Source organism: Gymnodraco acuticeps, unplaced genomic scaffold (assembly GCF_902827175.1).
Source record: "Gymnodraco acuticeps unplaced genomic scaffold, fGymAcu1.1, whole genome shotgun sequence".
Lineage (NCBI taxonomy): Eukaryota > Metazoa > Chordata > Actinopteri > Perciformes > Bathydraconidae > Gymnodraco > Gymnodraco acuticeps.
The window spans coordinates 1,876,856-2,004,355 of NW_022990513.1; the positions used below are offsets into that span (position 1 = coordinate 1,876,856).

The 127,500-nt window shown below is 42.0% G+C and overlaps 3 protein-coding genes and 2 long non-coding RNA genes across 5 annotated transcripts in view; 4 read left to right on the plus strand and 1 right to left on the minus strand.

The window, feature by feature from the left end:
• The window catches only part of slc12a3 (solute carrier family 12 member 3), a 58,846-nt gene extending 47,375 nt beyond the window's left edge, over positions 1-11,471 (plus strand). The window contains 7 exon segments of the mRNA XM_034227076.1: positions 9,237-9,335; positions 9,409-9,473; positions 9,475-9,521; positions 9,944-10,030; positions 10,414-10,549; positions 10,644-10,711; positions 10,928-11,471. Of these exon segments, the coding sequence (XP_034082967.1) occupies positions 9,237-9,335; positions 9,409-9,473; positions 9,475-9,521; positions 9,944-10,030; positions 10,414-10,549; positions 10,644-10,711; positions 10,928-11,069 (644 nt within the window). The 3' untranslated portion in view covers positions 11,070-11,471.
• Positions 11,472-24,692: 13,221 nt separating this feature from the next.
• herpud1 (homocysteine-inducible, endoplasmic reticulum stress-inducible, ubiquitin-like domain member 1) lies at positions 24,693-34,865 on the plus strand. Its single transcript, XM_034227129.1, has 8 exons — positions 24,693-25,069; positions 26,779-26,856; positions 27,204-27,281; positions 28,118-28,314; positions 29,100-29,204; positions 29,882-30,253; positions 32,726-32,840; positions 33,046-34,865. Exons 1-8 carry the CDS (start codon positions 24,917-24,919, stop codon positions 33,232-33,234), a joined length of 1,287 nt encoding a protein of 428 aa, XP_034083020.1. The 5' UTR covers positions 24,693-24,916; the 3' UTR covers positions 33,235-34,865.
• Positions 34,866-44,451: 9,586 nt separating this feature from the next.
• Positions 44,452-98,404, plus strand: cetp (cholesteryl ester transfer protein, plasma). The gene is made up of 17 exons (XM_034227079.1): positions 44,452-44,840; positions 50,002-50,116; positions 50,199-50,330; positions 50,544-50,614; positions 51,184-51,271; positions 51,361-51,430; positions 51,557-51,617; positions 51,751-51,842; positions 53,021-53,120; positions 54,244-54,323; positions 55,055-55,105; positions 55,194-55,346; positions 96,189-96,256; positions 96,744-96,786; positions 96,984-97,056; positions 97,607-97,692; positions 97,781-98,404. The coding sequence occupies exons 1-17, from the start codon at positions 44,702-44,704 to the stop codon at positions 97,856-97,858; spliced, it is 1,500 nt and encodes a 499-aa protein (XP_034082970.1). The 5' UTR covers positions 44,452-44,701; the 3' UTR covers positions 97,859-98,404.
• A 14,147-nt stretch (positions 98,405-112,551) lies between these two features.
• Positions 112,552-113,420, plus strand: LOC117553271. The gene is made up of 2 exons (XR_004570104.1): positions 112,552-112,993; positions 113,069-113,420. It is a non-coding gene; the product is annotated as an uncharacterized LOC117553271 (long non-coding RNA).
• Positions 113,421-117,417: 3,997 nt separating this feature from the next.
• The window catches only part of LOC117553270, a 16,879-nt gene continuing 6,796 nt past the window's right edge, over positions 117,418-127,500 (minus strand). Inside the window, exon 5 of the long non-coding RNA XR_004570103.1 lies at positions 117,418-117,511. This is a non-coding gene — a long non-coding RNA (uncharacterized LOC117553270). The remainder of the gene's footprint in view (positions 117,512-127,500) is intronic.

Genomic DNA, 127,500 nt, shown 5'->3' on the forward strand with positions numbered 1-127,500 from the left:
GGAACCACTGTACTAATGGCGCTTTTTCCACCGCAGGGCCTCGCTCGGCTTAGTAACGGTTTGGCTAGCCTCGTAGGCCTTGTTAAGCCAGGCTCACTTTATGCTGCGTTTCCATTACAGTTTAGGAACTGGGGCAGTAACTATAGTAACGCAGTGTAGGTGGAGCCGTGACGTTATCTTCAATGAGAACCACAGAAAACCAACATCAGCCGTTAGCTGTTAGCACTCAGAGCTCACAGCTCCTCATATCTGTTCAGAAACTAGACAAAGTTAAACAAGTACAAACCACAGACTGTCTGTGTCATGGCGAATACAGTCGCTGGTTTATTTATGTCTGTATAGGCCGTTGTTGTGAGTGTGGACAGTCGAAGCATATCAGGGTTGCCAACTTTGGGTACCTGGCTGGAGTGAGATTTTGATATCACATATGCGCACTAAATGACTGCTATCGTGTCAGTAGCGGGACCTTAGCATGTATATATAGGATATATACAATATATACAAATACACAATATTGGACACAGACTATAAAGGGCACAAAGTTTCATTCACTAATGTAATCAAACACATGTTTGATTCCACTGTTTTATGTGTGCATAGGCCTGTCGCGATAAGCAATTCATTGACTTATCGTACGAATAAATAAAAATGAACTCCATAACTTTTTCTGACCTCGATACATTACATTTATACATGGGATGTGACTAGCAGTTTGAAAGGATGTACTTGAATTATTATTATATATTATCATTATGTCAGTGGTCTAAAATGGTCATACAACGGTGCCGACAATATTATCGTTTATCGCAATAATTTCCGGGAAATGTATCCACAAAATTAATTACGTGAGAGGCCTATACATGAACACACAACACAAACAAATCTACAGACTTACTCCAAACTGCCATAATATTAATTAACACACTCTCACTCTCATATACTCTTTGACTCTATTTTGGCCTAGTAGAACAATAAGCAGCAGACTTTTACTTTGTTATCATTTCTACTGGATCTAGATCTGCGCATGCGCAATACGGGTCGGGGATTGACCAACCGGCTCCCACTGCTCTGCTGTCTGTTAACGTTGTTAAGAGTGGTGGGGGCGGATCGACAGCTTGAACAGCGGTCAACTCAACATTGTAAATAACCAACCAAAAACGATCGCCGGTTCATCTTGTTTTTGGCGTGAGAATAGTTTGGGCAGCGTGAGAGCGTGAGATTGAGAGTGACAGCGTGTGTCACACGCCAGATGCGTGAGAGTTGGCAACCCTGGCATATACTTACTGCGTTAGCTTAGTTAAAACACGCATTTTAAAAGGTTTTTCGCCTGCCGTCTGTCTGCAGACTTGTCAAAGCATTAATTCATGGTTTTTACTAACCGGTATCAGTATGTTGTTACTACTACTTCATCGGCATCATTTAGAAACGTGTATTACAATTAACACGGTCAAATATGTTCATTTTGTTGGAGTTTGCCAGCGATTCTCTCTCTAGTTTAGCATACCAACGGTCGTTGGCCCGGAAAGAACCTCCATTTTGGAGAGCCAGAAAACTGTGAAAAAGTACCCGCTAGCCGGAACTACGCCTAGTGGAAACGCAACCAAAAATGGGCCGGGCACGGCACACTTAAAGCGAGCTCCGCGCTGTAGTGGAAATGCGTCATAAGTGTGGTTAGTGAGCTTAAAAGGTGCTTGCAGGTGTATTTTGTAACTGCCTGCTAGCAATAACTACATATTAACCCGTACATACATAGGTGGTATCAATCTTCACATATTACTCTTTGACTGCAAAATCAAGTTTACTGCTAAGCTGCTAAAAAGTAAAAACCTCTCTTTCAGTCAAGTGAAAGGCAAAAATGATAAATGATAGAATTAGCAATTCCTAAGAGATGAATGAAGTGTACATGTGACTGTGATTCTTGGCTGTAGGCCGCAGTGTCTGGTGCTGACCGGTCCTCCCAGCAGGAGACCAGCTCTGGTGGACCTGTCTCCTGTCTCACAAAGAGCCTCAGTCTCATGATGTGTGGCAGTGTGGAGACTGTGAGTCCACCCCATCATGCACGCACACACACACACACACCCACACACACACACACACACACACACACACACACCACACACACACACACACACACACACACACCACACACCCACACACACACCACACACACCCACACACACACACACACACACACACCACACACACCACACACACACCACACACACACACACACACACACACCACACACACACACACACACACACCTCATAACATTACATATTGATGATGTAAAAACACAAAAACAATATGTTTTTAAATACATTATTATGAAATATACTTAAGTAAAAGTACTCATTGCAGAACAAAAATCACATTTGAGAAGCTGGAACTGTTAAATGTTTTTTACGCAACAATACTTAAACAATTAGTAAGATTACTGCCAATTTTCTGTCAACCAAGTCACTTTTTTAGGTGTACTTAAGTATAATGTTGGAATGTTAACGCTAAATAAAAACATCATATTTGTATAATTCGCTTGTGTGTTAAAATCTGAATCTGTAAAGTAACTAGTAACTTGAGTGCATGTACGTAGTTACCTCCCACCACTGTCATACAGTCGATCCAATCATTTTCCATGTGACCCTGTCCCTCAGGCTGGTCCCTCCCCATCAGTACTGCAAGATGCGAGCTGTGAAGGTCATGTGCCTGGTTGAACCAACGGAAGGTCAAGTCATTCTACAGAGGTGTGGCGGCTGCAGATCTACGGTCAGAGTTAACATTCTGCTGCGGTGGGATTTCACCTCATCTGTTATATTCTAAAGAACTGTCTCCATCTACTGAACTGTGTCGGCCCACTCATGGTGGCGTGGTAACTATAGGTCAAAATTCTTTTCAGAACAAAACACAGTAGACAACCAGCTCCGGACCAATCGACAATCTTAGAGTTGACAAAATGCGGTGCGGATGCGTGCTGTGAAAGTCTACGGCATTACATTACATGACATGTCATTTGTTATACGCTTTTATCCAAAGCGACTTACATACATTCAGTACTGTGGACAATCCCCACAGGAAACATTTTAGGTGAAGTGTCTCAGGGACACAACGACATGCTGACTGCAGTGGGACTTGAACTTGCTATCCCCTGATTCCACAGCCTCCCCACCTATGCCAGAGCCAGCGGCCCACCAAAGGCAGCAGCCCACCAACAGCAGCGGCCCACCGGGAAAAGTCCCGAATCTCCCGATGGCCAATCCGAGCCTGCTCACACACACAACTGAAACCAAATTCATTTACAGACATATGTAAACATCTCTCATACACACATGTGAAATGCTCTCTCACACACACCACAACACACACCACACACACACACACACACACACACACACACACACACACACACACACAACAGCATTGCAGTCGGGAAGAAAAGCAATGTGGAGCGGAGCTCACCACTTCATTAATAGTTTAACCGTGACACTTTTCGAAATCCCGTTTGTGTCCCCCCACTTTACAAATAGGCCTATGTTTAGGAGCACACAGCCTCTGTGAGAGAGAGAGAGAGAGAGAGAGAGAGAGAGAGAGAGAGAGAGAGAGAGAGAGAGAGAGAGCTGACATAGAGACTCTATCTCTCTAGAGCTGCACCTTCTCTCTCTCTCACTCTCTCTCTCTCTCTCTCCTCTCTCTCTCATCTCTCTCGCTCTCTCTTATCTCTCTTCTCTTGCTCTCTCTACATCCCTCCTCTCTCTTTCTCTCCTTCTCCTCTCCTTTTTGATTCCATTTCATGTTTTTAAAGCTAGGATAGACGCTATACAATCAGACATATTGGTTGTCTGTAAATGCTACTAGTATATACAAACTGTAGTATCATATAATGTCCTTTGTTTTCTGTCATGTTGTATTAATGTTTGGAACTAATTGAAGCAGGTCACCATTGTAAAAGAGGTCTATGATCTCAATGGGTTTTATCTGTATAAATAAAGGTTTTGAATTGAATTGAATTGAATCTATTTAATATAGCCTAGTTGTAAGGAATGTAGTAAGAAATCATTCCAATGTGATTAATAGAATATGCATAAATAAAAAGAAAAGAATGCTAACTAGGTAACATAAGATAAGAATAAACCAGTTGAAATGCGTGTTATTGGTTGTGATCATATTCTAAAGATGTTTGGATTATTGAAAAGTATACGGCTCCCTTTCATCTGAGTGTTGAGAGCTGTATCCATAAATTCATGTTGTGCTCAAAGTGCACCAGATTGATGCATTTCACTTCAACTTTTAAAAAAGGTCCACCCCCAAAAAAAGCAGGTTAAAATAATTAAATTGCAAACATGTTCTTTTAGTAAACACTGCAAACGGGTCCCACAGACCCAAACAGCACACAAAGGGTTAAAGGTCAGCATATAAATAATGTTAAAATGTGCTAAATATATACACTGCACAAAACAACAAAAGCAGAGTAAAAAGTAGCTCACGACTTGTTTTATTTTTTTGAAAGTAGCGCTGATCCTAAAAAAGGTTGGTGACTCCTGCCCTAGATTATGTTCATCCCATCTATAGTACACACCCCACTATTCAACAAAATGTTAATGTTGGTGGAACACATTTTTCAGTGTCTATTCTTTGTATATTCACTGCAGTTATTCTTGAAAACCAGTAGTCCGAGACAGTGTTTACAGCTTAAAACGGTTGTTTTAATAAAAATGTGGTGATGATTAATGGGTTTTGTGTTCATTTAAGAGCAGTTAAAACAGACCGGATCCAATTTGAGCGGGAACACCAAAGTAAGGGGGGAGAAATGAACACGACAGCAGGGTTAACAATTAAAAAACAAACACAATCCAAAGTCTGAACATGTAGCATTGTCTTCTTTTCATTTGTTGCTGACGTGAGTTAAACAGAACTGGTGAATCTCTCAGAGGGCCTGAGAGGTTGAACATGCTTTGTGACACAGACCTTGTTTATCTCTTCTTCTCTTGTTGCTGTCTGTCCACCAGGGGGCAGGTACTGGGTCGTATCAAGCCAATGTTCTGCTGATGGGCTTCAAGAAAGATTGGCAGAGTGACACACCTCAGGCTGCAGACAACTACATAGGAATACTGCAGTGAGTCCAGCGAGGATCCATTCACCTTGTTCTGTGTGCTAGTATGGCCGTAAGGGTATTTAATCCACGGCAAGTTCCAACACTAGTTGTACTAGTGTAAGCCAGTAGCGTGGCGTGGGGAGAAAATGAGGGGAAGCCAATAATACGTCCTTTCTTTTGGGTCGGGGGTGTGGTGGTCAATGTGATAACGTAACCAGATGAGTGATTACAGCACTCGGTATCATTTTACACACATTTGTATCAGATGCAGGACTTACACACGCCTGTTATCTAACCGACAGGGTCCGCACGCACTCTCCAGCCCAAACTCTAATAAGCATTCATTCACAAACTAAATCAGGAGACCTTTAACGTTTTACGTCCGATTCGCTCCTCTTTCCCTCGCTGTACACAGCTCTAGTTTGGGCATTGGCCTGTATTCAGATTGTATTTTAGATGCTGCTGTAGCAGAAGTTTAGTACAATTATTTTTGATGAAATACTCCAAATCTCCACCCTCCATAATTGCACTTGCTTCAGTTGCTTGCTACTTTCTAACGGCGGTGAGAGTGATGCAGTGACGCTATCTATCTTCTATCGACTTAGATTATGATTCGAAAATTATAAAAGTAGGGTCGACAGGTGGATATTATCCGACTGAACAAAACGTGCATTTAACTAACAGGTTCGTTTTCCACTGACCTTATTTCGAGCTATTTTCCTAAATCCTATGGAGAAATCCCATTGCTTTTTTGTCGAGGGAAACCGAGCGCAGCTTACTACTTCCGGGTTTTAGGATGCGTCACTGCAACACTAAGTTGATGCGATTTGATTGGATTGTGAGGCAAGGGAAGCCAGTCGCCTCTGGCTTCCCTTGGCATGGCCCTGACTAATCACAGGGTTGGCAGGGGCAATGACGTGAGCCTCATCTGATTGGTCAATCCCTCCATTTTTTTTTCACCAAGGGAAGCCAATTTCGGCTAGCCTCCTCTCGCAACAGAGAGTGCAATCTACTGTTTCACCATAACATCTAGAGGGGCGCTGTTTCACTCTTTGTAAAATACTCAATGAGAATGGGGGGAGAGACGGGCCGGCAGCAACACACAGCAACGAATTTCTGAAACTAAACGTTGTGTTTTTATTTATTTATTTAAATTATACTACACTCCGAAAAAAACAGGGAAGCCTGGCTTCCCTTGGCCTCCAGGAGAAAACGCCACTGGTGTAGACAAAATGCTCATTAGTTAACTAGTAGGAGTGCCCTTTTGACTTTACTTGTTGACAAGTTGTTGAATAGGTTAGCTAGCTTAGGCCAAAATGTTAACAAGCATAATCCAATGATTCATCAGTGATTTTGGATCTATCTAGTTAACTAGTGCAAATAATGTATGCCAATAGTTAACGTGTCTGCTTATTTTCTGCTTCATTTTTTACTAGTTGACATGTCAGAGCTTTTACAGCTCGCTAGTTAACTTGACTGTTAGTGTCACTCACTCCAGAGGTCCAGAGGGCCACTAGTTCATCAAAAGCTGACTAGTGGGACTTTGGTGCTATAGTGCAGCTCCTGGCGGCTTATGTAGGAAACTAGTCAGACAAAAAGTGCCACTTGTTGCTGTAAAAGAGTGACTTGTAGAATTATTTGTTCAACTAGTAAAACAGAGTGCTAATCTAATGTGACCAAATGTCTAATAAGTTGTCAACAAATAGCTAACTTGTGTACGCTGCCATCTGATATCAAGAATATGGAATAAATACTCAAACGGCTTGCCATATACTTGTGTGTGTGTGTGGTGTACTTCTGAACGATGAATCATATTTTTTATAATAAAGCTTTTCTGTGTGTTTCAGTGATGCCTTCGACCTGCAGTACGGAGTGTGTATCCTGAGACTGAGGGAGGGGCTGGATGTCTCTCACACAGCTCAGTCACATAGTGAGAGCCTGGTTTCTCACTCAGGGGGGGAGCACAATGACAGTAAACTCATGAATGACCTGCTGCTGCTGCTACACTCGTGTTAACTAATGTCCACATCCATCTATTATCATTATCATTTACAAACTTTATATTAATCAATATGTAACAAGTGACACTGTTTTTATTTCAGTTAATCCAGGCTTTGATGAAGGACACAAGAGTACACCTGTCCCTTCCCGGATTCAGACAAGAACTTCATGTTTGTATATCCATTATCATATCTTCTGGAGGTATATAGGATTGTGGGGAAAGAATGGAATGGGTAAAGGCGGGAAAAGGATGCAATTCTAAAGTCAGGGGGGGTTCCGTCCAGATTGATTACAGGCCCCAGCAACAAGAATCAGCCATAGGAGGAGTTTTTGCATACGATTTAACAGAAAGGCTTGAAGTGTGAAGGAAGGGAAGGATAAAGGGATGGGGAAAGGATGAGGTAGGAGAGGAGAGTGGATGAATGGAAAGGAAACAGAGGGTTGTGTCTAGACTTTAGAGAAGTTTAAAGGATGATGAGAGAAGTGTTTAAAGAGGCCTGAAGTTAACTAATACATTTATTTTAGTAGTAAGATCAACTCTAAAAACATGTTGTTTGATTGAAGTTCTGGATGTTTAAGATAAGATAAGAAGATAATAATTACTTTATTGATCCCAATTTGGGAAATGTTTGTGTTGCAGCAGCATAAAAAGACAAGGCATTGTACATTAGAGAAATTAAATAAACAATCCAAAATGTAAACATCTCAAATAGAAATAAAATAGCATTAAAAAAAGTAGAAAATATACATGTGGAAATACAAATTGACAGTAAAGAAAATATAAAGCAGGACGTTATATATACATTAAGTGTGTAAGGAATGGAATATTAACTAGAAAATGCATTTCCTGCTGAAAATGCGTGTGAATGCTGTAAGCCGAGAACATTTGTTGCTGAATTTGGCTGAAAAGGCAGAAAAAGCTGAATATTTTAATAGCTGAATGCTGTGTGTAGCTGTATTTAGCTACATGCACCAAGTAGGCCTAAGTGTGTTGATGAACTTAGAGGAAAAATGCAGAAAAGTGCAATTATTTGGATTAAATTGTTAAAGCTCAAATACATTGCACTGACTGTTGGAAAACTTGCTGTGTCCGATTGGTGTCCGATTTAGTTAAGCGCAGTGTCAGAGGTGGGAGGAGTACTCAGATCTTGTACTTGAGTAAAAGTAGAAGTACTCAGATCTTGTACTTGAGTAAAAGTAGAAGTACCAGAGTGTAGGAATACTCTGTTACAGTAAAATTACTGCATTCAAAATGTTCCTCAAGTAAAAGCAGAAAAGTATTATCATCAAAATATAGTGAAAGGAGCGACAGTAAAAGTAGTCGTTGTGCAGATTGGTCCATTTCAGAATAATATATATGATATGTTTTATAATGATTGATCATGAAAGTGTTCTCAAAGCTGGTAAAGGTGCAGCTAGTTTGAATGACTTTGTAGACTGCAGGGTAGCTTGTGGATTTACTCCAGGTGGAACTAAAGTCTGATTTAACACTTGATTAGATTTCACATCATTCATCCACATCTGTAAAGTAACTATTAAATACATGTCCACACATAGTGGAGTAAAAGTACATTATTGACCTCTGAATTGTAGTGGAGAAGAAGTACAAATTAGCAACAAATGAAAATACTCAAGTTAAGAGTATTCCAGTCCATCAAAATGACCAAGTACTTAAGTATAGTACTTGAGTAAATGTACTTAGTTACTTTACACCACTGCCCAGTGTTGACTTGACTAATTACCATTAAGTCTGTTAAAGTACAAATGTGGGACGGAAGTTTTGAGTTATGAGATCATGCGTTAGGGGGGGCACCCTGGTCTGTCTGTCGTAGAGAATTAACAGACAAACTGTCTGAATGTGCTGGTTATAAATGTGCTTGGGAGGTGATAAGAGTTGAGTTGAGTTGGGTCCTGCTCCCGAACCTAAGTTAACTACTTAACCTTATTTCTTAAATGTATCATGGCAAATGGTAAAATCTACTAAACCTGACCTGAGTGGCCCTTAAATCTGGGGAAATTAAAACTGTCAATGGCACTGAATAGAACATGTTTAACATTTGTGAACTTAAAAACCTGCTAATCCAATTAACCGATTTCATTATAATGTAAAAAATTACTTTTGTTGTACATTCAAAATTGTTTGCAGCTTCTGAATTCATTGAACCAGGACCTCAGTTGAGTACAGTGTTCCAGAAAAAACAAGGGAAGAAGACTATCGATGTGTACTGGCTGTCTGATGACGGAGGTATGAACATCTATCCATCACATCTTCTTCTTACGTCAAGAATATTATCACAGGGTGTGTGTGTGTTAACCAGGTCTGACCCTGCTTCTGCCCTACCTGCTGACTCGGAGGAAGCGCTGGGCCAGATGTAAGGTCCGAAGTGTTTGTGGGGGGGGAGACAGAGCAGAAGGACGAGCAGAAAGAGAAGTAAGTACTTTGATTTAATTGTGCCTTCTAGATGTAAACAGATGGTGACGACGACTATGACGACTGAAAGCCCCAGACAGTGACAGTGAGTGAGTTAACAGATATATGAGAAGTAAAGCAGAGGTCAAGCAAGCAAAATAATATACTTACTGACGGTACATATGATCATAATCATTAATACCTCCAGTTAATTAAAACCAGCAAAACTTATTTTGTGGCAACTAAGGAGACAGAAACAAGGTGTTTAAACAACTCACATATACTCCACTGAAACAGTTGACATGGCAACATTTTCCAATAATACTTGTTTACACATTCAGCAGAGCCTTGCTAGGAGAAATGTTAGTCGTGATTTCAAGACCACCGCAGGGGTTTACAAATGAGAAAACCTAATTGTACATACATTTACATTCTCTTCTCAGGGTGTTGGCACTGATCAAGAAATTCCGCCTTGGTTTCCATGACGTTGAAGTGCTTCCTGACATCTACCAAAAACCCCAGCTGGAAAAGTAAGGCTGCCACAAGTTGAGAGAATGAAGCAAAGCACTGACAACAGGGAAGAGATCTGCCTTGTGCGATTTGAAATGTGATGATTCATGTTGAGCTGGGTTACCATCTTTGAAAAAGCAAAAATTCCATGGGGAAAAGATGTATAGATACTGTAGAGTTAATGATGGATCAGATCCTAAATGATACAGTATAACACCCAAGGCCTTTATGTTCACCAGCTCTTATAAATTGTCCATATTTGACAAAACAAAAACATTGAAATTGCCAGGAAAAGTGTTTAAAAAACAACAGTTAAAAGGAAGGAATTAATTAATTCAGACTTGTTTTACTGTAGAACTGTCTGCAGTTACTCATGTTCCTGGTTTGTCTCTGTGTGCTTCAGTGTTCATCAGTTTGAGAATATGGTGGGTCGCTTCAAGATTGAAACTAATCCCAAACAGGACTCTGATTGTGATCTACTAAGACAGGAGGAGCTGTCGATGATCACTGACCAGGATCTGGAGAGGAACAGGGCCAAGGTTTGACACACACACACACACACACACTCCAAACATTACAAACATTTTCCCCCGTCTTTTTCTTTAAATGTTGTACTTTCTCTGCGTGATGCAGTCTCTTCGTCAGATTCGTATAAATGAGGTTCTGCAGGATTACTCCAGAGAAGCTGCTCTGATTGTTATGTGAGTACGGTCATTTTTATTTTTAGTCCATGAGTTCTTCTTTATTACAAAGAAGACAATGCAGAGTTACTACATGGCTCTTGATTCTTAGCCTGCCAGCATACACAGGCCCAGTATAATCACTTTGTCTTTAAGTATTTACTTATACATTTTGTATTTCATTAGAAGTAGTAACAAACTGTTCGTTATTAATTTGACTCTAATTACTACTGACAGCACCATGCCAGTGGGGAGGAAAGGGGTGTGTCCCAACACTCTCTACCTGGCCTGGCTCGACTTCCTGTCTCGAGATCTGAGAGCTCCCATCCTATTGGTCAGAGGAAACCAGGAAAACGTCCTCACCTACTACTGCCAATAAATGTCTCCATGAGAACAGTATACAGCTCTGGAAAACAATAAGAGACCACTGCAGCATTATCAGTTTATCTGGTTTTACATATACTGTATGTGCTTGAGTACAATGATTTTTTTATTTTTATTATTCTATAAACTACTGACAACATTTTTCTGTTTTGGAATTCAACAGTCACTGACATGGATTGGCTGCAGAGATTGAGATGTAAGAAACAGTTGGAGTGGTCTCTTCATTTTTTCAAGAGCTGTAGATACTGAACCTCAAAGTATAACTCTTTAACATTGTGACAATTTCAGATTAATGTATAGATTTAGACATGTCGATGCCTTGATGACTAAAGATGATCATCTAATCCTTATATTCATTAATGATTCCTTTAATCACCATGTTCTGGACACTTAAACCTGTTGATGATGCACACATTAAAGAAAACATTTAAATTGATAGAAAAAAACGGTTTTATTGAAGTGCTGTAATTTGTATGTCATCTTATTTGCCAAACCACTTTGATTCGATTTTCAGCAGTATTTTTATTTTCACATCCGAAGCCTCAAATAACCAATAAATATGATGGTGTGTTCTTTGGCTAGGATAACTGGATATTGGTTGAGATCCTGTGCAAGTCAATGTATGGCTCGGCTGATGTAACATCACTGATACAACTTCAATAGATTAAAAAGAGGCTACGTAGGCTACTGTAGTTGCTTTTACAAAGCATGTAGGCTACTGGTGCATGCATACCATTGGGACAGAGGGCTTTGTTTTAGTCGTTTTTTAGGGGAAATATTAGCAACTGCTGAAGCACCCCCCAGGATAGCCATAGCACCCCCAAGAAACGTATGTCTTTTTTTATGTGTGTGAAATTCATAATTTGAAAAAGGATTGATTTGAAAATAATATGCTACAGTACACTACAAGTAGCCTACTTCTGGGTCTCTGTGTTTCATTCAAGCTCTGCTCTGTGTGTGTGTGACACAAGCCATTTTGTGTACGTGCGCGAGCAAGCGCGCGCCGGTACCGGAGATCGTTGTGGTTGGCATCTGGTGCTAGCTACGCTAACGAATATAAGCATACCTGCCAACCCTACCGATTTAGGCGGTAGTCTACCGCTTTTGACATGTTTCTACCGCCTACCGATTTAGCTGGCTTTCCCTACCGAATTTCGTTCTTCCCAAATTATAAAAAATAAAAATGAAACTCCAGACACTGGACTCCAGAGATGTTCACAAGTCTTTTTTTGCAAGTCCAAGTCAAGTCTCAAGTCTTTGGTCACGAGTCCAAGTCAAGTCTCAAGTCTTTGTGGGGTGAGACTTGATCAAGTCTCAAGTCTTTGGTCACGAGTCCAAGTCAAGTCTCAAGTCTCTAAAAAATAAAAGTCTCATGTCTCTTCTGGTTGTAATAAGCCTTCTATTGTCTGCTGCTATCCAGTCTGTTAAGAATACTGCACAGCTATATCTAAGAAATTCAAAGCATTTACTGTATTATTATCACTCCTATATCTATTAGCATACAGTATCAGTACTGATTAGTTGTTTGTTATATGATCACTTTAAACAGGCTATTGCAATTGCAATATGAGGGAAAACATCACACTTTAGCTACATGCAAACAACTTATAAGCAAAACACTTCAGAATCAGAAATCAGTATCACAAATACTTTATTAATCCCCCGCAGTGAAACTGTGTTAAAAGTACTTCAAAGTAAACATTTGTTCTGTGCCATTTGCAACTAAAAAACTATTGCTGCAATATTATCTGAAATATACTGAACTGGTGATATTAAAACATGACCTGTTCCAAAAGAGATATCTACCATTAACACCATTTACCAGCCAGATGCTGGTAAATCATGCAAGTGGCTGGTACTGTATGTTGCACGCACCAGCCAAAAATAACAATGGCAATCTATTGAGTGGCTGGTAACATTTCAACATTCACTAGGCTAGCCATTTGGCCAGTGGACAAACATGTTAAAATGTGACCTCTGCAACCGTATTGTTTAATTACACTGGGTCTCTAATTACATATTTTAAGTCTACTATAAATAAACATATTCCTCTATCCTCTCACTCAAACCCAGTGTAATGGTAACCTGATAAACCTGTAACATTAACGTTACGTGGTCAACAATAAACCTGTAACCTGCCTATAAACCGTCAGATGTATTTATGTATGTAACTATGTATTTTTCTACGTTTAACGTTAGCCAGTAGATGGTGGCAGCGGAACGTAATGATTAACGTTACCGACCTTTTTTATGTCATGTCAATAGTTGGATGTCAACGCCACTCAACGCAAACAAGTGTGACAAGCAAACATTCACTCATCTTTTCAAATATTCAGTTACAAAGCTAGTAGCAAGCTAAGTTAACATTACATATCTGATGCTGAGCTAAACATGTTTGCTAACCGTCCATATGCGTTAATGTGACTGACCTCTCCGGGTGAGTTTCAATTGCCTGATGAAATGTGACGTTGTTTGCACCAGCATCCTTGATTTTAATATTGCAGACTTTGCAGTGTGCGCTCCTTTTGTTGGTGCCGCCGGCGTTTTGTTCGAAGTTTTTAATAGTTGAACCTAATTACAAGCGGTACAGCTGCAGGTGTGCCGCCGGTCGCCATGGTGTTACCATGATGTTAATGTTAAAGGTGGGGTAGGTAAGTTTGAGAAACCGGCTCGAGATACACTTTTTGTTATATTCCATGGAATGCTCTTAACATCCCGATAGCCGGCCCGGCTAAAGTAACTGGATGGCCTACCTGCCTGTCAGCCTTCCATCTGTGCACAAACTTATCTCGTGCCCTCATTGGTCATGTGCGTGTTCGTGTGTGTTGGAGGAGGGGCTCTGTGAGGAAGTGGCAGATTTTCTCCGGTTGTGTATTTTCAAATTCTAGCGATCTCGAGCCGGTTTCTCAAACTTACCTACCCCACCTTTAATACGCCAAAAATAGAAAACACAATGATTGTTCACGAGTCCCAAAACACGAGTCCAAGTCAAGTCTGAAGTCTCTGTGTGTGCGACTTAATTGCGACTCGAGTCCGAGTCACAGACTCGAGTCCCCATCTCTGCTGGACTCGACTTTTAGCGGAAACCGATTGCAGCGTGTCTGTGATCCCATCATACAAACAGTCCTCTGTGTTTCTGAAAGAGAAACAACGTGCAGAGGAAGGGCAGCGTTACCCCCGAGACTGCGGTCAAGCCAGCCTCCACTTCTGAAAACACAGTCAAGCCAGCCTGCCACAGTCCCCCGGGACTGATAATAACCAGTCATCACTCCCAAATGAGTTTAGGGGAACAGAGACGAGGCATTTGAGTCCTGCAGGGTTTCTCCGTTAATATCTGTGTCTCGAAAACACATGTTGGCGACTGAAAGACATCCAGTGTTTGGTCTTTTCCTGAAGCATCCTTCACCTACAGTGTCTCAACTGAAAGAGGACCACAAACACACACTAAATATTATACCATTTTGAGATTTGGGGATATTTATCTCCCATTCTTTCACTTTTTAACACCAAACATGTCGTTAATGTCTCTGTTTAGTGAACTACAGCAATCTGAAAGCCTGTACATTATTTATATCACACTTTATCAGTAGAAAAATGCAGGAAATGACTTTTTTAATGCAGTATTTTCTGATGTATGGCGCAGCACAAATATATTTCGCTCTGTGCAAACCTTTGACTCTAATATGTCAACAACATGAAACAAGAATATGTACCTGGCTTTATCCAATGTTCACACAAGAGTTCTACATCCTGACACATCCTTCATCTACTGTCTCAACTGAAAGAGGACCAGAAACACATTACAAATATAATCAAATGTGGAGACTTTGGGATATTTATCTCCCATTCTTTTACTTTTCTGGCATTTTACAGACCAGACATGTCGTTGATGTCACTGTTTACCAAACTACCACTTTTTCTGAAAATGCATAAAATGATGCAATATATGTTAAATATATGGTTTATACATGTAATTACTGGGGTTCCATTTCTTCTGATTACCTCATTTGGGCATGCACATTTGCCGCGCGCAAACCTACCTCTTTTGGATTTGGAAAGGTTGGCATGTATGTATAAGGAGCTTTTTCAACAACAAGGTGGAGGGAGAACTCTCTCCTGTCAGACTGAGAGTCTCAGATAACCTCAGCTCAGGTGAAGTAAAGGACTCTATCAGTTAGGGATGGGTATCGTTAGGATTTTATCGATACCGATACTGTGGTGGCGTCTTGATCCTTGTCTACCATTTAATAGCCACCTCTATCGGGGTTGTGGGTTTTGACGTGCCTCTCTTTGTTTCCAAACATTTCAGCGGAGATCGTAGTTGAATCAGATGAGCTTTATTCACTGATCCACACGGTACATACAGGAGGACACATTTCTTCGCTTCATAGTAACTAAAAAGTGTATCATTTTCCAAAGTAACAAAAAGAACACGGTCAAAATACTTTTCCGTTTCCCCGTCTATCACCCCCAGCTGTGTCCTATCAACCTACCATATATAGGCATAGCCATGCACGTGATACTGACGCACATATCACAAATAATAAGTGAGCCTTAAATTAATGCATTTTAAACCATAATGTGACTCACAAAAATAGCCGATAATTTACAGTATAATCTAATTTATATTATTATTAAGCCTAACATTCAGACAATAATAACAAAAGGAAAAATGGCTCTAACAGATACTGCTTATCGATACCGGTATTTTTCGATACTCTTATCGATACTTTTCAATAATTTGGTGCTCAAAATTATAGACATGATTACAAGATGTGAAGATTAAACAACAGTCATTTTATTGTAATTTATTTGTATTTATTATTGAATGTAAGTTTTTCAATGTCATACCAAGCAGCAGTGGCGGCGCCAGAGATTTTCTCTAGGGGGTGCTGTGGGGTAGCTTGACGTTTCATAGAGGGTGCTCAAACATTAAGGGTTTCCCATTATTGCACCAGCGCTATAGTTGAATTTTCTATTGCAACACTCCCCACACGCACACACAGTGCACCCACGACTGTTACAATGAAGGCTCGGTAATCAGCTCACGGCATATAGGTGTAAGCAGGGGTAAAGTGCTATTTTTACAAGTGGGGAGTGCACCTCACCTCCTCTAGGAGGGTCCTCACCTCCTGTAGTGGGGTCCGGGGGAGCTTGCTTTTAAATATTGAAGTTAAAAGCATCAATCTGGTGCACTTAAAGAGCCAAAATGAAGAGATCTATGGATATACAGTATCTCTCAACATACATATGAAACAGAACTGTAAACAGATTTTCTATTTCTTTATAGATATTTTACAAATCACTCCCCTTTTAAAACAAACCGTTTGAGACCCACTGAGATAACTAGACTAAAGTTAACTATCTAAACACTGAGAGTCCTTTACTTCACCTGAGCTGAGGTTATCTGAGACTCTCAGTCTGACAGGAGAGAGTTCTCCCTCCACCTTGTTGTTGAAAAAGCTCCTTATATCCGTTAGCTTGGCTATCTAGCACCAGATGCTAACCACAACGATCTCCGGTAGATACCCACCGGTGCGTGAGCTCTCTCGCTCGCTTGCGCACGCACACAAAATGGCTCGTGCCACACACACACAGAGCAGAGCTTGAATGAAACAGACCCAGAAGTAAGCTACTTGTACTCACGAGGCCTATTATGTGCAGAATCCCTCTCGCTTTCAGGTGGTTTTGATTGAGTGTCCACACGTGGACGTTTAAGGACTAAAAAACGATCCATTTGTCACTTTGCTGTTAGCAAATCATTTGGGGCTCCAGCTAACAGGAAGTCACTCAAGTGTCACAAAGTAATTTAGCCTTTGGGTAGGTCAAAAATCGAATGGGTGCTGGCCATTGGCCTAATCATATCACCTGTGTTTGCTTTATGTTTTTGGTCAAACATTTATTTGTTTCACATTTGCATTGATGTAATCAATAATCTTTCTGATTTAATTTAATAAAAATAATAATAATTTTAGAAAAAAATAAAATACATATTTCTTGGGGGTGCTTAGGGGGTGCTTTGGCAATCCTGGGGGGCGCTTCAGCACCTTCTAGCTCCCCCCTGGCGCTGCCCCTGCCAAGCAGGTATGAGTGTGTTTGACTGTGTCTCTAGAAGGGTGGCGGTAATTAGGGGCAGTTCATAAATCCATGTAAACATGAACATTATTCAGTTAAAACGAGACGCTGCTTGCGCACCTCCTAAACCGGAAGCTCCGGTCGGCTAACCATTATAATCCGTTTATTATTTATAATTGTAATGATGGATTATCAGTAATCATTTTAGAGAGAGACATTGGATTAACCGTTTTTATGCCCTTGAATACAACTTTTGATCACAAAACAAAGGCAAGACATAATTATCATCATGGCTACGTAAAGTGAAGTTGTTTTCTTGCTCTTTCCTGACTGCTAGTTCAGCGAGTTTTGGTCGTACAGGGATGAGACTTATACCAATGGAATCTGTGGAATCTCAGCTTTCATGTGATATGTTGATAACATTATGTAGAAAAGATCGCTTTTGCCAGTTATGTGCTAAAGTAGCCGTTAGCTCCGTTAGCCCGTTTTTCAAAGTTTTGATTTTAGACACTTGGTGTTAGACTTCTGTTCCGTGTAGGTAAAATGGTTAATATTGTCTGTTAGCTGAGTGTCTTCCCGTTAAGTGGGTATGCATCATTAATAGGTTGTTAAATGTTAAGAAGCCTTGAGATGCTGTTTCTAGCAAGATGTTGCGTCTGCCCCCGGGAGTCTCACAATAATAAGAGTGATGTTAGGAGAGATGACGAGTAGCATTCCCAGTGGCCAATCAGAGTGGTACTCAAACCGGATACGTCACACAGGATGAGGGTTCCCAACCAACCAGAATTGTTTAAACTAAGGGAGTAGCGTAATTCATATACCGATAGCAGCACCCAGGAGCGCCGCCAGGGATTTTGGGCCCCATGAAAATATATCACATTGGGCCCCACCACCAGGCACAGGCCACTTTGTTTATAAATTACCTCGAGGGCCGTACCAAATGGTCTAGCGGTCCGTATACGGCCCGGAGGTTCCCCACCCCTGCTTTAATATAATAACATTAGTATTAATATCATAACCAAAATGTCTGTGATTAACATTTTGTTTACACACTGATCACTCAATGCTTCAAACTGTCCATCATCCTAAATAGACTAAAAGCAGTTTTTTGTTTTATATAGATCATTGGCTATGTGGGAAAATACTGTGTTTGAAATGTATAATTTAAATTAGATGTTAGCTTTTTGTTATATATATATATTGTATTCCAGTCTCCCTTCAGATATGTTAAGTGGCATGTCATTCAACACAATGCTGCTCACCTCCTTCAGTTGGGAGAAAAGCTGGTTCAGGTTCAGCCTTATGGGGGGACAGGGCTGCTGAGCCTAAAGATGGATCTGTTGGTCCTGGCACCAGGGGGAGGGACAACTGATTTAGTATGAATAGCTGCTAAAAATGTGCCTGCATTTATTAAAGGTAGGTAGGTAAGAATGGAGAAACCAGCTCGAGTGAGCTAGAATTTGAAAGTACACAACCGAAAAAAATCTGCCCCTTCCTTCAGACTTTCTTACAGAGCCCCTCCTCCAACACACACAAACGCGCACATGACCAATGAGGGCACGAGATCAGCTTGTGCACCGATGGAAGGCTGACAGGCAGGTAGGCCATCCAGACATTTTTGCCGGGCCAGCTCAGATGATTGGTCGTGCTCTTTACAGTGCCACGGCTTCCACAGATGACATTTTTGTATGTATTTATTGTCAAAGCATTTAATGTATTCATTGCTATCGGATGTTAAGAGCATTCCATGGAATATAACAGCAAGTGTTTCTGAAGTGAATTACCTACCATACCTTTAAATGTCAGCTAAAAGAGCAGTGAAATGAAAGACCTCTGCATCTCCTGTAAAGATATTAACAGTACTTAAAGTGCCCGTGAAGTGCATGTTTTTGCGCCAAAATGAAATGGCAGTTTCATTCCTTACATATCATTGCGCCTGTTCATGGCTAAAATAATTTTTAATTATTACTTAATTCATTATTCATTTTAATAATTACGGCCGTCTAAGCCTACCGGAAGTTGCAGACGATAGCGGCTGTGACGTCACAAGATGGGCCCTGTTGTGATTGTAAACATGGCGGAGACTTTGGAAAGTGATACAAGTGCGAGAGAAATGATTGATTTTGACAGGATAGATGAGGAAAGTGGCACAGAAGATGGAAGTGCAGGACATCATTGAACCCTACAGATTTGAGCCGTCAGGGACGTCAAGTGGGGAGGATAATGGCGACGACATGGACGATGGGGAAGACATTGACCGGCTACAGAACACTGAATGGTTAGCAGGTTAGCAGTGACTGTACTGTCACTGTCGATTGGAAAATAGGGGGGGGGGGGGTCGTGAAGACTGAAGGGTCCTTTGCCTTGTTTAAAATCTCTGCTTGGGCTCAGCCTCTGGAAATAATTAGCTTATGTACATGTCATGTGCTAGAGTATTATTAAACTATTAAATTATTAAACCCACTGAGATAACTTAGGCTACAGTTTACAATCTAATCACTCAGAGTCCTTTACCTCCCTGAGCTGACGTTATCTCTCTCAGTCCCACAGGAGAGGACTCTCCCTCTCCTTATTGTTGAAACAGCCAATCTCCGTTAGCTCCGAGCTAGCACCAGATGCTAACAACAACCCTGTAACTCTCTCAGTCTCTCTCTCTCTCTCGAATCGACCAGTGGCCTTTATTTGTCATGAACAATCAACGAATCTACGAAACAATGACACCAGCCAGGCTCACCTTCATCTTTTGGGAACAGAAACATCGCCACTTCGGCAGACTTGACATTAATACGGCCAGCGGCAATGCATCGCTTCCCGTGTGTTTTTCCTCCCTTTTTCTTCACTGTCGCCTCCATTGTCAGGTTTTCTCGATTGGCAATCACTTCTAGTCGACTCCGACACACTTTCCAGTAAAATACTCGCTCAAAAACTTTGATAAATCGACTTTTGAAACAGAGAAACAATAAACTGTGATGAATGTAAACACTTCGGCGGCGACCATCTCGTGACGTCACGCAGTAGATCGCAAGCCACGCCCACGAAGGCGGAGGTCAACTGCGGATTTCCCTGCGGCAAATTCAAAACTCGTCAAATTCGTTGCTATTCCAACATCTTTTGATATGGTTCCAATGGACAATTTTGGTCATTACTATACGTATTAGCATAACAGATCATGCACAGGCGCACACTTCACGGGGTCTTTAATGTCAGCTTAGTAAACAAAAAAACATTAGCTAACAGACTAATTTCCAACACTCATGGACCACACCCACCTTTTCTTGCGAAAAACTGGGTGACATACTGTTGCCCTTTAGTCCCTCTCTCTTGTCTTTCTCTCCTTTCTCTTATTTTCTTAGAGCCTGACTTTGTTGGTCGTTGAAACATGGTACAACACACGTATGTAGACTAAGTACTAGCATCTCTCCTCACATGCTTTCACTCTCTGCAAGTGCAGGTGCTACACCGCGTTTGGAGGCAGGACCAAACCATTACATGTAGGCCTACATAGAAGGGGGTGTACAGAGGCTTTGGGTAATTAACTTTTGGAAGAAAATAAGTTAAATGAATCGTAAGTTTAGTGAGTAATTTATCAATATAACGTTCTATTAATGTTAATTATTGAGGATTGATGAAAGGTTACTTGCTTTTTTTTCCTTAATGTTCTGAACATTTTGGGGCCCCTGTCAGTCACGGGCCCTTAGAATCGTCCTAACTTTTCACCCCCTTACGGCGCCCCTGGCAGAGCCCTAGAGAGATAAGAGTTACGACACTCTTTGATGTCGCCGCCAGCCGGTCACGTGGTTTATGTATGCCGGGATAGTTCAAAACGCACTTCCGTTGCAATGCTTCTCTATGGCAAAAACAGCACAAACATGGTCAAAATAGTCATAGATTAAACCAACGCTGTTATTTTTTAAAGATTGCTTTCATATTTACATGATGTGGTTACACTTTGTATGGATTGGCACTATTTATAAGTTTCGTTATTTAACGATATTTTGAGGGGAAAGTGTGGTAGCACAAGCAGGCTATGTTGCTGTCACTGCCAGGGCAGTCACGTCCATAGTATAGTTGCGCTGTGCTGCGCTGTCATGTTCTTCTATGGGACAGACAGACAGCAGCGATTGCGTTATTGAATGGTAAATATATATATAAAAAAAACACACACACCCAAGTACTTTTTCAGCTGTAATTGCATTATTGCATACTTTTTATTGACAGTTTTGCATTTGGAGAGGCAGGGTGACAACGGAAAGCTTGGTAGCCTATTACTTAGATACGTTTTACATTTTTGGAGGGAAACGCTTGTGTTCATGTTAGCATGGGTAGCATGATCATGTTAAGACTATGAATATCATTTTACCACAACAGTGGATGAACAATTGATATATGTGTTTGAACAAGAACAACAGGAAGAACAAAGTAAAAGGGACGAACACATGTGTGAACAAGTATTAAGAACAGTGTATGGAAAAAGTGATGTGATGTGTGTTAGAACAAAACAAAGTCAAATGAATGAGAAGGAGAACAAAGAGGGTTAGGGTTCAACAGAAAACGATTAATTCAGCCAAAAAACACAATTTTGATTAATCTAAAGTGTAAAACAATCTTCAACACAGACCAAATTAGTGCCCTTGGACAACAAAACATCTGGTGGGGCAAAGAAACGATAAATTAAATTGAGAGAATGGGAGACTAAAAATGATTACTATGATAAATATTCAAACTATTTACAAAACTATTTACAGAAGCTCCTGTTGAACCAGCAACAAAAACAGGTTTGTCAACAATAACGAGGCTACTTTGCCAGGGGGAGGTGATCCAGCGACGAGACAATAAAGCAATTCATATTAGGTTCTGTTGAGACACTACAGAATATAAAACCTTCCAAGCCATGACCTCTGCCTGAAATCAGGACCACTCAGAGGAGAATGCAGCACATCAAACTGGAGTCAGGAGTGTGAATAACACATTTTGACCAAAACAAATTGTTGCTTACCAATACAGTGACTGAACATTGGACACCAAAAAGTTTGACCTCATGTCGTCACGCAACACTGTTACTGCCCTAAGTCATTTCAAGATGGAGGAGTATGATAAGGCCATCAGCTTCCTCCGGGACTCCATCCATCTGTTTCGGGGCCTGAAGATCGGTCCCAAGGGCAGCTGGAAACCAGTCCAGACAGGACTGGTGATGGCCACAACAACAATCCTGGAGGTTCAGCATGACCTGTTGAGACAAGGGCACAAATTTGTTCTCACAAGCCGCTTCACTCAAGACTGCCTGGAAAACACATTTTCGTCCATTCGTCTGAGGAACTCTGTCCCAACACCTGGAGAGTTCCAATATGCTCTGCACGCTGTCACTGTGGGTGAAAAAAAAAAGTGCTAATTATTTGTTTTAAGTGTTTATTTTGTTAAAAATAAACATTTTGGATGCATGAAGGAATGAAGGATGAAGGAAGGATGAGCCTAAAAGGCTCATCCTTCATTCACTGCTGTAGAGTAGCCTATTCAGTAGGCTATTATTTGTTTAAGACTGAATAATACCTTTGAAGAACAATCATTAAACTAGTGTATATTACAATACAAAGGAATCTATCCTAGCATGCCATCAAGCATGAGTAGCGCTAGGCTAGTTGTACAGTACAGATGAGTTAACACGGAACAGTACCAAAAAAAACAAAGTACAGTCAACATGTCACATAATGAAATGTTAGTATATCCCAAAATTCAATGAAATATTAAATGAAATATTTATCACAAACGTCACCTCATTTCTACTAGTGCTAGCAGTTAAGTCATATCATACAGAAAAAGCCGACTAAGGATGGCTGACACGGTCAGGTTCAGCGGATAAAAACCAAAATAACAATAAAAACACATAATCAATCTAAATCCTGCTTGTTAGTTACCCAGCATCATTGATATATAAGCTGCTAGCGATTCATTACTGAAATCTTACCTTCAAAGCTGACGAAGTCGCGCTAGCTAACTAGCAGGCAATGCTAGCTAAATTGGTTGTAACAACCAAGATAAAATATAGATAATTACGCTGTGCATATACAAATGAAGACCAGTATAAGCATCATAAAGGGCCTCTGATACAATATAGACAGTTGACAATTCAAAAGAGTTCGATATTTCAGCAACTTACCTCTGGAACTAATCGACGCGCCGTAATGTAAGTGAATGAGGTTCTACGCCCAAATGACAATATTTTGAACTATTTCGATGTCCATACCCCGGAAGTAGGCGCCGCCATTTTTTACAACGGAGGTCTATGGGAGTGTCGTAACTCTTATCTCTCTAGGGCTCTGGCCCCTGGCAGCACCGTTTGCCAGCGGCTTAACGGTATACCAATACCGTCCAATCAGGTACCGGTAGCCTACTGACTTAGTACCGGTTCTCGATACCCATCCCTACTCTCAGTGTTTAGATAGTTAACTTTAGTCTAAGTTATCTCAGTGGGTCTCAAAACGGTATAGTCACTATTAATGTAAATAAGTATTTCTGAGGCACACGTGTATATGATCATTATAGGTATAAGAAAGTAAGAGCATAAATGAAAAACAGGTATGAAATACTATGACAGTAAAACAAGAATACAGTTTAAAAGGTGTGATTTGTAAAATATCCATAAAGAAATAGAAAATCGGTTTACAGTTCTGCTTCATATGGGATGCATAGATTAGTTAACTAAATTCTACAAACATCACATGGGTTAATGATTAGAGGTAACTGAGTTATTTATTTTGTTAAAGTTTCAGCTATTCTGTTTACAATTCTGTCATCACATTATTTTATTACGATTTGTTAAAACACTGTTGTTTCTTTTGATGTGAAATATTATTTATTTTATTTAAATAAAAAGCAATGTTAGTTTTGTTCAAAATGTGTTAGTTAATTTAATAATATAGGCCTATGTATTTTTGAATCAAGTATTCATCTTTATTGTCTTCATTGTTAGTTTCCACATGCCTAAAACAACCTCAAGCTAAATCTAAAAAATGATGAATAAGAACGTTTGAGAAATTGTGCAAGGCATACAGTAATAGTCCGAATAGTCGATTCATTAATCGATAGATTAATTGATTATCAAATTAGTCGTTTGTTGCAGCCCTAGTCGCGGGTTAACTGTGTATGTGCGTGTGGGGAGTGTTGCAGTAGAACATTCAACTGTCTGTAGTAGCGCGGGACATTAATGGGAAACCGTAAATGTGTGAACACCCTAAACGTGAAGCTACCCCACAGCACCCCCAAAAGAAAATATCTGGCGCCGCCGCCACTGATAGGCTATAGAATACATAAACAGCTGAAATCATTTTTTTCAAATCGGGGAAATTTACTTAGTTACTCTTACACCTACCTACTTTTCAGTTGGTAAAATTACATCAGATTAAGCAAACTCATTACTCCATTAGTTATTAAATAAACGATCTTCGGATCTTCATAATGAATTATTGCGCATGCCCATGCCCACAGGACAAAGGTTTATTGAGCAGCTTCCACGTCTGAGCCGGAGCGCAGTGTAACCAATCAGCAGCGGCCACAGAGTGTTTTGAGACAACCGACAGCCCGCCCCCTCGCTGAAGTTGCTGATACCAGGCAGCAGGAAGACTTTTAGCACAAGTTTCTGTTTAGGCAAAATCATTTTCGTCGTTTCTTCTATGTGCAGACTGTATCAGCAGGGCTCTTTCTTTTTTGACAACTACAGTTGTCGTGAGTCGACAGTATCACCCGTAGACTACAAACTGAACGATAGTAAACATGGATGTGGAGGACACTGAACAAAAGACGATAACTCTTCTGATAAAAACGCCCAACCAAGCTCAGGAGGACCAAGCCGTGGAAGGCGTCTGTCCGAACTGGACTGTGAAAGATCTAAAAAGGCATTTGTCGATCGTTTACACAACTAAACCGGTGAGTTATTATGAAGCGGATAAGTTAGCTTGCTAATGTTAGCGAGGTGAGCTGCTGACAGGCTGTGCTGTGGAATGTCTTGACTCTGAGTGACAGGCTGAACAGGTTCATGTGGCTGAACCAATACAGTCTATGGGCTGAACAGGTTAATGTGGCTGAACCAATACAGTCTATGGGCTGAACAGGTTAATGTGGCTGAACCAATACAGTCTATGGGCTGAACAGGTTCATGTGGCTGAACCAATACAGTCTATGGGCTGAACAGGTTAATGTGGCTGAACCAATACAGTCTATGGGCTGAACAGGTTAATGTGGCTGAACCAATACAGTCTATGGGCTGAACCGGTTCATGTGGCTGAACCAATACAGTCTATGGGCTGAACCGGTTCATGTGGCTGAACCAATACAGTCTATGGGCTGAGCAGGTTAATGTGGCTGAACCAATACAGTCTATGGGCTGAGCAGGTTAATGTGGCTGAACCAATACAGTCTATGGGCTGAACAGGTTAATGTGGCTGAACCAATACAGTCTATGGGCTGAACCGGTTCATGTGGCTGAACCAATACAGTCTATGGGCTGAACCGGTTCATGTGGCTGAACCAATACAGTCTATGGGCTGAACCGGTTAATGTGGCTGAACCAATACAGTCTATGGGCTGAACAAGGTTAATGTGGCTGAACCAATACAGTCTATGGGCTGAAACCGGTTCATGTGGCGTGAACCACTACAGTCTATGGCTGAACCGGTTCATGTGGCTGAACCAATACAGTCTATGGGCTGACCGGTCATGTGGCTGAACCAATACAGTCTATGTGCTGAGCAGGTTAATGGTGGGCTGAACCAATACAGTCCTATGGGCTGAGCAGGTTACTGTGGCTGAACCCATACAGTCTATTGGGCACTGACAGGTTAGTGTGGCTGAACCATACAGTCTATGGGCTGAACCGGTTTCATGTGGCTGAACCATACAGTCTATGGGCTGAACCGGTTCATGTGAGCTGAACCAATACGTCTATGGGCTGAACCGGTTTAATGTGGGCTGAACCAATACAGTCTATGGGCTGAACAGGTTAATGTGGCTGAACCAATACAGTCTATGGGCTGAACCGGTTCATGTGGCTGAACCAATACAGTCTATGGGCTGAACCGGTTCATGTGGCTGAACCAATACAGTCTATGGGCTGAACCGGTTCATGTGGCTGAACCAATACAGTCTATGGGCTGAACCGGTTCATGTGGCTGAACCAATACAGTCTATGGGCTGAACCGGCTGCATCAGGGCTGGGAGAAACATGTATTACCTAATACATCATTTAGAAAAGTTATGATACAAATATACTTGTATAGCATTAGTGGTGGGTGATATGTGCAACATCTCATATCACAGTGTATGTCATTTATATAATGGTTACAATATATATATATATATATATTTGATTTCAAACCCTTGTGTACCTTACCATATTTCATTATTTTATTTATTATTTGGAACTCCTGTTTCAAAACAGTAAAACAAGGCCAACGTTTATAGATAATAAATTACACTTGTATGTTATACCACTTAATTATGTGTTACAAATCTATGCAGGTCTATGCACTGGATTTTTCCCGTTTACACTACTATGTACATTTGTGTGTATGTAAATATGTCACCCTTGTAGTCACTCCGCTCTGTTTGTGTAACTGACTAAACGTGTTTCTCTGTAGGCTACAAGTGACCAGAGACTGATCTATGGTGGTAAACTGCTGCCAGATCATCTGCCCATTAAAGACCTCTTCAGACAGGTATGTGACAGCTGGCTCTGTTTACTGTACTTTGGCATGTGTTCTTTGGGAGAGTTGTTCACTTAATGGGCCTAATGAAAAGTGGTTGCTTCAGATATTGTGGCATATGTTTTATATTGGACTATATAACCAAAACTTACTCCACTTAGCATTCCTAGTCAAAATATTGTCTTTTTAAATTAAGTACGGGTGTATGAAGAACACAACACTGTTTTTCAAAGTTAATTGATTGTCAGAACAACATTTCATCTTGATTTGGCAAAATGATGTCCAACGTAAAGGCTTGAATATAGCATTGTGTTTTACCATGTAGCTTTTCTAATCAGACATTTATGTCCGTTTCTCAGACTGACTCGTTTCCCACACTGCACCTGGTGTGTGCTACTAGGACTCCGGCCCAAGGCCCCCTGGGAGCTAGACCTAAGGTAAGAGTAGTCACACTGAACTATTCTCACAAGCTCAACAGAATCTTCCCAGTTATTTTTCAAATGGGAAGCGACGTGTCTTTTCGTGACAGCAGGTGTTTCTTCCCAGCACACAATAGGTGTCATGCGTGCCCAAGGACATTTCAGCAGGAATCACACGGGTGTGTGTTGTTAGTCACTGTCAACATGACCGATTCCCTCCTTGTGTTTTTGTTCATCTGCGGGCCACACATCCATGTAATGCAAGTACAGTTGTCACCTAAATAACACAGGTAAGAGGTCAGTGGCGGATCTAGAACAATTATTGGGTTGGCATGAAGACTTTAAGGGGTAGTAGAAATATATACATGCTCATTTAATTGCCAACATTCACATCTATCAATATGAGCTTTAAAAAAGCCCTCAAATTATGATATTTTAACACAGGAACATAATATTGTTGTGGCATATGAGTAAATCATTGCATACCAAAAAGTGGCATTAGAACTCAATGTGTTTCTTTACTTATATACAGCCTTTTAAATGTTATTGTCTCATTCTATATCTCGTCTTGCATTAGAGAACTCCCACTACTGAGTGCAACTGTTTCACTTCCGGGCTCATCTTTCAGAACCCAGCTACTCTTTAGAGATACAAAGTAAAGCTTATGATACCTGGCCTTAGTTTCACAACCCTGCTCTGCTAAACCAAGGCTACACGACCTCCAAGTGCTTTTACACACTGGACCCTAAAGCTTATATCTACAGACGTATGAAAGTATATTTTCTGTAGTGCTGAGGGACATCCAATATATTGCTTACATTTGAAAAAAGTTCAAACTGTTGTTGCCTCTGCAGACCAAAGAGACAGAGCAGCCCGGTCCCCCCCGTCCTCAGGCAGGCTCTGGTCCTCCGAGTCCTTCTGGCCCCTCATCCTCAGTCCAGCCCCCCAGCTCACCCTCACTGAGGCAGAGGAGGCACACCTCTTCACCTTCAGCTGCTGCAGCTCACACACCAGCCCCCCTGTCTCCACCAGCATGGCCTGCTGCTCCAGTGTAAGTCATACAAGAAGAAATGTTGCATCTTCTCAACTGTATTAGATTGCATTGGCATGGCTGGACATCAACAGTTAAGAGTATACCGGATATGTTCAGGAAAGTTCTTTCGTAACAACAATTCCCACACTATCTCTTCCTTTAATATTTGTTCTCTTCTTCCAGACAGTTAGTTGCTTCAACAACAAGGCCCATCTACTTTTATATAACTTGTACAATTGTTGTGACATTTTAAAGGTAGGGTAGGTAATTTTGGAGAAACCGGCTGGAGATCGCTAGAATTTGAAAATACACAGCCGGAACAAATCTGCCACTTCCTCACAGAGCCCCTCCTCCAACACACACGCAAACGCGCACATGACCAATGAGGGTACGAGATAAGTTTGTGCACAGATGGAAGGCTGACAGGAAGGTAGGCTATCCAGTTACTTTAGCCGGCTCAGATGATTGGTCGTGCTTTTTACAGCGCTACAGCTTCCACTGATGATATTTTTTAATGGATTTGTTGTCAAAGCACTTCAGATATTCATTGCTATCGGGATGTTAAGAGCATTCCATGGAATATAACAAAAAGTGTATCTCGAGCCGGTTTCTCAAACTTACCTGACCCACCTTTAATAGTTTTTATGACCTTTTTATCTTTGCTCATATCTTCATATATCTTACTGTGTTTATGTAGGAAACGTTATACTCCAAATCAAACTCCTTGTATTTGAAAACCATATTGTTGTTCTGGTTCTTTGACTGCTGTGTGAGCGGATGTGAACAGTGTATTTCTCCTTCAGGCCTCCACAGATGCGCCAGCCAGCCTTCCCCACCTACTCTCTGTACAGCCCCCAGCAGCTCATGTGGCTCCAGCATGTTTACGCTAGACAGTATTACATGCAATAGTACGTTTTTATTTCTACCACTTTACCATTGGTGTGAGTTCTTCTTTAGCCTCAGTCTCATTGTGCATGCCTTTGTCCTGCTAGGTTTACTTTTCTTTGTGCATCATTTGCAAAAAAACACCCTTCAAATCTCCAGAGCTACAGAGCTTCATAAATTGTGCTCCGTAGTACCATATCATGATGAATGGTTTCTCATGTAACTGTCTCCTGACATTGTTATATTAACGTTGGGGTCATATTTGATTAGCATGTTATATTTTGAAGTGGAGGTCCTTCCTTTTTTACAATTTTACCAAATCAACTTCTTAAAAACTAATGACCAGAAAGGGATCTACTCTCTAGTTGGGTGTCTTATTTTCTCAGTATATTGAAAGAGTCTCTCTGAGAGACACATTTAAAGCATTATCTAGGGAGCTGGTGTAAACCTTCTAAAGTGTATCCCTTCTATAATATATGAATTTAATTCATTCATTCAGAATTAAATATATATATTTTTTTTTAATGCAAGATCTAAACATTGTTCTTCTGCATCTCCTACACCAGGTTCTTTTAATTCATCTGTTCTTTCTAAATGTTTTGTAGCTGTTGTTCATTGTTCTCAGCTGATTATGAATATAATATTCTACTCTTCCCCCTTCCAGTTTCTAACCCTCCTTATGTTTACCTCACACTGACAGCCATGCAGCGCTGGCCGCAGCAGGCACTCTACCATCAGCACCAGCTACAACCATTGGCCAGTACCCTCCTGTTCCCGCCCACCAGGTACCTGTCCCAGCCCCATTAGCCAATCAGAACCCCATCGAAAACCTGCCCGCCAATCAGAACCCAGTGCAGGACGGTGCTTTCATCAACCCTGGAGAGGCCAACCAGAACATGAGGATGAACGCGCAGGGGGGGCCGGTGATGGAGGACGAGGACGACGTGGAGCGGGATTGGCTGGACTGGATGTACTCCGCTGCCAGATTTGGCGTTCTGCTCATGATTGTGTACTTCAACTCCAACCTGAGCCGCTTCCTGCTGGTGATGAGCACCCTGCTCCTCATGTACCTGTAAGTTCCATCTGTCCCTTTCTACTTCAACTTTTACATTTTCAGGTCCATTCTGGCTCATATGCTTTCCCTGCACTCTTGTGGGTCGACAAACGTCCTTTAAATCCCTCCAGTGTGGGGCTCTGAACCTCAGCAGCTCTTATCATCTGCTGCTGTTGGCTTCCAGAGCCTCCTCCAAAAGCATCAACTCTATCTTCATATTCATATTTTAATCAATGGCCTAATAGGAAGTAGGGATCTTTGAGTTGTCAACTGAAGCCTGTATGTATTCCATTTAAAAAGAAAAGACTAATTAGGTTATATTTAGTGTTGTAGTCAAGACCACCTTAACCGAGACCAAGTCAAGACCAAGACCGGAGTGTACCAAGACCAAAACTTTAAGAGGTCGAGACCGAGTCAAGACCAAGAAGACCAAGGCAGGGCGAGACTACTGTGAATCCAACACTACACGATACACTCACGGTACGTCCACACAGCAGCTTTTCAAAAATCTTGAAAATCTTGGAGCTGGGCGTGTCTGAAAGCTTGGGGATTTCGCGACCAACAACCAATCACATGAATCTCCCGCCCCCGACATACAAAGCAAAAAACCCTGGTTCTTCTCCACTATTTCTTTTAACATTTTGAACATTTATGAGATGAATGTCTATGGTGCTATTTTATGCTACATTCCATGCTGGCCAATGATACTGTCTATGCTTGCTAGCAACGAAGTAAACTAGCAACGAAGTAAACTGGATATAAAATCCCCAAACAAGCGAAAACCTACCAGTTTCGCCCACTGTCTCTGCCACCTCCCTCCATGCCTGGTTCCTCCGGTTTGTATCCTGGTAAGTAAATAGGGACTGGTCATAAAGAACCGGGTGATTTGCTACCGCAATAACTAAGTTCTCCTCCATTTTTGTGGAATATAGAAATGAACTGCGGGTCTGGTTCTCCCAGCTTGCACGCGGTTTGATTGGCTAGCGCTTGAACTGTCAGATTTGCATAAACGGATCTGATTGGCTGTCGCTTCCAGCTCAGCCTCAAAAGTTGAACATTGTTCAACTTTGGAATCCTGAACATCCTGGCAATCCTGGCAATCTTCGCCTCGCCCCCCCACAATGCAGTTCGGCGACAAGCAAGGGAAAGTGACGTCATCCCCATTCAAAGTCAATGGGCGGAGACGCGCTGGAAGCGGTGGACAAATCGCCAAAAGCTGCTGTGTGGACGGGCCGTTACAATACCATGTGTAAGATACCTTAGTCAATTTGATCTGAAATATCCACATCATCACAAGACGCACATAAAAACAGTAAGATATCAAGTTGAACTTGAATCATATTTACTAAGTGATTATTTTCATTTAAAAACAGTAAATTAGTGATTTGTGGTCTGTTTAGCCAAATGTAATTATCGTTGAATTTCCCGACATGTTCACTTGAAGGCCGTTTGAGTGTGTGTTGTTCCTTTACTTCACATGTCCTGCTCTCACACTCTGTTTGCTGTTGCACAACCCTTCACCTTGACACAAACATGCCCGCAGGAATACTCAATGTGTTTGTATGTCAAGAGAGAAGTATGAACTGCTAAAAAGAAAAACATTAAGAGAAATAATGAGTGAAAAAATACAATGTTTACTTCAATTATAAAAGAAGTGAACTTTGATGGAATTGAAGAGAGAAACTGTGTTTGTGTCTGAGGACACAGCCCGGCCCTCGGATAACAGATAAAAGTCAGAATGAGTTTGACTGATTATTACTCACCAGCAACCGTTGGAAGGTTAACGCTCGGAGACATAAACGTCATGCAGAAGACACTAGGCCCCATCCTGTCACTAAGAGGATCTAAAGATGTTGTCTTTACCATGCTCTCACTCTGCGGGCAGGTGAGTACATATGTAGACAGTCAGCAGAGGTAGTCCTGTCAGATTGGCTCATTGAGTCGGCATGTAATGTTAGGGGTCGGCCCATCTGGTCCCGTTGATTGATGTTTACTTCCTTAAGTAACATTTTCCGGGTTCCTGGGAGTGTGTGACTGAACATATTTTAAAAAAAGTAGCATTTTCCTCAGCCATTCTTAAAAATAACAAGCCAAAAAAACATACTGTGCTCCCCAGATCCTAATAATGTGGAGTACAATTAAGGAAATGAAGCGTTGCCTCACTTTTAACAGTCCAAGTTTTTCTTTTAAACCAGTGTTTAATTGAAAAGATAGTTAATAGCTGATGGTTAGCCCCAACCCCAGAACCTGCTTTATGCTGTTCACACAACACTAAGAAGTGCCTTCATATAAAACATATTTTCCCTTTATTAAAATCTGAATGTTCTACAATCCTTCCTTTCAGGGTAAACCACTAAAGCAAAAGAAACCAACATTCTAGAGAAATGACATCTTACTCTTTCTTGTTTTTAAATGTAACTTGTAAATACAGTAGTGACATCCTCTTTAACTTTGAATTTATTTTGTTTCCTCTCCTGTTTTTCTCAACAGACACACTGTTGGTTGGTTCCCCTTTAGAAGACGAGCGCAGGTCCAAGGACCCAACCCCCTGCAGCCCCCTGAGGTCCAGCACAACCAACAGAACGAGAACAGAAACCCTAACGCAGTAAGAGAACATTTCCACTCTGCTTTACCTTCATTCAACTGAAGTGTTATGAACTCTGTTACACATCTGGATATCTCAGTTGTTCAAGGTCTCTGCTAGCTGAAGTAGGCCCGATAGACCACTGTGGGTTGATCTGCTGATTGAAATAATACACCTTTGATGGAAAACCCTTTGTGTGATGCCTTGTTTGTCTTTGTCTCTACAGGGGGAGGAGCCTGCTGACAGACAGAGGGAGGAGCCTGCCGCTGAAGAGGGCGGGTCAGAGGGACACGGACCAATGGCGGCAGTGTTAGTGCCTCCTTACAGGGTGTCAGTCATGTGGACGGCCTGGGTGTTCCTTAAAACGTTCTTCTCCTCCCTCATTCCTGAGGTTGCCCAGGGGATGGCCAACTGACAACCTAGGATAGATACCTTTTTATAGAGACACCATGAATAATCTCTGGAGCCAAAGGAAAACCTTTCAACTCAAGACAAATAAAATCACACATGACTGTGACATTCCTATTAGCAATAGTTAAAAAAGCTGCGGTTTGACATTGGTGTTTCCTCAGAGTGGGACGCAAAGTTGAAACGCCAGCAAAATAAAAAGATGCCAGAATAAAAAAATATGTGGACTGGTTCCAATGGACAGAGAGGACCAGAATTATCAACAACAACTGCATAGTTCAATGGGATCCCATGTTACTCCAGCTCTTTATCTGACCTCTGTCTACTGGTAGTGGGTTTATGCTCAACCTGCTGCGTCACACTGAGACCCTTACCCATGAAACGGCAGCGTGTAGCAGCCAAGAGTATCAATAAACCTTTCACCTGACTGTTGGACTTTTTTAACTACATTGTTTTACTGTGAGGAGGTTAATAGACATGGACTTAATGCAGCATGTCTGTGATCAGGATCAATGCTTTCCCACTCATGAGGATTACAATAACCATGTTTTTTTAAGTCAAAATCCACTCCAGGCCAGTCCTCTGTCGGATGGCTCTCTGTTTTTTCCACGGACAGATTTATTTTGGATTTACTAACTGTCCCTGCGTGGAGCCTGGGTTTGATTTCAGCTGTGGGTCATGTTGTTTTCACTTGTTTGACAGACTATGGAAGCTAGCATAATATAGTACAAGTCTATTATTTAGAGATGTTTTTTGGTTTGTTTCTCAATGTACTTGATATTCAAATTCAAACGGCTCTACTTTATCAGTTTAATTCAGATTATTTTGGCATTTTTCTTCTATAGTCAGTGTGCTTTAGAAACTGACCATGACTGACAAATCAGAAACATCCAAATGATTCACATCAGTTCATTATGGGTAGACTTCTTATTGAGATCAGCTGGTCTTTGGTACCAAACGCAAATTAGACGGCTTGCCAAATATCTGGGTACATCTTTTTTGTATAGTGATGTGGCCATAGTTCAATATATATATATATATATATTGTAAATCAAGTTTTGTAAATATACTTAAAGTTCACAAAGCACTTTACAATATGTATCTTATGCAAGCCTCTTTACATTTGGAGGAATTATGATTTTGTATTCTTCATGGAAAGCCTTGTAATATAAACACAAGGCCTCACAGGCTCTGATGTGATTGAGAGTCCAGTCCAAAATCCCGTTCAAACAACACGTGAAAAGTTTAAAGCCAGTCCAGCGCTGAGAAATGGCCAAAATGTTGCTTTAGTAGAACATTTGTTATGGTTTTCAGTGTCAGAAACGGTTTAGAAATATATGGAAAGTTTCTCATAGCTAAGATTTTAATTTCTTAATGAAGTTATCAAATCACTCCTACAGTACCTTTAAAGCATTTTCATCTCATCATATTGATTGAGAAATCTGTACTGTCACTGATCAGAAGCATGAATGACTTGCATTTACTGGTCACTTTATCAAGTCATTGATTATGGTCACCATGTTTAATTGGACATGTATTGGTTTGTCTTTCTTTGAGAACGGTGGTGGATGTTGTAGAATGAGGTGTGTGTTGAGGAGGACTTGCAATAATGGATGCAATAAATCTTTATACCTGTAACCGGTTCCCAATGTGTTGATTTTTGCAGATATGGTTTGTGAGGACAGTGTTTCAGATTTAGAAATAAACAATGCAACCACAGTTTATGCATATACACACACAGGGTGTCCGCGGGGTCTTAACAAGTATTAAAAGTTGATAAATCAATTTAGTGAAAATTAAGGCTATTAAAAAGTAGGGCATTTCCCAAGGTATTACATTGTGTAGCTTGTTTTCAATAAGTATATACATTGTCCAAAGAGGTTGTATTCTACAGTGTGCCTGAATGTACTCATTGCGTAGGTGTGTAGTGTGATTCTGTGTATTTATTGATGGCATCCCGTTGGGTTTGACGTCATCTGAACAGGACATCGCACACTCACTGCTTGATAGCGCGCGAAGGTCCGTTTACGCCGGTTGTTAAACAACATCGTTATGGGGAAATGCAAGTCTGCGTCCAAATGGTTGGAAGATAAGGAGGAAGGACAATCAATACTGTGTATAGTCAATGTGAGGTAAAGTGTGTCGCCAAGGTAACCGGTTAGAAGTGGCGATGAGGTCTTAAAATGTATGGAAAGGGTCTTAAAAAAGGTCTTAAAAGGTTTTACATTTGACTTCAGGATTCCTGCATATACCCTGACACATAAACAGGGAACAAGCTGAATGTCATGTCACCATAGGACACACATGTTTGAGAAATGATAAAAATGAGGACCTTGAATAAACTCTAGCTGCACCTGACTGCAAACACACGTATTGTTTGCTTCAGACATATGCCTGTGTGTGGTTCTCTGCAGGACTCAGCTGGTGACCTGCATGTTTTCCCTATAGCTGTCAAAGTCTGAGATAAGGTGGTACTTTACATTCTGTGTCAGTCTCTTGAAGCCATTAGGCCCAAAATACTTGTTCCCTTTGAAATACATTCTAAAAAAGAGAAGTCTGTAAAACAGGGGATAATAATAATTTTAATTAATTTGTGCAAATATCTGAATCCATTGGACCAAGCCAGATTGGCATGGTTACTGGGCCTAATGGATGCGGAACATCACCATAAGATATACCAGATATGCCACAGGGTACTTTTTTCTCGAGAATCAGGAAATAACCCTCCTCCAACGTTGTATCCAGTTATGTTAATACATCAGAGGCACTGAGGCACAACGTAGCTTTGAGCTTATATGCTAATGTGAGCATGCTAACAATGTACTGCCTTTCATAGCATAGTTATGTATTCTCAGACTAAAACTCAAAGTTTAGCCTGATGATGACAAAAGTTATTAAAATCCATTCTGGATGGATTGTATAGGCAAGAATGACTGTTCGAAATGTCATGGCAAAGCATCCAATAGTTAAAGATTTGTATAGAAATGATGCCTTCTGCTAAAGGGTAGAGCTGGGAGCCCATGTTCAAATCTGGCCTGGATATCTTAATGGCTCTCATGCCCCCTTATCCCCACTTTTGACACTCTCAATCTCTCATAAAAAAAAGACTAAACTGTCCCAAAAAAACATTTAAGCTTTCCTCTACTGTGGCTGCTCAATGAAAATACAGGAGATCATCAAGTCTTCAGGATCCATCGAGTCGGGACTATGAGCGTCAGCTCAAAATGTCACGGCTTGAGTTTAAATGGGCCTTCCAACCAAAAGAATGACCTAATGCAGAGCGCATACACTGAGGTCATACTCCAGATGGACTGTTGACCCCAAATATGCATACTTCCCCAGCACATGTCCTCAAACAACTCAAGTTCAAACTGACTGACAGTTTCCCGTGACCAGATTAACCCTTGCAGAGGATGTGCAATGTGGTCAGCCATGGCTTTTAACTGTTTGTCCCATATGTTTTTAGCACACTGTACACGACTCGGCCAGTACAATTCTTAGGGACTTGTACTTTACTTGAGTATGTCAATGTTTTGCTACTGTCTACTTCTACTACAGTTCAGAGGTAAATGGTGTAGTTTTACTCCACTACAAACTTTACAGATCTGGATGAATGATGTGAAATCTAATCAAGTGTTAAATCTGACTTTAGTTCCACCTGGAGTAAATCCACAAGCTACCCTGCAGTATACAAAGCCATTCAAACCAGCTGCACCTTTACCAGCTTTGAGAACACTTTCATGATCAATCATTATAAAACATCTCATATATATTATTCTGAAATGGACCAATCTGCACAATCACTACTTTACATTTTTGGTACTTTAAATAGATGTTGATGCTAATACTTTTGTCCTTTACTTGAGTAACATTTTGAATGCAGTACTTTTACTTGTAAGAGGGTATTCCTACACTCTGGTACTTTTACTTTTACTCAAGTACAACATCTGAGTACTTCTACTTTTACTCAAGTACAACATCTGAGTACTTCTACTTTTACTCAAGTGCAACATCTGAGTACTTCTACTTTTACTCAAGTACAACATCTGAGTACTTCTACTTTTACTCAAGTACAACATCTGAGTACTTCTCCCCCCACACACAAAAGGCTCTTATATATCAGTTACCCCCTTTGTTATTTCTAGTCTCTCTTTAGGTTCAACTCTTACTCTTGTTTCATCGCACTATTGTCTATGAAGTGAAACCAAATGTATACAGTTGCTATCAGAAAAGATAGACACTTTAGATTATAAGGGAATCACCATAAGAACTGAATAGTGTACGTTATATCTCTCACAGGCTCCGCCCTCTACTGGACTCTATGGGTACTACCTTATAATGCAAGCATTCACCTCCTGAGATTTCTATAGACGTAGCCAGCCCCGGGGCGGGCCTACCTGAATGCGCGCGCATCTCACTTCCGTATAAAAAGAGGCCTCGCCTCCTGACCATCATCCTTTACTCTTCAGCGAGCGGAGGTGATACTGACACTGAGTCTGAGACGTTTGAGAGAACGTAGGAAAGCGAATATTATTGAAATGGAGCCACCCTTGGAGCATCGAAACTGCCCGTCGTGCCCTGACCTGATTGCGGGAGCGGATCCGCACCGCCAGTGTTTCCAGTGCCTGGGGCCCGACCATGCCGAGCAGGGAATGGGCCAGACACCGGCCTGCGTTGCCTGTTGCTCGATCCCGCTGCTGAGCCACTTCTGGAGGAAGCTCGGCCCGCAGGTCAGGCCCGGTTCTACGGGGGTGCATAAGGGTGCATTGCACCCTCAGTTGAGTCTTTATGCACCCTCATTTGAAAAATGAAAAGTGAAAAAATAAATAATTAAAAGTGAAAACAAAAAAAATCTAAAGTGAAAAATATTACATATATAATAATAATAATAATAATAATTGTAGTAATAATAAGAATAATAAGAATAATATAGTCAATGATGGACATCAGAAAATGGTTAAAACAACCAGCTCTTATCGCCAGCAGTAACACTGCATCTACTGTAGGTAATAACAGTTCAGATCATGGGGACATTACGTTACCCGCGGCCACTGTCGTGAACACTATCGTCCTCCCGCCTGACTCGCCGGCTTTGCCCGCCTCGCCCACGGAGGCAGAGCAGCCGCAGCCGTCTTCGTTGCCCCAAACACCGCCACCCCTCGGCGGCCCGCAAGTGCCAGAGGACCTCGGCAAAACAGAGCCTGCCCAGGTATACAGTGGGGCAAAACAGTATTTAGTCAGCCACAAATTGTGCAAGTTCTCCCACTTAAAAAGATGAGAGAGGCCTGTAATTTTCATCCTAGGTACACTTCAACTATGAGAGACAGAATGGGGGGAAATAATCCAGGAAATCACATTGTAGGATTTTTAATAAATTAATTGGTAAATTCCTCGGTAAAATAAGTATTTGGTCACCTACAAACAAACAAGATTTCTGGCTCTCACAGACCTGTAACTTCTTCTTTAAGAGCCTCCTCTGTCCTCCACTTGTTAACTGTATTAATGGCACCTGTTTGAACTCGTTATCAGTATAAAAGACACCTGTCCACAACCTCAAACAGTCACACTCCAAACTCCACTATGGCCAAGACCAAAGAGCTGTCAAAGGACACCAGAAATAAAATTGTAGACCTGCACCAGGCTGGGAAGACTGAATCTGCAATAGGTAGGCAGCTTGGTGTGAAGAAATCAACTGTGGGAGCGATTATTAGAAAATGGAAGACATACAAGACCACTGATAATCTCCCTCGATCTGGGGCTCCACGCAAGATCTCACCCCGTGGGGTCAAAATGATCACAAGAACGGTGAGCAAAAATCCCAGAACCACACGGGGGGACCTAGTCAATGACCTGCAGAGAGCTGGGGCCAAAGTAACAAAGGCTACCATCAGTAACACACTACGCCGCCAGGGACTCAAATCCTGCAGTGCCAGACCTGTCCCCCTGCTTAAGCCAGTACATGTCCAGGCCCGTCTGAAGTTTGCTAGAGAGCATTTAGATGATCCAGAAGAGGATTGGGAGAATGTCATATGGTCAGATGAAACCAAAATAGAACTTTTTGGTAAAAACTCAACTAGACGTGTTTGGAGGAGAAAGAATGCTGAGTTGCATCCAAAGAACACCATACCTACTGTGAAACATGGGGGTGGAAACATCATGCTTTGGGGCTGTTTTTCTGCAAAGGGACCAGGACGACTGATCCGTGTAAAGGAAAGAATGAATGGGGCCATGTATCGTGAGATTTTGAGTGACAACCTCCTTCCATCAGCAAGGGCATTGAAGATGAAACGTGGCTGGGTCTTTCAGCATGACAATGATCCCAAACACACCGCCCGGGCAACGAAGGAGTGGCTTCGTAAGAAGCATTTCAAGGTCCTGGAGTGGCCTAGCCAGTCTTCAGATCTCAACCCCATAGAAAATCTTTGGAGGGAGTTGAAAGTCCGTGTTGCCCAGCGACAGCCCCAAAACATCACTGCTCTAGAGGAGATCTGCATGGAGGAATGGGCCAAAATACCAGCAACAGTGTGGGAAAACCTTGTGAAGACTTACAGAAAACGTTTGACCTCTGTCATTGCCAACAAAGGGTATATAACAAAGTATTGAGATGAACTTTCGTTATTGACCAAATACTTATTTTCCACCATAATTTGCAAATAAATTCTTTAAAAATCAGACAATGTGATTTTCTGGATTTTTTTTTCTCATTTTGTCTCTCATAGTTGAGGTATACCTAGGATGAACACACTACGCCTAGAATAAAAGCTCCAATTAATGCAGTTTACCGTAGTGGTAAAGGCTGCATTATTTATGGCGGAGCCCGCACTCTCGCATGGTGGTGCGTTCAGGGACACACTACGTCTATAAAGATACCGATTAATGCTGTTCACCGTGGTGATGAGAACAGCATTATTGTGGACGGTGCGTTCAGGGACCTCAGTAAATAATCGGCCCTTTCTGTGTTGACCCTCCATGGGCAAATCTTCCCTTCACGGGGGGTTTTGTGGCGGAACGGATCACCAGAGAGTATCACAGCTTCATAGCTGCGGCCCCACAGCTGAGGGCTTGTCCATTAAAAACAATGTTATGGGGAATGGAGCCTCAGCTGTGTGTTAACGAAGTTAATGGACAGGACGCTGAAACGGGGCTATTCACTCCAGTTTTGCAGCGTCCCACCTCCATTCAGAGGCATGCGAGAGGTAAATCTGTTATCTCAGGAGGAGATGGGTTTCCTCTCAGCAGAGATTCAGGCTCTGGTGCAGAAACAGGCTGTGTCTGTTGTGAACCCTCAGCACAGAGAAAATGGTCTTTATTCCATGTACTTCCTGGTTCTCAGGAAGACAGGGGTATTTAGACCTATTCTAGATTTGCGCAGCCTGAATTCAACCTGATCTCACCAGATTGCGTGACTACACCAGGACTCCTTAACACCACATTGCGTGGTGGAGTCACTAACTTTGTTACATTTGCGTGCACCACGCAAACAACCCCAATTTAAAGTGAATTACCTTGGTCGTGGTGCACACACGCATTTCTACAACGTCCTGCAGTGAGCTTTGTATTCTATAAAACGTTTTTAAAATCTACTTTATAGCTTGTAGTAACTCACGGGAGGCTTCTTTTATTTTATTTGTATTCATAATCATTTGTATTTTTCGTTAGAATGTAGGCCTATTATGGTGCATTAGTTACCAATGTTTGTTCTCAAAAAACAGTGCATTGTGTGTCACTTATTCTGGTGAGATCAGGTTGGACAAAGGAGCCTCATTCACTTTACATTGGGGTTGTTTTGCGTGGTGCCGACACGTAAATGTAACAAAGTTAGTGACTCCACCACGCAATGTGGTGTTAAGGAGTCGTGGTGGAGTCACGCATTCTGGTGAGATCAGGTTGCCTGAATCGCCACATTTGCCACAGGAAATGTCGGATGTTAACCATAAAACAGTTAATGGGGTTGGTGCAACCGGGCGATTGGTTGACCACCATCGACCTGAAAGACGCATACTTTCATGTGGAAATTGTGCCAGAGCACAGGAAGTATCTGCGATTTGCCTTTCAGGGGATAGCCTACGAGTACAACAGACTACCGTTCGGCTACTCCCTATCCCCACGCACGTTCAGCAAATGTGTGGCCACTGCGCTTCAACCACGGTGCGCACACGGCATGAGAGTTTTCTTTTGCATAGACAACCTCATAGTCCAGGGAACAGGCAATGTTTTGCACAGCACCATTCACACACCTAACCAAGTTAGGCTTTGCAATCAATTGAAAAAAGAGCACCCCCATACGATACCTCACCAACAGGCGTTGTATTTGGGAGTGGTGCTCGATGCAGGCCACCCTGTCAGAGAACTAGTGCGTCCCTTCTCCGGGCGGTTCACAGGCTGTGACAGGAGGCGACAGTGACAGCTTGGACTGTCATGCAGATTTTGGGTCTCATGGCGGCTGCTCACATTGTGGTCCCGCTGGGGTTACTGCATATGCACCGCCTTCAGAGGTGGTTCTCCAGCCTGCGTTTGGATCCCAAGAGGCACAAGCGGCGGCTGGTGACCATCCCCCCCTCAGTGGAGGGCAACCTCCGGTTCTGGGGGTCTCCCGGGCGCCTCCGGAGGGGGTCTCCACTGGGACGGGTAACCTCCTACATCACAGTGTTCACGGACGCATCCAGAACAGGATGGGGAGGGACCTGCCTGAAGAGGGCTATAGGTGGGCGCTGGGCTCTAACAGAGACACAACACAGCAACCTCCTAGAGCTACGGGCGGTAGTGTTAGTCCTCCAGCATTTCATGCCCCTAATTCAAGGAAGACATGTAATGGTCAGGAGCGACAACAGCACCACAGTGGCTTATATCAACAGGCAGGGCGGAGTCCGCTCCGCCGCCTTGTTGGCCACAGCGGAGAGGCTGTGGTTATGGGCATCAGAGGTGGTGTTATCTCTGAAAGCCCTCCATATCCCGGGACTGGAGAACAGGGGGGCCGACCTCATGTCGAGGGGCGGCCCCCTGCCAGGCGAATGGACGCTTCACCCGGAGGTGGTGAAGCGAATCTGGGCCCAGTTCGGGAGAGCGGAAGTGGATCTGTTTGCCAGCCTGCGCAACAGCCACTCTGCCCTGTGGTAGACAGCATTGCTACTTGCCTTAACGTCAGCCAAAATAGTGTCCGAGTTAACCGCTCTATCGGTGCACCCGAATTTCCTGTTGATTCGGGGTGACCGGAGCGGGGCGACACTCAGACCGACACTCAGACCGACACTCAGACCGACACTCAGACCGAACCCCTCCTTTGTGCCCAAGAGCCTAAGGAGTGCGTTCAGGTCGAGGGCTATTGAGTCGGGGGGTTTTAGTCTTCCACCCCATGGTGGGGCCAGGGAAGCTAAACTGCACCTCCTCTGCCCGGTGCGCGCGTTAGCATGTTATGTAGAGCGCACAGCTGCCCTTAGACGCACTGAACAGCTGTTTGTGTGCTTCGGGGGCGTGGTGACTGGAAAAGCTCTGTCCAAGAAACGCTTGGCAGGCTGGCTTTGCGGAGGGATTGTACACGTCTACGAGCAGGCAGTGAGAGCCTGTCCCGCGGGGGTCCGTGCGCACTCCACATGAGCTGTGGCTGCGTCGACAGCTTTATTCAACGGTGTGAGTGTGGAGGACATATGCACGGTGGCGTCTTGGTCAACGCCAGGTCCCTTCTTAAAGTTTGATCTCTTGGATATGTCTGGCTCTTTCTCAGCGTCTGTGCTTTCTGGGGCAACACAGGACTGGTGAGGAGAGGGGGTCTGTGGGTCAGTGGGCATCTGACCCCCTCCCCGGGAGGGAATGCGCTTACGTTTCTCCGGACCCCTGGAGGGTCGCGGGGTGACATAATGCGCTCTGGGCCCTTACAGGGCTAAAGGGCTCCCCTCGCCTGCCTGGGGGCAGGAGGGGGAGAGCCCTCCATATTATAGTCCGTACACACTCTGCACGGGTCAGTGTCTGAGTGTGGGGACATGGGGGACACTTGTGCTCTCCCCGTGCTCTTTAGGGACTCAGGAGAGAGCGAACCCATACAGGACTGCAGACTTTCCCTGGCTGCCTATAGACGGACGCGGGGGAGCCCTCAGCACTGTTTTCGAGCACACTCGAGGCAAGTGCGTCAGGGTGTGCTCTGTCGGCCGCATCACGGACTTCTCCACGGTTACAACCGAGGGAGAGGTGAGTGAGGCGCAGCGGCTGCTAAAGCCGGTCAGGGACAGTGAGGTGGAACGGTGTGCTGGACGACAGTGCGTGTATACATCGGGGCTCCACCCACTGTACCCATAGAGTCCAGTAGAGGGCGGATCCTGTGAGAGATATAACACTGGGTTACGTATTGTAACCCTTGTATATTAACACAGGCGGAGCCCTCTACCTTGGGGCACTGTCTGTCCTATACCGCTCGCTGAAGAGTGGTGTAGGATGGTGGTCAGGAGGCGAGACCTCCTTTTATACGGAAGTGAGATGCGCACGCATTCAGGTAGGCCCGCCCCGGGGCCGGCTACGTCTATATAAATCTCAGTAGGTAAATGCTTGCATGATAAGGTAGTAGTACCCATAGAGTCCAGTAGAGGGCGGAGCCTGTGTTAATATAACAAGGGTTACAATACGTAACCCGGCGTTACAGTGAGCTTCTGGACATGTATCTAGTTTTCCTGTGAGCTTGTGCTTATTGAAAGAGTTTTTGTTCAGTGAAGGTTGGACCCGAACATTGTGCTAGCCTTTTACACTTTGTTGAGTCTAGAAAAAGAGGACTAAATTAGTAGATTCATCTTTCAAACATGCTGATCTCCAGCATGTCGTTTTAGATTATATTGTGAGGAATAAGTGTTTCTGGAAATGTCAAATGTCTTTGCAGACTGTGTATACTAGTTGTGATAACTGCCCTCAGTGTTCTTTGAGCCTACAGTCTGAATTTTAGAAATCTACAGGCAGTTCCTACTTTGAATCAGTGTCTGTTCAGTGCTGTTGTATCTCCCTACTCAGCGCTTGATCATTTTAAAAATGTACTATTTCCCTTTGCACAATCTATAAAGCTTTAGATTGTGTTTATTTACCTGAGGTTTTCTAACACTGGCATCACAGAACCTGCACTTTGACCAGTTTACTTTATGGGGGCCTTGGGTGACAGACACAGTCAGTGTTTGTCCATCAACTGTGAATCCCACAAGGTGTCCTTCTCTGATTGGATGAAGGAAAGACTTTCCGCTACAGTGGCCTGCCCTCCCTGACAGTTAAAAGAACAAGGCAGGCGGTCGGGTTCTCTCAGAAAAAAACAAGGAGATTCGAACAGAGCTGTCTGAAAGTTATCTGGGAGCTGGAGTCTTCGGGCCTCTGGTGACAGTGGATGAGAAAGCCTACTGCTCGGGAAAACACGGGAAACGTACACTTCCAAACATAAATTGAACTTCAACTGTCCGCAGGATTAGACACCTCAAACCGCTCGGGCAGAGGTGAAGCTCTCTTGCACAATGTCTCTTGATGTTGTCCACTCGCTGCTGCTCTTCCTCTTTGTATTTGGGGCGTCCCACGCCTGCCTCCAGGACCCCGCTGAAGCCTACAGGTTCACGGGAGCTGTGAGCCGCCTGACCTACCCTGCTGTTGTTGTTTGTGAGTGGATTTTGACCCGATGTTGTTGTTAACCTCCAAAGTTACTTCATTCGTTTACCATACTTGATCAAATTAACAATTATTTTGATAACAAACAAACGAAAAGATTGCTGTAAAAGGAGTTAATGGGAAACACTTCACTCGTTAATGCAGATTCAATGCTATTAATTCCATATATCTTCATATTCCAGAGGGTGATAATATTTTTCTTCATTTATTCTCATTACATATGGAAGTACTAATGAGTTACCAGTTGCTTTGGACTGTAAATACCCAGCTGTATGCAATGTGTCTGTCCTTAAACAGCATAATGTAACATTCTGTATTTGTGTGACCTACAGTAGTACCTCAGCAGCCTCAGGGTGTAATTCACTTTGAAACCCTTGTCAGAAACATGGACAGCTGTTAGTAACTGCATGGTACTTGCAAGTTCATTATAAATACTTATAAACTAAGATTGCAAGTTTACAATCATGCTAACACAGCGGAACATCAAGCAAGTGCAACAGCAAATAGCATGCTATCTCTAATTACTTACTAGTCCAACATCACAAAGCCCAGCATGCATCTGTCATGTCAGTAGTAGGTGGTGAACTTGATCCACTACAATTTGCGTATCAGGCAGGGAGAGGCGGAGAGGAGGCAAAGCTTCTTATACTGCACACCCTCCACAAACACCTTGAAAAGCCACAAGCCCACGCTAGGCTTTTATTTTGTTCGCTGACTTTTCTTCAGCATTTAATACAATGCAGCCACATCTCCTGGTGGAGAGCCTATTATGTCATTTTAAACTGCCCGATCAACTTGTTTTATGGATTTTAAACTTTCTAACTAATAGAGAGCAGCAGGTGTCTGTCAATGGACGCCTCTCTGACTCTGTCATCACTTCCACGGGCTCGCCTCAAGGATGCGTTCTTTCGCCCCTACTTTTTATAATGTACACTGATAAATGCAGGAGCATGCAAGACAACAGCTACCTGGTTAAATTCTCTGACGATACCGCCCTCTTGTCCCTCCTTAGCGGCTCAGAATCAGGCCACGAGTGTGCTCTTACCGATTTTATTTTCTGGTGTGACGACAGTTTTCTGGATTTAAATGTCTCCAAAACTCAGGAATTGATCATTGATTTTAGACGTCACAAGGATGTTCCTAAGGAGTGCATCATACACAACTAGAGAATGCAATTCCTGAAGAAATTGCTAGTGGGAATGCTTTATGCTGAAAAGCTGACGCTGAATTGATATGCTGAAATGTAATGTGTAAGAAGAAAGTGAAGAATTTAGATTGAAATGATACATGAACACTGGGGGCTTAAATGTGTGATGAGAGAAGAAAATAAAGTAAAAAGGCTTGGAAAAGCAACAGAATATTTGAACTGCAAACTTTTGAATTAACTTGATGGCGAATGATCTGTCGTCATGCCAACGGCATTTGGTGACATCCCATAATACGCTTAGGTGCGTTGATGGCTGCATCGTTTTATGGCGAGGGATGCGTTTCCATGGAAACGGCATATGGTGAGATCTCAGATTTGGCGTAGAGCTGTTGAGGCGATATACAAGTGAAGATTGGGGGACGATTGGACCGTGTCGATTGGACTTACAGCCAGATCTGTTTCATGGCGAGTGGTTTGTCGCCATGGCAACGGCATTTGATGACACCCCATAATACGCTTAGATGCGTTGATGGCAGCATCGTTACCAAACCTGTGAAGTTCTGGGCTGTTTGGAGTATTTTCACTAAAGTTATAAGAAAACCGTGTTTCAAGGCGAGCATTGTGTTGCCATGGCAACGGCATTTGAAGAAATCTCAAAACTCTCCCGTGGATGTCTTCACGGCTGGACTGTTAGCACACTGCTATCGATATTTATCGCACCAGTGATCGACTTCCAGGCTGCGAGTTTGTATTGTTAAATTTGGCAGTTAGCGAGTTTTTATGCTCTCCATACATTTCAATTAATGTCCTAATCTCTCTATCAGTAAAATTGGTTTTTCTCTTCTTTTGGTTTCCGTTATCCATATTCGTTATTCAATTCTTAGCTTGCTCTGAATGGAGGAGTTTGAGTGTTAAATTATGTAGACGTGTGTTGCTTGGCAACATTTATTGTTTCGCGTGTATTCACTTAAGACCAGGCGCAGCTACGCCCGAGACTAGTCAGGCTTGGTGCACTCGGTGTGAATTCGAATCACTAAGTCGGACGTAGCTAAGCCCGACGTTAGAGTTAAGCCCTACTTGTTTACGCCCAGCTGGTGCACTCCACTCCTGAAGTCTGCTGCTCTGAGCATGTCAGTTGGAGTGATGACATCATCATGTTCCATGACACAGGTGTTTATATTTGAACTAACGAGGCGTCCAGAGATCACAGGTGTCCATTGTTTTGAATGAGAGATAAACCTCTAATGCTGCGTTCAGACCGGACGCGATGCGAATATTCGCTTCGCTCTAAACGCTCCCATCGCATCGCTATTGTCGCTCGAGTTTCACCGCGGCTGCCAGCTGTGTTTACTCGCATCATTCAAACAAGACGCGCTCGGGAGCTACAACTACAACAAAATGAACATATTTTACCGTGATTAAATTGTAATGCACGTTTCTAGATGATGCCGACGTAACAACATACTGATACCGGTTAGTAAAAACCATGAATTAATGCTTTGACCAGTCTGCAGACAGACGGCAGGCGAAAAACCTTTTAGAATGCTTGTTTTCTGAATGGAGATTGGGTCGACCAGGCTAAGCTAACGTTGTATATGCTCACTCCACACTCATAACAACGGCCTACAGACATAAATAAGCCAGCGACTGTATTCGCCATGACACAGACAGTCTGTGGTTTGTACTTGTTTAACTTTTGTACAGTTTCTGAACAGATATGAGGAGCTGTGATCTCTGTGTGCTAACTTCTAACAGCTAATGGCTGATGTTTTCTGGTTAACGTCAGTAACGGCAGGCTGAGATCCTCACCGCTGATTGGCTTCCGCGAGAACGAGTCACGTGAATTTGACGCCCGAGTTGAAAAAATTGAACTCTCGCGTTTGACGCGGCCCCCTTCAATCGCCTCAATCGCGTGATTCGCGCTGCGTCCACCGCTTCATGCGCGCCGTCGGAGCGAATTCGCGTCTGATCGTATCTCTGCATTGACTTTACATGTAATCGCGCCGCCCCCAAACATCGCATCGCGTCCGGTCTGAACGCAGCATAATGCTACGTTCCTCATATCTGTTCAGAAACTGTACAAAAGTTAAACAAGAACAAACCACAGACTGTCTGTGTCATGGCGAATACAGTCGCTGGCTTATTTATGTCTGTAGGCCGTTGTTATGAGTGTGGAGTGAGCATATACAACGTTAGCTTAGCCTGGTCGACCCAATCTCCATTCAGAAAACAAGCATTTTAAAAGGTTTTTCGCCTGCCGTCTTGTCTGCAGACTTGTCAAAGCATTAATTCATGGTTTTTACTAAAATATGTTCATTTTGTTGTAGTTGTAGCTCCCGAGCGCGTCTTGTTTGAATGATGCGAGTAAACACAGCTGGCAGCCGCGGTGAAACTCGAGCGACTAGAGCGATGCGATAGGAGCGTTTAGAGCGAAGCGAATATTCGCATCGCGTCCGGTGTGAACGTAGCATTACATGTGAACGTTTTGTGGAAGAACCGTAACAGATATCGGTGAAATTTCAAAACGTGAAGCATCTCAAGGAAGTTGAGTATCTGAAGTGTAATTTGTGTGTAGTTTCAGGTTAATAATGTGGCCTTTTTGGCAGTTTAACTAAAGGTGTGCGGCTGCTGCCGTGAGGAAATATCAGCCTGAAATTACAATGGGCTTCAATGGAGGAATGTTGAATGTTTTTGTCACTTCATGCCCTCAAGAGGCATTTGGTTGAATTATTTTTTGCTTAATTATTTGTCATTTTTCAAGCTACGAGATGTTTTCCTACGTTTGTCATGATGTTGAAGTCGCATGAAGATTTGTTGAAGTCTGAAGATTTCCTCCATTGACTTCAATATTTAAAATGTGATGTATTATGGGATGTATCTCTGGAATTATGAAAGTTATGAATGAGAAAAGTAATAGCCATCGATTCCCGACCGAGCTGAACGTTTTGATGTTTGAACGGAGTTTTTGCGATGTTCAATGCAGGAGGAGAAGCGCGGCAAAATACCGGCGGATTAATAAACTTTTCGTGCGTAGAAGAACATATAGTGGGAATGCTGTATGACGAGGTAGAAATTGTCACATCATACAAATACTTGGGCACCATTTTCGATGACCACCTCAAATTTGATGTGAATACTGAGTGTATTGTGAAGCGGGGTCAACAGAGAATGCACCTTCTTCGCAAACTGAACTCTTTCTCTGTCAGGCCTTTCATTCTTTGTCGTTTTTACAAAGCATTCATTGAGAGCCGTATTTGTTTTTCTTTTATCTGCTGGTTCCATAGCCTCACACTGAAAGACAGGAACAGCCTGAACAGCATTGTTAAAACCTGCTCTAAGATCATCGGTGTGAAACAGAGAGACTGAAACTCCTTCTGTAACCAACAGATTCTGCGGAAAGCAGAGAGCATTCTGAACTCTCCAGGTCATGTTCTTTCACATGAATTTCGTCTGTTGCCATCAGGGCGAAGATATGCTCTACCTGATCAAAGGACTAATCGCTTTTCTAAATCATTCATCCCTTCTGCACTCAAACTTTTAAACTCTTGAAAAGGCTTTTAACTTGATTATTTATTTATTTATTATTGTGATGCTTTGAACTATTTATAGTATAAATTGGAATGATCCACATCTGTGCTCCCGGGTGTATCTGTGTTTTCTTCTTGTATGTTCCTGCCTGTGTACATGACATAAGCTGCTGCTCATAACCGATTGCCCCTTGCGGGATTAATAAAGTTGTTGATTGATTGATTGTCCTGCTGCTTTTTATGTTGTGAAGCTCTCGCCAATGATAAAGCCAGTCAGATAAGTAATCTTGTTTGGTGGTGCATGGCTCCTGTTCTGGCACTACTAACCCTCCCCCGCCACGGGTCTGAGAAGCTCCTCCCACCTTTTTTAAAGTGATTGCAAGACAGTCTTTTTGAGGCAGTAGTATAAAGGTAAAGTAGCTACATAATGTTGTTCTAACTGTCTTTGACCATATGTGTGTTTGTGCGCTGCGGGCAGTGAACGAGAAAACAACCAAAGTGATTGAGGCAGCGTTCCAACATGCCAGATATCCCAGTGTGAAGGGAGAGACGTCCCTGTTCCTTATAGGCACACTCATATATGGCCTGGAAAAGTAAGAGGGCACACACAACCATAATACACAGATGGACACGCAAAATGTCATAAAGTCATGTCATGTTTCATCTTTCACCCAGTTTGGAGATTCACAACCTGTCGATTGGTCAGAGTACATTTGAACTGCATCCAGGGGAAGGGATCTCCATGGAAATAACAAATGTGTCGGCAGTCTTTAAAGGGAGAATCCAGTATGGATACGGCAGCTGGCTGTGAGTCTGTGTGTGACCAGCATCTGAACACTGCAAATCATTCATATTCAGAACACTTCATTGACATCAGCACTGCAACTCCTCTCTGTGCTTCTGTTGATTTAACTTGAGTTCCTGTATGTTGCTCTGTCAGCATGGTGACATCACTTCCTTTGCAAACCCCAGTAAATTGATGCGTATTAATATGCCATTTGTATTTCTTTTTTCATGTAGTGTCAGCGTTGAACATTCAATTGACTTTGAAATTGAATCTCAGATTGATCTCGGAATCAACCCCAAACTCTGTAAGTACTTTGTTTTGTATGTGTGCACAGCGATTAGGGCTTGAAAGTGAGTGCAGTAAAACAATGCTTGGGTCGGCCCCTCAGGGTTCGGAGGGTGACTTCAACAATTTCTAGTTACCTGTAAAAAATCCATCAAAAATATAAAAGTAATGTAACCTGATTACTTTCCTTTTTTTTTTTTAGATCACCTTAATATCAAATGTGCAAATAAATACAAGAAAAAATAGATATCAATAAGATGTTTTTTTTGTTCAAGTATTAGCCTACAGAACAGTACAGCTTACAAAGAAGATTTTACAACAAACATATGTATATATTGCCTTCAAATTGATTCAATTGGATTTGTCTCATACAAACAGCCTTAAGTTAGCACATCATTTTTATTTATGTTGGCAAATCCCAAATATTTTCTCATGTTACTTTTTTAAAAGGTTTGGTGTATAATTATTCAGTCCTTCAGCAAGGCAGCTGCTGATTCAGTATACTGGAACCTATTTGTTCCAACTGACTAACTTTAAATCTTTCCTTAAACGTCCTCACATCTCTTCTGTTTGTGTGTCCTCTGTCAGACTGTGGAGAGGGGAAGGTGGCAGCAGACACATCGGACTGTTTTCTTAATTTTCACAAACTCAGTCTGCATCTGCAGGGCGACAAAGAGTAAGCTACAAAACTGAACCGTAATGATGTTAAGAGCAGTCTGCATGATAATCTGTGTGTAACCGTGCTGTGTTTACTGCCTGGATCAGACCCAACTGGCTGAAGAAGCTCTTCACTGACTTCATCATCTTCACTGTCAAACTGGTAGTAAAGGGACAGGTGAGGACCAAAGAAAATAAATAAAGTATGAATCACTTTTCAGCATTGTAGCCAGAGTAAATGTTGACATGTCTTCTTATAGTCAGAGTAAAGATAACACTGAATTTAATATGTTTTCAAATGCAGATTTGTAAGGAGATCAACAAGGTGGCAAATATACTGGCAGACTTCATACAAGAGAGAGCAGGTGTGTGCACAATGTGTGTGTGCACAATGTGTGTGTGCACAATGTGTGTGTGTGTGTGTGTGTGTGTGTGTGTGTGTGTGTGTGTGTGTGTGTGTGTGTGTGTGTGTTTACCTGTATATGTCTGTGCTTACAGAGCAGTTCCTCAGTGATGGAGACATCAGTGTGGACATTGGTGTAGCTGCTGCCCCTGTCATCACTGCAAACTACATAGAGTCCTACCACAAGGTAAAGGCCCCTCCACTGCATACAACCTAAGACTAAGCTGCTTGGTTTTGAAAAAAGTCCATCAATAGATGAAAAGAGAAACTGTTAAACATTGACAGCAGGGTGCTTTGCTAGATCGGCAAATGCATGTATGGATGTATGGATATTCCCCAATCAGAAACCTTTGATAAATGGTGAGGTTCATGCTAAACTTAAATCATGGGTTATCGTGCACAGCAGCGCTGACTTGGAAGAGAACAAGAACTCCAGTTGGCGCTCTGGAGAGCAGCCAGTCTGTGGAGGCACAGAAGGACCAGGAGCCCTGCCCTTTTGTTTTAAACAGGGCAGATGTGTGTAAATCCTTTAAAAGGGTTAACCCACACAAGGCTCCTGGACCTGATGGCATCCCTGGCCGTGTTCTCAGGGTGTGTGCAGTTCAGCTGGCAGAGGTGTTCACAGACATCTTCAACAAGTCCCTGCTGCAGTCTGTAGTCCCCACATGCTTCAAACACTCCACCATCGTTCCTGTCCCCAAAAAGACAATAATCACCAGACTACCGCCCAGTAGCACTCACCTCCATCATTATGAAGTGCTTTGTGCGGTTAGTCAAAACCTTCATCACCTCCTCCCTCCATGACTCTCTGGACCCCCTGCAGTTTGCCTACAGAGCAAACAGGTCCACAGACGACGCCATAGCCCTCACCATTCACACTGCCCTCTTACACCTGGACCAGAGGAACACTTATGTGAGAATGCTGTTCATGGACTACAGTTCAGCCTTCAACACCATTGTGCCCTCCAAGCTGGTCATCAAACTCAGAGACCTCGGGCTCAACAGCGCCCTCTGTGACTGGATCCTGAACTGAAGGATGAACTGAAACATCACATCCTCCACCCTGATCCTCAACTCCGGAGCCCCTTCCCGTCCTAATCTCTGACGGTTACGAGACATCTGGATTACCAGGAAGCAATGGAGAGAGAGACACACCTCCATCACCATCAGCAGGGCTAGGGTGGAGAGAGCAGCTGTATTAGATTAATAGTAAACAGCAGTGTATAGACTGCAGTCATCTTCAATATAATTCCAGTTCATGAAAGCAACGTTTTTGATATAATAATAATCTCCTTGTTTTGAGTATCAATACTCTGTTGTCTTTCTGTTCATCCAATACTTACTGTTTTTTCATAAAACTTCCAGGGGCTTTCCATCTACAAAAACGTTTCTGCTGTCATTAATGAGTCTGTGTTCCACCCCAGTCAGCTGACTGAACACAAGATGCTCTACTTCTGGATCTCAGGTCAGCAGTGAGCAGTACTCTGCTTCTTGAAATGTGGAAGTGCAGGTGCAATACAATAAAAAGTTATCTTATAGGGAGAATCCAATAATGTAACAGGTCCCTCTGCTCTTCAGGATTTTAGTTGATGTAATACACAATACAAATCTGATACATGTTGATTGTGAACTTCTAGACTTCAAATGCATCAAAATAATCTCTTTCCAACTTTTGGTGCCAGTGTATCAAAATGTGTTTCCTGTGTGAGCACCCCAAAGTGTTATGTTAGAAATATATAATACCAGTCTCCAGCACATAGAAACTGCCGGATGCTAACTTGCACATGTTGGGCAATTAACATAAGTTGGGTTGAATATGGCATTAAAGGCTAAACAATAGTAACAACAATTGCTTGTGCGATTCAGACAGTTTTGGAGTGTTTTTGGTTCATTGAGGATGCTGGATCAATTCGGACATTTTCAGGATCAAAAATGGCAGTTTTAACCAGAAAGGAATACCCTATCTGTACTCTCTGTGGGATGATTACCACCATGAGTTGTACTGCAACCATTGGATATAAAGAGCACAAGATGAAAAGATTACCTCTATTGAGGACAATTAGTTTCAAATAAATAAGCAATCTGTCCAATCCTAATAATCCTGAGTCCCTTAAATCTTCCAAATCGAGTACACATATTGGCATTTCTTGTTAAAACCGACTGCCATTTTGGATACTGAAAATGTTAGAAATGGACTCAGCATCCTCAATAACCACCAAAACCACTCAAAAAGTGTACAAATCGGTGAAGCAATTTTTTAACTCAATGCTAATTAACGCAATTTATGCTAATTGTGCAAAGTGACCAACATATGCAAGTTATCATCCGGCAGTTTCTATGTGCTGGGGACCCTACTACATAAACATTTTCTAACGTAGAACTTTGGGGTACTCATCATTTACGGGTTCACAAATGTACTTTATGAGATGGCAACTAGGCTAATCTCAGAGAAGCCAAATATAAATTCAGTAAAATAAATCTAACTTTATGAATCGTGAGTATTTTAGCCAATGAACAGCAGCGTTAGCAGCAGGGTGCGTTGTGTCTCGGTTGTAAGGGTGAAATGGATAACTTGTGTTTAACCCCAGACCAGATTCTGAACCCCATGTTTACTGCTGCACACCATGACGCCCGATTCCAGCTCAACATCTCTGGAGCAGAGCTCAGTGTGAGTACATCAGAGCTGTGAACATACACATGGAAGGATCTGGTATCTGTTAATAAAAGTTAGCTTGGATAGTACCTACTGCATAGAGATGATATGAACCTCACCCATTGGTTCTGCATATGTTAAAACCAGAGTTGGAAAAAGTACTGGGATCCTTTACTTAAGTAAAAGTACTAATACAACACTTCAAAAATACTCCTTTACAACGTGATGTTGTATCAGCTAAATGTACTCAAGTATCAAAAGTGAACGTACTGATTGTGCAGGATGGCTCTTCTGGGAGTTTTGTATTATAATAGAATATTATATTATTCCGTTTTTATTATTAGAAAATACATACTAGAGTTTTGTAATGCTGTAAATTGTCATTGTGGAGCAAGTGTTATATATTGTGTACTACTGATTAGATTGGTAGTATATACATATAACATATAAACACAGGTTGTTATTTATGTTAAAAGTACCTACTCACTAAATAAATCAACTAAACAAATGTAGTGCAGTACAAAGCACGATATTTACCTTTGAGATGAAGTAGCATAAAATAGTAAAGTACAAGTTCCCCAAAACTATACTTAAGTACTTGAGTGAATGTGTTATATTCCACCACTGGATACAATTACTGTCTTTAATCTCTCCTCACCAGAACCATGTGATTGCAGATGTTGAAACTTAAGTTTGTGATATTTCATATCTTGTTAAGTCTTACATTACATTAAATGCAATTTCAGGAGCTTTTCAAGACCAATCTCTCCAGTATCATGCCTGAATATTTCAGAAAGGTAATTTGTAAAAACCTCTTTAGTCCTGCACAATCCAAATACACACATACAGTACACAGGTGATATTATGTTGTGTTTGTGTGTTCAGTGTCTGCTGGAATCAGGCTCTCCACAGCTCAGAGTGTGGAGTTCATCTGTTCCCTACCTCCACACCTCCACCTTGGGTACGAATGTCCGGGGGACGGCCTCCGCTCAGCTGCACTGTGGGGGGGCGGGGGCTCCAACTCTCTCCTTCCAAGCGGTATTATGCCACTTATTATGTGACATTTCATGTGGTTAAAAAAACCTTTGTGACGCATCCTACATACCAAAAGACATTCTCCCTCTAGTTTCCTCTGGTCTGCAGTGGTCTCCAGCCTGGGGGAAAGGTAGCCGAAGAGGAGCTTCTGCAGTTGTTGGGGAATATGTGGAAGATTGTAAAGCAGCTCAATAGTCTCAGTTCGTTTTTTGCATCAAAATAGTTAACAAAAAAGGATTACAAAGTTAGCTTGAAATCAATAACAGAATGAAGCATAAATAAAGGCTCAAAGTAATACAAAAACAGCTTATATTGTTGGCTAAAATTCATTGATAAATAGTTCAAAAGTTGAGCGTCTACAAAACTAAACATAGGAGTGCAGTAGTATACAAAAAATAAGCGATTCCAAGTTGAGGATGATATCCAATGTGCCAACAAGGTTCCATAGGATGTACAATGCCTCTAATGAGTCTCCCTCTGTCAAAGAACCTTCTCTTTAATAATAATATGTTATATGTCTGATGCTCATATGTGAATTTGCTGTACTTCAAGGCATTTGAAAGGAAACAGGTATAGCCAAACAAAGTCACCTGGCAGACCTTTTTGTATCTGTATGGACTGACAACATTTAAGACCATAACAAAGCGGATGCAGGATATAAGTGGATGCATACTATTTTGACCTTTTAACTTTTAGCCAACATATCCACATCTCTAAAACATTGAAACATTGACTTTAATAAATGTATTATTTCAACGGATTCCCTATAAGAGTGTTAGTACAATATTAAATATTATTAAAGTATTGTCCCGGCAGAGGCTCAGTCAGTAGGGGCTTGGACCAGTACTTGGAGAGGTCCCAGTTCACATCCTGGGTTAGGGTTACAATACATTCCCCCTGCTCCTAGTACTAGGATGGGTTGAAAGCTGAGACCAAATGTTACTGTGTGCTGTGTGTGTGACATTGGAGAAGGTTTAATCCTTAATCCTAGCATTAAGTTGAACCTGATATTTGTTATTTAAATGTAATGTTAGTGCTTTAAACAAACTTTATATGTGTAATTTGTTGACATAATACATTTATTTAAGTCAACGTATCAGTTTTTTCAGTGCAGTTTATCACTTTTGGCATTTAAATTCTGAATGACATGCACTGTGGTGGCGTTTTAATCCTGGTCTACATTTAATAGCCACCTCTGTCGGGGTTGTGGGTTTTGACGCGCCTTTCTTAGTTTCCAAAAATATTAAGCTGAGATCGTAGTTGAATTAGATGAGCTTTATTCATTGGTCGAGACGGCATAGAAAACAGGAGGACACATGTCTTCGCTTCATAGTAAAATAAAAGTTATCAGTCTCAAAGAACAAAAAGAACACGGTCAAAATACTTTTCCGGTCCCCGTCTCATCACCATCAGCTGTGTCCTATCAACTTACCTTAACTTAGTATATTGCATACTTTCAAGTCCATGTAAGACCAGTACTGAGTGTGTGGGTCTAGTACTAATTGTCTGCAATGATCTGCGTTCAAAAGGCAGCCTTTGATGGGGAGGGGGTAGGAGACCAAGAGTCTAGTCCTTTGGTCTAACAGTCAGAGGTGCACGTGACTGAAAGGCTGAGGCTTAGTAGGCTCAGTCTGTTGCCTCCAGGAGCAGACATAACTTAGTTATGGGTCATTCGATCGTACTTGTCTTGGTTTTAACCAGGACACTCCTAACAAGTCCTTTTGAACCAGGAAGGGTCTTAACTACGCGTCCCAGGAGCCAAGTGTTCCTCGGTGCGTTCTCATCAACGATGACGACCAGGTCTCCGTGGGTGAAGTTTCTTTTGATAGTATTCCATTTGTGCCGTTCTTGCATCAAAGGAAGATATTCCCTGGTCCAGCGCTTCCAAAACAGGTCAGCAAGGTATTGCACCTGTTTCCATCTTCTCTGTGAGTACAGATCCTCTCTCTGAAAGAGTCCGGGGGGCAAGATTGGATTTGTTCTTAACTGAAGTAGGTGATTAGGTGTGAGGGGTTCGAGGTCGTTTGGGTCATTTGTCACTGTTGTGATTGGCCTATCGTTGATTATTGCTCAACCTCACACAAGGCTGTGTGCAGAGCATCATCATCCAATGTTTGTTCCTTCAGGACAGAATGGAGGATCTTTTTAACCAGTCGTATTAGCCTCTCCCACACTCCGCCACGGTGAGCTCCAGAGGGGGGATTGAATGTCCAATCAATTCCTTCTTTGAGTAGTGTTTGCTTGATTTAGTTGTTATCCAGTTGTTTTACAGACTCCTCCAGTTCCTTTTGTGTGCCGATGAAGTTGGTGCCTCGATCTGTTCTGATGCTCTTTATTGTGCCACGACGACAGATGAATTGACGAAGAGCGTTTATGCATGCAGCTGTATCCAAATGACTGGCAACTTCCAGGTGGACAGCACGGCTTACCAGGCAGGTAAAGATTACTCCCCATCTTTTGACTTGAGCTCGGCCACGTTTCACCTCGATGGGTCCAAAATAGTCTATGCCTACATGAGTGAAAGGTGGAAGATCAGGTGTTATTCGATCAAGTGGGAGATCAGCCATTTTCTGCTCTCCAGTTCTGGGGCCTCATTTATAAACGGTGCGTACGCTCAAAAGATGGCGTACGCCACTTTCTAAGCAATGTTTGCGATTTATAAAAAACAAACTTGACGGGAAAATATGTGGTCCTCCACGCAAACTCTGACCCATACTCTGACCCCACGCGGTACGCAAAACAACGGGAGAGACGAGAAACTGCGACACCGTTGACAGAAGGAAGAATGGAGAGAAATATGTGGAAATAATAACATAAATAAAATGTCACCTCTCATTTATCATATGAAGAATTCATTTTCAAACATTGATTAAAGCCAATCTTAAAATGATTAAACAAACGCCTGTTTGAGACTCCTCAGTGCACACAAGAACATAACTTGGATATGTTATTTAAAACCACCTCGAATATCTTGTGTTAATGTTATGAAATGTTGGAACACAAACCAACCAAATAAAAAAATAAACATGAATTGACTCCACTCCGCAGGGAACCCCCGATACCTTCTTACAGTTGCTCATCATGGGGGGGTCTCCTGTCCCCGGCACAAACACACTGACACACTGCCTGAGGAAGGTTATGTGTATTTTGTCATGAACCTTTTTCGGACCACTTATTTATTTATGTTGGTGACGATCCGACCTCCATGCTGCTACTCTGGTTCAAACTGCATCCACCAAACAATATGATTTATCTCCACCTCCCCAAAAGAACCAAAATCTGACACGGTGTGAGATGTCTTTTGTAGCTGTTCTGTCGTCATTTCCTGCGATCTTCTTCATGCAGTCAGTTAACATGAATGAATGGGCGTTTCTTTGACTATTTATAGGCAAATATGGGCGTTACGTGAAGCCCGCAAAAGCTGCGCCGCATTTCGAGTTGATTGTGATTTTTAAAGGGAAACGGGCGTAGGACGTGCGTGCCGGTACGCAGTGTTTTATAAATCGTAAAATGTCTGTGTATTTATTTGCTTTGTCCTACGTAAGCAACCTTCCCACGAGAATTCTACGCAAGGCTTTATAAATGAGGTCTCTGGTCTGTAGGCGTCTGCAAAACACACAGTTCTTTATGATCCTCCTTGCTGAAGAGTTTGCAGCGGATAGCCAGTAACGTTGATGGAGTTTGGAGACCATATGACCTCTTCCAACTTGATTATGGATGTGGCTTAATATCAACTTGGAGATATTAGAATGTTTCGGTAGAATCATTGGATGTTTGACCTCAGTTGGCATAGCCATCTTTCTAGTTCTTCCTCCAACTTTCAGAAGCCCGGCATCAATGATAGGGTCCAGCTTGTATAGGGAGCTTCCTCTATTGCACTGTTTTCCTTTTTCCAGCAAGGCAATTTCCTCTTTGAAATGCTGTCTCTGCTCGTGGCAAATAATGGCTTTTTCAGCATTTTCTGTGTCCTCTACTGAAAGTCTTAGTGCATTAGCTGTAGGCATATTGAGCAGAAGCATCTGATCCTTCAGTCTCTTTCCTTTATCCTGCCTTGCTCCAAGATCAGTTGAGCCATCTTTTCTTTTGTCTCTCATCTGCAGGAGGATTGTCTTTAATTTCATTTTCCATGCAACAGCTCTTTTTAGATCATTCCATGAAGAGTAATAGTCCAAGAGCTTGCTTGTTGGAGTTTTTTCCATCTTACATGTGACAATGCTGGTGACAATAGCTTATTTGCGTACTTCAGGGTCATCTGGAAGGAGAGAACCAAGTTCTTTTGGAATACTTGGCCACTGTGCTTCAGATTTCTTCAAGAATTCTGGACCCTGAAGCCATCCTTTTGAACTGTAAAAGGATTCAATGCTCAATCCTCTTGAAGCGTCATCAGCGGGGTTGTTTTTGGAGTCTACAAACCGCCACTGGTTCACTTTTGTGAGGTTATGAATAACAGCAATCCGGAAAGTGTGGAACCTCTTCTTTTTTTGTTACCTTTATTTAACCAGGATAGGTCTCATTGAGATTAAACATCTCTTTTTCAAGAGAGTCCTGGCCCAAGAATGGTAACGGCACAGTTGCAGACAGTTTTACAGTAAAACACACAATCACAACACAGTCATACACCAAGCTTAGCCAAAGCATTTACAGACACAGCGGCCTGCTTCAAGGTCAGTTAAAGTTGCTTGGAGTGTGTTTAATGAGACCAGCTCTCTGAGTTTCAGCTCAGTTTGAAGCAGGTTCCAAGCTTGAGGGGCAGCGTAATTGAACGCTCTTTTCCCCAGCTCAGTACGGACCTTTGGTACAGTTAAAGGAAAAAGTTCTCGGAGCGAAGCCGATAGGATCCTGTGCATTTTCTATACATCCTTAGATAAGGGGGAAGAGCACCAAGAATAGCCTTATATATAAGGATGTTTCAGTCTACGCGTGGTCACGGAACACCATCCAACACGAGTGTATAGATCGCAGAGGTGCGTCAAGGATCTGAGGTTTGTGATGAATCTCAGTGCACCGTGGTAGACGGTGTCCAGCGAGTGAAGGCACTGAGAAGATGCATTCATATAAACCACATCTCCATATTCCAGACAGAAAGGTTGCAGACACTAGTCTCTTTTTGGCCTCATAGGAAAAACAAGACTTGTTTCTAAAGAAAAAACCTAATTTTATTCTTAATTTTTTCAAGAGTTGCACAATGTGTGGTTTAAAAGAAAGCGAATTGTCAATTATAATTCCAAGATACTTATACTGCAACACAGATTCAACCTCCGTCCCCTGCAAGGTGGTGATAGGAGGAAGGTTCAAGACCTTAGGTTTTGCTTTCGAGAACATCATTAGCTTTGTCTCGGCAGCATTTAAAACAAGTTTCAATTCACTCATGTTGGATTGTACAATGTTAAAAGCATTCTGGAGCTGACAAAGAGCCTGCTTCGGGGTGGACGCAGAACAATACATAACTGTATCATCAGCATAAAAATGCAAATTTGCATTCAAAACATTGTTATTAAGACTGTTAATGTAAATAATAAATAACAATGGTCCTAAAAGCCCCCCCCCCCCCCCCCCCCAACCGACAGGAGTGAAAAAAAAAGTTTTAGAAACTTTGCAAATATAATTCCTGTTTATTATTATAGTTACTTTTTTATACAGTGAGGTAAATGTGCATGTATGTCGTTCAGTATGCGTTTACAGGTGAATACGTCTGCATTTCCTGCCAAATACTAGCCTGAAAAAGATTAAAATATAATGAATGCAAATAAACTACCTCTACTAATAATCATAATCATAATCAATTCAATAATTTAAATACTATATTATGTTTATTATAATATAGCTGTAATATAGTCAAGACAAAACATGCTTATGACATGCTCAAAAAATGATATTTCTTAAATCTGTATTCAAATGTAGTTCCCTCTGTCAGCAATGTCTCAACAACTACACACACATTCCTACCAGTGTTTCTCTGTGTTGTGGTTGACATGTTAGGAGTTAAGGGGAGAGGCTGAGCGTCACCATGATGATGACTGTTAGGAGTTAAGGGGAGAGGCTGAGCGTCACCATGATGATGACTGTTAGGAGTTAAGGGGAGAGGCTGAGCGTCTCCATGATGATGACTGTTAGGAGTTAAGGGGAGAGGCTGAGCATCACCATGATGATGACTGTTAGGAGTTAAGGGGAGAGGCTGAGCGTCACCATGATGATGACTGTTAGGAGTTAAGGGGAGAGGCTGAGCGTCTCCATGATGATGACTGTTAGGAGTTAAGGGGAGAGGCTGAGCATCACCATGATGATGACTGTTAGGAGTTAAGGGGAGAGGCTGAGCGTCACCATGATGATGACTGTTAGGAGTTAAGGGGAGAGGCTGAGCATCACCATGATGATGACTGTTAGGAGTTAAGGGGAGAGGCTGAGCATCACCATGATGATGACTGTTAGGAGTTAAGGGGAGAGGCTGAGCGTCACCATGATGATGACTGTTAGGAGTTAAAGGGAGAGGCTGAGCATCACCATGATGATGACTGTTAGGAGTTAAGGGGAGAGGCTGAGCGTCACCATGATGATGACTGTTAGGAGTTAAGGGAGAGGCTGAGCATCACCATGATGATGACTGTTAGGAGTTAAGGGGAGAGGCTGAGCATCACCATGATGATGACTGTTAGGAGTTAAGGGGAGAGGCTGAGCATCACCATGATGATGACTGTTAGGAGTTAAGGGGAGAGGCTGAGCATCACCATGATGATGACTGTTAGGAGTTAAGGGGAGAGGCTGAGCATCACCATGATGACGACTGTTAGGAGTTAAGGGGAGAGGTTGAGCGTCACCATGATGATGACTGTTAGGAGTTAAGGGGAGAGGCTGAGCATCACCATGATGATGACTGTTAGGAGTTAAGGGGAGAGGCTGAGCATCACCATGATGATGACTGTTAGGAGTTAAGGGGAGATGCTGAGCGTCACCATGATGATGACTGTTAGGAGTTAAGGGGAGAGGCTGAGCGTCTCCATGATGATGGCTGTTAGGAGTTAAGGGGAGAGGCTGAGCATCACCATGATGATGACTGTTAGGAGTTAAGGGGAGAGGCTGAGCATCACCATGATGATGACTGTTAGGAGTTAAGGGGAGAGGCTGAGCATCACCATGATGATGACTGTTAGGAGTTAAGGGGAGAGGCTGAGCATCACCATGATGATGACTGTTAGGAGTTAAGGGGAGATGCTGAGCGTCTCCATGATGATGGCTGTTAGGAGTTAAGGGGAGATGCTGAGCGTCTCCATGATGATGGCTGTTAGGAGTTAAGGGGAGAGGCTGAGCGTCACCGTGATGATGACTGTTAGGAGTTAAGGGGAGAGGCTGAGCATCACCATGATGATGACTGTTAGGAGTTAAGGGGAGAGGCTGAGCATCACCGTGATGATGACTGTTAGGAGTTAAGGGGAGAGGCTGAGCATCACCATGATGATGACTGTTAGGAGTTAAGGGGAGAGGCTGAGCGTCACCATGATGATGACGGTTAGGAGTTAAGGGGAGAGGCTGAGCATCACCATGATGATGACTGTTAGGAGTTAAGGGGAGAGGCTGAGCGTCACCATGATGATGACTGTTAGGAGTTAAGGGGAGAGGCTGAGCATCACCATGATGATGACTGTTAGGAGTTAAGGGGAGAGGCTGAGCGTCACCATGAAATGTGCAAATTGACATAAAAATGAATAAAAGGGTGAAAAATGCTCCATGTTTTTTAGGCTGTAAACTTTAACTGTTATGTAAGCCAACTAGACAGACAGTGTATCACTCTTCCTCCTGTACATTAGCAGATAAAAGGCATCACATACTTGAATGAATGGTAAATAAAGAATGCTGGAAATAACTGCATCTCCATTAGCCTGTATGCTCTGCAGAGACTGCCTTCTTCATGTCATGAATTGCAGCTGATGTTTTAATATGGCAATTGGCAATTTGACTTATACAACATTCGCAAGTTGTACATTTGACTCATACAATAACCCACCTTCGAGTGATGCTCTAGTTTCTTCATGTTTTGTTTTTTGCGCCGGACTGAAACTGTCTTTTCACCGACATCTCTTCACCTGCACTAGTGGCCGCAGGGGCGGACCTAGCACATTTGGTGCCCTAGGCGAGCTTCACTATTTTTGAAAAAAAATATCAAAACATCTTAACATTAACATTTATTACAAGCAAGAACAAGAGCTAAGAATAAATGTAAAGTGCACACTAAAGAATGAAAACAAACAACTTAGCTAACTAACAATACTAATAACAATAACAAACAATAAAATAACGTGCACATTTGTTTTAAAAGAAAATTATGTATTGTAAAATATGTTACACAAACAAATAAATACAAATTACAAATTCACTTTGTCTCAAGAACTATTTACATTCCACTCCCTATCATCACACAAGGTTAGCCTACATATTAGCTCCTACTGGTTTCCATTTACAGTGCAATCCTTCTGGCCTTCCTCGCTGCAAAGTCATCAATCACATCATCATATGAAATCTGACTACCAACCTCATGGTTAATACTGATTACAGCCAGACCACTGAGGCGTTCTTGAGCCATGGTTGACCTCAGGTATGTTTTCAAGAGTTTTCATTTGGAAAAACTCCTCTCGGCTGAAGCTACTGTTACTGGTAGCGTTGCACTGATCCGCAGAGCAATACACAAGTTGGGATATATTTCGGTGATCTGCTTTGTGTGTATGAATTTCAACAACTCAAGAGTTGTCATGCTCTTTGATGGCAAGTCAGGTACATTTTCCAACTCCTGAGCCAGCTCCTTCCCATCCAAATCAGATTGCGCTCCATGGCTTAAGGTGTGTGCAAGTGCCTCTGCTTGCTTCATCAGCTCTTGGTGTGGCAGGTCTGGGAAGTACAGAATGCCAAACTTGTCTTGCACACGTTTAAGAGTGGTAAACCTCTCCTTTTGTGCTGACACTGCAGCATCCACCACCACGTTAAAGAAGGTTACCTCCAGATTTTGCAAGGCATCCCTCAATGGCTCATCAGGAGACTCATATGAGAAGTGCCTCTTTGTTGACTTCAGCCGCTTTTGCACAAGGACTGCGTCCACATTCATGTCTTCACACATGTCCTTGGCTGATGGTTGTGCAGCCACAAAGCCTGTGGCTCTGTAGGATTCGAGAGCTTTTTCAGTCTTTTTCAGTAGACTTACTGCTACATCCACTTGCATTGTTTGGGACTGCAGGAGTTTGCTCACCTGCTGAATTTGACTTAGCATGTCATACCAGACCACTGTGCACAGTGAAAAGCGGAATGACCCCACTTCTTCTGCCAGAGACTGGGCTTCAATCCTGATGATTGGGTCTTTGGCCTGGTTTCTCACCTCAAGCAGTGCCTCTCTCACAGCTGCGGCTTCATATCGCGGAGGCTCCACAGCTTTCACTCTGCTCTCCCATCTGGTTTTTGACCACATTTTGAGTGAAAGGTTGACGTGTTTCTTGAGGATGGCCCATCTCTGTGTAGAGGCAGAAAACAGGCAGTATAGCTTCTGCACAATGCCAACAAATAATATGGCATCTTTGGAGCTTTTGGCAGCATCAGCAATGACCAAATTGAGTGTATGTGCCCCACAAGGCACAAACAAAGCTCTTGGGTTCAACTGCAGTAGCCTGGCCTGTACTCCCTTGTTCTTCCCTCTCATATTTGCGCCGTTGTCATATGACTGTCCTCTGCAGTCATCAAAGGCAATCTGCAACTCCTCCAGCCTCTTCAAAATCAGGGCGGACAAACTTTCACCAGTGGACTCCTCTGCTACTAGGAATCCCATGAAGTGCTCTTTAATCTGGGGGTCTTCTTCCAGTGTCACAATTCTGATGACTACTGACAGCTGTTCAGTGTGGCTAACATCCGGGGTGCAATCTAAAATGAGGGAAAAGTACTTGCATTTCTTTATTTCTTGCACTATTGTTGATAGAATCTTTCCACTGATGCATTCAATCAACTCATTCTGAATGGTTTTGCCCAAGTAGCTGTGGTGGGATGTTTGACTTTTAATCTTGTGGATGTGGTCTTTCATCACTGGGTCAAACTGCGCCAAAAGCTCAACCTCTTTCAAAAAGTTTCCATTTGAAGGAGAGTGGAGTATTTCTGTCTTTCCTCTCAATGCCATATTTCGCCCTGCCAGAGACTACAATAGCAACCAGTCGTGTCAGCACTGCTCTCCACCGACTCTTCTCTGCCTCAAGGAGGGCCTGCTCTTGTTTGTCTATTGTTGTACCTTGTTTTAATCGAACTGCCAATTATTTCCATGACGCCAAATTGTTCGGGTGTTCCGGACTATTTTCATGGCTGGTCAAAGCAGCACTTGCATTTTTCCAATCCGACAGTCCTGCATTTGTTAAATGAATTTGTTTTGGAGAGAAAAGTTGACAACAAAAACAAAAAAGACTGTTCTTCTTTTTTGAATATGTCACGCAACTTCTTTTGATCCTTTCTCCATTTACTAAGGTCCTGCTGTGAATACCAGTACTGTGAATTATTATGTTATAATAATAATATTATATCGGGAAAATGAAATCAGGTGTTTCATTTCATTTCAAACCTTTATTTCGACAGATAAATCCCATTAAGATCATTGATCTATTTTTCAAGGGAGACCTGCTCAAGTAGTTCCACATGAAACATAAACACATAAATAGAACAACAAAAGGACATCATACAGCATCATTTACATAATTATCCACATAAACAGGTACCTATAGCTTCCGATTGAGTAGCATCCAACCGAGCTTTAAAAACATTTAGTGGCACCAGATTGTTCAGTTTCCATTTAATTTGCAGACTATTCCAAGACAGAGGAGCTGCGCATCTAAAAGCTGTCTTCCCTAAGACAGTCCTAGCAGTTGGCACATTTAATAAAACCACAGCATTCGATCTTAGGCAGTAGCCAATTACAATTTTCCGTGAGATCAGGGAGCAGATATAAGATGGAAGTTTCCCTAACATGGCTTTGTATATAAAAATGTACCAGTGACTGAGCCTCCGTACAGTTAGTGTAAGCAAACCAGCTCTTGTATACAGGGTACAGTGATGGGTTAATGCTTTACAGTTTGTCACAAATCTCAGTGCGCTGTGATACGCAGCATCTAACTTGACCAGGCAATTGGCAGGTGCATTCATATACATCAAATCACCATAGTCCAGCACAGGTAAAAAGGTCACAGTGACTAGCCTTTTCCTGGCCTCAAGCGAGAAACAGGACTTGTTCCTGTAGAAGAAACCTAGCCTAACCCTCAGCTTTTTAAGCAGGTTATTGACATGAAGTTTAAAAGTGAGACAATCATCAAGCCAGATACCATGGTATTTGTAACAGGTAACTTCAAGTTGTATTCCTTGCGTAGTTACAATATCTAAAACAGGCTCTGGTGTCTTTTTAGCTTTAGAAAAGAGCATTACCTTGGTTTTCTCAACATTTAAAAGAAGCTTTAGTTCAGAGAGCTGAGTCTGAATAATGTTAAAAACTGCCTGTAATTTAACACCAGCCTCCTGAATGGAGGGACCTGCACAGTATATCACGGTATCATCCGCATAAAAATGTAAAGTAGCTTCATCCACATTTTCACCTAAGCTGTTGATATATATGGAGAATAAATGTGGACCTAAAACAGAACCTTGGGGAACACCATTTGCAATGTTCAACCACTCAGAAGACAGCCCATCAAAGTGAACACATTGGGACCTTTCAGAGAGGTAGTTCACAAACCACCCACTGCATGGCTGGACATGCCTATACTGAGTAGCCTATGCTTTAAAATGTGATGATCGACGGTGTCAAACACTTTGGAAAGGTCAATAAATAGAGCTGCACAACTCTGCTTATTATCTAAAATACTCGCCACATCATTCACCACTTTCATTGTGGCAGTGATGGTGCTGTGTAGCTTTCTGAAGCCTGACTGATGTTTAGACAGGATGTCATTTGTACATAAAAACACCTTTACCTGTTCACTCACTAAGCGTTCAAGAACCTTAGCCAGAACTGATAATTTAGAGATTGGCCTATAGTTATTTAATAAGGTGGCCTCCCCTCCTTTTAGTAGAGGCAGGACATACGCTGACTTCCACCATTTTGGAATTGTGTTTGTGCTGAGGGAGAGGTTAAAAAGAGTAGTGAGAGGTGGAGCAATAAAATCTGCAGCTATCTTTAAAAAGAAAGGTTCTACGTTGTCCGGGCCAGCCGGTTTCTTAGGATCTAACTTGGTTAAAGCTTCACGAACAACATCAACAGTAAAAGGGGTAAAACTAAAAGGGTTTTCCAACTCACGTTTTTCAGGGTCACATACTGTAGTGTTCACAGAAGCAGAGTTAGTGACAGAATCAAATAGAGAACCACAGGACACAAAATGCTCATTAAAGCAATTTAGCATAGTAGCCCTGTCCGATATAGTGCCAGATGCTGTGGTAATGCACGGAGGTAGCTCATTACGGATATCGCCGGTGGATATCGATTTTATGGCTTTCCAAAATTTACCAGGATTATTCAGATTCTTTGTGGTTACTGACAGATAGTACTTTGATTTAGCACTTTTGATATGTGAAGTGAAGCTTCAGTGTTATCTGATATGGTCCTCTCCGAACAAACTCTGTCCTCATTGTGTCTGTGAGATGTGAAGGGCAGTCAGCAGGATCGGTTGGTAGTGGATCGTCTGTCTTTGCTGCATCTGGAGGGCATGTGAAGCACATTTTCTCACCTCATATTCACAATATCTTCACATACACACACACACACACACACACACACACACACACACACACACACACACACACACACACACACACACACACACACACACACACACACACACACACACACACACACACACACACACACACACACACACACACACACACACACACACACACACACACACACACACACACACACACCCCAATTCCCAAAAAGTTAGGACAGTCTGTAAAATGTAAATAAAAACAGAAAGCAATTATTTGAAAGCCTGAGGACAATTAGGTTTATAGCTAAACATCTTTACATTCATCAGGCACACACCTGAGAAGAGTGTATGGGTGGAATCTGTATTATATCGGAATAATATTATGTGGATATTGGATATTTCACGAAAACATTCAACAGGACTGGAGTTGAGAACCGCTGAGCTAGTTAGCTAACGTTAGCGCACATTATGACAGGGTTGAATTTGGCAAATGTTTGACTCGAATGTGCTTTCTGAGGTAAACTTAACGTTAGCTAACGTAACTAACTAACATTCCACCACACTGGCTAGCTCGCTACACCAAAACTAACATTGTTATTATTACTAATATTTCTATTTCATGACACAACGAAAATAGCCTTATGACAGTTTCGACTGAATGGCAATAACAAACGCTGGCTAGCTAACGTTGGCTTGGCTAACTAGCAAGATTACATGATCCATTCGCTAATGTTGACAATACACTCAAAATTGCATACCTTTCACCTTGGCATGTTTCTCTTCTTCTTCTTTTCTTCTGTTTTTATACTGCGCCTCGGATGGCTTTTGCCTCTTCATAGTTCTCTAACGTTAGTCTTTCTTTCCTCAACGCTCAATTTTAGAAACACTTGACCGATACCCATCAATGCACAGCGCTCTAGCATGTTCTGACTGTGAACACCTAAAGCCGAGGCTCTTAGACCGACCGACCGTTTAAGATTTTTGGCCCTTATGTTAGAATTTTTTTTTATATAAGAATAATCGTTGCAGATATAGAGTGGGGCACCAAAACAAAAAAATATATGAATTTTTTTTTTGTTGCAATCTTTGGTGCCCCCCTCTGGGTGGCGCTCTAGGCAACTATATCGCCTGTAGGAAGCTCCGCCTCTGAGTGGCCGTATCAAAGCCGTGATTGGTCAGATGTCGATTCATTGCAACGGTGTCGGGTTACAGACGTGCTCCCCTTGTCACCTCTCACTCTCGCGGGGGGTGCACGGAGAACTACACGGAGAACTGTGCACAGCAGCTGAGGCCCTCTGGGCGGGGCCCCCTGCGCAAGGCGGCGCCCCATGCAGCCTGCGTGATTGGCCTGTAGGGAGGGGCGGCCCTGCCTGTGGCACACCCTTGGATACCTGAAGAGATGTTGAAGTTAAGCCTTCTGCCCGCACCCACTGTGATCTGCATGAAAGATAGTTCTCGAACCAACAGACAGCCTTACCTGAAAGACCGATACTAACGAGTCTTTGTGACAGTAAGGCATGATCCACTGTGTCAAAAGCCTTTGACAAGTCAATAAAAAGTGCTGCGCAATGCTCTCTATTGTCTAAGAAGTAAATAAGATCATTTACTACTTTTAAGGCAGCTGTTATAGTGCTGTGTGTTTTCCTAAAACCAGATTGAAACTCAGATAAAATATTATTTATTGATAAAAACTCCTTCAGTTGGAAATTGACCAGTGATTCCAGTACATAGTTTTCCAGAATTTAAGGGGATTATTTAGGTTGTCTGAAGTTTCAGTTAGGAGATGATCCGCTTTGGCTTTTCTGATTTTAACGGTAAATGCATTTCGCAGCTGCCTGAAGAGCAGCCAATGTGACTCAAGACCTGTACTCCTGGCTTTTGACCATGCCACATTGCGCTCGTGTAGTAAATCAGAAAGATCTGATGTGAACCATGCATTGTCTCTGCCTTTTACTCTGTAGTTTCTTAAGGGGGCATGCCTATCAACTATTTTAATAACACCATCATAAAATAATGTCCAGGCAGTTTCAACATCTGCAATGAGATTGATTTTGTCCCAATCAAATAGAAACAGGTCGTGGAAAATAAACCCTGCTCGACAAAATGTTTCATATCACGCTTTATGATGATACAGGGTTTTGTCTTAGGGACTTTTGTATTCCGTACCGTGGCAATGACACAGTGGTCACTGATGTAATTTGCAAATACAGAAGCTGGGGTGTATTTATGAGAAGCATTTGTAAGGATTAAATCAATTAAGGAGGATTTTTCAGGAGATTTCAGATTGGGTCTAGTGGGACTGCCAACAATCTGAAAGAGATTTAAGGAATTGCAGTATGTTTTAACATCAGATGCTGGTAGCAGCCAGTTCCAGTTAAGGTCACCCACAATGACAATTTCAGTATAGTTAAGACTGGACAAAAGCTGCATTAAAGATGGTAAAGCATCGCTGACAGCTGAAGGTGGTCTGTAGCAACCAACAACAGTAATATGAAGCGCTTTGGATACTTCCAAGTCAAGAGCCAACAGTTACAATTGTTTTGTCAGTGACTTAGAGAGAATAATTGTTACATGAAACTTCGATTTAACAGACTGCAACACCTCCACCCTTTTTAGGTCGACCAGTCCTATACACATTATAGCCGTCAATGCAAATATCCTTGCTTGAAATTGATTTGGTTAGCCAAGTTTCAGATATCACTATTATATCAGCATCGGTTGAATGTGCCCAAATACGAATCATATCCATTTTAGCAATCAAACTGCACACATTCAAATGGATGAGACCAAGACCCGATCTAGATTTAAGATCTGCTGGGGTGTTAACATTAACACAAGAATCTGGTCCAGGGTTAGGTTGCACATTTCCTGAAATCAACAATAAGAGTACAATTAGACACCTATAGACAGGCCTAGGTGGACTTTTTGACGGCTCTCTCTTAGTGTTTAAACTAGGGCCGGGACTCGATTAAAAAAATTAATCTAATTAATTAGAGGCTTTGTAATTAATTAATCGAAATTAATCGCATTTTTAATCGCATATAAATATTTAATCTGAGAACAGTGAGAAGCAATTTTTTTCACATGGATTTTAGTATACCATTAGGCGCATTCACACCGCAGTACTTTTCCCACAAAGGTTCATGAGAACTTAGTTCATGAGAACAAATGAAGCCGCTGACGTCACTTCTTCTTCTTCTGCTTTGGGTTTACTGGCAGGCCGCAAACCACTTCACGGCGTATACTGCCGCCCAAAGTCCCCGGCCGGAAGTCCCCGGAGTTGGGGACTGGCTTCAGTAGAAGCTGCTGGGAGTCCCAGCAGCTTCTACTGAAGCCTTCCGAGTAAATCGCCAGAACGCCGACACCTCCTCATCTTCACCGCTCCCATGTTTTATTTTGTGTTGCCATAAGTTAGTCTCTCTGCGTTTCTGCACTGGGCTAATGCTAATGCTAATAATGCTAATGCGAGGATAATAAAATGGCGGCTTCACCAAACTTTTTGGGAGTTTTACGGGGCGTGGTTTGCAATCCGCCCAGCCAATCAGAAATATAGCTCTTTTCTCACAAGAGAGCCGTACGAAAGTCCCTGCTCTCTAGCAGCTCTCTGCTCTCTAGCAGGGACTTTCGTGGGGGTAAAAAGGTTCTCATGAACTAATTTTAGTACCGGCTCTTTTTGGTGTGAACCATAGACTGTATGGTGTGAACGCGATAAAAGAGGCTAACGTCCACGCTAGCTTCCACGCTAGCTGCTATATGTTTTGCATTGAGGTGATACTTGAGGCTTGATGTGCTGCGGTGATATGCGAATTCCTTTTTGCATAATTTGCACACAACCGTGCTCTTATCGACGCTTCCATCCGTCCGTTTTTTAAAACAACATTTCCCACTGTTGTTCACTGTGGTTTGTTGTTGTCTGAAGTCATGAACGTTAGTTGGTGCTCCAGTATAATCGGTACGCCTGAAACTCATCCAGTGAGAAACGTTCCGCGGTGCAAAAATAAGTGCGATTAAAATGCGTTAATTTTTTTAACGCGTTAATTTTTGTGTAATTAATTAATCTTAATTAACGCGTTAAAGTCCCGGCCCTAGTTTAAACCTAACACAAAATCATGAACATGGCTTGAAGAAATAATAAAGTTGTCCTGTAGAGCCATAAGGCTAATCAGACGGGCCAAGTCCACAAATCCGCACTTGACAGAAGCGGGAGAGAGGATCAGAGGGGGGGCCCTCAACATCATGCCCAGCGGACTGCAAGAGGAGCACGTTCCCCGGCCTGGTAAAACCGGGGTTGGGAGAAATGGACGGGATATTCCGGTCCCGTGGGGACTTCCTCCAGTGCTGCTCCAAATTAAAAGGGATAGGACAGCTAAAAGCAGTGACATAATTAAAATCCCGCGAAACGTGGAGAACCCGACCAAAGCAGCAGACTCTTGAGCTCCACGCCACAAGACAAGTTAGTGCAGAACAAAATCAGGGTCAATCCCATATAAATCTGTTCCAGGAATTTTCAACCACCCGATCAGCTGGGGACGATGCGTGTCGTGACGTCACGTCACATGTAAACAGGAAGCCCGACCCGATGCATCGCTGGTTTAAAAGTAAATAAACTGGATCAGTAGGGATCGTAACAGAGTCAGATACAGATCAGTGCAAAATCAAAAAAGCCAGGAACTTCCCTTTAGGATGAGAAAAAGAATTGGACCCATCAATGTGTAGTCCGGTTGCCGAGTTGAACAGGCTCCAATAGTCCAAGTAGCCGGTATTTCCGCCGGTAAATCACACTACTACATTTACGATTAGGATTTGAGATGTAGCAGTTGAAAAATTGAAAGTGTCCGCCAGACAATTTAGATATAATCACTCAATCATACAAGTCATAGACATACGGACACAGAACGAGACGTGCTGCCATCTTGGGAGGATATATAATAAGTAATGCTGTCAAAATTATCGCGTTAATGGCGGTAATTAATTTTTTGAATTAATTGCTTTAAAATATTTAACGCATTTAACGCATGTGCAGAATGGCCCGCCCCATACATCCCACCAGTGGCAGCGCCAGGGTATGGCTGGGGTAGGCTACACCCATACCAAGAAATTGCTTAGCCCCACCATGAAAAATGATGTTAAAGTAAGCAAAATAAAGTCCTCCAACTCGCGCCGAGTAAATTGCACAGACAGCAGTTAGTAAGATTGATTTCAGTAGACCCTTGTCTGGAAATACCGAAGACCAGAAACGGTTTTGAAAACTTTTGTCACGTAGTGATCGTCTTCTCAATAGAACATCTTTGATAATGTCTTCTGGCCAATCAGAATCAAGATAACGGCGTGGTGTTGTTGCAGGAAGTCCCAACGGAGAATACTTTTGCTGTAGTACAGGTAACACATAACTGGTACGCAGGTTATGTGCGTAATCTGAAATGCGTACCGTCACTTGTGTCACAAAGCGCATTTGCGTACCGACGTACTTGTGAAACTTTTCCAGAAGGCGGTTAGATCACCGGGTCCGGACGACAGAGTCGGTCTCCGTCTGCACAGACAGGGCTGCTGTTAACGTCGGTCTGTACAACGGAATTGTGCCAAAACTACGCCAACCGGCAGCAGAGGGAGACTCCCCCCCTTCACTGGAGAACTGCGCTAAAACAGCTGATCACAACGTTCACACTCTGTGGTCACGAAGTACTCCACTAGCATATAAAAAAAAGCACTAATCATGATTAATTAATTTTTAAGCTGTGATTAATCTGATTTAAAAATTGTAATCGTTTGACAGCCCTAATAATAAGTCCTCTTTCTAATATATTTCAGTACTGACTGGCTGTCAGTCCACAATGCTGATTCCAGGAACTCTTCTTGTATTTCAATTCGGAGCATTTTGTCCATTCGTGCAGCCAATGTAGCAGCAGTGAGTTCCAACATTGGAATAGTCATGACTTTTAGTGGGGTAACTCTTGATATTCCCATCACAAAGGCTACGTGTACCTCCTCCATGTCATTGGTGAATCTCAGGTAACTTACGGTACCGTATCCTTCTTCACTTGCATCACAAAAGGTGTGTAACTGTGCAGTTTTCACTCTTCCAAAGTTCTTGGGTTTTACACACCTGTCAATTTGGAATCTGGTGTTACGACTGAATAAACAGGTTTGAACTCAAATGCACAACTCACACAGGTTTTTAACAAAAAAGGTTTTATTCAAACCAAAGCTCAACGACAGTGGTAAACAAAAACTAAATCACTCTTAACGAGGAAAAACAGTATCAAAACAAAGTCACTCTTAATGAGGAAAAAACATTAACAAAACAAAATCACCTCAATGAGGAAAAACACTAGGAGCATGAATATATGAATACTTAGACAAGACGTGGCTCAAAGCTCTGCTTGGGATTCTTTCTGGCATGATACGCTGGTAGACTGTCACAAGAAACGAAACGAACTGGCACAGGACAAAGGGAAACGAGGACAATAAATACACCAGGTAATGGGGAACAGGTCGAGACAATCAGGGGTGGGGTCGAATATCACAGGAGTGGGAGACACACAAGGAAGGGAGGTCAGAGTATCTGAAATGAGAGGAAAGGTTACTATTCAAAATTAAAGGGGAAAATCACTAGACCAAGACAAAAACACTTAACTAAACTAACATAATTTGCAAGAGATGACATCTGGCCAGCTGGTCTAAATCCTTGAGCCACTTTTGCCATGGCTTTGAGAGTTCCACTGGAATTCCTTCATCCCATCCATATTGGGCCTTACGGTACATCCACACAGCAGCTTTAAACAAATCTTCCAACGCTTCTCTGCCCATTGACTTTGAATGGGGATGACGTCACTTTGCCTCGCTTTTTGCCGAACTGCATTGTGGGGGAGCGAAGCGAAGATTTCCAGGATTTCCAGGATTTTCAGGATTCAAAAGTTGAGCAATGTTCAACTTTTGAAGCTGAGCTGGAAGCGTCAGCCAATCAAATCCCGTTTATGCAAATCTGACAGTAGAAGCGCTAGCCAATCAACCCGCGTGTAAGCAGGGAGAACCAGACCGCAGTTTATTTCCTCATATTCCAAACGAGAAATTACGGTAGCAAATCACCCGGTTCTTTACGACCAGAACTATTAACGGGATACAAACCGGAGGAACCAGGCATGGAGGGAGGTGGCAGAGACAGTGGGTGAAACTGGTAGGTTTTCGCCTGTTTGGGGAGTTTATATATATAAATATTGCTCACATAAAATCCCCGGGGTTTTTTGCTTTGTATGTCGGGGGCGGGAGATTCATGTGATTGGTTGTTAGTCGCGTTGCTCGCAAAAAATCCCCAAGCTTTCAGACACGCCCAGCTCCAAGATTTTCAAGATTTTTGAAAAGCTGCTGTGTGGACGTACCGTTACAGAGTAATCGAAGTAATTGCTTTGCCTTCAATATGAAAGGGGCGAGAAAACCAACAGGATCGTACACAGAGCTGACAGTGGAGAGTATACTCCTTCTTGTAAGGGTTTTGTTGTTCACAGTCACACGGAAACTGAATATATCATTTTCAATGTCCCAGTACATCCCTAGTGCTCTTTCATGTGGCAGCTTATCCCTGTCCAGATCCAAGTTTTTCATCTGTTTAGCCTTGTCTTCATCAGGGATGGATTCTAGCACCGCTCGACTATTACTTATCCATTTCGTCAGTTTGAATCCACCAAGGGAACACATTTCTCTGAGAGACCTAATAAGGCTTATAGCTTGATTTTCTCTTGCTAGCGACTTGAGGCAATCATCCACATAGAAATTTGATTTGATTGTTTCTGCCACTTCTCCATCAAATTTGCCACAGTTGTCCTCAGCTGTTCGTCGCAATGCAAAGTTTGCGCAGCTTGGAGAGGAAACAGCTCCGAAGAGATGGACCCTCATCCGGTATTCCTCCAGATTTGTGCTGGTTTCTCCTTCAGGCCACCACAGGAATCTCAGCAAGTTTATGTTCTCCTCGTTTACACGCACTTGGTGAAACATCCCCTCAATATCTGCCATAATGGCGATGGGCTCTTGACGGAACCTGAGTAGAACACCAATCAAGGAGTTTGCCAAGTCAGGGCCCTGAAGGAGTACACTGTTGAGGGATTTGCCTTTATAGGATGATGCACAATCAAAGACCACACGGATCGTTTTTTACGTTTATGATAGACACCATGATGGGGTATATACCACACTTTGCCGTTTTCCACATGTAGATCGTCCGATGGTACTTTTTCTGCATATCCTTTTTTGATAATGTCACTCATAAAGCCTTTATCCTCAGCTGCATAGGTCTGATCCTTCTGGAATTTCCTTTTCAGTGACATTGCTCGTTGCTCTGCCATTTGGTAGTTGTTTGGCATGATAATGTTTAGATTATCTAGACTCGCAGTGCTTCTCAAAGTGTGGTCCGCGGACCACTGGTGGTACGTGAGCGCCCCCTAGTGGTCCGTGAGTATATTGGTAACATTTCACATTTGAAATAAATAAATTCATTTGAGTTTTCCGCACCCTCGCGGGAATATCTCCGCAATGGAGCGAGCTTACGTTTCTTTTGATTGCATGATATAGCCCAGCGCAACACCTTCATCACATCATTTTCAGGCGATTTGTAATCTGGATATTTGTGGAGTTAGGTGGTCCGCAAGTGTTTTTTTATTATTTAAGTGGAATGAAAAAAAGTTTGAGAAACACTGATCTAGAGCAGTCGATCGCAGGGAGATTCCCAGACGATCGCGAGATGTGTCTAAAAATAGAACAACAATATTCTGTTTTATCGTTAATGTCCTATAACATTATCTTCCTGTGCCAGAATAATGCACTTGAACGCATCAAAGCTTTGTGATTGGCCGGCGTGACCCCATGTGTCGGGGCAGGGCTGGTGGGCAGTGGGCACTAGTTCGCTGACGTTGTCCGTGGCAACAGGAGTGACAGTCCGCAGTGCACACACAAGACCGCAATTATGGCAGAAGCAAGAATGCCCAAAATATATAATTTTTCCTCCGAGTGAGAGGATGATTATTTTTGTATCTATTCCGATTCAAAGTCCATCTGTCTCATCTGCAATGTGAGCGTGGCTTTATCGAAGAAGGGTAATTTAGGAGTGGCATTTCAAAACAGTACACAAACGCTACGAGACGGAAGTCCCTCCTAATTCTGCCCTACGCTCTTCTGTTCGTTGCGTGCATATGTAACAGAGTTAAACATGTGAATACATAATTATAAGTTTGTGAATGTTTAATTCATAATAAGTTGTGAATTTTAAGAGATGAGATTGTTTAATTTAATATTTTAAGTTTTGTTTCCTGTGGGAACACCGTCTTTGTTTACTTCCGGTATGTATTTCCCACCCTCCGCAGATCTGGAGAATCACAGAACAGCCGGTCGTCAAGGGCCAGCTCGATTCGCTGATGGCCGTCACCGCCCTTCATTTTTTATGTTTTTAAAAGGCATCATCGAAGTTACACCGACAGAGGTCTGCCGTTTCCCCGCAGCAAGGCTCCCCCCAGTTGACAGTTCGCTAGCACCCCTGCCCCCCCCTCCCCTCTCTATTTGGACTGGTAGATCTCGGCAGACTAACAACTTTAAAAGTAGCTCTTGGTTCAAAAAAGGTTGGGCACCCCTGCTTTAGAGGAAGAGGTAAGTTGTAGTGGCCATCTTTAAGAGAAACCGAGCTGGATACAATCTGCATGAACTTTCGGTCATCAGCTGATATTTGTCTTTCCTCTTCATACTCTTTCTCTGGAAAGTCGTTAATATATTGTCTTTCAATTAGCTTCTCAAGGTGAACAATTGAGATCCTGTTCACTACTGCCACGGGGGTTTCATCATCCAGATCTGTGGAAGCATTAAGTGGACCATTAACGACCCATCCTAACAGCGTTTTCACTGCATATGGGCCATTTCCTTGGCTATTTATATCATACCATTACTCTTTGATGGCTCCGCTCCAGAATATCACAAGCTGCTGTTCTCCACTTCTCCCTTAGTTTGTAAGGTAGCTTTGAAAGAATGAGCCGTAGGTTGGATGGCAGGTCCAGCTCCTCCATGTTCTGCAGATCCCTCATTGCATTACAGCAGCCTCTCAGAAAAAGTGCATAACAGTGCAGTGACTTTCCATCCTCTGCCTTTATAGTGTTCCAGTTGAGAGTTTTTCCCATATATGCGCTTGCTATCTTGAGCTCATCTCCAAAATGCACTTTTAGCAGTCTCTTAGCTTCAGCAAAGCCACTATTAGCATCCATGTGAAGGCAGCTTCTCACCAGTTCCCTGCAGGACCTGGTTACTGGTGGTTTTCTCCTCAAGGCCATGTTGAAATGCCCTCGTAAATATTTGATAGTTCAGGGGATTACCATCAAAAACTGGAATTTCCCTGCTGGGCAGTGATGTTTGTTTTTGTTGAAGTAAATTAACAATGTCATTTTGGCATCACAGTCAGGAAATTGTCATTATTATTTGTCCCTGTAATTCCTGCTTCTGTAGCTGTGTGTTGAGAGCTTTGGTTTGTATTACCAATATTTTCTGGTGGTCTTGGTTGTTGGTATAGAAGCCTTTGAAGTGGTGTGTTGGGAATAGGTCCAACACCAGGAAAGGTAATTGGAGACGGCTCTGCATCCATCCTCTGTAGTCTTTTAAATAGTCATTCATGCCATCATATTTGGCTTGTGTTGGATTTTGTGAACCAGTCTCAAACTGCTCCAGGACTTTAATTTTTGCATCAGATTCAGCTAGGCTGGCTTCCATTTCCATCCGTTCAAATCTTGCTTGCAGTTGAGTCTTTTCCATTTCGAGTGCATGCCTTTCTTTTAATCCTGCTGCCCGGGGAGGGGGGGCAGCTCTCTCTGTGGCCATTTTGAGGTGGGTTGAGGAAGCAGAAGAAGTTGCTGATCCTGACTTTGAACCAGGTGAGCTCCTCTTGTCTGATGCATTGGACACACTGTCATGGGTTCATCCGTGTCTGAGGATCCATTTGAGAGCTTTTCCACATTTCCACATCCTCAAGGAAATTCATGAATGCAGATATTTTTGGTTCATACCAATCCATTCTCTCAGTTTCCCTTATTTCCTCAGATAAAAGCATGTGAACAAGTCCATGAGACTCCATACATTCATTGAGTAACATTTTGAACGTTACAACAGCTTCATCCACCTTTTTCATATTTCCGCCTTGCCTTAATTTAATTCATTCTGCGGGTGCATGCTCCTACTTTTTGACTAACTGTATTATGCTTTTTTTTATTGAGCTTTTCAACTATCCTATTCTACAAAATGACTTTTTTCAAGTTTTTTTGACGAACTATACTTGACTTTTTACGGAGAATTGTGACAAACTATGACTTATTCTTAAATTTGACATACTAAAGTAGGACTTGAAAATACTATATCGTGACATTTTTAAAAAAATCAAAAACTAGAACTACAAATGTAAGAATAAGTCATAGTTTGTCACGATTTTCCGTAAAAAGCATAATACAGTTAGTCAAAAAGTAGGGCTGCATAATATATTTAAAACGCACCCCCTCATTAGGGAAGTCACGCTTTGGGAAGAGGTGTTTCATTTGACAGATCTGACTTGATTGTTGTTGTGATGGCTGAAGGAAGAGAGACGGGCGAGGACTATTCAGAGTATGAAGAAACAGAAAAATAACTTGTTTTGAAAGCACGTCAGTTTCAAGAAAGATGACACAGGTTTTATGCATGACATGCCAAACATCCCAACCCGGTATCACGGCAAGACGTGAACATGTGACGATTTACCATGCTGGGAGACGTGAAGATGTCACGATTTCGTCCCATCAAAAGTGACAGTTACACGGTATTGTTAACATGGCCCAACCCGTGGAGAAATACCCGGAAATGCCAAGCAAATGCTACCCCGACGGTCGGTTGTTATTGTCAATATTAATATAATAATGATTTTTAATAGTCACACTCGATTACGCCGATTTTCTTGTTGCCCCAGCTGGTCGACTCCTCTTTTAGCAGAAACAAAGACTACATTAATGTATTAAATCGATGTTAATCCATGCGTGTGGATGTGGAATTAACGGACGTGACGTTGTGCGATTGCGTTGCCAGGCAACAGCTTCGGTTCATGTTAATTTACAAACTCTTCAACTACAACCGTAGTTATATTTAAAAACATTTTAGAAGGCCTCACTAAATACTTTAATGTAAATTAAAATGTAAATGTGAAGGAATGTGTGTATAACAAAATACATCGGTCATAAACGAAACCGGAAACAGACGTAGGCAAGATCCTCAGCGCGATGATTGGATGGTTTAGCCGCAATGCACGCTGGGAAATGGGGTTTATGCGATGTGAAATCCGAAAACATTTAAAAAAAAAATAAATAAATACTTTATTCCGAGTGTGCTTGCTTTTCTCTTTGAAAGTCATCACATAACGGCATTGTAATACACGGTTCGGCTGCATTAAATATTACATATCTGCCGTAGTTCTGTATTTATAGAGCCCTGATGAGAAGACTTCTAGACAAACATGAGGCACTGAAAACGTGACGTGGATCATAAATATATCAGCCATTAAACAACATCTTACATTTCTTTTCACACAATACGTCTCCTTGCAGTATCAACACTAATTCGGCTGACTTTTATATTTGATCCAATTGGTAGATAGGCTGTATTTACACCATAAAGGTGCACAGCTGATATAAAGGGACACCTGGTGGTTAAAGCAAATCGTCACATGTTCACGTCTTGCCGTGATACCGGGTTGAATATCCTGAAGCCCTACAAAAAAGGTACAAGTATATTACATTGAAAATATCACAAAAAGTCATAATATTATATAATGTATTAGTTGCATGTTTGTTGATAAAAATCACTGTGTAGTTTTTCAAAAAAGTCATGGAAAAAGTCACAAAAAAACTAAATAAATATCACAGTATGTTGAAAAATATGAAAAAACATATATTTAAAAAAAGTAATGTTAGTCAAGTCAAGTTATCAAAAACTGCATTGTTTCATCGAAACAGTGTTCAAATCACAAACTTTCCATTTAGAGTTGGATTCTTTAAGAAACTAAATTCATTACAAATTCATTCATATTTTACCAAGTTGTAAAGTTTTGCATCCATTAAAGTGTAACTATCTTTGTAGGAGAAAAAAAGCAAAAATCATTAAAGTTATTTCTATAAAACAGCATTGTTTCACCGAAACAGTGCTAAAATCACAAAACTTCCCTTTTTAAAGCAAATCTGTTCAATAAAAGTACTTAACTTTCTACCAGTTGTACAGTTTTCATACATAAAACTGTATCCAAAAGTATCTTGGTAGCAGACAAAAGCAAAAATCAGTTACAATAAAACAATAAAAAAACAATTAAAAAAACTGCCTAGTTCCACTAAAAGTGTTACAATCACAAACATGCCTACATACAGAGTCACAGTCTTTAAGACAATACATTGTGTTGCATACATCAAAGTGTATCTAAAAGTATCTTAGTAACACAGGAAAAGAGAAAAAAGCATTGATGTTAACAAAACTGAAAATAGCGTTAACATTGCGTGCCTTTAAAGAAAATCTATTCAGACAAAGTATTTTATTTTCTAGTTTTTAAGGTTTTGCATACTGTACATACAAGTCAGTGGCGGCTGGTGGAAAATATTTTAGGTGGGGCTGTGGAAATGTTGACCAAACAATAAAAAAAAAAAATGAGAAAATACCCCTTAAATTATGACTTCTGGTGATGTTAGAGGGGGGGAGGACAAATTGAGGCTTAAAAATATGAGAAGACTGATCAATTCCTCCATAATCTACAGTGTGGTTAGCTATGAATCTTCCAATACTTCCAAACACCTTGGCTGCAGTTGAATAGTCCATTTAGCTTAGGAAGCTTCCTAACGGAGTGAAATGACCCGGAAGTCCCTCAGTGGCAGCCATGATAAGTGCCGTTCCAATTCTCTAAATGAAAGGAAAGGAGGTTTCAAACTTGCTTTATAACCTCCTTTAGCTTAGGAACCACTGGACCTCCCTTGACGAAAGGAGAGGAGAAAGTGCTGCCCCACAATGCCTTGCAGCCGCAGCATTTGCCGTCTCACAACAGTCGGCCGCGGAAACAAACGATTATGACGGAGAAATTATATCATGAACGTTACGGTGCTTATTAAGCTTTTTAAAACGTATGTGGTAAGTTGCCAAAGTGCTTTGTTTTGAACGTTCATCAGTATTATAATCAAAGAGAGAAATATGAACGTTAGTTTTTACTGAAATGATCAAATAAAGTCAACATTTCACAGTCTTTACTGAGCTGTGTGGGGTTTGTTCAACTTTTAAAAGATGTTTGAATGGTGATATACACAGTGATAGATGTTAAGGACTAACGTTTATAATAAATACATTTGTATTGATTTTAAGATATTTTCATACAATCATACGTATTGGGATCATTTGTATTAATGTGGACCGGAGGGAGAGGGGGACGAGCAGTTTCACTTTCCTTTTTTATTTCAATTCCAACTTTGGTCATGAAGAATATGTTTCTCTGTTGTCCACGTTCATAAAGCATAAAACAACAGCATCAGAGCACGGTGCAGAGTCTCTAGATGAGTTTACAGTAGTCCCTCGTTCTTATTAAACATCCATGTTGTAGTCCGCTGTATAGAAAACTGTAGTTTCCATAGTTTCCCCACAGCAGCAGACGCACATTCATGACGTCCGCTGGAGCATCATAAACACGTTGGATAGTGAAAGTACATTCGGATTCTCTAAAGTACCGCAGTCTCTTCTCCTAAGTCCTTTTGAATTCTCCTATCCACTATCCCCTAACCCCATGACGTTTCAATCAGAGGTCAAGGAATAGACGATTAGGAGCTGATTTTTGGATTATCCGACCGCAACCCTTGTCCTGGACATAGTTTCTACAGTATAAACTGTGCAACAGTACAGTAGGCCCACACAAACTGCAGAACACCGGGGCTTTGGGAACACTCAAAATTACTTAAAATGATTTAATTCCCATTTAACCTGTTAAGGGGCTTTTTTCCCCCATTTTTTTTCTCACGTAACTGTGTCTCAGGGCTTCTTAAAATGTAATAAACTATTGATGTGTCCTGCTCATTTAACAGGAAGAAACTCAGCTAACTGATGATATGAATCATCTTTACCGAAACAAAACACAAGTCTCACAAGAAGCGTCTAAATGAGCCCTGAGCGAAAAAATGCTAACGCACTCTAGGTATAAATCAATCGATATACTCATCGGATATGCACAAAGCTTAGCTAACAAGCTGAGATTCCAGAGATTCTAGAAATATAGGTATCATCACTGAGCGATCAGAACTCGTGACAGGGGAAGCAAATACAGACATCACACGAGCAAAACACGGAGATATGCTCACCTTTTGCTGTTATCTGATCAAAAACGAGAAACACGCGGCTGAAGGTTAATCCATAGGTTAATCCAATGTGTCTGTCACTTTGAAAAAATTATCGATAATCCATAATTCCATTTTTATGTCAAAAACTGAGTTTTCGGAGCTGCTAATGATAGCTTCCAGAATGAATGACAGCTTCCTGTTTTGTCTCCTTGAATACGAGTCCAAATAACTCACAGACTGCACCGGGCGCTGATTGGCTGAAATTATGTTTCGGTGGCATAGTTTAAAGATAGCAGCAGTTGGCTTCTGCTGCACTTGCTGCACTCTCGTCTGGGCGCTGTGCATAGCGCCCAGACGAGAGAGGGTAATGATACACGGGCAAGGCCAGGCAGGAAACATGTGACTTATCAGTAACTTTAGACATCGTAATACAATTTTAAACGAGATTTTATTATAGATTATACATTTCACTGATACCAATTATATAATATGTACCTTGTTTATTAAAAATTAAAAATAAAAATATATCTTTTAAATATATATATATATATTTTAATGTGGGAAGAGGGGGGGCGGCGTCCCTAGCGCCCCTTTGGGCCGGCCGCCACTGATAAAAGTGTATCTTACAGTTCCTTTGTGAGAGAATTACACACAAATCTGCAGAGTGTCAGTAAAATCACAAACTCGCCTTTTAGTGGAACAGTCTTTAAGAAAATCTATTCAGACAATGTACTTAATTTTCTAGTTTGAAGGTTTTGCATACCTCAAAGTGTATCTAAAGGTATCTTGGTGAGAGAAAAAAAAAATTGCCTAGTTTCAGTAAAAAGTGTTAAAATCACAAAGTATTTTTGATCAGTAAAGTCATCAAAAACTACATTGTTTAACTGAAAAAGTGTTAAAATCTAAAACTGCCATTAAGAGTCACATTCTTAACATATATTCAGACAATGTACTTCATTTTCTAGTTTTAAGGTTTTGCATACCTCAAAGTGTATCTAGGGTGCATTCACATCTAACGGCCCGTCTACACTACAGGCATCAAAAAATCTTGAAGCTGGGCGTGTCTGAGGCTTGGCGATTTCTCGCGCCCAAGGCGACCAACAACCAATCAGGAATCTCCCGCCCCCGACATACAAAGCAATAGCAATGTTAAAACGAAGTAAACTGGATATAAAATCCCCAAACAGGCGAAAACCTACCAGTTTCATCCACTGTCTCTGCCACCTCCCTCCATGCCTCGCTCCTCCGGTTTGTATCCCGGTAGATGAACAGAGACTGATCATACAGCACCGGGTGATTCACTACCGCTATAATGAATTTTCCCTCCATTTTTTTGAATATGAGGAAATGACCTGCGTAGTCTCTCCCAGCATACACGCGGTTTGATTGGCTAGCGCTTGTACTGTCAGATTTGCATACGCGGGATTTGATTGGCTGATGCCAAGCATCGAGCCTCAAAAGTTGAACATTGTTCAACTTTTGATGCCGATAGATGCTTGTGATGCTTGCAAAGCCATGCCATGCTCCCCACAATGCAGTTCGGCGAAGTTTAAAAATCTTCTACGTCACCCCATTCAAATGAATGGGCGAAGCGTTGAAAGCATTTTTCGATGCCTGTAGACGGGCCGTAATAGTCCGCTTCTCTGGTGCGCACCAGAAGACAGTTTGTTACATTGTTTCATTTCTCAGAAGGTTCGGTTTGCGTTCACACGGGCAAACATTCAAACGGACTATAAACTTTAAACACAAGTAATGTGCTCGGAAATGCTGTTCAACCATTGGTCAGACATTAAGGGGGTAACAACGCGAATCCCGGCAATTTCTACCGGAGCCTCCGCCATGGAGCATCGGCACTTTCGGCAGGTTATTATCATGCTGCTGTTAATCTGGAGATCAACAGACACGAGCGGCATGCGCATATGATTATATAATCAGACAACGTCCGTTAAAAAACATTATAACATAATGAGAGACGTTCTGCAGTAAGGAGGGGCGTTTCACCGACGACAGGTGTTCTTACTTTTATGTAGTTGACGGAGCATTTTTACTTTACACGACGTTTGTAGGAGCAAACACAGTAGTGGTGGCTTAAAGCCCACCTCCGCTCCGCGCCGTCCGTTAGATGAGCCTGGTCAGATTTAATAAAAGAAGTTCAAAACACCGGCATAAAAGTTATAACAATAATCTGATTTTAATGGTAAAAAACACAATACGAAATACAGAGTGCCCTGTAACAGAGCACTCCGGGCTCCCCGCTCTACTGCCGTGCGATACAGATATCGGGACCAGCCAGTCAGAAACAGGGGGCATTTTTGCATGAATAAACAACAGTATATATGGACATATTTGGGGCGGAGAGTCACTTCTTATCTTCCACCGGACTCCACTCCTTTAATTTCCCAAGGAAGGTTTCACACAAACTATTTATTCCCAGACAATCAAACATTGTACACAGATATATTGGTACATTACTTCTGAACAGAGCGTGAGTAGACAAAGGCAGAGTCAATCTTTATCTTCCACCTGACTTCACTCCTTTAATTTCCCAAGGAAGATTTCACACAAACTATTCCTTCCCAAACAATCAAACATTGTACACAGATATATTGGTACATTACTTCTGAACAGAGCGTGAGTAGACAAAGGCAGAGTCAATCTTTATCTTCCACCTAACTTCACTCCTTTAATTTCCCAAGGAAGATTTCACACAAACTATTCCTTCCCAAACAATCAAACATTGTACACAGATATATTGGTATCAAACATTGTACACAGATATATTGGTATCAAACATTGTACACAGATATATTGGTGCTTGAGATTATATTGGCCCCAGGAAGAACCTTGAAGAACCTTGAAAAGAATATGTGTGTGTGCTGGTGGGAGGAGGTGTATGTGTGTGTAGCAGGGTATCTGGGTCAGTGAGTGTAAGTGAGAAGGTTTATATATATATATATAGGATTACTTTAAAACAGTCCCAAATAATACATGTTCACTTCAATACAGTTCAAGATAATACCTGTTTACTTTAATACAGTTTAGAACAATATCTGTTTACTTTAATCCCTCTTTTGATCTCACCTTCAGAGATCAACTTATACACAGCATTTGAAACATAACCACTGTCATTCTTTTCTACTGTCTGTTCCCCAACATTTATATAAATCCATCAGAAGCTAGGATTTAGAGCACTTTAAACCTTTAGGAACAGTCCACCATAACAACTTCTTATGACAGTGGAGGGAGACCAAAATATGTTTTTTTTTAAATTGTCCTTGTCCGCTGAGTCATCGTGCTCGTCCTCCTCCGAAGCGTAAGCCAACAAGGGCATTTGGTATGAAGGGGAAGGGGCAGCTTCTCCCTTAACAAATGGGTTATTAAAACAAAGTTCCTCAAAAAATGGGATATTAAAACAAAGTTCCTCAAAAAATGAGATATTAAAACAAAGTTCCTCAAAAAATGGGATATTAAAACAAAGTTCCTCAAAAAATGGGATATTAAAACAAAGTCCACACCGGCTATATCAACCTGTTTCAGCGGAAAGTGGAGTCCCCTGTGCCGTCTTGGCTTGCCGTGTCTTTGTCCCTCCGATCCGCTGACGGCGGCTTCTGGGCTGCCTGCTAGAGAGATGTCTTCTGGATCCTCCTCCTCCGGCCCGCTGATGGCGGCTTCCGGGTCGATGCTGGAGAGATGTCCTCCCGATCCTCCTCCTCCGGTCCGCTGATGGCGGCTTCCGGGTCGATGCTGGAGAGATGTCCTCCCGATCCTCCTTCTCCAGCCCGCTGATGACGCCTCCCAGGTCGACTGCTGGAGAGATGTCCTCCCGATCCTCCTCCTCCGGTCCGCTGATGGCGCCTTCTGGGTCGACTGCTGGAGAGATGTCCTCCCGATCCTCCTCCTCCGGTCCGCTGATGGCGCCTTCTGGGTCGACTCCTAGACGTCCTGATGTCATCCAAGGTCCTAGCCGGAGGATTCCCCGCCGCACACTGGCTCCAGTGGTACCAGCTGTCCCCCTTTCCTCCTAGGCGGACGGCATGAGAGGTCCGCTGGGTCACTCTGTAGAGGCCGGAGAACCTGGGGTTGAGCCACGTGGGCCTGATGACCTTCAGCCAGACGAACTCCGCTGTGTCGGCCTCCTGGGTCCCCCTTTGGCGTCAGCGACCTGTGTAGAGAAATCTGATACAAATCCCTCAAGCCTACGCTCAGGGCTCCTGGGCCCTCAGCAGTTTGACCCACCACTGCGTAGGCCGCTTGGAGCCTGTTGGTGGGGTGTCTTAAAACAACAGCCGTCTGTGAACAGGTTTTCTAAATTAATTGTAGACCTCCTATCTGCCAGTGCAGCTTCAGAATCTTAATACTTGGACTGTGCCAACAAAATTAAAACCCCAACATCTTTAGGTCAACTAAATAACATATTTCAATAGCTCTGAATTTCTGACAAGCATCTGTGTTATTCTTAAATGAAATCCTTGAGATCCCATTTAAAATCTAAATATAATATGAACTGCTAATGTTTCTGGTAAAGAAACACACTAATGTTATGGATTCAAAAACAACCAAAATCACGATACTAACAAAGTGAATGATTTCCTGGTGATACTGCTTCTACCTGTCAGTGCTTAGATATTATCACGCTGAAAAAATGAATACAGAATTCCAACAAACTGTCATCAAATGTCTTTCTATTATGAATTTAGATGAAATGTATATCCCCATAATGACCTAAACAATAAAGTCTATGGCTTTTACTTCTTTACCAGGCTAGTTACATGATGTTGTCTAAATTAAATTCTGTCTCATTACATTACTATGTTTTAGCTTTAACTGTAATATGTTCTTTCTACATTTCAAACCTCAGTTACTTTAATACCTGTTGAAATATTACAAAATTGCTTCATCATCACAGGTCAACTTCTTCAGTATTCCATTCTGGAATTACATCTCTCACAGTAGCCCCTTGGCCACTGATTCTGCATCTGTTATAACTCAATCAATATTAGAAACATGTCAACATTCACCAAACAGTATCTTATCCCCAGATATGGAGCAGGTCAATTCTAAAACTGTCAATCAATGTTCAGATTGAAAAATGTAGATTGTGAAGTTTACACTCCCCCTTTTTACACATGAACTCATGTGTAACAAAATCCTGTATGGGAAGAAAACCTTCAGGTAATAATGGATTATAAGAAAATACCAAACATTATTCACAAATGTACATCCATCATTTTCCACAGTAAACACTTCAGTGAAATGAAGTGTTTCTCTCCATCTTTCAGTCCTAAAAGAAACAGAATCTTCATGTTTTAGTTTGAGGTTCACATTCTGCAAACAGCCACCTCCTGTGGGAGTGAAATATCATCAAGTAGATTAGAAACGGGTCACAAGTGCGGTTTTCCAATTCTGTGGAATTGTAGGAAACCTCTCATTTCCCACAGAGCCCCAGAATAATGTGTTAGTCCAAAAGCATGCTTGATTAGTCATTGTTTTAAATCATGCAGTTGCACTGATCACATGCAGACATACACTCACACTCACACTGTCAGGTTGTAAAGTCAAGTTTGGTCAGGTTCACCCCAGAGTCAGTCATTGACAGTGCCTTCTCAAGTTACACTGTCAGTCAGGATCAAAGGTCATTTGGTCTCAGTCTTTTTGGCCATGTGTCGTGCTCTGCAGAGACTTTGATATTTCAGCATAGGCCAGTATCCTTTGTCTACAAAAATCAGTCATATATGGAGCGCCATCATTTATTAATTCACAATTACAACTATAATGTTCAAGATATCTCTAACTTTTCATTGGGACAGCTGTTTCCCACATTTCCTGCAACTTGGTACAAAACTCACTTCCTTATAGTACTACTACTGCAGTTCATTTACACCTAATCTATATTAAAATGTCTAATAGATCTAATTCAGAAACTTGTGTACTTAACTGTTATCTGGAGTCAAACCATTACTAGGATCTGTGTAGCTCTGCATTTCATAGCTCATTATACTCATTTATCTTCAATTCTGGTCTACCTAAAAAACAATGTTAAACTCTTTAGCAGTATGTGGAACCCTGGGTGTCCGAACATGCAACAATTACTCCCTACTTTATCAAGGATTTAAAAACAGAAGTCATTTCGTATGTCCATCCGAAAGCCCTCCGATGGTAATAACTATTCCACAATGGTGAAACCAGTACCTCAAATTGAAATACTATATGTTGTTTAGAACTAGCTTTCCCTTCAACATGACCTATATAAATAAATATTTGTCTGATTTTATTGAGTGGTTACCAAAACTCTCCCTTTGAACTGTAGATCAATTCTGTAACAACTTAAAACACTACCCAATTCTCACATGAATAAAAACTCTAAAAGAATAATTTGTAAACCTGATGAAGAGATTAAATAATCTGTTCTCCTCTGTACTCCTAACTCCAAAACACCCACTGCTGAAAGTGGAGTGAATATTTCCATCATGTCTCCCCCTTTTATCCCACAGTACCTTCAGTGTGTGTTAGGATTATTTTCTCCTTTTACTTTAATAGTTTCTTCTTTACTGCTATTTTTAATTTACCAATTGATTGATTAATGGGTAATACAACTTTTTATCTTTACTTATTTATCAAGTCAATTCAATTTCTTGAAATGTGGTTCTTTAAAATACATTAGTAGATACCTTGTGGAGTATTCACAATAACTAATCCTCGATATGAAATCCGTTCATCTTTAAGCAGATGCTATTTCCTTATTTATCTTTTGTTCATGATAACAATGGTATAACAACCACACGTTTTACACATAGCTAGTTTCTATGTCAAGATTATTATGTGTGACATAATAATCAGATGTCTTGTTTGCTAACCAAGAATATTAAACTTTAATCTTTTCAGTATTCCAGACCATCATTTAAACAAGCAGCCTCTTATCTAAACACTAAGCATTAAGGTTTCTACACCACCCCCTGGGAAACTCTTGCACAATTATGCTGTAAAATCATTGCATCATTCCTTCAGAGTCTGAATAATCTGAGACAAGCATGTCTCAAGATCTTGTCATAATGAGCACAGTCAGTGATGCAGCTGTAGTCAGTGGCAGGCTCCCCAAAAAAGCTAGCACTGGCCCTGGTCAGTGGGCTTCAAGGAAACTCTCCCTGGCATTGGGATGAGGGAAGGAATCACTTGGCAGACACACGTTGTCCTCTGTACAGCAGAAATCCCGCCAAAACCGCAGTACCTCCTCACACCACTGTTGCCTTGACAACGAGGCACAAGCAAAATGTCAATACCTCCTCAGAGATGCGTTCTTTGCACACTTCTTCTGTTTGTAGTGAGCAACTCTTCACCAACACACTGATTCAGAGAACCCAAAAGGTGGTGCACAACTATCCAATGCTGCTGTAATCACAGCCATTCAGCTACTGAGAAAAACTCAATTTAAATCTCTCTCCCAACGGGTTACAAAATAAAACGGATGAGGTCAGGAATGCTGAAACATGTGAATGTTAAAACAAACTAATGATAGTAGTCTGCCTATTCTTTATTACTTCAGTTCTAAGTTAATAGGCAAAACAAAGACACCCTCCTTAACCACCATTCATCTTTAATCTTCTTAAATTTGAAACCCAAAAGGTATTAATTCTCCACCGTGATCCATTTCTACATCATTTATTTCAAAAACATGAAGGATGACAGTTCTCATAAAACACTATTCTCTTTACTCCAGTACTAAGTCGGATGAGCAAAACAAGGAAACTCTCCCTAACCACTATAGATTAATCTTGTATCTACTTGGTTAATTCTATTCATTTTCAAATTGTTTATCTAAGTTGTGTTACAAGCATGGTGAGGTTGTAACAGAATACACAAATAACTGTATTCAATCCGCGCCGTATTTGAAAACTGTAATGAATTTAAATCAATGTTTAACGACGTAATATAAGTTAAATATATTGTTAAGCTAATTACTGTTTTATTGTGAAGGCGTCTCTGGTGAACAGCGGCCTGTGGCTTTTATTTTGAAAGGCCGTTCCGGAAATATACTCCGTAATATGAACAGTGAGTTTGACTTCTAGAAACACGAAAAGTTACGATGGCAATCGTTCTAATGCATTAACTAAAGTCATGAAAGAGACAAGGAGGGGAAAAGGCGTGTGGAAGTAAGCAATGAACTGAAAATGCCACCAATCCTCTGTTTTAACGTGAAAAACCGAAGCGGGCACACAGTACCCCTGTCATACATACACATTAATAGATTCCTTCTGACTGACAAGCGTTCAAAAACCCTTCTGCTTATCACTAACTACTTTTTGTTTTATTCATAACCTAAAAATACAATTGTGGTGAATAGCTTTAAACAACCATCAAATGAGAGTCACTTTGTATGATAAATACTACTCCCAAATAACATTTATAATATATATATATTTCTTACAGTGAGTTCGTTATTTCATGTCTAACAAATTATCCTCTGTCTATGTCTAATCTAGGTGGAATCCACTATTATATTTAATTTGTATAGACATTAATCTTTCTAGGTACGTCATATACTCAGTGAACCACTTTTTACTTTCCCTTAACGTTACTGTATGTAATATAATTTTTTCCTTGAAATATAATTAAGTACAATTCTCAGTTAATGACAAATACCACGAAATTCACAATGCAATGCAATAGTAACAATCAGTTCTCAAAACTTCTCATAAAAACCACAATGTGACGTAACTGTATCCCACAAAAACTATGCTAAAAACAACAAATTATAGTTTCTTATTTATTTCAATATCTACCACCTCAAATCACACATTGATCCATTCATTTTCAATTCACTCCAACTTCAGATCAGTCGTTGATTATTCACTCCTTGTTTTAAACCCACTCCCTTTTCTTCAGGCATCAAAGAAGAGAGCAAGCAGACACACTCCGGGCTGCTGCTCTCCCAATTAGAGCCGCATCGAGAGAAAAGGGGGGGGGCTCCCATTGAAATCCGTTCATTTCAATGGCTTTTGAAGGTCCCGTTTCTCCTCTTGGATTTTTTACATATAACGCACCTCCAGCTCCTATGAGCCTTGGATTTGTTATTCTGATTAGTCACGGATGGAGACTCAATACTACCATTTGACTCCCCCAGGAAGTATAGCTTTGTGAGGACTCAATACCGTCACTTAAGCTAGGGACTCTATACCCTTCAGCCGTCCGAGACTCAATACCCGACGCTGAAATACTTCACTGCTTCACTGCTTCACTTGTAGCTAACGAGTTAGCCATATGATTCTGAAAAATCTACGAAGCTTTTAACCGTTGCTTTATTTATTTTATAACTTACCTACCTATACTAAAATATGTATTGTATGTTTTACCGCGACTAAGAACACTGAGAACGCAGCTGACAACTCTAAAATTTTGTAGCAAAGCCAAATCACAGATTTTGGTAATCAACAGGTATCTGTTTTACCTTTGTATCATGTAGGACGCCCTGGTGTAGTTGTCAGTGGTGTCCAGGTGTCCTCCCCTGGACTGAATTCCGTCCGCTGGCTGTCGGTGGTCCTTCTAGAGACCAGCACTCATCACGTCGGAGGTCACCACACTGTTCAACACTTCATTCTGCTTCACTCTTTAACTAAACAACCGCGGATGTCTTGAAAGACTCTTTCGCTAAAGATTTTTGAAGACACCCGTGTTCTTGTGACACGTAAATACTATGCTTCCTATGTTTTGGTGCGGATTGTGTTCACATCAGCAATGAACCGCTCCAGAGTTCGCAAGCAAGCGCTCTGAGACCACCTATTTTAGCGGACCAGAGTCCGATTGTTTAGTTCACTTCAGAGGTCTTGGACTGTGTTCACACCAACCCAAATGAACCGCACCAAGCGGCCAAACGCACCAGGGTTAGATTCAACCGGACTATAAAAGGCTGGTGTGAACGCACCCGAAACGTATCTTGGTGAGAGAAAAAATAAAAAATCTGTAAAGTTATCAAAGAAAACTGCCTAGTTTCAGTAAAAAGTGTTAAAATCACAAAAGTGTTTTTGACCAGCAAAGTCATCAAAAACTACATTGTTTAACCGAAAAGGTGATAAAATCAAAAACTTACATTTTAGAGAAACAGTCCTTAAGAAAATCTATTCAGACAATGTACTTCATTTTCTAGTTTTAAGGTTTTGCATACCTCAAAGTGTATTTAAAAGTATCTATGTAGCAGAAAAAAGAAAAAATCAGTAAAGTCATCAAAAACGACATTGTTTAACTGGATTGTTTTACTTAAATCAAAAACTGCTATTATGAGTCACATTCTTAAATAACATCGATTTAGACAAAGTATTTCATTTTTATAGTTTTAACTTTTTGCACACATAAACGTGTATCTTACAGTTCCTTTGTGAGAGAATTACGCACACATCTGTCATCTCAAAACATTCTATTGCAGTATTTTATCTGTTTTATTTGTCTACGTCCTATATATATATATATATGTTGCAGACTTGCAGTGTTGGAGGAGCCTGTGACCTATGTTTTTCAATGCCATATCTACACTGTAGCTAATGTGCAGATGACAACTTGAAATTATCAAAACTGCATTGTCTCACTGAAAAAGCCCTAAAAATCACAAACTGCCATTAAAGAAACCCAATTCCTTACAAAGTACTTAATATTCTACCAGTTGTAAAGTGTTGCTCACTTCAAAGTGTATCTAAAAGTATCTTAGTAACACAAACAAAGCAAAAAGCATTAATGTTAACAAAACCTCAAATGTCGCCCTAACATGGCATTTGGACTATTTTCATCATCCAGGGAAACACACCGGTAAATACATCTCTCTATGTCTGCTCCAAGAGCGGACTCATGAGCTCCGTAATGTCCCCCTAACATGGCACTTATGGCGCATTTCCATTGCAGAGCCTCACTCGGCTTAGTACGGTATAGTTAGGCTTTGTTAGGCCTTGGTAGGCCAGCCTCACTTTATGCTGCGTTTCCACTACAGTTTAGTAGCTGGGGCAGTAACTATAGTAACGCAGTGTAGGCGGAGCCGTGACATCATCTTCAATGAGAGCCCCAGAAAAACAACACAGCCGTTAGCTCTTAGCACTCAGAGCTCACAGCTCCTCATATCTGTTCAGAAACTAGACACAAGTTAAACAAGTACAAACCACAGACTGTCTGTGTCATGGTGAATACAGTCGCTGGTTTATTTATGTCTGTAGGCCGTTGTTGTGAGTGTGGACGGTCGGAGCATATACTGCGTTAGCTTAGCCAATCTCCATTTAGAAAACACGCATTTTAAAATGGTTTTTCGCCTGCAGACTTGTCAAAGCATTAATTCATGGTTTTTACTAACCGGTATCAGTATGTTGTTACTTCGGCATCATTTTGAAACGTGTATTACAATTAAATCACGGTCAAATATGTTCATTTTGTTGTAGTTGCATACATGCCAACCTTTCCAAATCCAAAATAGGTAGGTTTGTCACAGGCCGAACCCAAACCCTTGTAATGGAGTCCTATTGGCAAGGGGTGGATTGTCAGAGATGGGGCCATTCAACCAGTGCTATTTACAAAACCCCCAGCACCTACAGAAGTGAGAGACATTACTCACTTGTATTGCAAAGATGCAAAGTGTGGAGAGAGTGGAAAGTGCCAGTGCCTCTCTGTTGGCCTTCCCTGTACGGAGTTCTGCACCTGCTGTGCAGAATGTCAACATGTGTCCCAACGTTTCTGAGGAACCTGACATTTAACATTATATTCTAGTACTTGACCTCTCACAGAATTATTTGATGATTTGTATACTGTACTTTGAATTAAGGTTCCAGTTTCAATACAACCTACTATTTACATCTATGTTTTAGAGGCTTGCAATTTAGAACTAATACACTTGATTGTATTGGGTTACTCTTATTCTGACTATTTGGTGATGTAGTTCAGCCACCTGGTATTTCCCTCTCCAAATATAATGACCATCAGAGTGAGCATTCTTAACTTATAGGCTATTGTGCCACTTATCCCCCATTCGGAGTTTGACTGTATCAGAGAAGAGGTAGGCCTGTCTAAAGAAATCTCATTTGCAATAGAACTGTACCAGATATGTCCATACAACTACTGGTTAGTGTTCAATAGCACCTACTGGTTAGTGTTCAATAGCACCTACTGGTTAGTGTTCAATAGCACCCTAGACAATTCAGTAATGGTATATGTTTTAGGGATTTCTTTTTTTCTGATAAATGAGAGAAAAGTGATGGAGTCCTATGTTCCTATCACCAAAAAGTACAATTTCCGTCTAAACTAAAGCTACGTTTACAGGACTATAATTCAGTATTTCTTTAGTTAAATTATTGTCTGACTATTTGGTGATGTAGGACAGCCACCTGGTTCATACCTCAGCAAATCTGAAGATGAAAAGAGTGGTCATTCTCAAGTTATGGGCTTTTCTGTCACCTTTCCCACATTCGGCCTGGTCTAATTTGGCTCTTTTTCAGGGATTGGGGTAGTTCTAAAGAACAACCAAAAAAACGTTTTTTTTCCCCGAAATACAATTTGACAACAATCAATTTCATTAATGGGAGACCCTAAAGATAAGAAAAATCATTGTTGTGTTTTGTTCTACCTCGGGTAGGGGTATCTCAAATACTAAAGCCTTCTTTGAGGACTTGCTGCTGGACTGTAGCTGTACCTCATGCTCAAGGTTGTGTCTGATGGCTGACTGTTAAACATTGGAATAGGACTCTGTTAGTTGAAAGTCTGTCCTAATGTGAAGGCCGTGTGAGGGCAGGGTCTGTTGCATTGATTTCTGTTACATTATGTTTTTTTGTCTGTTTCTATAGGAAGTGGATATGGACATCACTGTTTCCTATGCTGACAAGAAAGTGTTCCTGCAGAATAACCGATCGGAGTAAGACGTTTTGTTGGTTTTTAAAAACCGACTGAATTTCAAACGACCTACTTACAGACTGAAACACATGCATACTATTTTAATCTGTAATTAAATTCAGCATGAACAGGCAGGAAGACATACTAACGGTGTCAGTATGTTCAAATCAAACTGATTGTCCTGAATTGCACACTCCGGAAGGAGAGGTGAGGAAGAGTGGTCTTTAGAGGAGGGCTGTGTTCAGTCACTGGTCACATGGAGAGAGCCACATCTCCAAAGGCATTCATTGGGCACACAACCAGGTTCTTCTAGAGGACTTTGAAACAAAGCTCTTTCACACATCTGGCCATTTTTGCTCTTCCATCGGCCTGAGTGTTGGATTGCAGTTTGTTGCCAGTGAGCTACAGAAATGTTCTTATGCAGATTAAGCAGTTCTGTATAAATACCACAATACCAACTCCACTACATCAGCTCTGTGTGCTCAGTGTGTGATTATCCTCCTCTCTAGGATCTACGTTCTACAGGCTGAGTTTTCCTCACAAAACCAACCGGTAAGATGTTTTCATTATGTGTAGAAAGTGTTTTTCATGTGTCCGACCAACAAGACATCCTGTCCAACTCCTTCAAAATATAATAGCTGGATCCTTCCTTTGACCATGACACATGTAATCAGCATACACACTGCAAGTCTGTTTGGATAAAATATGGAATTAGATTGGGGTTCAATTAGCTCTCCCTCTTTTTCCAGCATCTGGATCAGGCACAACTGGATTTTATCAGAGAAGCTGTGGAGAAAATAGGAATTCCCAAAGTCCTGTCTGGTAAGTCCAGAGAAATACAAATATAAAAAGTGAAACCTGTCTTAAACCTTGTCCGATTCAATCCACCATTGTAAAGCATTATTCTAAAATGAAAAGATAACTGGCAATGTATCATTTTAAAATAAAAAAGGATATTTAAATTACTTATTTAACAAGCAAGACAAGTACTCATATGATTTTCCAATGCCCTTTATTGTACATTCATTACTGTATAGATTTTTAAACTGAGCACTTTGCTGGATTCCTTCAAACAAATGTCTCCTTGCAGCTGATTTGGACTTCAATATCCTTAAATGTATTTATTTTCTGTTGGCTGTTGCTAATCCGGTAGTAAACCTGTGTTTTGTGCTATAGTAGCAGCAGTAGTTGTGATACCATTGAAACTAATCATCTTTAACAGCACTGCCAAGCTTGAGTCAACTTACAGCAAAATGCAGTTCAGGGAACTAAGTGGAACCTGTAAAGGCTACATATCATATACCTAGAGAAGAGGTACAGTGGTGTGTAAAGTGATGTGTGTTCTATGATATTTCTGTGGCATGTCTTGCAGTGTTTGAGACAGAGGTAACCAGGCTTCTGGACGAACAGGGAACTTACCTGTTTGACATCTTCAGCCCGGAGGTGCTTCCTCAGGAGGTGAGTGTTCTCTGGACCTTCATCTCCTCATCCTCTGTGTTTTAATCACATCGCTTCTCCCCTTTCCCTTCCTCTTTCTGTGCTGAAGGGCTTCACGGTGATTCAGATGGATTTTGGTTTCCCTCATCACCTGCTGGTGGAGTTCCTCAGAAGGACACTACAGTAACTAAGCAACCCTTTGGCAAAATTAGACATTTTCATGTTTGTCTCAAAGTGCTGCTCCTATAAAAATGTACCCTTTAATGTGTAAGCTATGCAAAAACAATGATGTTGCATTTTTATTTTGGCCATATTGTTTAGATAAAATGTAGATATTAATGGTTATAATAAGATTTCCCTGATGTTCATTACCATAAAGAGTAAATCATTGCTAAAAAGGAAAGTACTACTGATTTTAATACGTTGATTCAGTCTAATTTTCTATTATTAACAAACAAAAAACAGACATGTATATTACATTTTTGTAAGTGTAGGAGCCATGAAACGTGTTTAGTATTGCCTCTTGTTTTAATATAAGATATTTGTTTGAGCACAATTGATTGGTTGGCTTGGGTCACATGGATATGGGCGGCACTCATTATAATCCTGTTAACCTGCGTGAGGTGTGTGTGGAAGAGAGGGTGACACAGGGCCGTTGTACTTCTTGTTGACCGCAAATTGAAATTATTGTTCTGATTAATATAACAATATACATGTCCAAGGAGAATAAGTTGATCATCCCAGTTTTCACATTATTTTGCAACAGAGTTTTTGATCTAAGCAAGTACTTTTTTGTAGCGTGTCACACAATATCAAACACAATCAGCAGGTATATATGTGTTTATAAAACGGACAAGTCAAATCAAGCAATCTGATTGGTTCCTAGCCGTGATATACTGAGCGTATACCACGGGTAGAATTGTAGTTACTTTTCACAACAAGTCAGTGTCCCTCCGCGTCTGAGAAAAACTGTATACAGTTGGGCTGAAGTTTGCTTTTCGAACTGGGACAAGAAAGCAGCGGAGAAGTAACGGGGCAGAAACCCTCCTTTTTACGCAGCGGTCCAGACATAGACATCAAACAGCATAACATATTCAGTGTGCAGTTCCTTTGGCATTAGGGCAGGGATATCGAGATACTTTCCAAGGTTTGACATCATGAATTGTGCTACTTTGAAAGCAAGCAACAATGTTTTCAAATCTGTAATCAAAGAGGTCCGCAAAAACGCTATCGACCAATCAGATTGCTTGATTTGACTTGTCCGTTTTATAAATATATTTACATTTCTTCCGTTACGAAACAAACTTACAAAGCATAAGATGGAAACATTTAAGATGAACTAAAATGATGAGCGTTAGTGGCCACAGGTGAGAAAGCTCTCTCCAGAGCTACTGGAAGCCCAATCTCGGGGACCGGAGAAAGTGGAGCAATATTCTCACCACGCCAAGCAACAGCCTCGAGCAGGGGTCGGCAACCTTTTTTATTATTTTTTTAAACAATATGTTTATTAATTTTTCATTCTTTTAAACAACACCATCCCTTACAAAACTTACAACAAAACATTCAAATAAAACAAATGATGTGAAAAACAGAGACAAAGAAAAGACATTACAAAAATTAAATTGAAATATAAAATATATAATAAAATTAAGAGACATTAATGAAATTACATTTTAAAATAAAATAAAATTGGGCAGTAGCAACATTATCCTAAAAAGTGTACATAGTCACAGCAGTTTAAGAAGTACTTTACTTTCCATTCAATCTCATGGATTCCCATTGTTATTTCTTAGCATGTTTTACACATTAACATCACCTAACAGTTGAGTAAACGGGCCCCAAACCCTATCATAGGTTTCATTTTTCCTTTTCAGAATATACGTTATCTTCTCCATAGAACAGCAATTACTCATTTCCCTCAGCCACATGTGGCCTCTGAGTGTTCTTCCATGACAAGGCAATCGAGCGTTTTGCTTGGAGTAAACACATGTTTATGAGATTCTTTTTATTCTTTGTTATGACTGGGGCGGATTCAAGCGGCCGAGATGGGTTTTCTCTGCAGGGTGGCTGGTGTCTCCCTTAGGGATAAGGTGAGAAGTTCGGTCATCAGAGAGGGACTTGGAGTTGAGCCGCTCCTCCTTCGCGTCGAAAGGAGCCAGTTGAGGTGGTTCGGGCACCTAGTTAGGATGCCACCTGGGCGCCTCCCTAGGGAGGTGTTCCAGGCACGTCCAGCTGGGAAGAGACCAAGGGGTAGACCTAGGACCAGGTGGAGGGATTATATCTCTTCACTGGCCTGGGAGCGCCTTGGGATCCCCCAGTCAGAGCTGGTTGATGTCGCCAGGGAAAGGAACGTTTGGGGCTCTCTGCTGGAACTGCTACCCCCGCGACCCGACCACGGATAAGCGGGAGAAGATGGATGGATGGATGGATGACTGGGGTGGAGGGGTAAAGTCCTAAAATAAACCATTTAGGATCAAGAGGTATCTTAACATCTAGCATTTTGTGAATTATTTGTGAGATCTCGTACCACAAAGTTGCAATCTCTTTGCACTCCCACATGCAGTGGAAAAGTGTGCCTTTAGACTGTTCACACTTAGTACATATATCTGGAATGTTATTATTAAACTGATGTAATCTCACAGGTGTTATGTACGTGCGCATCAACCAGTTGTGTTGTAGCAATCTTAATCTGGTATTCGCAGTTTGCCTATGTGCCTCAGTACATATCACACCCCCGTCACCCAAGGAAATATCCTCCTGTATATCTCCCTTCCAGGCGTTAAGCCGGTCGGTAGAGGATTCAGTGGAGTTAAAAACCAACAAGTCATGTAGCACTGAAATAAGCCTTTTCCCATGACAATGATCAGAGATCAATCATTCCAGTTCAGAAAGTGGTGGGGGAGTTAATAACTGTTTGCGGGATGCAGTTATAAAGCTTTGTACCTGTAAGTATTTATAAAAACTGCTATTTGAAAGGCCAAATTTAGTACTTAACTGTTCAAATGAAACATATCTCCTATTTTTGTTAGACCTTTCGTTGCCCAATGATGGAAACCTTGCTCCATTCTTCCTGGTTTAAATTGTTCATTTCCCCAGATTGGGCTAAAACGGGACATTGATGATTTTTCCCTTAGCACATCTTGAATTTTATACCAAACATTGATCAATACAAATGGTTTGATGTTTGTTCCCTGAGCTTTTTGACATTGGCAGAATACATGTATGAGTTAAGTGGCAATTTAGGGGTAAGTGAAAAGGCTTCAATGTCTACCCACGCTGGGACTGGGAAGTAATAAAGTAATACATTATGCTGCGTAATTGGGCGGCCCAGTAATACCACTGGAAGTTTGAGTCCTCCTCTGTCATACGGTAAGTATAATAACGTCAAACGTAGCCTGTGTCGTCTATTGTTCCAAATGAAATTCTAACATGTTTTCCTCAATTTAGTGAAATGCGATAGTGGCAGGTAAAGGTATGTTTTGAAACAGGTACAATAGTTTTGGAAGGATATTCATTTTCAGTATATTTATTCGCCCTATTAAAGAAATTGGCATATTAGACCATCTTTCCAGTGATTTATAAATTGATTCAAGAGCAGGATCATAATTGGTTTTTACAATTGTTCCCACATCAGGCACTATATGTATACCTAGGTAGGTAAAAGAGTCTGTTGAGTTGAATGAGGACACATGGTCCATAGGATTGCATCTTTATTTTCCATTCAATAACATTATGGAGGATTTTGCATTATTCACCTTATAACCTGCAAATAATCCAAACGTCTTAATTACATTTAGTAAAGCTGGAATTGAATTAGCTAAATCTGTGAGGAACAAAATGACGTTGTCCGCGAAAAGAGCTATGCGATGTTCTAGCTGTCCCAACCCGACACCTGAAATATTCTTGTGTGTCCTGACTGCTATGGCGAAGGGTTCTATGGCGAGTGTAAATAGGAGGGGGGACAAAGGGCACCCCTCTCTGACCCCCCTATTAATATTAAATGGTTGAGAAATAAAATTGTTAGTCAGAATTTCAGCTGTGGGTTGAGTGTACAATAACCTTACCCAATTACAGAAAGCATTCCCAAATCCAAAACGGTCTAGTGTTGCAAATAGAAAAGGCCATTCTATTCTAAAAAAAAACGCCTTTTCGGCATCGACTGATAGCAGAGCAGTGTCTGGCGCGTCTTTCCTCTCGTGAAGTATATTTAACACTGTCCGTACGTTATGAAAGCCTTGTCTCCCTTTAACAAATCCGTTTTGATCCATATCTATAATGACAGGGAGAACAGACTCCAATCTACGTGCTAATACTTTGCAGAGAATTTTAATGTCCGAATTTAGAAGTGAGATCGGACGGAAAGATTGGCATTCATGGGCTGGTTTGTTTGCTTTTAAAATTAAAATGATCATGGCACCTCTCAATGAGGGAGGGAGTGACCCGTTTGTATAGGATTCCTGAAGCATTTCTATAATTGGAGTTAAAAGTTTCCTCTTGAATTTCTTATGAATATCGATTGGTAATCCATCAGGACCAGCTGCTTTGCCGGCATTCATGGCATCAATTGCTTCTATAATTTCCTCCGTTGTCAAATCAGAGATTTTTTCTTCATTTTTTCACTTGGGAATTTTAAATTATCCGAAAATGAAGTTTGAGCGTCCGAATTAGGCGGATATTCTGAGGAGTATAACGTTTCATAGAATTGTCTAAAGGTAACATTTATTTCTTCAGGATCCACAGTCACATCTACCTTAGAATTTTCGATTGCATTAATAGCTCTGATTGTAGCTGTTTCATTCTCGAGGCCAGGAGTCTACCTGGTTTTTCTCCCTGATCATACAAATTATGTTTAAGCTTCAACAAGCTATTCGCTGCCCTCTCAACAGATATTTGATTCTATTCAGCCTTAAGAAGTAATAGTTCCTGATGTGGGTTTTCTGAGATATCCATAAACTTGTCTTTCTCTAGCACTTTAATTTAATTTTATAATCCAGCTCTTCCAGTTTTTGACGGATACGTTTTAATTTAGGAGACGTAAAATGTATAATCTGTCCTCTCAAGAAGGCTTTAAAAGCTTCCCATCTGATACAAGCCGAGGTCAGACTTGTGTTCCTTTCAAAAAACATATCTATTTGTTTCCCAATAAAGTCTATAAAAGCCGGGTCCTGTAGCCAGTTTATATGAAAACGCCATCTCGGAGGGCTATTAACCAGTTTAGAATCTACATATGTAAAAGATATCGGGGCATGATCAGATAACACTATGGCATCATAGTTGCAGTCTTTAATTTTATATCTTATCTGTATTGATATTAGAAAGTAATCTATCCGTGAATAGGTTTTATGTGTGCTAGAGTGACAAGAATATTCTATATTGTTTGGGTTCAGTTCCCGCCAGATTTCTGATAAGCTCAAATCCTTCATAAAATGTAATATAGATTTTCTAGCTCTAATATGGGACGTGTCCGATCCAGTAGATTTGTCTATTTGTGGGTTCAGGGCCACATTCAAATCGCCTCCTACAATGAAATTACCTGGGATCGTTGATAAGGTCAAGAATAAATGATCAAAAAATGCAGGGTCGTCCTCGTTGGGGCCGTAAACATTCACTAAATTAAGTTTCTCGTACAGTAATATGCCCTGAAGTATAATGTACCTGCCCTTGGGATCAATTATTGAATTTACTACTTGAAATGGGATTGATTTGTGAATTAGGATTAAAACTCCTCTGGCATGTGAACTATAGGAGGCTGAAAACACTTGGCCGTGCCATCTTTTTTTGACTTTAGACAAATCACACTGCATCATATGAGATTCCTGCAGGAAAACTATGTGTGAGTGTTTTTGTTTCAGTCTACTAAGTACCTGCTTCACTTTAGTTAATTTACCCAAGCCCCTGCAATTCCAAGATGTAACCTTAACCTTCATAGATTTAGACATACCTCGATCTAACATATATTGTGTTATATAGGTTGTTCAGTGACTGTACTGGTGAGTGGATAAACGATGCTGCCCTAACAAAATATGTGTAAAAAGACATATATTCCAACACATAAGTACACATAAAACCCCAACCCTCTAACATACATTTCCCCCTGAGATCTACAGAAAAATCTCCCCTCCCTCTTACCACCTCCGACATGACCAACCTACCACCAGACCTGTACACTGTGTAGTGGGCTGTCCTTTGTCCCCTCTTTTACCCTCCCCCTGCAATGTGTTACAGATTAACACTTTCAGAACCCACACAAATACATCCCCCCTCCCATCTCTTTCCCAAACACCAAAAGTGCCATTTGTTCACGATACAGCACCATTACCCGATTCCTACCTTTTGCAAGAACAAATATTGTAAACGATGAACATTAAGGTTAACAGTGAATAGCTTGAATTCAAATAATGATTATATTCCAACCAATGGAAGTGTTGTATAATTTACCAAATAAAAAAAATAAACAAATTGAGCCTCCATTCAAGGGGGCATCGCCTTTTGCTGCCCACTTGACTCCCAAAGCAAAGAAAGAGAAACATTGAAAAAATGGAGAGCTTGCCTGTGTTGCCTTGTAAACTGGCAATCGTTAATTTCAAACTCGGTTTAGACAAAAAAAAGCCAAAACTATTATTTATCAGGAAAGAATATAGGTAAGGTAGGGGCAAGCCGCCCCGTCATCTCCCACCTGTGTATGTCTCATTGCCGGCTGTCCGCCTGTAATCGCCCGGCCGCTTCCGAGGTATTAGTCAAACGCTTCTCCTTTTAACATATTTTGATTTACGTCCGTAAATCATATTCAGTTAGTGTTCACGCCGTCTTATTTCTTCTGTATGTCCTTGATGAAGTTCTCCGTGTCCGAGGGGTTGTCAAAAAAGTAAGATCGGCCGCCGTGTGTGACCCTCAGTCGCGCCGGGAAAACTATTCCATATTGGACGTCCATCTCCCGCAGCCTCCGTTTAACTCCATCGAATCTCCTCCGTTGTTTATGCAGCTCTGCAGAGACGTCCGGGAACAGCATCACTTTGTAGAATATTTTACCCATTTGTCTTGCAGCATTCTGAACGAGGACTTTATCCTTGTAATTAAGGAACTTCATGATCAGTGGTCTAGGCGGGCCATTAGCAAGTTTAGGTCCAGAGAGCCAATGGGCTCGCTCGATAACAATAGGAGAGGCTGGCGGCGCTAATCTCAAGGCCTCGGGGAGCCAGGATTCCAGGAATGCGCAAATATCCTTCCCTTCTGCCGCTTCAGGTAAATTCACCAATCGTAAATTAGATATTCTGCTCCTGTTCTCAGAGCTGTCCAGTTTCGAGGTAAGCTTGGCAACTTGTTCTTCTAGGCTCACGGCTCTCCTCTGCAGGGAGACGACGTCATCTTCGGCGTTTGATATTCGCTCCTCCGTCTCGGATATTCTCTTCTGACATCTGGTCAGCTCACTTTTAACGCTGTTGATGGCTGAAAGTAGCCCATCCAGTTTGGATGAAAACTGTCTTCAGGCCATTTATTGCTTGCTTTGTCGGTATTGTCAGTGGTAGCGTTAGCTTCTGAGCTACCCTTGCACTCCTTGCTAGCTGAGTTGTCACCTTATGTGGCCATGGCGTCCTCACTTGCTCCGTCTTCTGTTGAGTTTTCCGCCTTTTTTGTTTTTGTTGACGGTTTCTGTGGCATAATGGATGTTGTGGGGGTTTAGAATCAAATACCATGCAGTTTTAGGTGGGTTCCGAGTAATTAGAATAGGATTTTAGTAGGAATTGCAACCGTGCTGGGGAGTGTCAGCCTCTCAGCTCAGCGCCATAACCGGAAGTCCGGAAACCTATTTGATATGAAGTGCCATTAAAAAAAAATTTTTTTATCAGCGTGCCAACGATCGTGAATTATCAACGGGGGGGGGGGGGGGTGAGGAGCTCCACAGATGGCCAGTCCGCCCCTTTGTAGCATAATATTACGATTACGACTGGGCTTTCAACTAAAGACACAGCCACGCAAAAACTGCGGCATTTGTACAGCTCCTTATGGGTACTGCAATTTGTGAAGTGGTTTCCTCTGTGGTGAAACTATCAGCACTGCACCATGGAGGAAAGTGGCAGAAAGTCGCCTGGAGTTAGAGAGAGCGGGGCTGCATTGTGTGATTGGCTGGTGATCTTGACGTCAACGTCAGGGAATCCACCCACCCTTTAAGTAGCTTGCGCTACGACGCAGCGTCTTTCAAACACCTCTTCTCGCTTCAGAGCACATCTCGATTTATCAATAACCGGGCTAGCTTAACGGTCCACAGACTGAACCCAAAGCTAACATTCGGTCGACGGGCGCTTGCCGGTTACTTTTTTGCTTTGCAAGAAGACTGAGCAATATTAACACACCAGGTAATATTGTAATCTGCCTCGCCGTTTCTTTCTGTCGAAATAACGGTAAGGTTTGATTTTTTCTTCAAGCTAGTAACATACCTGTTGCTAGTTTTTTCTTCCCTCCACACCGACACCACGGTAAAGAGAACGTTCTCTTTTCTCTCTCACACCAGAGGAGACAGAGAAAAAAAAAAAAAAGGTATTAACTGTAGAGTTATATTTGTATTTATTCATGTTAGCAAACTATGGATAAGCTTAAAATGAGAATAATTTGGGTAAAACTGTGAGCTGCATTTGGGGCCTGTTGACATGTGTTTTTGAGGACAAAGGAAGATGGGGGAAGGTGAGAGCATGTCCTGATTTGCATTCAACTTAGAACAAGCTACAGTGGTTGTAATATTAAGAGAGGTCCCTTGGGTTTCTCTGGTGGTTATCAATAGTAGCAGTTAAGTGAATACTGTTCAAGCAATACCTGTGTTTGTGTTTTATATTGATTTCTCTGTTTTATCCTTTCATAAATGTAAGGACTACAAATGGCTATAAACATTCTGGGCTGGTTGGAGTAAACAGGGTTTTATTGCTCTGTGGGGGAGGTGTAGGTATGCAGGCCTTGAGACCTTTTGTTGGAAAGTGAGCCTGTTTGGTTTCCTGCTGCGTTTCCTGCTGCGTTGCGTCTCCCAATGAGATGACCTGAAAAGATGACCAGCTGACCTAACACCAAACCCCTCCTTCTTACTCTGGTATATATCCGGTGGATCCCTGGCGTTCGGCCTCTTCTTCACATGCTGCTCTCGGGTGAAAGTAGCTCTGCAGTATGCGGACTAGAGCAGGAGTAAGCCGGCATTACTCCTTAAGCATTGCAATATAACTGTAATATATCATGTTGTATTGTAATGATTGTATTGCATTGTCATATTGCCATTAAAGTAGATTATTGTTAACGGTTACTTTGTAGATATGGATTCCTTCCTGTATTATAACCAGCTTCATAGGAACGCGCGGAGATTTGAAAAGCGGACCAGTTATCCCTCCAAATCTCCAACATAACACACCAGTTAATATTCTTTAAAGAATAAAATCTACACCGTCGCCTTTTTTCCTTTCGGGCCTAACGGCAAGGTTGGATTTTTTCTCAGTATCGAAGATGGACCCTTCTCTCCCTCACACCAGAGGAGTCAGGGACTCGGAGGCTCGGCTATGCGGCTGCGGGTTTAAGATTTCAGGCACAGACTCACACCAGGTCTGCTCGTCCTGCCTCGGGCTGGAACACGCCCGGGAGGCTATCGATAACCCCGTCTCGTGCGGGCATTGTACCCGCTTCACCATTAAGAGCCTCAGCCGACGGTTAGCACACCAAGCTAGCTTGTCGGGACAGGACCCCCTCATGTCCGCTGATTCGCCGGCCGGCAATCAAGACATGGTGGCGTCCGCCGCAGAGATTGAGCCCCGCACTGTGTCGGACTGGGGCTCAACAACAGCGACAGCCGCTGAACCGGAGCCCCACGCCGTTTCAGGCTGGGACCCGGTGGCGGCAAGAGCCGCGAGAGCGGAGCTGTGTCAAGCTGGCGCTCCCAATTGGACCTCACCATGGTTCCACCCGCGGAGGATGTCCTGGAGTTGGACTATATGGAGGACGAAGAGGATACCTCTGAGTTCCTCCTGTCTGACTCGGATGAGGATGACATCTTCGTTTCATCGGCTCAGGCTGCAAAGCCGGGAGCGATGTCCGCTCCCCCGGGCGAGAGCACACCAGCTTCGCCCGTCCTAACCATGGACTTGCAGGCCGTGTGTCAACGTGCTGCGTCCAGGCTGGACATCCCATGGCCTGAAGTGGCCAAGGAGACCTCCAGATCTCGCTACGAGGGGAAGAACTTGCCCCAAGCAGCGAGGAACGAAGAGGCAGCTCCTTCCAGTCTTTCCGGAGATGCTGGACGAGGTGTCAGTGTCGTGGAGAGACCGTCCCTTTAGCAACAAGGCCCCAATCCAGGGTGCCTCCTCCCTGGACTGTGACGGTATGGAGAGGCTCGGCCTGCTCCGTATTCCGCCCATGGAACCGCTGGTGGCAGCCCACCTCCAACCGAGGCTGGCTTCGACACCGAGCAGGAACCCCATGCTACCGGCAAAGGCAGACCGGTTCCAGTCAGCGATGACCGAACGGACCTATAAAGTCCGCCAGGGCACTCAATGTCTCCTCGCTGCTGACCTACCAGGCGGAGCTCTGCGAAGACATGTTGAGCAAACCTAAGCCTGCCATGTGGGACGAGATCGCAGCGATCACGGACATTTGCCTCCGTGTGCAGCGCTGTGCAGTCCAAGCCACGGGCAAAGCACTGGGAATGATTGTGGTACAGGAGAGAGCCAGGTGGCTCAACCTGACAAACCTTCCAGACCGGGAAAAAGAGGATGTTCTGGACATGCCTATTGTTCCCGAGGGCATATTTGGCTCCGCTCTAGCTTCAATACAGCTGAGGTGCGAGTCAAAAAGGAAGGGAGACGAGGCTCTCCAGCTCTGTCTCCCCCGAAGGGTCCAGCCGCCACCTCCAATGGTCCCGCGGCAGGCCTTCACTCAAGCTGTCTCACGTCCTGCCCGGTTCAAAATACCGAAGCAGCAGAGACCGCAGACCGTCCCGGGTCCCCAGCCCAGGCACGAGGCAAGAGGGAGCTGGCCAAGAAAATCTCCGGTTCCGGAAGCTGCCGCTCAGGCGCAGCCGACCCAGGTTTTCAGCCACCAGGCGAGGAAGAAGAAGCGGGCGGCCTGACAGCCTCCTCTCCTCTCCTCTCCTCGATGAAGGAGTTGGAAGTTCCCTGTTCCCCAGCTCCAGAGCACGTTCCAGTGTTAGATGCTCATGTGTTTTCGGGGTGCCCCTATCTTCCCGCCGCCTCGAGTGATGCCAGAACGTCATCCTCAAGTTCGCGCCATCAGGGAAATGGACTTAACATCGAAGACAGCAAGTTCCGCTGCCTGTTTAAGTCACACAAACACATGTCATCATTGTTGTTTCAAAATAAATCATTTTCCACTGTCGTTTCCAGGCTTGAAGCCAATAAAAATGAAAAGAAAAACAATAAAAACAATAAACAGTCTGTCGTCTGCCCCTCTTTTGAGAGCGGCTACGGCCTCTCTCAAAAGGTGGACAATAGACGGGATTGTGAAGGCACCACCGCCACGCGCATGCGCAGTGTCGGCCGCGGTTGTCAACCTGGGGTACCACCGTGTTCAGACACTAGAGGGCCCCATAACACAACAAATAGAGACACTGAGGGCAGACGACAGAGCTGTGACATCTCCGCTCGCTTTGAGAAGCAAAAAGTGGAGGATGCTCACAGATTCTGCTTGGGTTTTCAAGACAGTAACACGGGGCAACAGGCTCCAATTCGCTGTCACCCCCTCTCACTTCTCGGGCATTCTGTATTCACAGGCCCGGGGAGAGTCGGCCCATATTCTAGAGCAAGAGATTTTCTCGCTACTAGAAAAGAAGGCTATATTGATAATACCCGCCGAACAGAGTCAGAGCGGCTTTTATTCCATGTATTTCCTCGTTCCCAAACGGGGAGGGAACGGAATTCGGCCTATACTAGATTTGAGAGCTCTGAACAAATATCTCAAAAGATACAAATTCAGAATGCTCACTCACACATCTCTGTTGCGTCTCGTGCGCCAAAACGACTGGTTCACATCAGTCGACCTGAAAGATGCGTATTTCCTAGGGCTGTCAGTCGATTAAAATATTTAATCGCGATTAATCGCATGATTGTCCATAGTTAATCGCGATTAATCGCAAATTAATCGCACATTTTTTATCTGTTCTAAATGTATCTTAGAGGAATATTTTTCAAGTTTTTAATACTCAACATATGAGTGGACAAATATGCTTTATGCTAATGTTTATTATCATTTGAACAATGACAAATAATCTCATGAATATTGAACAACCTGTGTGTGTGTGTGTGTGTGTGTGTGTGTGTGTGTGTGTGTGTGTGTGTGTGTGTGTGTGTGTGTGTGTGTGTGTGTGTGTGTGTGTGTGTGTGTGTGTGTGTGTGTGTGTGTGTGTGTGATGGATGGATGGATGGATGGATGGATGGATGGATGGATGGATGGATGGATGGATCGTTGGAGCTATGTGCAACTCAAGGCATATGCTCGAACGGGAGCTGCCTGGACGCTGCAATCATGTTGCGCACTATCCGTGCTGAGTGTGCTGACTTCTCGTACAATGTCACACTGTCTGGCTTCCTGCATAAAGTCAAGTGCTCGGCGCAGTTGTGGCGAAATGTCGCTCCTCTGTTTTAATTTAAACAGCTCCATATCCGTTAACGCGTTAACTTGACAGCCCTAGTATTTCCACATCCCAGTATATTACCCACACAGGAAATATCTGAGGTTCGCCTTTCAGGGTGTCTGTTACGAGTACAGAGTACTTTCCTTCGGTCTGTCTCTCAGCCCGCGAGTGTTTGTACGGAGTACGGAAGCCGCGATAGCCCCGTTAAGACAACAGGGTATTCGCCTGGCAACTTATCTGGACGATTGGCTCCTTCTCGCACAGTCGGAGCAAGAGGCTATTACGCAGACGAATGTCCTCGTAAAACACCTGCTCGACCTGGGTTTTGTAATAAACACAGAAAAGAGCATGTTGTCTCCTGCCCAGACTGTACTCTTCCTGGGTCTACGCCTGAATTCGGTGCCCTTTACAGCCCGCCTGTCAGCAGAGAGAGTGAAAGCCTTCAGGGCTTGCCTCGCTCATTTCCAGCCACGCAAATATGTTCTCTTCAGGTCATGTCTGCGGTTGCTGGGGCTCATGGCGTCAGCCATTCTGGTGGTACGACTGGGACGCTTACACATGAGGGAGTTTCATCACTGGGTAGCTGCCCTCAGATTGGACCCCGCGCGTCAGGGCGCGCGGAAAGTGATGGTCACTATGAAATGCGTAATGGCACTGCGCCACTGGCTGCACCCGACTTTTCTAGTACGGGGCGTGCCTATGGGTGCTGTCCTATCGCGGAAGGTGGTCACCACAGACGCATGTCTGACGGGCTGGGGGGGTATATACGAAGGTCGACCTGTGATGGGTCTCTGGAGCAGAGACCTCCAACGGTCACACATAAATAATCTGGAGCTTTTAGCGGTGTTCCTCACCCTGAAACGCTTTCTGCCTTTTCTCAGAGGACATCATGTCCTCGTGAGGACAGACAACACGACCACAATATCATATATTAACCGCCAAGGGGGTTTGCGTTCTCTCCAGTTACACATGCTGGCACGCAAACTGATCTTATGGAGCTGCGGACGTCTCCTCTCTCTGAGAGCGACGCACGTACCAGGAGTGATGAAACTCGGGGCAGATCTACTGTCCAGAGGTGCACCACTATATGCAGACTGGACTCTACATCCAATAATTGTGAGTCAGCTGTGGGTGCGTTACGGCCGAGCCGCGGTAGATCTGTTCGCATCAAAAGAAAATGCTCAATGTCAGCTGTTCTTTTCAATGCGGGATTTAAACGCACCGTTAGGCGTGGACGCGCTCGCGCACGTTTGGCCTCCGGTCCTTCTGTACGCGTTCCCACCCCTGGCTCTGATACCCCCAACTCTGGCCAGAGTGAGAGAACAACGCCACACACTTATCCTGATAGCTTCGCACTGGCTTGCAATGTACTGGCTGGCGGAGATATATCAGCTGCTGTGCGGGCAGCCGTGGCAGCTCCCGCTACGCAGGGACATACTGTCTCAGGCGGGGGGGACGATTTTTCACCCACACCCAGAGCGCTTGGCACTATGGGCCTGGCCCGTGAGTGGTACAATCTGAATACAGTGGGGCTCCCTCAGAAGGTGATAAACACTATTCAGAGTGCAAGAGCTTCCTCCACCAGGTCTCTCTATGACTGTAAGTGGAGGGTGTTTGAGGAGTGGTGCCTTCAAAAGGGACACATCTCTTTTCAATGTCCTGTCGGGGTGATTTTCTCATTTCTACAGGACTTAATTGATAAACACAGAGCTTTCTCTACGATCAAAGTGTACCTGGCTGCTATTGCTGCATGCCATGTGGGCTTTGATGGAAAGACGGCTAGCCAACATCCCTTGGTCTGCCGTTTTATGAAAGGGGCTCGCAGGCTCCTCCCTGTTTCCAGGTCACTGGTGCCCTTATGGGACTTGGCAGTGGTTTTAGATGGGCTCACTCGACCTCCATTTGAACCCCTGGAAGAAGCTGACATGAAACACCTGTCACTGAAGACAGTGCTGTTACTGGCTATGGCATCTGCCAAGCGAGTCAGTGATATTCATGCGCTCTCTGTACATCCTTCATGCACTCAGTTTGCCCCGGGGCAAACGAGAGTGTTGCTGAAGCCCAACCCTGCCTTTATACCTAAGGTGGTTGGCTCATGTACCCCCATTGACATTGTGGCATTTCCTCCGCCGCTGTGTTCCTCTGAGGAACAGCGGCCGAATTTGCTGTGTCCAGTTCGTGCTTTACGCATCTATATGGACAGGTCAAAAGAGTTTCGTTGTAATGACCAACTCTTTATATCCTGGGCTAACCCTCAGAAGGGCAAGCCTGTTACCAGGCAACGGCTCTCCCATTGGATTGTGGAAGCGATTGCTCTGGCTTATATGAGTCAGGGTTTGCAGGCACCAACGGGCCTGCGTGCTCATTCTACTCGTGGTCTGACTACATCCTGGGCTTTGTTCAAGGGTGTTTCCATCCAAGACATTTGTGCAGCAGCGAGCTGGTCCTCGCCGCTGACTTTTGTCCGCTTTTACAGGCTAGATGTGTAAGGATTTGCAGTACTCCCTCCTTCTGCTTCCCTTTTTGTTTGCTGTCTGTCTGTCTGTGTTTGTCTCCCGGGCTGGGCGTGGCTGACCTACTTCTGGTTCCTGCCAATTCATCTCCGCAGCTGCTTCTCATTCATCCTGATCATCTACTCATCCACACCTGCTTATTAACCCGGTCTCCTCATCCAGTCTTCACCAGTTCGTTGTCAAGATTACACTGGTAAACGTATTGCTTTCTAGCCTGACATCACTCTGGAATCAGTTTTTTGTCTTACCTGTTTGTCTCTCTATTCAGAACCCATCATCACCTCCTCCGCTAGCCACGTCCAGCCACTTCCTCGTCGGATTCATCCGCTCTCCATGCAACCAGCTCCAGCCTGCTCGCTCCCCTCAGCTCTGAAACCCCTGCTCGCCACACTCCTGTCCGGTAGGACAAACCCTAACTCCTGCTCCAACCTACTCGCTCTCGGGAGCGTAAAGACACAGGCTCAACCCACCTTTCATCTGCCTGGCGATAATCCCCAGCTCACTCCGGAGCCTCGGCTGAGGATCCCCATTCCCTCGCTTTTTAATCCCCTTTCCTGGACTATATTAACAACAGTTAGTATCCCCTGTCACGATTTGTAATTAAAACCTTTTGCTGCTAACTCCTGTTTTTCTGTCCGTGTTTGTATTGTGGGTTCAGTCCTGAAAAGCGATCACGGAGCTTAACAAGATGTCTCTGCTCCAAGTGTGGCCCGCGCAGTGCTGGGTCCCGTGTTGAGACAGAGTTCTACCTATTAAGTTCTGGTTGTTTTGGTGATTTTCGAGATAAGCATGTCTAGCAATACGGGAGTTTCAATATCCCATCGTGATACATCGAACGGAGTGTTATGAATGAGAACTATAGGTTACTTACGTAACCCCAGTTCTCAGAGTAACATGAAGTGAGATGTCTCACCAGACGGCCCTTCTTGCTAAGGCGAAGCGAGAAGAGGTGCTTATTTTGAATGACGCTGCGTCGTAGCGCAAGCTACTTAAAGGGTGGGTGGATTCCCTGACGTTGACGTCAAGATCACCAGCCAATCAGGATTGGCGTAATGAGATTGATGCTCCTGTTTGCATACGCGTTGAGGCGCATCCCATAGTGAGACATCTCACTTCATGTTACTCTGAGAACTGGGGTTACGTAAGTAACCTATAGTTACGGGGGTTGATGTTAGCATCTGGTGCTAGCTCGGAGCTAACGGAGATTAGAAGCTGTTTCAACAATAAGGAGAGGGAGAGTTCTCTCCTGTCGGACTGAGAGAGGTAACGTCAGCTCAGGGAGGTAAAGGACTGAGTGATTAGATTGTAAACTTTATCTCAGTGGGTCTCAAACGGTTTGGCCATCTATGTAATATTAGTTGTATATAAAATAAGTTAAGAAATCATTCCACTGTGTGCAGTAGGTCAGTACCAAATAAAAAACACAGTTTGAAAGGGGAATGATTGGTCAAATATGCATAAATAAAAAGAAAGAATGCAGACTAGGTAAGATAAAGATAGGAGAGAGGAGTTGATCAAATATGTGTTATTGCTTGTGAGCATATTCTAATGGTGTTTTGATGATTGAAACAGTTCTGTTTCATATTAGTGTTGAGAGCTGTATCCATACATCTCTTAATGTTGCCCTCAAAGTGCACCAGATTGATGCTTTAACTTCAATGTAAAGAAAACAATCTTCCCAGGGGTGCATGCCCCCGGACCCCCCCTAGATGTGAGTTCATCACAAATAAAACAGGTTCACATGGATAGGATACTAGATAAGTGTGCACACTCATTATCAGGCATGAAAACGGGTCAGGGGTGAAAAAGGTGAGAAGGATATTATCCCACTAGGGGGGTCCGGGTGCATGCTCCCCCGGAAGAACATTTTGAATATTCCATATTTTAAAGCATCAATCTGATGCATTTTGAGATGCATTTTTTTGCCAACCTGGGGAGAGCTGGAGAAACTTAACTTCAGCCATGAGTCAAAAATATTATGGCCTCCTTACTAAGTATTATCAGGGATGCAAACTCATCAGGTATGGAAAAGGTGACAAGGACCCGAGCCCCCCGACCCCACGGAATATCGGCTTTAAAATGTGGAATAACAGAGGATTTTAGCAGTCAAAACAACTAAAGCAGCAGGTAATAATAACAGAAACGCTAAAGAGTCACATCTAATAGAAATATATAAAAGCATTTATTTTAATTGTGTAGCAGTCAGTTTATAATTTTGGCAGCACTGTTGAGCATTTTGAAAATGTATTGTCATGCCTCTGTGCAAGGCTTAGTCTTTCTATCTTTATGGCATCTGGTGTAAAGTAACTACATTCATAAACTCAAGTACTATACTTGGGTACAATTTTGAGATACTTGTACTTAATTTAAGTATTTCAATGTTTTGCTACTTTGTTCTTCTACTCCACTACAGTTCAGAGGTAAATGGTGTACTTTGACTCCACTACATGTATTAATACCTTTAGTTACTTTACAGATCTGGATGAATGATGTGAAATCTAATCAAGTGTTAAATCAGACTTTAGTTCCACCTGGAGTAAATCCACAAGCTACCCTGCAGTATACAAAGTCATTCAAACTAGCTGCACCTTCACCAGCTTTGAGAACACTTTCATGATCAATCATTATAAAACATATCATATATATTATTCTGAAATGGACCAATCTGCACAACGACTATACTTTTACTGTCTTTCACTATATTTTGATGAGAATACTTTTCTACTTTCACTTGAGGAACATTTTGAATGCAGGACTTTTACTGTGACAGGGTATTCCTACACTCTGGTACTTCTACTTTTACTCAAGTACAAGATCTGAGTACTTCTACTTTTACTCAAGTACAAGATCTGAGTATTTCTGCTTTTAATCAAGTACAGGATCTGAGTACTTCTACTTTTACTCTAGTACAAGATCTGAGTACTTCTACTTTTAATCAAGTACAAGATCTGAGTACTTCTACTTTTACTCAAGTACAACATCTGAGTGCTTCTACTTTTACTCAAGTACAAGATCTGAGTATTTCTGCTTTTAATCAAGTACAAGATCTGAGTACTTCTACTTTTACTCTAGTACAAGATCTGAGTGCTTCTACTTTTACTCAAGTACAACATCTGAGTACTTCTACTTTTACTCAAGTACAAGATCTATACTTATACCACCTCCGTTTATAGCCTATGAAAAACTATTAGAAAACGATAATATTGCGACAGAAGAACTTTTCAGTTTACATCACGCTCTGCGCTCCGACAGGGAGCTCTGCTCTGAACACCTGAACGGCCCGTTCTAACAGCGGTCCAGTCTGTACCACAGTGACTCCGGACCGCACAGTTAATATTAACGAACGCACCCGTAATGTGGCTGCTGAAGCTAGACCATCATCGCGGAGCAGCAGAGCCGACAGGCAGGAAGACTCGAGCACACAGCTCGCGCTGCATTATAATATATAAAAAAAGAACACCATGCGTGTCACATAACAGCTCGCGGCCGCAGATTACTCCGGGTCCCAGACCCCAAACATATTTTTATTGCAGATCTACATGAATCACACAAACGACCTATTTTGGATTCAAAACGGCGAATTTCATGCACTACACATTTTTCTTGGATTAGTTAACACTATAGTCCCTAATATATTTGTAGAAAGGCAGGAAATGGAATTAAATTGAGAAAATGTTTCATTGCGGAGGACCCACTGTTTTGTGTCCCCCCCCACTTCTCAAACCAAAGTTAACCGTTTTATAAACGATTACCAAGTGTGGTAACCGTCGGACCGAACCACGCCCCTTAGCTGTGATATACTGAGCATATACCACGGCCTGTCGTGAGCTATTGCTTAAATATATAGCATGCATCAAACAGAATGATGAAGAATTGTAAAAAAGGAACTTTGAGATAGAGCCAGGTCACTATCTCAAAATAAGCCCATGATCCAGGCATGCAGTGGAGGCATGCTGTCTAGCTGTTATTTAAATGGGTGGTATGAATAACTCTCTTACAAACTATGTCATCTTCTGGTAAATTATCTGTTCAGCATATTCTGAAAAAAGGTGTCCTGCAGTGACTTTCATCAACTCATGAACCTGAGAGACAAAAGAACATAGTATGTCTGACATTTTCCTTTTTTTGTACAGTATTCCAAAATGCTGTCTTCCACGAACATCACAATATCACGGTTAATCCAGCTGAGCCCACTTTGTGATCCTTAATGGCTGACTGATACTTTGGTCAAAGAATGACCAACAGGATCCCCAGTAGCACTGCCTGCTCTTACAGCTACTGTTAAAGTGCCACTGAGCAAAGCACTAATCAGTGGCGGATTTAGGATTGTAGGAGATCCGGGGCTTAGCCCAGGAGTTGTTGAGCGGGGGGCTTGGTGCAGGGTAATCATCTACAAGTGCTATTTTTTACAAGTGGGGGGCGGACCATCCTTTGGGGGGTCGTCGCCTCCTCTAGGGGGGTCCGGGAGCATGCTCCCCCGGGAAGATTTTCTTTTTTAAATATTGAAGTTAAAAGCATCAATCTGGTGCACTTTGAGAGCAAAATTAAACCTACCTTAATAATACCTTAAAGCGGACAAAAGGCACTGGAGAACACTTATTCATTAACACCCTTTAATGAAGCAAACTAATGCCTTAACTCACTCAAATACAGTCAGCAGCTGGTTGAAGTCACTTCAGATCACTGATCCAGGGAACATGCCTCACATCCACTGAAAGAAGAAAATATAAAACAAAATTAAGATTAACCATATAATTAATATGTAAAACAATAAAATAAAATGCATCATATTATCTTACAGTACATGGCACCTCATAAACTTCAGATGTAAATAAGAAACATGAAATGTATCTTATTCTCTTATGTGATCCTGGCTGGCACCTCTGCTGTATTTTACAGCTCTGTTCTTCACTGCCTTCTTCTAATCCTGTTTTCTTCTTTTAGTGTCTTAAAAGTAGACTGAGTTATGAAGGGTTAACGTTACATCTTAGGATAATTTGTAGTCATGTTCTGTATACATACTAACATATAAGGTCATACATCGTGTGGTTACTCCATGTTTACTAGCAATAACATTAACGTTACATCACTATTTTTCACTTCTTACTCAGTCAGCCAGAGTGCAGATATCACCATTTATTCACTTTAACGTTAGAAAACCAGCAAAGTAACATTTCAAATAAGATTCACAAACCTGAAACACAGGGGTGCCGGGTACTGTAGGCTAGAGAAGGCTAAGCCTTCCCAAATATTTGTGTCACTGCATCCTGGTAAAATAAAAATATAATGTATAATGTTTGTGTCTTTGACATTAGCGCTGCTATGCAGCCACCTGTGCCCTGTACTACGAAGCCAGTTCAACAGACCCTGGATATGTTTGAGTTATCTTAACAAACGAGATCTCGCTAAGCGGTCCTACAACGCTGGTTATCAACTCGGCAAATCAAGCCAGGGTTTCTCTCTCCAGCTGAGAGCGCGTTCACGTGAAAGGGGCGGGGTTAGTTACATTTTGACCAATCACAAGTGTACTGACAGCGCAGCGTCATACTTCATTAATGAAAAGTAAACTAATATTAGACAAATATGAACTTTAAACATCCATGACTTAAACATATAATCCAGGATACAAGCCACATAGTTGCACCTGCAAGGAGAATACAGACTTAACTGGTTTAACTGGTTAAAAAATAAATAAACTATCGAGTGTTTGAAAGCTTTTTTATGATACTGCCCCATCTAAGACACGAGTGGATCTGACTTTAATTACATTTGAGTTGAGTGTTTCATCAACTTAATGTGTTGCTTAAAATAATACGTGTGCATACAGTAGGCCAGGGGTGCCCAACCAGTCGATCGCGATCGACCGGTCGATCGCGGGGAGATTCCCAGTCGATCGCGAGATGTGTCTAAAAATAGAACAACAATATTCTGTTTTATCGTTAATGTCCTGCAACATAATCTTCCTGTGCCAGAATAATGCACTTGAACGCATCAAAGCTTTGTGATTGGCCGGCGTGACCCCATGTGTCGGGGCGTAGCTGGTGGGCAGTGGGCACTAATTCACTGACGTTGTCCGTGTCAACAGGAGTGACAGTCCGCACACACACAAGACCGTAATTATGGCAGAAGCAAGAAAGCCCAAAATATATAATTCTCACTCCGAGTGGGAGGATGATTATTTTTGTATCTATTCCAATTCAAAGTCCATCTGTCTCATTTGCAATGCGAGCGTGGCTTTATCGAAGAAGGGTAATTTAGGAGCGGCATTTCAAAACAGTGCACAAACGCTGCGGGACAGAATTCCCTCCTAATTCTGCCCTACGCTCCCAAAAGGGGAGGGGCCTGAAAGGACAGCTAAATGCACAGCAGTCCATTTTCCCCAGGCCCAACAACAAGAGCAAGGCTGCTACCATAGCATCTTATCGTGTCAGTCACGTTCTTGAGAAACACATGAAGTCTTCCAAAGACGGCGAAGTTGTGAAAGAAGCATTCCTGGAGGCTGCCGACGCGCTTTTGGGGGACAGTAAAAATAACAGTAGCATTTCAACAGGTTTTTGATATAATAAAAACTCAAGTTAGATACCGTTATTAATCAGCTGTAAGTTTTAGTTTGTTTGAACTTAGTCATGATAATTATTGTACAAAATGGTATAAGAATGCAAACTTAAATTGATTATAGTCTATTATCAATTCAGGTTAAGAAACTAGTGTTGCTTGCATCCTATTTTAAAGGCATTTCTTTTTATAATCTACTAAAATGCTACAAAAAAGGGTTTGATTCTATTAATTGTGTCTTTTTATTGCACTTTGACAGCAGATACCTGTGTAGCTTCAGATCTGAGTTGTCTTATTAGTAAGCCTAATTTATACTTTTGTACCAACACTATTTTTATATAATGGCAAAGAAAGGGTTCAGAGTATTTTCTTTTTCCCTGTGTCATATGTGGCAGCACTGTTCAATGGTTCTTGAAAACATTACCCACTGTAGTATGTGACCTGTGAATAAACTCCATCTCATTATCAACAACACTGTTGTGTAACTTCAGTTAAATACTTGTATGCGTGTAGATTAGAAAGAGGTAAGATAAAGGATCTGCAGTATTTTATGAAGTATTCATCGTACAAAGGTCAGTTTTATACAAGTAGAAGTGTGTATTTACCTGGTAGTAGGCTGTCTGTAATGGCTACGCCTCTCTATTTGGACTGGTAGATCTCGGCAGACTGACAACTTTAAAAGTAGCTCTCGGTTCAAAAAAGGTTGGGCACCCCTGGTTTAAAGCAATCCGGGCGAAACTGGAACAAGTTACTGCATGATCATCTTACAGAGAATGGGTTTGTGCAAAATGATGCTGATCATTGTGTCTACAGACAAGAGTCTGAGAACGAAAGAGTTATTCTGTTGATATGGGTAGATGACCTACTTATAGCGGCCAATAACAACGGCTCACTCAGTGATGTCAAAGAGACGTTGAAGAGGAAGTTTAAAATGAAAGTTTTGGGTGAACTTAAACACTTCCTAGGTATCGACTTTACACAGAGTGAGGGGGAGATGCTAGAGAGGTTTGGCATGTCAGAGTGCAAACCAAGGTCAACTCCATGCGAGCAAAAGTTACATTTTGACACTGAGGGTGAAGTTATGGATTCAACAGGATACAGAGAGATAGTAGGTAGCTTGATATACATTATGACATGTACCAGACCTGATCTGAGCTGGATTGTGAGTAAACTATCACAACACTTAGCAGAACCAAAACAACTGTCGAGGTATCTAAAGGGTACTATAGACCAAGAGCTACATTACAAGAAAAGTGAGGAAAGCCTAAAGCTTGAGGGATACAGTGATGCTGATTGGGCAGCCGATCAAAATGATAAGAGAAGCACAACTGGATATTGTTTCAGCTTAACTGAAAATGGTCCAGTTATATCCTGGAAAAGTAGGAAGCAGCCAACAGTGGCGCTATCGACCTGTGAAGCCGAGTACATGGCATTAGCCGCAGCTACTAGCCTACTCAAGAGAGCATGTACCTTGTACAGTTATTAAAAGGAGTAGACCGTAACAGCCCACATGTACCAGTGAAGATATATGAGGACAACCAGGGAGCAATAGCTCTATCCAAAAACCCTGTATCCAGACAGAGAAGCAAGCATGGAGACATCAAATACCATTTTGTACGATCTGCACATGCTGAGGGGAAGATATCTATTACATATTGTCCTACTGCAGATATAGCTGATGTCCTAACCAAGCCGTTGACAAAGGCACAATTTGACAAGTTCAAAGGGTATTTGTTTGGAGTAATGTGAATTGCAGGTGTACAATTTTTTTTTAGTTTATTTGGATTCTGTGTACCACTGTAGAGAGTTATCAACATGTCTTTGAGTGGGAGTGTTAAGCATATTTGTATAATAACAAAGTCATGTTTCAGTTCATGTGTATGACATCATCAGAATGTGCCTGAAACGTGGTGATGCTAATCATAGATATATATATAAACAGATGACTCACCCGCGCTGCTGGCCAATGGAGACCGACGTTGCCACATGGCGGCCATCTTGCCACAGGCAGCTCGCTCACTTATAACATTATGTCTATGGTGCACTATTGAAATAACCGTAGATTGCTCAATTTTCAACCAAGTTTCAAACGGTTTGGTTTGTTATAAACATCAAAGATGTAGTTATGATACTGCATACTTATAATTATAATCATGAACTTTTTTTATTCAACATGTGTTGTTGTCTCCTGTATCATAGCCATGCTAATAACGTTTATAATAAACCAAACCGTTTGTAAATCAGTCAAGATGTCACCGAGTTAAGAGTATTTTTGTGCAGATCACTCACCTTACAACAGCTGTAGCAGTAGTTGTTGACTGTGGCAAGATGGCCGCCGGTGAGCTACGCTGGCGACTCCCCCTTCAGCCATCTAGTGTTTATATTAAAGTGACCAGATTTTCAAAATTGAGTTTTGCGGTCAAAATATCAATAACATATCCAATTTTCTTCACTGTTAATGTAAAAAGGGAGACTATTCTGGTTCAATTTAATTTGAACATTTTAACTGTTGGATACAAACAGAAGGACGATAGCTCATATATGAGACTTCCAAGGTATTTTATTTTGAAACTCTACATCAGATTGTCCTGATTCTCTCGGAGTGATTAGATGGGGTGTCCTGCTATCACCCTGGAGTGAAATATGTCTTTGATAAGTTGACAGTTTTTTATTTATTCTTGTATAAAAACAGAAGGACGATAGCCCATATATGAGATTTCAAAAGTATTTTTTTTGAAACTCTACATCAGATTGTCCTGATTTTCTCTGATTGACTAGATGGGGTCCTGCTATCACCCTGAAGTGAAATAAGTATTAGATTGACTTCGAATGACTCTTTGATTATGGACCGTTTCCATTAAATAATAATCAAAATATAGATGGACAATAGATTTAATTTGAGATTTTAAATAGCATACATTTTAAATTGTGCTTCAGAAAGTAATGTTATTTTAGGAATGTTGTGAGATGGTGTCAACATCAATTGAAATTAGTCACCCAGTGGAAATGTCAGATATGTCTTCATAACTGTATACTTACATTTTACATTCACTCAGTTATAATGTGGTAGTTATACGTAGTTTGTTTTAAATTATTATTGATCACATTATATAGTACATATTTCTTAATTTAAGCTCCAGTATATATGAATATGTTTGGTGTGTTTTTTAGGTATATTTGTTATTGACCGAGTAAACGCTTTTATTTTGAATGCAGTTTTTACAGGCCTCTACCGTAATGCATAGGATATTCATGCACCGCAATACAACGTGCGGGCTGGCTTGACTGTGTTTTCCGAAGTAGGGGCTGGCTTGACCACAGTCTGTTTACCCAGTGTTTCCTGACATGAAACGTTTTATTTCACCTTGCTATGTGTTTTTAACGTATATTAAAAAACGGGGACATTTCCGGGGACAGTTTCAACCGGGGACAGGCCTATACAAACGGGGACGTCTGGTCACCCTAGTTTATATATATATCTATGATGCTAATGAGCATGCACAATAAACGGTCCGTACTCCAGGCCAAACTCTGAGCGATGTGGTCGTGTGTTTTTTCTTCCATTAGCATACTTACAAACTACTTTGGTTGACTGCGAACGTGGAGACTTCTCTGCATACGGCAGTTTAAACTGTATTTCCTTTATCCTGTAATATGACTTGATAGATTTAAACTCCGCACACTGAGCTCTGATTGGTCAGCAGGCGGTGCTTTCACTGAGTTGATCTCTATTCTATAGACGCCGGGGGCGGGCAGTGTCAGGTAAAAAAAAGTTATTTAGCCTTCCCCAACCTGAGCCTCACGCGCCGCCTATATGCTGAAACATCATCCATTTCTTCACTGCTGGTGATGACATTGGTGTCGCAGTTTTTGCGTGGCTGTGTCTTTAGCTGAAAGCCCAGTGGTGATCTGTTCATCTGTCATACTGATCATACAGTCAATAACTTTGTTGTTATTAGCATCTGGTTAGCTAGCTATGCTAACGAATATAAGAAGCTTTTTCTCCAACCAGTGAGATAAAGGCACATCTTTATATGATCATTATAGTTATCAAAAAACAAGAGCATAAAGTAAACAGGTATAAAATACTATATGCCATTAACAAAAAGTTGTTATTAATAAACAAGAATACAGTTTAAAAGGAGAGTGATTTGTAAAATATCGATAAAGAAAAGTGAATCTGCTTACAGAACTGTTCCATATGGATGTTGAGAGATGTATCCATAGATCTATTAATTTTGCTCTCAAAGTGCACCAGATTGATGCTTTCAACTTCCCGGAGCATGCCCCCCCCGGACCCCCCTAGAGGAGGTTAGGTCCCCCCCACTTAAATCATGTCCACATGGATAGGAAACTAAATACATTTGCACACATCATGTGTCCATATCTGTCTGTTTGGTGGTCATGCCACAACCGTGCATGCATACGCGAGTCATGGCAAGATATCTGGATTAAGAGGTTGCTTTTTCTTTGCACAGCATGAAAGAAAGGCCAAATGAATGGGCTGTGATTTTTAAGCAGAGGTCAATAATTTGTACGGCCCTCGGAGGATGTTGAAAAAGTTGAAATGGCCCTTGAGAGGAAAAAGGTTCCCCACCCCTGTACTAGGGCATTGCGTTCCAAGAATGCTGCTATAAAGCACAACTGCCTCATGAAGTCCTCTCGTTTGTTCCTGACTGATGCTTCCAAAGTGAACACTACAAATGAAAAGACCAATAATTACATCCACCTGATCATAATACATACATGCAGAAAGACAATAATGAATTCCCATACAGTATACTCATTTTACACACAAAATCCAAACAATAAATCTGTATTAATAACAAAACAACCAGAAATGATGCAATTCTCCCATAGATGAGAATATATTCATGAAGGTATTTTTGTTACTTCTCCATTTCTATAACCTGCCACTAGAGGGTCCCCTTGGCTGCCCCTCCAAACAACTCATATTAAACCAATACTGTCCTTTAAAGTGGACCTATCATGCTATATTTGAAACATATATTGTTGGGCCATACCTTTACAAAACATGTCTGTGAAGTTTTTTTTTCAAAATACCAAACAGTTCACACATTGTAGCCATTTCTCTTACTGCTCATACCCCTCTTTTGAAGCCCTGGTTGCGGTCGGATAATCCAAAAATCAGCTCCTAAATTCTAACCCTATCGTCTATTCCTTGACCTCTGAAAGGTCACGGGGTTAAGGGATAGTGGATAGGAGAATTCAAAAGGATTTAGGAGAAGAGACGGTACTTTAGAGAATCTGACTGCACTTTCACTATCCGACGTGTTTATGATGCGCCAGCGGACGTCTTGTTGTGCGTCTGCTGCTGTGGGGAAACTATGGAAACTACAGTTTTCTATACAGCGGACTACAACATGGATGTTTAATAAGAACGAGGGACTACTGTAAACTCATCTAGAGACTCTGCACCGTGCTCTGATGCTGTTGCTTTATGCTTTATGAACGTGGACAACAGAGAAACATATTCTTCATGACCAAAGTTGGAATTGAAATAAAAAAGGAAAGTGAAACTTATGCTCGTCACCCTCTCCCTCCGGTCCACATTAATACAAATGATCCCAATACGTATGATTGTATGAAAAGATCTTAAAATCAATACAAATGTATTTATTATAAACGTTAGTCCTTAACATCTATCACTGTGTATATCACCATTCAAACATCTTTTAAAAGTTGAACAACCCCCACACAGCTCAGTAAAGACTGTGAAATGTTGACTTTATTTGATCATTTCAGTAAAAACTAACGTTCATATTTCTCTTTTTGATTATAATACTGATGAACGTTCAAAACAAAGCACTTTAAAATGCGTAATAAGCACCGTAACATTCATGATATAATTTCTCCGTCATAATCGGTTGTTTCCGTGAACGGCCGACTGTTGTGTGATGGCAAATGCTGCGGCTGCAATGCATTGTGGGGCAGCACTTTCTCCTCTCCTTTCGGTAAGGGAGGTCCAGTGGTTCCTAAGCTAAAGGAGGTTATTGTCACTACCCGATCTGCAGCTCTGCCCGATCTGTACTGCGCATGTGCGAGATGGTCCGCCATATTGGACAACTCCGGACGGCAACCCAAGAAGGACACTTGACACAGTGGCTTTTGGCAAAGCTCAAAAAGAAAACTCGAGAGGGATGAGTTATTGTTATTACAACGTGACTTCCCTATTATTTAACAACTCTTTTTATTGGGTTCTTTTATTTGGGGTTAAGTACATTGTCAGAATAAGTGAGAAATTAATTTAACTTCTGTTAGACAGCTATCATACTGAATACATATTTACTGTGAATGTGTGCAAAAATGTATGGCATATAGCTGTCTAACAGAAGTTTCTTTTTGAGATTTGCCAAAAGCCACTGTGTCAAGTGTCCTTCTTAGGTTGCCGTACGGAGTTGTCCAATATGGCGGACCATCTCGCACATGCGCACTGCAGATCGGGCAGAGCTGCAGATCGGGTAGTGACAGTTACAAAGGAAGTTTGAAACCTCCTTTCCTATCATGTAGAGAATTGGAACGGCACTTATCATGGCTGCCACTGAGGGACTTCCGGGTCATTTCACTCCGTTAGGAAGGTTCCTAAGCTAAATGGACTATTCGACTGCAGCCAAGGTGTGAGAAACGCAGATCTTGGGTCCTTAGCTCGAAAAAATAAAAGAAGAGGAGGCAGAGCTAATGCCTGATCAGAATTCTACTGGAGATAAAGTTAAATTCTGCTGTGATAAAACGCCATTATCACAAGGTGAGTTCTTTTTTTATTTCCTGCTTTTTAAACACATGTGCTCCACAGTACAGGTTAGCTCTGAGTGTTAGCGAGGCTTGCTAATGTAAACAAAGACGAGATTACGTCCAAAACACGTCAGGCATTGTTCCTGGTAGCAACTTTCTGTGGGTCCGCTGCCTATTTGATGCCGATTTGACGTCAGTTCGGATGGAATCTGTATCCGCTCGTTGTACCCCCATTTTTAAAAGATTTGAGGAAAAGAGAGGGGGTTTTATTTTCTGACGCTGCGTGAGTTCCCCGACGCACCGGGGACACATATGTATGTATAAAAGACATCACAAAGTGCATTTTGCATGATAGGTCCCCTTTAAGTTTTCTGTGAAAGATGGAGAGTCACTTCCTGTGGCATGTCATAATATTGTTTTATTAAGTAAATATCAAACATATCCTTAAGGCCTGCTGTTCCTCTGTTTGTGGACGGTGGTGTTGGGAGGAGTAATGTTTCCTCAACAATCACAGCTGATTTACTGACCTTGTTAAACATGACAATCTCAGAAAATGATTCACAATACATCAGAAATGACTTCAATATTAACTGCATTTAGTTTAAGCTATGACTGCCACATAGAGGGGAGGTAGTCCGGACCTCTTTGGAGTCCTTAGATGTGTTTCAAATCTGTGTGGAGTTATTGGACTCATACTTGGATGAAAATAGACAAATATGAATAAAATATTCATCTATTAATGAGAGGGACTGAAGAAGATATAATTATTGTCGTAGGGGCCTACTTATTGGATAAACATTATTGTGGACATTAAAAATAAAGAATATAACAGCATATTTTAACCATAAACTTGTCATACTGGGAACACTGGTGTGACTATGTAAAGCCCAATGGGCCAGATTCTATTTCTGCAAACCAATAAATATTAGAAAATATATTATGCTGTAATTGATTTGGAACATAAAAAGCATTGAATATTTGAAATTCATCTTATGGAGATATGTTATTGCTGAATAAAAAATGTGTTCATTAATTTTCATTCTCATTCATACAGGAGGTAACCTGTGATGGCAGACAGCTGATTAGACAGCATCACAGGCCAAAGGTCTGGAGAAGAGAATCATTTGGAAGTGAGAATTCCAATAATATTGGAGCTGAATTTGTTGATATGAAGGAGTGAAACAGATCCATGTTGCTGCATCACCAGCATTCATCTCTGCTGGATGTCGTGTTGTGTTCACTGACACTCTGACAGGCTGGGAAAACACAGGATGATTGTCAGTCTTCTACCGGGGCCTATTTGTTATAACCTTTGTTCTTGTGAAAGATTGCAAAAATAATTTGGACAAACCAAAACATATGAATTGTTTATGCTTATTGTATATGCAATAT

Bases quoted from the DNA above. Each gene is read 5' to 3' on its own strand.
- herpud1 (XM_034227129.1), top strand. From the start codon at position 24,917: ATGGATGTGGAGGACACTGAACAAAAGACGATAACTCTTCTGATAAAA. The intron at 30,254-32,725 runs GTAAGTTCCATC...TTTTCTCAACAG, and splicing joins ACCCTGCTCCTCATGTACCT to ACACACTGTTGGTTGGTTCC. The intron at 32,841-33,045 runs GTAAGAGAACAT...TTGTCTCTACAG, and splicing joins AGAACAGAAACCCTAACGCA to GGGGAGGAGCCTGCTGACAG.
- cetp (XM_034227079.1), top strand. From the start codon at position 44,702: ATGTCTCTTGATGTTGTCCACTCGCTGCTGCTCTTCCTCTTTGTATTT. The intron at 55,106-55,193 runs GTAATTTGTAAA...TTGTGTGTTCAG, and splicing joins TGCCTGAATATTTCAGAAAG to TGTCTGCTGGAATCAGGCTC. The intron at 96,787-96,983 runs GTAAGATGTTTT...CTCTTTTTCCAG, and splicing joins TTTCCTCACAAAACCAACCG to CATCTGGATCAGGCACAACT.